We start from the raw sequence: 144,179 nt of genomic DNA on the forward strand, positions 1-144,179 counted from the left end.
GATCATGGTGCTACTTTGAAGCACAAGTGTGGTAAAAGGATAGTAACATTGTCCCTTCTCTCTTTTTCTCTCTTTTTTTGGGGCCTTCTCTTTTTTATGGCCTCTTTTTCTTTTCTTTTTTTTATCCGGAGTCTCATCCCGACTTGTGGGGGAATCATAGTCTCCATCATTCTTTTGCGGTGTGTTTGTCGAGATCCAATGAATTGTGGGTTTATGATCAAGATTATCTATGAACAATATTTGAATCCATTCTGAACTCTTTATGTATGATTGGTTATATTTGCAAGTCTCTTCGAATTATCAGTTTGGCTTGGCCTACTAGATTGATCTTTCTTGCAATGGGAGAAGTGCTTACCTTTGGGTTCAATCTTGCGGTGCTCGATCCCAGTGACGGTATAGGGGAAACGACATGTATTGTATTGTTGCCATCGAGGATAAAAAGATGGGGTTTATATCATATTGCATGAGTTTATTCCTCTACATAATGTCATCTTGCTTAAAGCGTTACTCCGTTCTTATGAACTTAATACTCTAGATGCATGCTGGATAGTGGTCGATGTGTGGAGTAATAGTAGTAGATGTAGGCAGGAGTCGGTCTACTTCTCACAGACGTGATGCCTATATACATGATCATACCTAGATATTCTCATAACTATGCTCAACTCTATCAATTGCTCGACAGTAATTTGTTCACCCACCGTAATACTTTTGCTATCTTGAGAGAAGCCACTAGTGAAACCTATGGCCCCAGGTCTATTTTCCATTGTATTAATCTCCCGTCAATAAGCTATTTTTATCTTTGTTTATTTTACAATCTTTACTTTTTATCCTTATCATAAAAATACCAAAAATATTATCTTATCATCTCTATCAGATCTCACTTTTGCAAGTGGCCATGAAGGGATTGTCAACCCCTTTATCGCGTTGGTTGCAAGGTTCTTCTTTGTTTGTGTAGGTATGAGGAGGGACTTGAGCGTGGCCTCCTACTGGATTGATACCTTGGTTCTCCAAAACTGAGGGAAATACTTACGCTACTTTGCTGCATCACCTTTTCCTCTTCAAGGGAAAAACAAACACAGTGCTCAAGAGGTAGCAAATCACATGGCGATGTGAACTAGATTATTGACTCTAGTGCAAGTGGGAGACTAAAGGAAATATGCCCTAGAGGCAATAATAAAGTTATTATTTATTTCCTTATTTCATCGTAAATGTTTATTATTCATGCTAGAATTGTATTAACCGGAAACTTAGTACATGTGTGGATACATAGACAAACAGACTGTCACTAGTAGTTGTCATTTGATTAACGGGATCACATCATTAGAGAATGATGTGATTGACTTGACCCATTCCGTTAGCTTAGCACTTGATCGTTTAGTATATTGCTATTGCTTTCTTCATGACTTATACATGTTCCTATGACTATGAGATTATGCAATTCCCGGGTACCGGAGGAACACTTTGTGTGCTACCAAACGTCACAACGTAACTAGGTGATTATAAAGGTGCTTTATAGGTGTCTCCGATGATACTTGTTGAGTTGGCATAGATCGAGATTAGGATTTATAGGTATCTCTGGGCCCTCTCGGTAATGCACATCACTATAAGCCTTTCAGAACGAGTAAAGAGACTTGTCGGTAACAAGATTGAACTAGGTATTGAGATACCGATGATCGAATCTCGGGCAACTAACATACCGATGACAAAGGGAACAACGTATGTTGTTATGCGGTTTGACTGATAAAGATCTTCGTAGGATATGTATGAACCAATATGAGCATCCAGGTTCCACTATTAGCTATTGACCAGAGATGAGTCTCGGTCATGTCTACATAGTTCTCGAACCCGTCGGGTCCGCACGCTTAATGTTCTGGGATGATTTGTATTATGAGTTATGTGATTTCATGACTGAAGTTTGTTCGGAGTCCCGTATGAGATCGGGGACATGACGAGGATTCTCGAAATGGTCGAGACGTAAAGATCGATATATTGGAAGGCTATATTCGGACATTGGAAAGGTTCCGAGTGACTCGGGTATTTTTCGGAGTATCGGAGAGTTACGGGAATTCGTATTGGGCCTTAATGGGCCATACGGGAAAGGAGAGAAAGGCCTCAAAGCACTAGTAGAAAAGCGGGCAAAGGTCCAGGCCGGGTCAGCCCATTAGTCCCGGTTCAGTCACGAACCGGGACTAATGTGAGCATTGGTCCCGGTTCGTGCGGCTAAGGCATTAGTCCCGGTTCACCTGAGCCCTTTAGTCCCGGTTTGAGGCACGAACCGAGACTAAAGGGTGCGATGCCCTTTAGTCCTGGTTTGTGTCGCAAACCGGGACTAAAGATTAGACCTTTAGTCCCGGTTTGAGACACAAACCGGGACTAAAGGGTGCAATGCCCTTTAGTCCCGGTTTGTGTCTCAAACCGGGACTGAAGGTCCCATTTTCAAACTCTACCCCCTCCTCCATGGATCGCCTTTTTGTTTTGAAAAAATCAAAAGAAAATGATAAAAACTTCAAAAAATAAAATCCTTCGAGAGGTAGTTATATTGCTACATCTACTAGTTAGGAAAATTTAAAAACTTAAATTTGGACATGTTTTGCAAAAAATGTAGGGAAAATGTAAAACGGTATAACTTTTGCATACGATGTCAGAAAAAAACGTATAATATATCAAACGTATAACTACGGCCTATTTGCAAATTTTTAGAATCCTCAAATTCTAAAAGGAAAAAAAGTTATGCTCAAATTTCAGTTTTTTTTAATTTTTGTTAAATCTCGTCAAACTACTTATTCAAGAAGTATTAGTGTTACTAAATAATTATTCAAGAATATTAGTGTTACTAAATAATTATTTCAGTTCTTTTTGAATTTTGGTCAAACTGTGGTCAAACTGTGGTCAAACAATGGTCAAACTACTTATTCAAGAAATATTAGTGTTACTAAATAATTATTTCAGTTTTTTTGAATTTTGGTCAAATCTGGTCAAACTATGGTCAAACTGTGGTCAAACTAGGGTCAAACTGTGGTCAAACTACTTATTCAAGAAATATTAGTATTACTAAATAATTATTGTTTTTTAGAACAATAGTTTCAAACTCAAACAGTGAAATGTGCGACTTCATGCTCAAGCTAAATTCCTGAGGGTTAATAGGATTGACATCTTACTATTGTCAGGAAAACAACAAGTGCAGACTTGGAAACGAGGGAGAATAGAACCCGGAAGTTAAGCGTGCTCAGGCTGGAGTAGTGAGAGGATGGTTGACCGTTCGGGAAGTTAGATGATTTGGAATGATGAGGGGAGATTAGAGATTAAAGGTTAAATTGAGCAGTGATGAGGGGTGATTAGAGATCAGAGGTTGAAATAATGTAGAAATTTGAAAATAAAAAGGAAATTCAAAAAGATCATCAAAAATCATAAAATTCCCTTTAGTACCGGTTGGTGTTACCAACCGGGACTAAAGGTGGACCTCCAAGCAGCGATGAGGGGTGATTAGAGATTAGAGGTTAAAATAATTTGAAAATTTGAAAATAAAAAGAAAATTCAAAAAAAAATCATAAAATTTCCTTTAGTACCGGTTGGTGTTACCAACCGGGACTAAAGGTGGACCTCCAGGCAGCGGCCACGTGGAGGACCTTTAGTCCCGGTTCGTATAAGAACCGGGACTAAAGAGACAGGGCATTAGTACCGACCCTTTAGTCCCGGTTCCAGAACCAGGACTAAAGGCCCTTATGAACCGGTACTAAAGGCCCTTTATCTACTAGTGAAGGTGGCCGCGCCCCTTCCTCATGGACTGGTCTGAATTGGACTAGGGAAAGGGGGCGCCCCCTTCCTTCCTTCTCCTTCACCCTTCCCTTTTTCCTATTCCATGTGGGAGGTGGAATCCTACTAGGACTAGGGAGTCCTAGTAGGACTCCACACTTTGGGTGCGCCCTATGAGGGCCGGCCTCCTCCTCCCTCCATCCTTTATATACGTGGCCAGGGGGCACCCCATAGACACACAAGTTGATCATTGATCTCTTAACCGTGTGCAGTGCTCCCCTCCACCATAATCCACCTCGGTCATATCGTCGTAGTGCTTAGGCGAAGCCCTGCGCCGGTAGCTTCATCATCACCGTCATCACGCCGTCGTGCTGATGAAGCTCTCCCTCAACACTCTGCTGGATCGTGAGTTTGTGGGACATCATCGAGCCGAACATGTGCAGATTGCGGAGGTGCCGTACTTTCGGTGCTAGGATCGGTCGATCATGAAGACGTACGACTACATCAACCCCGTTGTCATAACGCTTCCGCTTACGGTCTACGATGGTACGTAGACAACACGCTCCCTCTCGTTGCTATGCATCACCATGATCTTGCGTGTGCATAGGATTTTTTTTAAAATTACTACGTTCCCCAACACGGACAACCCACGCCTGCTTCTAATCACCCCGGCCCACCCAAAGCCCCTGCCCCCTCTCCTGCGCGCGTTCCCGCCCGGTGCCAGCTGCCCACATTCATGCTTATGTGGATCGGTCGCTCCATATTGAAGCCAGCTCAGAGTGTACGCGATCTCTCACTGCCTCCGCCATTCAAGCGGCGGGTCGGCCGAGGGCGCCCCCCGCTGAACGCCAGGTTGAACACGCCTCCGCGCCGCATTCAATCAGCTGAAGACTACCCACCTTCTTCCATTAACCCCGTGCATGTGTCGTGATACCCACTACTAGGAAAAGGGCTACTAATGGCGCACCAGTTTTGCCTACTAATGGCACACTACTGGTGCGCCATTAGTATCACGCCACTAGTATTTCTTACTAATGGCGCACCACCGGTGCGCCATTAGTATCTGGTATACTAATGGCGCACCACGCCGTGCGCCATTAGTATAGAACACCATGAGCCATTAGTATGCCTCCCAGGGGGGCATATTTAACCATGTGCTTTGGCATACTAATGGCGCACTGTTGGGTGATGCGCCATTAGTATACTTTGGCATACTAATGGCGCACTCTGTAGTGATGCGCCATTAGTATGAATATTAGGTTTTTTTACTTTTCTGATTTTTGCACAGGTTACAAAATATATTATTTGACAGAATATAGACAGCAGCACACAGCAACAGCAGATCATCGAATACAATAGAAGATTAGTCTTCGAATACAATTCATCATATTAGTCTCTGAATTCAAAAGACCGAACAAAGATAAAACATTACAAGTCTCGAGACCGTGAGTATCGAGTTTGTCTTCACATTACAAGTCGATATCGATCATCTAAACTACCATCACATAGAAGAGAGCTGCGGTCATCACGATGAGCATCATCGCGACGAAACTGGTCTTCATCCGGTTCCTCCAATGCTCCCTCCTCTCTCCCGCTAGATAGCGGGCGTATCTAGATTCCGCCTCCGCCCTAGTGGTGTACCCTTTGTAACTGTTACCGCTGAAACGGTGAACCTATCTCCGACACTCCTCCCAGTCGTCGTAGACTCCGGGAACCTTACCCTTGTACACGACATACGACGGCATCTCTATGCACAAGCCAAACAACAGACAATACATACATAAGCAATATATTAGTATGCAACAAAAGGATCGGAAGAGAAAAGCAAGACATTAATAGCATGATTCATGGTCCTACTAATAAATAGCATCGATTACATCTAAGTTGAACGACTGTCCAAACCAAAGAGACATACAATTCATTAAAGTTTAATTACAACATGAGCCAATCAATGTTTCAGAACTACACATCACTACTTTCGACTCGACTCATGGGACAGGAGCGTGGATGAAGCCGCCGTCTGTCGTGATCGTCATGAAATCGCGGGCGTTGTTAGCCTGCATTTGTAGCGTTCCGTCTATCTCACTGTTGGACGGTTGATATCTGAGGAAGAACTGCCCCGAGGTATGAAGGACATCTTGATGGATGATGTCTGCAAACTCCGATTGGATGCAAAAGAATTATTGTCTGATGTCCGCGTCCTGGATTGCCGACAAGCTCGCGGCCCAATCTTTGAGATTATCTGGTAGCAGAAGGTGATGAAGGTCCCTTACGATCGCCCGCATGTGATGGAGGGCGTAGTAGGCATCCTTCTGACCGCCAGGCGGCTGCTTGACACAGCAGAACGTCGTATTGTGGGCGAACACGTGCTTGCCGTACTTACGAACTGCCCTGGTGAAGGTGCCTCCAGATTTGGCGTAGCCGGGGAGAACATCATCAAGAACTTTCTTGATATTTGTGTAGTCTATCTTGGAGTCACGGTTCGGGTGGAAATACGTGGCCATGGAATATTTCGGGCTTAAGAGGATGAGTGTGCAATGTGTCTCACTGCACAGAACACGGAATGTTAGAAAAAAAGAACGATCGAAATCTAAGAAATCATATGTTACAGGGCGGTTAAGGGATGACTTACTCAGGAAAGTAAGCCACAAGGAAGTTATCCTTATCTGGGTTTGCCAGAATGATGCCTTTGAGGTGTGAACTCGTGAATTGGCGGTCCCCAGCGCTGCTCAAGAGCTTGGCACGCATGTAGAAGGGGTCGACTATCACGATGTCCGGGGTCTTGCCTCTAATGATCTGCATCTCCATACTCAGCGAAAACAGCCGAACGAAGGTTTAGTGCAGCGGATGAAGGTTAAACATAGCAAAGATGTCATCAAACCGCAGGACGATCGTACCCCTGATGTCACCATCCACAAAGCCCTTGCCCTCTGGCACCTTGGCCACGAAAACCGGGTATGCCACATCATTCTCTCTAAGACGCCGCTTCTCCAAAGAAAGAACACTGTCGTGCAGACTCCGCATAGCACCGGTTGCAGCATTGAGCATATTTGTCGGTAGCATCGCCCTACCCGCCACATGCACCCTCCTCGAGATATCCTTAGGTGAAGGTAGCCCGTCCTGAGCACGGATCGTACTCGGTGCCGGCTGGCTCGCACCGGCGCCCTTTTTAGTCTTCCATTTTCGGCTCTTCTTCTTGATCTGCTGTAATGGGGCCGAGTTTTGCTCATAGACTGCCTTCTTGAGCGTGTTGGGGCTGATAATATTTGGCACCTCAGCTATCTGAGGCTCGGTGAAGGCGGCAGCTGGAGGCGTCTCCTGAGAACTGAACGCCAGACGACGCCTGTTGCAACTGGGTTTCTCCGTCGTACCAGCTAGAGGCGTCTCCTGAGAACTGAACGCCAGACGACGCCTGTTGCAACTGGGTTTCTCCGCCGTACCAGCTAGATCACGGTCGTGTTGGTTGGGTTCTTGAGAAGGAGGCCCGCAGAACTCGTCACCGTACCCATGTTCGTCAAAGTACTTATCGACGTTGGTAAATGTACCGTCGTCGTTGTCGTCATCATCCGGATCCTGTGCCATATGCATGTCCAGATCCTGTGCCATAGGGATGTCCGGCATCTCGGGTAGCGTTGCGGCGTTCTTGCCATGGCTTGGCGCCGGCACGACTGGCGGTCTTGTCTGTGGGGTGGTGTCCCCTGCCCCTAAACGAATCTGGCTCTTCGGCCAAAACAGGGGCCAGCTTACGCAGGCGCTGAGGGTCATCTCATCTTCTTCGTCGGCCCCAGCGGGTCGAATTGGAGGTAACAGCTCGTCGCAGCCTGGCAGCACCTGAACCACTTCAACCCTATACACTGTGTGTGGCATCGGATTACCGTGGAACACGGGGTTGCCCAGTTGAACGATTCTGCCCTTAGCGACATCGACCAACTCGCCGCCCACGAAGTGCTGGAGAGTACAAGGAACGTCGGCGGCGCCCTGCGAAAACATGTAGGTCGTCAGGGATGCCCAGTCAAAGGCAAGGAGATGAAGTCATCGGCCGAGAGGCTTAGTTACCGTGATGCCGTCGAGCTCGGCTAATGTCGAGGCACCGCGAATGGCGGGCGTGCAACTGACGGAGTGGCCGCTTGCTGGCGAGGTGCCGGCCGGCGTACACCCGGGTGCATTAAGCTCCAATGCCTGTGCCGGTGCCGGAGACACGAATACTGCCTTCGCTGGAGACACAAATGGCGCCGTCGGAGACACCAATGGCGCCGCCTGCGCGTTGTGCGAGTTGCTGGCCGTGAAATTGGGAACCGGGGGAGGCCCCTGTTGGCCGCCCACAATCCACGTCGTCAGCCCATGAATCAACGTAGGCACCATGGCATTGAGCTTCGTTCCCAGTTGTTGTTCCACTTGCTCTTGGACAAGCTCCGGAATCCGGGCCACTTGTGCCTTGAGTGCTTCAACCTCGCGCGACTGGCTTTCCGAGCTGGTCTTTTTCTCCTTTCGCCCACCAGCGGTATAGTATGAAGACCATTTTGTGGACAAGCCTTTGCCGGCCACACGACCAGCTAACGTCGGCTTACTGAGCTTATCCTTTTTTCATTACGTTCAACGCCCTATTCAAAGGGGTGTCGAAAGGGGAGCTCTGAGACGACCCCGCGCTACTGCTTTCTTTGTCCTGCGGAAGGAACGTGAACCATCTAGAAATATTGGGGATTAATTAGAATGCAACCATATGGAGCTAATTACGCGGGGGTGTATTCCTTACCAGAACAAGCTCAAGCGCCTTGGTCTTCGGATCCGTGGTAAGCTCCTTTGTTACCGGGTCCTCCTTGTACCGGGCCCTGAGAAAGTTCCTGGTCTGCTTGTCATGGTATTTCTCGAAGCGGGGCGGTAGGCCTTGCTCGGCACGCTCCGCGTCCTCCTTGTCCCATATAGGCTCCGCCACTCTGTAACCGCCGGGACCGAGTTGGTGGACCCCTAAGTTCAACTGCCGCATTTCTTTCCCCCACTGGCTTGATTCGGAGGTTGCGGGGCTCTCGCACTTGATCTTGAACTCCTTGTAGTCATCTTCGCTCATCAAAGGATATTTCGCCTTGATCTTCTCATAACTATCACCTTTTTCAATCATTGCCTTCACCGTGCTTTTCCAAGTAGACAGGGTCGTGCTCATCCTCATGAGGGAGGCACCGTTCACTTTATTCCCTGAGAGGCGTGTGTTTGCAAACTCAGCGGGGAACTTGTATCGTTCGTGCAGCTTCGTGAAGAGGAGGCTGCGCAAATTCCCTCGGTCCTTATGCCTTAGGTTCTCGGTGTTGATCGAGACGGTGCTCCGGAGAATGCACCCGAGCTGAACCGAGTACCCCTTGACTACGTGTTTGGGCACCGTCGGATTCCCGTCGGAGTTCACTTCAGTAAATTCCTCCCTGACGGTGCCGAGCACGCTCGGGGGCCGTTCCTTCCGTTGCCTCTTCGGTTGGCTGCCATCTGTGCGTGCGCCGCCATCATCAGTGGTGGCATCCGCGGCGCCATCATCAGTGGTGTCATCCCCGACGCCACTAGGGGTTGTGTAGTCAAGATCGGTGTCTTCCGCGGCGTCCTCATAGTGGTGAGGTTCTTCCTCCAACTCCTGGGACAGCTCCCAGAATTGCTTGCTGCCCGAACCGCCGGCCTCATCGTTGTGGGCCATGTTTCGCTCTAAATAGGAAAAAAGTTTGGTCAAAAAGTTGGTTATTGTCAAGGAACAAGATCATGGTCTCATCATTTAGGGTTTGTCGACACCGAGGCATCCTAAAAGCTAAGCTTTTATCATTTAGGGTTTGTCGACGCCGAGGCACCCTAGGTTGGGCCTAATCACTTGGCACTAATCACTTGGCTCTATTGCCACCTATGTTGGGTTTATCATCTAGGGTTTATCGATGCTAAGGAGAATTCTAAGTTGGGCCTAATCACTTGGCTCTCTTGCCACCTATGGTTTAATGCAGCAAGAATGGCGGGGCAGTTGATCCTACTTAACTAAGTACTAAGATACCCCGGCCCATGCATTAGTCGCAAGTACCCCGTATGTCCTATTTTTAGCAAAGTCATGCTAAAATTCATGGAAAATTTCGGCATGACCTCTGCTGAAAATAGGTCATATGGAGTACCAGAATTTGCCGGAACGGAAGTTAATCGACATTCCAGCAAACTCAAGGGCCTCTCAGGGTACCTGCAAATTCATCACGACACAATGGTCGGAGACAAAACCCAGCAAACTAGCAAGATGATCATCATCTTTGCAAGTCATTACTTGTCAAATACAGAAGAAGGAACAATTTATTTGTGACATAGTTGGCCCATACAGAAGAAGCAACACCCTGCACTAGCCTAAAAACAAGTGAAGTTTCACCCATATAAGAACAACTTTATAAAATCAGAGAAGTTGCTATGTTTTTTCTACTGCTAGGAAAAACATCACTCATTGCAAATGAAAATCTCAGTACCAGCATTTTGAACTTTGAAATGAAATACAGTAGTAGTATTAGTAGTATATGGAGTAGTATCTTGTCTAGTAGTAGTATTAGTTGTATATGGAGTAGCAACTTTTGCCTCAGAGACCGCAAAAGCTATGTTTTTTCTCAATTCAGATAGCTAAGTGGAAAACCACGTCAAGTTCTGTTTTAATACTCTATTTCTCAATGCATGCAATTGGTTTCATCTGGACTACATCATAGAACCACCAATAAAGGAAACTAAAAAAATATAGAGAAGCCTACGGTTCCTATCCTTGAGTAGCATGATTAGAGATGAGTAGATCTCCTAAAGGTGTCCTAAGCACCTGCTATTACTCTTGGAAGCAATGCAAACATGTAAAAGTTATTACTGTTGACAATACTACTCAAATATCCAACTATCAGGACACAAGGCATGATAATCCATCTAATCTAATGAAATCTGAACTCAACCTGATCATGGTTCATGCCCTCAGACACATCAGCACCTCAAGAATGCCATGACAAAAATGAAAAGGACCAAGACAATCACCACACAAGTGAAGAGAGAACTCGGGGCCTCTTTGACAAAAATGAAAAGGACCATTACAATGAAAAGGTCCAGTTGTGCATCAAACATTATAATGCTGCAGGGCAAGGTCTCAAGTTACATGATCAGTTGTGCTTGACTGAAAATTTTGACAGGAAAATTTTGACTGAAATTTTGACTAGAGTAACAAAGGCACAACAGTAGAAATTACAGGTGTAGATTGCTCTGTTCAACAAACTTCCTATCAGACCAACAATGTTTCTGAATCTAAACTTTTTCAGTTAACAGAACCTAAACCTGACAATGTTTAGTTAACAGAAAGGGGGGAGGGGAACCGGTGCAGCTCACCGAGAGGAAGACGATGGCGAGCTCGTGCGGGGCCGAGGTTGACGAGGTGACGCGGATCGACGGTGCGGCGTCGGTGTCGTAGAGGCGCCGGAGACCTTGCCCTGTGAGACAAAGAAGGGGCCGTCAGCCCCGACGCAGGCGGGGGGCAAGGAGAGGAGGAGGGGGAATGGGAGGAGGAGGGTCGGGGGAGCGTACGATGCTGCATCGCGGGGGCACGGGGGCGGCAGGGGTGGGGCCGCGGGGGCGGCGGGGGTGGAGTCCGGTGGGGGAGGGGGCGCGGGGGCGGCAAGGGTGAAGTCCGGCGGGGGTCGGGGCGGCGGCGTCGTGGGTCGGGGCGGCGGCGTCGTGGGTCTGGCGAGGGAGAGAGGGACGAATGGGATCTGGCGAGGGAGAGGGAGGACTTAGCTATAGGGGGAAGCTTACTAATGGCGCACCACCCATCGGTGCGCCATTAGAAATCGTTTTTTTTTGGATAGCAATGGCGCACCCACCGCCGGTGCGCCATTAGAAATCTTTTTTTAGATAGCAATGGCGCACCACCAGGCCGGTGTGCCATTATTATATTTTTTATTATTATTTTTTAATAAATGAATATGAATATGAAACAGTAATATTTTTTTATAAAAACAGTAATAATTGTTGTTTAACAACAATTGTAGTCTACAACTTTTTATTATTATTTTTTAGAAAATGAATATGAATATGAAACGGTAATAATTTTTTATAAAAACAGTAATAATTTTTTAAAAAATATCATCAAATTTGTTATTTGAAAATATCATCGGCGGCGGTGGTGGAGCGGGGGAGGGTGCGGGGGGTGCTCGTCGGCGGCGGTGGAGCGGGGGAGGGTGCGGTGGGTCGGCGACGGCGGTGGAGCTAGCGGGGGAGGGTGCGGGTGGAATTGAGATCGAGATGGAGGGGGCGGGGGGTTCTGGGGGGGGGGGGGGGGGGGGGGGGGGGGGGGGGGGGTCGTCGGCGGCGGTGGAGCTAGCGGGGGAGGGTGTGGGTGGAATCGAGATCGAGATGGAGGGGGATCGAGATCGAATGTCCTCATGAATTCAAAAAGTGCCCATGAAATTTAAAAATATTCATCATATCAAAAAGTGCCCATGAAATACAATCGAGAAATGAAGACTATGATTTAAATACAATCGATCTTAGCTAGCTATCTGTTCACAATCTTCTTGCCCTTCTTTTTTGCAAATGGAGTTCTTCTGTGGAACGGACGTCCTTTAGGTAGGGTGGTCCTGCTTCTTCTTGTGGTGTATGCTGCTACTTCATCATCATCGTCATGTTCGATCTTCGGGTCGCCGTACTTGTCAAAGTCTTGCTCATTGGCTACTCCATCCATTCCGATGATCTTCCTTTTGCCTCTCCTCACGACAACACGACTGGGCTTTGACGGGTCGGCAATGAAGAAGCATTGGTCCACTTGGGAAGCCAGTACCCATGGCTCATTTTTCGCGGTGACGTTTGCGCCCGCGGTCTTGGATTTGGCTTTGGGTATAACCATGGTGGTGAAATACCGGTCTTTTTTTAGGATGCTCTTGGCCCATCTGACACGAAACATCGGGACCTTCTCTCCAGCGTAGCTCAGCTCCCAGATCTCCTCGATCCTTCCGTAGTATCTGTCCTTGTTGTTACCGGTGTAGCATTCCATCGTTACCCCGGAGTTCTGATAACCATCATTCTTCATGTCCTTGTCCTCGGTGTAGAATGTGTATCTGTTGATATCGTACGCCTCATAGGTCATTAGGTTGTGCTCGGCGCCCTGTGACAAGGCGAATATGAGTTGTTCTTCCGCGGAAGAATCCTCATGTAAAGGGTATGACAGAAGCTTCTGCTTGAACCAACGCGTGAAACATTAGTTGTGCTCTTTGATTATATCTCCGTCCGTCCTCTGTTGGCCTCGGTCATTGTACGTCTTCTCAATAAAGGTTTTGTGCTCTACCACCCAAGGGTCGACCACGTCTATGTGTTGTAGCACGACTAGGTTTGCTCTTTCAAAGTCAGCGAGTCGACCCTCGAAGTCGACATGCATTTCGCGGCGACCCTCACGGTGACCCCATCCAGCGAGCCTGCCGAGGTGCCTGTTGACGGGCATACCAACGGGGTTCTCGATGCCTAGATAATTCATGCAGTAGGAGATGCACTCTTCGGTCAGAAAGCCCCTGGCTATACTTCCCTCTGGACGTGACATGTTGCGAGCGTATCCTTTGATGACACCATTCATCCTTTCAAACGGCATCATGCTGTGCAGGAACGTCGGCCCGAGTTGGATGATCTCCTCCACGATATGGACCAGCAGATGCACCATAACGTCGAAGAATGCGGGCGGGAAGTACATCTCAAGCTTGCATAGTATCACCACGATCTCTTCCTATAGCCTTCTGAGTTGCCTCACGCCAACCGACTTCCGAGAGATGACGTCCAAAAAGTTGCATAGGCCAAATAGCGTTTCACGGACGTGCGCGTCCATGATCCCACGGATTGCAACAGGAAGTATCTGCGTCATCAGCACGTGATAGTCGTGAGACTTCATCCCGCTGAACTTCTGCTTCGCTGGGTCTAGGTATCTGCTTATCTTCCCCGAGTAACCGTAAGGAAGTTTTACTCCTACGAGGCAGGTGAAAAACTGCTCGATCTCCTCCTGACTTAGAGTGAAGCACGCGGGAGGGTAGTCATTTCCGGTCTTCTTGGCCTTTTTGCCTTTGCGACGACTTTCTGTGTCCTGCTTCGCCTCATCATCATCATCATTAGCGTGAAGCTCCTGCCTAATGCCCATTGATTTCAAGTCTGCCCTTTCTTTCGGCCCATCTTTGGTCCTCTCTGGCATGTTGAGCAGGGTACCAAGCAGACTCTCGCACACGTTCTTCGTGATATGCATGGCATCAAGGCTGTGAGGCACACGGTGGATCTTCCAGTACGGCAAGTCCCAGAAAATAGACCTCGTTTTCCATACCTTCAGCAGCGGCTCTGGCGCCTTTCGCTTCTTTCCCGGCTCTGGCGCGTTTTGCTTCTTTCCCGGCAGTGGGCAACCTTTCCAATTTTTCAACAGCCCGTCTATTTCCTCGTCGCTCCTCGTACGCGGGCGTCTTCGGGGTTCGGTTTCACCATCGAACAGATCCTTGCGTTTCCTCCACGGGTCATCGTCACAAAGCCACCTTCGATGTCCCATGAACACGGTTTTCAAAGACCCAGGATCTCTATCTAGCTGGCGATACACTGTGTCATCCATGCACCTGACGCATCTAGAGAATCCGTGGACCACCTGCCCCGCGAGATATCCGTAATCGAGATAGTCGTACACCGTCGTGAGCAGTGCGGCTCTCATAGGGAAATATTCTTTCTCTACGGCGTCCCACGTATTGGCTGGCGTTTTCCACAGCGTGTCTAACTCCTCTTTCAGCAGCCCCAGATACAGATTGATGTCGTTCCCTGGTTGTTTGGGCCCTTCAGTTAGCATACTCATGTGAATGTACTTCCTCTTCATGCACAACCAGGGGGAAGGTTGTACATCCACACAAACACAAGCCAGGTGCTATGTGTGCTTCTCTGGATGCCAAACGGATTGACTCCATCAGTGCTCGCTCCCAGCACGATGTTCCTTGGATCATTCCCAAATTCTGGGTCTTCGAAGTTCAACGCTTGCCACTGGCTCGCATCCTTAGGGTGACTCAACATCTTGTCTTTTTTATTTATCTCCGGATCATTTTCGTCATCTTCCCGCTTCTTCTCCTCCCTATCCGCGTGCCAACGCAGGAGCTTTGCTACCTTAGGGTCCGCGAAATACCGCTGCAAACGAGGAGTGATCAGAAAGTACCACACCACTCTTCGAGGAGCTTTCTTCCTCTTCTTGTATCGAGTGACGCCGCACACTGGACATATGGTAGACTCCGCGTGCTCGTCCCGATAAATGATGCAATTGTTCATGCACACATGGTATTTCACGTGCGGTAAATCTAGAAGACACACGATTTTCTTCGCCTCCTCAAAACTGGTCGAGCACTTGTTCCCCTTGGGAAGATGTTCGTGCTAGAATGACATGTTCTCGTCGAAGCATGCGTCGGTCATTTTGTGTTTTACCTTCATCTCCAGAGCCATGAGCGTTACTTTCAGACGGGTATCCTCGGGCCTACATCCTTCATACAATGGAGTAACCGCGTCTATCTCCAGTTGATCCAGCTTGGCTTTCTCTCGGGCGGCAGCTCTTGCGTTATCCGTCTGCTTGAGAAGCAGCTCTTGAATATGAGGGTCCTGCACCCAGCCTCCATCGTCGTCTGCTCCGGCATCTTCATCTTCATGATCATGCCCTTCGTCTTGATCTTCCTCATCATCATGTCTGGCATCTTCTACATGATGACTGTGTACAGCATCACCGTCGTGATCATGTCCTGGACATTATTCGTCTTCTCGCCCGCCCTCGCCGCGGTGGTTGTCTTGCTGCCCTTCCTTATTTCTTGCCCAGCCCCCATGGACGACTCCATAGTCATCTTCATCACCTTGCTACCGATAGCCATCCATGAAACCATGCAAGAGCAGGTGGTCCCGCACCTGGCCGGAATCCGGGTCCGCAATAAGGCTCTTCAGCTTGCATCTTCGACACGGACATCTTATCTCCGTATCGTTCTTTTGAAGCATCTCGGCCTTCGCGGAGCTCAAAAACCTATTCACGAAGCCTTCGGTCATCGTGCGGACCATGGTCGCCTGCGGGGTAGAGCAAAACATATTTTAGAACCAAGAAAAAATTTGGCATGACTTTCCCTAAAATTAGGACCAAAAAGAATGCATAGTGCCAAAATTCTCGCCGAAACGGAAATGAATCAACATTCCGGCAAAATATTTGCAACTATCACATTTCAAATACCGGTACCTGCAAACACAAACATATATGCAACACCACAAACATACATAGATCTAGCTAGGTCACAAAAAGTGCATGTGCACGTTGTTGGAGCGAGCTAGGGAGAAAAAAAAAGTAGATCTACAACATGAAGATAGCTTTTCCCTTACTTACCTATCAAAAAAAGGTAATTTCAGCACTTAATTTTAATGAATTTATGGTGCAAATGAGGTGAGGAGGAGGAGGCAGTCGACAAGCTTGGAGAAGGAGGTGGAGGGAATGAAGTGGGGAAAGTGAGTGTGTAGGTGTGGTTGTCCAAAATATCTAGCTGGTCCTAGGTTACTAATGGCGCACCATACAGCCATGCGCCATTAGTAACCCAACATACTAATGGCGCACCTGCTGGTCGTGCGCCATTAGCAGTTTTGCAAAAAATAGAATAAAAAAATACAGTAGTGGCGCACTCTATGGCTGGTGCGCCATTACTAGTTAGAACTACTAATTGCGCACTTTGCCCGGAGCGCCATTAGTATGTTTGGAAAAATGAAAAAAAAATTGTTACTTGTGGTGCACCTTGTGCCTGGTGCGCCATTAGTGTCTTCCACACTAATGGAGCATCACCACATGGTGCGCCATTAGTATATAGTAGTGGCGCACCACTTCTCTGGTGCGCCATTAGTGTCAATTTCATCTATAGCCCTTTTCCTAGTAGTGACCTACTCTGACTACGTCTGTTCGCAAGCTAGCCAGCATTAAACACAATGTCGGTTGGCTCCTCGCGTCCGCTCGCTATTTAAACGATGCCAGACGCCGGGCAAGAACCGCACCACACCTCCGCTCCCCATTTCCTCCTTGAAATTTTTTCTCCATGGCATGTGACGAGCAGGAAGAAGAGTTCTCCTGCATAAAGCCGGTTGGGTGGCCCGTCGAGCCTTCCGGTCACGAGCCAGGCAATTGTTTGTTCCTCCTCCATCGAGCCACTGTAGGCCAGCTCGTGGAGGTTGAAACTACTAGCCGGTGCGTGATTCAGCTAATGAAGGAGTGGTGAGTTGCTCCAGGCCGGCATCGGGGGGAGCACGGCGACACGTGCATCGTGGCTGCCGTGGACGATGTCGTGTCGTACCGCGCCTCCCGTGCTTGCGACCACACCATCTGGCGTCAATGTGCGCGTAACCACGCCCTTTTTGTAAAGGAAGAAGCCGGCTACGAACTCGACGAGGCGGCACCCAGCACGTCCGCACCCACAACCATCATCGAGAAGTAGAACACAGGAGGCCGCCGCGGCTTGGGTCCCATGAAGGACACCACCAAGGCGATGCCGGCGTATGCAGCCGGTGTCTTGCCCTCTGGCAGGCCACCATCGTCCCCCTACCCCAAAACCAACTCTGACCCTTGCATCATAGGCATCCTTCCCCTCTAGTTGAAGCATCAGCCAGCGGATCCACTCGATGAGCGGTGAGGAAGCGAGCAGTGCTTTGCGCTGAAGCATATATACCTCAGGGGCTGCCAGACATGGGAAAGATAATGGAGATCTGTCGCGGCCGGCCATAGAATAGTCATACGTATCCATGTCGTCGGAATGGATATCCGGCAGCGCTGGATGCAGACTAGTTTTATCTTTGTTCGGTACCTTTTTAGTTTTGAAAATGTAATGAGTTTTGTTCGGTTTGTATGAAATCCACTGTGTTTGCATGTATTTCGTCCGGTTAGTTCAAAGAGTGATTGAAATGTATGCGGGCCGGGTTGGATGGCAGCCTCCGCCATCAGTGTCCGTGGACTGGTCCTGTGTTCGTGGACAGATGCGGGAAGGAATTTGCGGGTCGACGTTGGAGATGTCCTCACGTGCCATAACAATACAATTTCAAATTAGTCCAAACAATTCAGGCAAACAAATTCTGAAATTTTCAAGATTTTCTAAGAACGGTTTTTTTGGCTTCACTCGGAAAAAAAATCGAATCAAGTTGCGGCAGCGATGCATAGGGCTAATGTTGTTGCTCGCGAGCTGCAGCGGTATCAACAGATCTAGCCAAGGGTTTCGAGAGAATAAAATCAACAAACAAGGAGAAACAAAAGCAAAAATAAAATATAGAACTTGTTTAAAATAATAAAGTTACTAAAACCAGGCAAATCAAAACCAAGGAAAAATAGATAAAAAACAAAATCTTTTGAAATGAATAACGTTTTAAAGGACGAGTATACGTAGCGGCCGGCTGCTCGCTGCCTGCGCGAGCGGCCGGCCTAAAATAGCAATTTTTTATCTCTTAATTATTATAACCTTAATTACTATTTAGGAATTGTCAGCGTTCACTTTTTATAGACATGCATGTGTGTAATTTTCGTCCGCTAGCGCATGTCTTCTTTGGCATTTAATGCATTTACGCCAGTCACATCAGTTGGGAAAAATAGATCACATATGCATTTGTTTCGGTTTTCATATTTTGAAAAAGGCATATCCTCCAAACCGCGCGTCGGAATTCAGATCCGTTTTCATTGTTGGATTCTTCGCGGTGAGATCTTTAAAACTAGATCCCGCATGGATATGTTTCGATGAATTTTTTTATGCCAACTTTAATGCTATATGGTGCAACCTCAGTACTGCATTGTGCAACTTTAATACTATATGATGCAACTTGTTTCAACACCAGTTTTTGGAGATGCATGATCTAATTTCATATGAGGTTGCAACCTAGCAACCACAACAACTTGATGTGCAACTAGTCTACTGCTCCGACCAATTATCTAGTATTGGATGTGCAACCATTGTCCCTACTCGTGGATGTGTAGGTTTTTTTAGTTGACATACCCTGCCCCATCTCCCCTACCAGTGATATGTGCAACTTAGAGTGTTGTTAGAGACAACTGTCTATTACTCGATGTGCAACTCCCTCCCCTCCCTACTTGTGGATATGCAGTTTCAGTTGGCGGGGGCAACAAATAGAGTTGCACAAAGTCTGCTAGGCAGTTGGCCGGAGCAACATATGAAGTTGCATATCTCATAGGCAGGGATAGTTGGATGATGAAAATTTCACATTCACGAGGGGTAGTGAAAAGTCATATAATCATGAGGGTAGTGAAAAGTTGCATATAAACAGGGTGTGAAATTAAGTTGCATATTGTACTAGAGGGGTGGTTTGGACCGGGTGCTAGTAGGGAAATTACACATCCACGGGGTATGAAGGAAAGTTGCACGTCACTCGTAAAATAGTTGGTTGTGGCAGTATCTGAAGTTGCACATCCACAGCTAGACAGTTGGCCGATGCAGCAAACAATGAAACACAACCACGGAAAGGTGGAAAGTTGCACATCAACTATTAGGCAGTTGACGTGCACAACACATGAATTTGCACATCTCACTAGAGAAGGAGGTAGTTTGGGGGTGGAGGCGCCCACTAGTGAAAACTACACATATACGGGTAGGAGAAAAGTTGCACATCCACTATCATGTAGTTGCACATCGACTGCTAGGCAATTGCATAAAACGGAGACTAAATTGCACAATTTTTTTAACGAAACATACCCATACAGAATCTAATTTCGAAGCACGTTGCAAGAGTTTTAACGGTGAAATAAGATCTTGATTTCAACATGACGTTTGGAAGTTATGGGTACTGAATAAATTTTGAGGTACCGGGCATTCAATACAAGCGCATGTTATGTAGCCAACTTAGTATCACCGTGTGTGCAACTTAGTATCACCATGTTATGTAGCCAACTCCGCAGCCGGGCGTGAGCACCTCCCATGACAATTCATGTGCGACTATGCGGACGAGATCGTGCAACTCTGTGGCCATGCATATATGACTGTGCTGATAAAAGTGTGCAACTCCGCAGCCATGCGTGAGCACCTTCCACGATAACTCATGTGCGACTATCTGGATGAGATTGTGTAACTCTATGGCCATGCATGTGCGACTGCACCGACAAAAGCATGCAAGTTCGCGGCGGGGCATGAGAACCTTCAAAAACAATTCATATGCGATTATGCGGACCAAATTATGCAACTTTGTGGTCATGTATGTGACACTAGGACTACTATGTGTACAACTGTAACTACTATGGATGCCAACAAAAAAAATAGTAAATAATAGATCAACTTACACGTAGATCCCCAATTCTCTGAGCAACCTAACACGTTTTAGAGTGAATCGACGACTCAATCTGCAGCCGATCTCACCATGAAAACATCCAGACCCTGGTATCATACCAACAACGAGGAAACGACATCAGGAACAACACCCCATCATCCACATGAAAGTCCAAACAACTGATAAAATAGCAAATACTCCCTCCGTCCGGGTTTATTAGGCCTCTTAGCATCACAAGCATGTCCACTTTTATAAGGCCCCGCGTTGGAAAGGTGCATGCATGCAACCATTTCATTGGTTACATTGAAAGCTATTGTTGTTGGTGCCATGGCTGAAAAATTAATACACTTCATGTGTGTTTTTTCATTGGCTGCATGCATGTGAGAGAGTGTATTGAGAGTGGAGTGGAAGAATTAATGTGAGCAAATTACTACTCCCTCCGTTCCTAAATACTTGTCTTTCTAGACATTTCAAATGACTACTACATACGGATGTATGTAGACATATTTGAATGTAGATTCACTCATTTTGCTCCGTATGTAGTCACTTGTTAAAATGCCTAGAAAGATAAGTATTTAGGAACGGGGGGAGTATGTGTTTTGGTCTAAAAGAAGTTGTCTTTAGGCCTAATAAACCCGGACGGAGGGAGTACAAATAAAGAGAGACAGAGTAGTACTAGCAAGTCCAAACTAAACGGGGGTAAGATATGAGATTCCTGCACAAATTTCCAACTTTTTTTCATGTGATCAAAGCGTGCAACAACGACAACACTTCATGTTACTACTGGAGATGGTGCCGGACCACGGTAATGAAATCCTTGGCTAAGGTTGTTTTGTGAAACTGTGAATTCAACCAGAGTCACTTAAGTACAGTCGAGGAAGCCAAAGGCTGGGGAGATGGAGTCGGCAGCGAATGATTCCTGCGGGATCGGGCCTGGAAATCAGCGAGGGAGCCGCCGCGGGTAGGAGAAGAGGAAGGGAGCCGGCGTGGGGGACGGTGACGCACTCCGGTGGCCGGTCAGCGGCGGTCGCCGGAGGCAATGGAACTGGTGGCCGCGCGCATCCGCATCTCTCGTGCGTACGTGGCGGTGGGGATCGGGCAATGGGGGAGAGGATGGCTGCGGGGAAATGTCGTAGTGGCCAGGGTGGGCGTGTCGCCCGACCAGGTGGCTCCTGGATCAGATCCAACGGCGCACGAGCGGCCGCTCGCGAGGACAGAATAGCGCGCATGCACCAAGAAGAATTTGGGCATTTTAAATTGTGCATTTAGGATTAGATGGTAAAACATGGGGATGCCCCAGTGTCGTAACAGGCTTATTGGGGCGGGCACCCCTCTCGCATAATTAAGCGAGCCTGTAGCACTCCACATTTCCCTTTTGCTGCTTGAAGGATCGTGCTTTTACCAGGACGTACCCCTTCCCATCTTAAAGACCTCGCATCCATGCGCTCGCTCCCTCCAGCCGAGGTGGGACTAATTTGTCATTGAACCGAGCTTTTTTACGAGGCCGATGCTAAACCTGCCACGGACAAACAGGCCTATACAAGTGGCCTCGTCATCCTAAATCACACATTGGCCCGTCGCGATTAGGCTTGCTTTGCGGGAGTAACAGTGTTTAATGATCTGGTTAAACATATCAGACATAGGGGATGTAGCTCAAATGGTAGAGCGCCCGCTTTGCATGCGGGAGGCACGGGGTTCGATCCCCCGCATCTCCAACATAAATTGGTTTTTATCAACGCATCTCCATGTCGCCATCAAGTCTAGTTTATCCTAGTTATTGTTGGCATCATTGTTTGTCTCGTTCTCTCCTTCTTTGAGGGTGATGTTCTCACCATTAGATATCAACGCATCTCCATTCTTAAGTCTTTTCTATCAACACATCTCCATTCCTAAGTCTTTTTTTAATGTATTTTCAGGCCATCGCCAAGTATGCTTCTTCATATCGCCGTTATATTATTTTGCTATATATTTCATCATGTCACCATTAGATTTTTCCTTATCTATTTTGTCATGTATTATGCCATCATTAGGTTTATTTTCCCCATCTATTATGTCCTTTATTTTCATGCCACCGTTAAGTCTCCTTTTTTTCCTCGGTGCAAATAAAGTCTTATTTTTCCTAGTTGTCATCATCGATTTTCTCGTGCTCTTCCTCTTTGAGAGCTGATATTTCCATGGTTGATGGCTCCAACAATTTTCCTTGGGAGGTCCCAATGGCAAGCGTGATTCTATCTCTTACTAGTAGAACGCCCGTGCGTTGCTATGGGCTATAATGCATACAAATAAAATAAATAAGTGATTAAGATCATCTTCAAGGTGGAAGCTCATTTCTTCATCATACGTTTGGGTGTTTGAAATTTGAACATAGAACCGGCGCATCACCGAATGTGACGTATACCCAAGAAAAAAAAACTAAAACAATGATCTGGGTTAACTAAAATGTTCTCCTTCCATAAATTTACTTCGTTCCATTTTTATTTTTAAAATCAACCCCTCCTTTATTAATTGGCTACAATTGTAGCATCAGAGACAATAAGAGGAATAATAGCCATCGGGGCTGGCTACTTTATTGTTCCCTCTATATCAATGTTCAAAAACAATATTACTGAAATCTAAAGACATGAAATAACAAGCATCGAAGATCGCGCTGGCCACCGAAGATGAGTATTCCTCTTTGAGTGCTGAAATCACCACCACGCTATCTGAATTTACTTCAATTTTGCTGCACCCAGCTGTGCGGGAGAGGTTTAGGCCAAACCTAACTGCAATTGCTTCTGCTATGAAAGCATCATAGCAGATTTCAAGTTTTTCATTTGCTGCAGCTATAAACTTACCGTTGTGGTCTCTGATGACAACACCTATAGAGCCTTCAATTTACTTCGTTCCATTATGCCATGCACATTGCTACGATTACTTGCGATATACAAATTTAAATGTAGCATATGCTTGGTCTGGAACGGTAATCATGGTTACTCGCTTGAACCACGTCCCTCCATGGGCACCTCACACACTGCTTATCCCCACAAGCCATGGCCATATGACAACAAATCATATTGTCGGTCCAAGCAGAAACCCCATGGCGGCATGCCCCCGCAAGTAGCACATTTCAGAGAGCTCTTCCATGTCTATGGAGATGAGGGAGAATCTGGATATGTACCTCCATTGCCGGTGTCTCTCTTCCCTCCCTATGTCACCGTTCATTACCTAGGTTAGCAAGCGCCTAGATTAGACGATGGTGAGTCACATCTTAGTCATGCCTACTTCCTTAGAGCTTTCGTCTCCACCTTGTTTCTGGTCGTTCGCTTATATAACCCCCTAGCTTGAAGGAAGTCTTCGGGCATTTGAATGTTCCTGCTCATTTTGAGCAGTATTTTGGTCATCAAGTCCATGAATATAACTTAATTTTATTTTTTAAAGCTTAGCACTCAATTTAGATACTCCGAATAGTACATATTTTTCCTAAGTAGACTAATTCAGGTATAAACTTCTTTTAGGGGAGCACAAACTTAATCTGAGCACATCACTTAATAGCAAAATGGTTTACTTTTTGTTTCAAGCAGAAGAAAAATACTGTGTGCAAGTTAATGTGATCAAAGCATTGGTATTGGTCACCACTATAGTACACCTAACAGGATACAACCAAGAAATCAAATACACTCGTTTAGCCAATTGCTTATACACAAGAATCTCTAGTGGGTCACTTGTTTGTATCACTTGATGTCAACTAATCTCTTTTAAGTGCAAGTCTCTCCACAAAAATAGAGATTTTAGCAGACAATCTTTTAAAAGGAATAGAATATCATATGCAAAGGCATGTCATGTGAGGGGACAAAGAAACTTATGGAGCATGTTGCTTGAGCATCTTTCATAGAGGGGAGTTCCCTCAAAAGAATTGAACCTGCTGTTGTGAAGTCCTAATGTTCATACTCATACAAGAAACAATCATAATGGTTGTGTGCTAGAAGATACAGAGTATAGTTATAGAAGATCAGTCCTTAAAATGCATATTCAAACCACAGGTTTCACAAAAAGAGAACTCTATAGGAGCCCAGGAGCTTGAGAAATAAAAGAGGCATTCATCGTAACAAAACACACTTATTTAAATGATTCGAGCTGTATTCTGGGTCTGATTGCGTGCTGCTGCTCCTGTTTAAATGGTTCGAGCAAGTATAACGTCTCTAGGTGCTCGCCAACCATGGCCAAGCCATCACAAGCAATGCCGCTCCAACTACCAAGGCAATAGGACCAGACCTTCAAAATGCACAACTCATCAGCACTTTATCTCACCAAGTCACCATGGATAAAGCCTCTGACTCAATGATGCCGCTCCAACTATCAATGCAATAGGACCAGACCTACAAAACACACAACACTCATCAGCAATTTAACTCACCATGGATAAAGCCTCTGACTGAATTATATATAAACTGAAATCACATAATGATAACAATAGTTAGCATAACCTTGAGTGCCATTGATCGCATTCAGAACATGCAAAAGCCTCATTCAGTGAAAAATCTAAACAACAAAAAAACAACAGCATGACCTGCTTAATAACCTAAAAGATACTATATCATTTTTGTCCATCACGGGCCTTGAACTTTTGTATTCCTTAGTTGATCTACTCATCGATTTGTGTTTGCTGAGGTATGTATAATTATTTGAAAGATCATCCATGCATGATGTATGAGTTGGCCACGACGCAAAGAATAGTTATATCAGAGTTAAGAAAGACGAATGAATAAATCAAGCTTGGGCTACGCCACTCAAAACATAGTTTGTGTCATATTCAATTAGGATGACATTAACTACCCAGAGTCTCTCATCTAGTATCGGGATGGATAGCAGTTAATGCAGATATTAACCCCGATCTTGGATGGTAAATTATATTTTGGACTCCTTTCAACTATGAAACCAAGGAAAAAACCACGGTTAATAAAATGTAGAAGATTAAATAACTAATACAGTTGTGTTAAAATATGATACGGGAGTAATTGTTGGGTTGCAACCTGAAACATTCCATCAGCGATAAACCCTGCACCCAGTAAAATTTGAAACATCGCTCAAGGAAGGAGATAATTGGTACACTTGCTTAGAAATTGAACAGATGAAGAAAATTTGATCACTTAAACAATAAATGAAGTATGGTAGCTATTATTTCTGATACTGGGAAGCTACAAAATAGAACATTACATCAGGAAAGAATATGAGTCATTTTGATCTAAGTGTGTTAAATTAATCGGTCAGCAATCTGGTGTAACCAATAATTCTAAAATGTCATTTAGAAACATGTCTCTACTGAATCAACATCGTAGCATCTCAAAAGATTACTCAATGAATAAAATTTCCATGTAATATAATTGGTCGTACAAGAAGACTTAGATAGGCATCATGGTATAATAGTTTGGTGTCAAGACTGTATATACATTAGAATTTTCTTCTCGGGCATGGTCTGGCCAACTGACCACACCCCAACCAGAAGTTTGTATCCATAACTTTCGTTTGCACTACTTCCAACATTTTGTTCCAATTGTTAGTCATCAAAGGGAAATTGGATACTGCACATGACCATATGTGATAAAACATACTTCATAGAGCACATGAACTATGAAAGGGAGTACTGCACTTGGCACCTTCCACATGTTAGAGCGAGATAGAACATGACAAATAAAAGATCATGCTTCTCATCTTTAATAGTTCCAAGGCGACTAAACTTACCCCTGTTTTCAACACCTTCCACATAATTCTAGCCACTTAAATTATCCTCCCTGTTGAGCGGCACTTGAAGGTGCTAATCATCTACAAAACTCCTCAACAACAGGAGTTACATTATCATCTGAAGGATCCCTGAGAAAAGCCTAGCCAAAACCAGTAATTATGAGTATATCACAAGATTGCTCAACAAAGAAAAAATATAGACCGCATATCTAGTCTAGAATATAGATAGGTGAGAACTCCTAGGCCATATTTTAAGATGCACACAGATCATGCTTTTCAGCTCACCGGACACTGTCCCTATCAAGTCAAGATAGGCCATACCATAATTTTCTTTACGGCACCCAAAACAAGAATTAATTTTTGGCTATTTGTTATATGGCCTGCTCTTTTTTTGTAACAAGTAGCTACATGTCAGTCTGAAATAAAATTTCTCAAATATGTGCATGATACCTGAGCAGTTACTCCCAGTAATATCAATTGAAATTTTTGGCATTATACAACCATATCCTTGGAGCAGTCTATGATTCCGATCGAAGGGATCTGCCTGCCGGTGCACATTTGACGAATGCATGTTACATTTTTACAAAAAGTAAGGCCTACAAACTGAACTGAAACAACATGTTAAGCATGTCCATATTGAAATTTGAAACTGATCCCTACAATGACGAGGAACCGCAACACAGAAGGCTACCTGAAACAATCAGCAGGTGTTTCGTTGATCATTTGCCATGACATCCTTCACACCTCAGGCATGATGGCCGGCCCTGGTGACTTCTCCTCAGCGGATCCCTCCAAAGGTGCTGCCGACGACGTTGTCCCTGCGGCGCCGCTCCTCGCTGATGTTGTCGCCTAATGACTGTCCGATGTCAAGACTTCTCTAGAATAAGGAGTTAGTGACCAATATTATCAACATATTTTTATCGTCTTGTCAATAAGCTAGATTCTTAGTGTTGAACAATACCGAGTTTGCCGAATCTTCTTACCAATTTGGGTCACTAAACAAATTCAAAAGATATGATGTCCTTGTCTCAAATGATATGACCAAATTGCGAGTAAAATCTGACCAGAAACAAATAAAACGAATTATCTACAAATATATTCATAAGGTGGTAACCAGAAAGAAACTTCTTTCTGAGCTCAAACCCTCCATACTCTCGATGTTCTGAATCACAAATGTCTTTGACTTACCAGGAAACCTTCTGAATAATAATTACCAATAAATCTATGAGCCATGGTTTTGAGAACAACATATGAAAAGAGTTCAAGTACGTATGCCCCTGAAAATGCAGTGTGGTTGGTAATTATTCTTATATTCCAACATTAAAGAGTTAAGTGTTTTGATAAAATGTTGCTTGCTCATCATAAGCACAAACACTTTGTTAAAGACATTTTATTACTCAAGCAAAGTAAATGCTTATGTGTAGAACAGAACAGAAGATGTAACATGGAAATTATGTTTGGTTTTGGGAAGGGTGACAAACCTGCATCTCTATCGGACAAAAGATTTTTCTTAGTTGGCCGACCTCATCTAGAACCTGAAAGAAATATATTTATAAGGGTCTATTGTGCCGCAACCACATAGTAACATATATAACAAAAAATGGTGCACGAAGAGTTTGAGGTATGATGCGAGAGCTTCATCTTTGCTTTGTGTTTTACGCTTCCGGCGGCGCTGCCGGTGAAGACATAGGCAGGCACAACCATGTGATCGAAGATGTTGACATGACATGGGTGGGGCGGCGGCCAGCGGCGCTCTGGCGGGTTGCAGGGACTGGTCCAGATGGTGGCGGTAGACCAGAGGCTGGAGGCGGCGATGCACCGCCAACGAGACGAGGGACAGGCTGGGGCTGGTTGTGTTGTAGGGTTGCCTCGTGAGGGCTGGGCTTGGTTAGCTATCTCCAACCCAACAAAAAACAATTCATCGATTGAAACATACTTCTTTGTCCACCCGGAGGCCTGAGGGTCCATTTGTCCCGTCGATTCTACAGATACCGCCGGCCCACTGTTTTCCCATCAATGAATTCCTGCAATCTGTCTTTTTTATAAGGAATTGTTTTCCTCCTGGTTCCACCCAACTTTACTGATCGAAACCACAGCAAACTCTACAATCTAGCTTCCTCCACACCCTCGTGTATCTCATCAAGGTCCTCAAGTTCCTCACTCTCTGGAGACAGAAGGGCAACTGTCGAGGGAGGCGCATGGCGGGGTTGTCGGAATCATCCTGATTTCACAAACGAGAGCATCGTCGAATCTCTCTAAATCCACATCGCTAAATATTGGCAGTCTGCTACCATGTAAATCAATCAAAAAGACTTACATGAACATAATCTTGGCACCACGTCAAGGCACATACCTGGATCTAGGGAAAACTCCATTGAAGACAACAGGTTTTGTTTAGAAAGTTCTTGGCCACCCTACTCGTGTTCTTCACTGGCCTGATCCATGTGGCCCAACACGTTAGCATTCACACCGGCACGACCCACTATTTCCGGATGTTGTCTTCCCCTGCAGAGAAAAAACAGAAAAATGAGCCCAACCAATATGACAACTTAATTTGCAAATTAACAAGAAAAATTAGAAGGCATGACAGTACACAAGTTTGATAGTTTTTTGTGAAAAGAAAGATACAAAATTTAAATTAGGTGGAGTACTTTCTTATCAACACCATTGCTGATACAGTAGTATCATTCCCTCTGGTTCCTTCACTATCACATCCGTCCATTTTCATGACCTGCTGAATTCCAATACATTTAGGAGCAGTGGCGGAGGACGGAGGAAAATCAAGGTGGGGCTGACTCTAAACTCCAGAGCACAAAAGAAATGGTTTGATGCAAAGCAAAAACAAAGTATTTGACACCTTGACCACTACTATGCATGATCTTCAGTTGACAGAAATTCATAAACTTATATTGCATCGCTCTAAATTCAGAAAAAACGAATTAACAACTATGGTGACCCCTGCCCCTTTGCGTTTGCTGACCCCTGCCTCTCCCCTTCATGTCCAACTTGGATTCAAAAGATGGACGGGCCGGCGGCGGCGGCGGGTGATAGTGGAAGGCGGGGGGCGGCGGCGGCGAAGTGGGAAGATTGAGGCGGCGGCGGCGGAGCGGGGAGATTGGGGCGGCGCTGCATCGCTAGACGAGGGAGATAGGGCGGCCGCATGGAAATCGTGTGGATCGAGAGACGGATGGTGGCGTATGTGTTTTTTTTCATTTTGCACGGGGTGGTGGGAGGTGGGTGAAGGTTAACCGACGAAAAAAACCCGGACGAAAGTGGTGGGACGAAAATTGACCGGCGGAGACTACCAACTGCTCCATTAGGAGTAGAGATAATCATGACATCCTGCATTCATACATAGGGTTTGTAGAAAACAAATCAATCCACTTACATAAGAACGTAAGTTATATTTCGTCTACCACCAGTCCACCATCAACCTACTCATAGCTCAGACGAACTAACATCCAAAACAAGTCACTCAAGAATGCTCAACTTTGACTGCATTGACCTGACCAAAAAGGTTATCTTCTTCTCCAACCACCTCTACCGATTTTGTCATATCTTTTCATGCCATAATTAAATTTGTTTTTATCTATTCTCTTATCTATTAATGTCACCTTTAAGTCTCCTTTTGCATACCATTTCATATTGCCCTTAGAGTCTATCTTTTTCTATCTATTTTTTCATATCTACTCAGGTCATCATTAAGTCTTATTATTCCTAGTTATTATTGTCATTGTTGTTTTTCTCATTCTCTTTCTCTTTGAGAGCAGATAATCTCACTATTAGGTATTTTTTATCTATTTTGCCATATATTTTCATGCCACTGTGAAGTTTCTCTTTCTTATATTTGCATGCCATCATTAAGTTTATTTTCCCCATCTATGTTGTCCTATATTTTCATGCCTCCATTAAGTCCTTTTTTCCTCTCAGCGCAAAAAAAAACTTGTTTTTCCTAGTTATTGATATCATCATCAGGATTCTTATTTTTGTCCTCTTTGAGAGCACATGTTTCCATGGTTGATGGCTCCACAATTTTCCTTGGGAACTCCCTATGGCAAGCGCTATTCTTGCTATTCTTTCTCTTTATCATAGCATCTTGCATTTATACATATGGTTTGTAGAAAAGTTATATTTTTACCACCATCAACACTACTCATAGCCCGGAGAAACTAACGTCCAGACAGGTCACTCCAAGGCACTCAACTTTGACTACGTCGATACGAGTGAGAAAGTTATATCATTCTCGAACCACCTCAAATGACTGGTGGTTTAATTTCTTATTTATTTTTTATTTCAGCATAATTTATATGGAAGCTAACATTGCAGTCAGTGTTGTGTGTTTCAGTGTTTGTCATCTCTAACGATTGTTAATGGAATGAACGTCACGACTAGCATGGGATATCCCTTCCTAACTATCGGTGCTTCATGTGTAGCACTTTTGAATCATGCTTTACTAGAGATGTTGATGGCATTATCACGTCACCAACTTGTGCTATGACCCATGGGGGCTTATATCTCATGGTCACAAACTACAAAGCAATCCCCGTGCATTCCTGTATACTCCATCAGCACACCGCCGCTATTGCAGCGGACAAGTTTGACAGTATCACTTCTCGTGATGTCGTTAATCGATCAATTGCTAACCCATGGCTCGATTGTAACCTCCAAATGACCCCGCATGAAGTGGACCTAGAATGGTTGCCATGACCGTGTTAGGCTTGTGTTGTATCCTTCCCTCATATGTTCCTTTTAGACATCATGAGTGCTGCAACATGAAGTGACAATAGCTTGTTGTGGAGGCCAAAAACTAAGGGCACTTACTAATTTTAGATTAGGTGGATCGAGCAGATATGCTCATCTGAAATAAGATCAGTCATCTTCTCTCATATCTTTGGGACACCCATGAACAACAATAGTATTCATGCGTAGAGGAGTGGAGCACTAGTTGCCTCGACAATGTTTTAGTGCAGTACTCCCCATTCTGTTGGACTCCGGTACAAATCTGAAGTAGGATGTTTGACCATGGAAAATCGAATGTTTTCATTGCAAATTACGTTCTCGAGGATGTCAAGTTTAGTTGGCGAGTATGGCAAATCCGCCTCAGTTTATTTTTCGTGAGAAAATTGTCGTCCTTGCAAACTAAATTTGCCATCATCGCGCCAACATAAATTTCCATCAATAACGTTAAATTCTTCATGCTTAAAAATCTGACAGTGTTTTCGTTTCTTTTTACTTTGTGTATTAGGCTTGTCTGAAGTCAAACTTCATAAAATTTGACCAAATTTGTACTCCCTCCCTATCAAAATATAAGGCGTTTTTTAGGCTACTTTAGCCTAAAAAAAGGTCTTATATTTTAGTATAGAGGTAGTATTAAATATTATCAATATTTTAGTATAAAGCGTATTTCCAAGTGTTTTATACTTAAGATAAAATTAATATGTGAAGTTTGCACCGTAGCTCCGAGTCAACTCGGATTCCAACTGGACTCCGATTGGCCCTAGTCGTGTCCGACTCGGCTATGTCTCCCCAGTGGCCCAGTCCCCACCGAGCCGTCTGTGAAATTAAGCCCGTGTCCGTGTTTGTTTGATAGCCATTACCTCATTACCTAGTAGGATTAGAAATAATACTCGTGTAGGTTAGCTTATTATGTCCTGCCTACTATATATATATATATTGATCAAGTCGATTAGTTAGCTTAGCTACGTTTCCGGCCGTCGGCGAGATCAGGCGCGTGAGCTTGATTCGTTGGTATACTAAATACGCTGTGCAACTCGCGACATGTTGGACATCCATCGGTCAATGGCGTCCCAGCCCCGGAGCCCCGCCGCTCCGGCCGACGACGGCGCCAACAACGGCGACTTTCTCCCCGCGGACGAGCTGCAGGAGGTGTTCTTGCGGCTGCCGTCAAAGTCTCTCGCCCGCCTCCGGACAATCTGCCGGTCGTGGCGGTCCATGCTCTCCGACCCGCTCTTCGTCGCCGCACACGCGACCCGCTCCCGCGCGGACTCCATCTTCGTCGTCGCCGTCCACCACCCTGGTCACCAACTAGTCGACATCAACCTCGTGGACGTGTCCACCGGCGCCGTGCTGAGGTGCATGGACGGGCTAGCCCTAGCCAGGCGTCGATTCTGCGTGGGCGGCGAGCTCCTCTGTTTCGTGGAGCCTACACCTGGTGGCGGCGCAGGCGCAGTCCAGGTCCTCGACCCGGCCACAGGCGCCACCACCGACGTCCTTCAACCCGGCGACGCCACAGACGGTGGCACCATGACCGACGTCCTCCAACCCGGCGGCGCCACGGCGCCACAAATTCACACCGGCTGCACCGCCTCATTGTACTTGGTCGGGCACGTGCCCACCACGGGAGAGCACAAGGTGCTCCACATCACCGACGTCCGCGGCAAGCAGGCGTGCGAGGTCTTCACCATCGGAGCCGCCGCCGGCCGCAACAACATCCGCCAATGCCAGCGCTGGAGGCCAGCGCAGAGCCCTCCGATGCGCGTCGACTCGATCCCCCGACGCAGAGCCGTTGTCAACGGGGTCGCCTACTTCCTGCCCTCCAATCACAACGGGCGCTGCCTGCCGGACTACGACAGCGTCGCCGCGTTCGACCTCGAGAAGGAGGAGTGGAGGCCCGCTCCCATCCGGGGCCCGCTGAGCAGCGAGCGTCCGGGCCACTGCGACCAACTCCTGAGTTTCAGCCTGGCCGAGCTGAATGGCCGCCTCATCGTGGTCCATCACAACTACCAATGCAAAACCATCGACATGTACTCCCTCTCCCTGACGGACACGGGGGAGGGGGTAGAGTGGTCGAGGGGGCCATCTCTACGTCTCGACTCTGTTCTCGACCGTAACCGTAAAGGGGAAACTCTGGCACAACTACTGATGGAGCTGGACGACGGGAGGATCGTGCTCTTTGTACCAGGGACTAGCGTCGTGCGGGTGTATGATCCAAGAAAGGAGACTAGGACGGACGTGATGGAGATGCCTCGGTGTGGTATTGTTGGGTGCTACAAAGGTAGCCTCCTTCCGTTTCGTTCTACTCTAGTTGACGTGATGGAGATGCCTCGGTGAAGCCGGGTGTGTTTGTGGATGAACTTGTACTCGAATTTAGTTCTACTCTAGTTTAGATAAAAATTTACTTTGGTATCTGAGTTTTCATGGTTTGTCTGTATCCGTCGCAATGAGATTCTCAAGTCCGCTCTCATGAATCAATAACCATCAGCATTACATTTCTTTTCTTTCATATTTTTCTTCCAATAAGTAGTTGCGCACACACCACATCAATCCACTCCTTGAGCTTTCTTAACACATCCCTACAACCCACGGAAAAGAGAAACTAAATCTCTAACTCCCAAAATTTACACGCAAACTACGGATCTTTCAAAAAATTAAACTCAATGCACTTGGGTCTTAACATGAAAAGTGGGTGGATCGCACACTTGGCTAGCGTGTAGTTTCTTACATATATACCATCTTAATGCATTCCTACGACCCAATGAAACTAAAATAAATATCGAAACACCACATATATGTTGATTAGTCCATTAAAATGCCGCATCGTGGAAAGAACCAACTGCCAATTGTCTAATGAGGGAAATGGTGGGCCTAGGAACGTGATGAATCCATTGCAAGATCGTGACAGAGAGATCCAGGCGGTTGGGCGTGGGCGTGACTCAAGGAATTGACATGGGAGGTGCATAGCCCAGACGGTTGTGGAGAGAGAAGAGAGATCTCTACATTTCTTCATTTTTATCGTCGTTCGTCCTTCAATTGGATTGACGTGGCTTCGACTTACAATCATCTCTCTTTCTCTTCAGTCTACAACTTCCCAGCCCTAGTCGATTTCCATATCTGTCGCAGCCTCCTCGACCTCTGCACCTCCTGCACATGACGATGGCGCTACTTCCAGCACACTCGGGTATTTGTATGAGCTCTCGATCTGGACCGCGCCAACCCTCATATCCCATCTCCACCCCACCACCCACCACCATCTCAATGTCCAATTTTTAAAATGTTGAGTGGTGTTAAAAATATACTTTGTTCAATCATGTAACTTTCAAAAAATAACAAAGACGAACAAGCATAAACGAAAAAGCAAACAAAAGACAAAAATAACAAGGAAAGAGAACAAAAATGAAAAATGAAAAGAAAGGAAAGAAAACCACGAAAGCCAAATGCAAAACGTGAAAACTGGACATAAACCGCGACAACTGGGACATGGAAATCTAGTAGAGAAAATGGAGAAATAACACGAAAAACCATAGAGAACTGCCTAAGCCACATATCGGTGCCCATGGGCGATTGCCTCGCTATATACATTGTGTGTTTAGTGTTTCCACCACATTCAAACCCACATTAAATAATACTAACCTATAATATCAAGAAAAAAAGTGTGAATCTATTATGAGTTATAAAAACGGAAGACCAAAAGGCAAAAGAGCAAACCATCTGGTCATGTATACCGATAATTTCCGTTTCACACACAAGTCCAGAATCTATTACGGTTTCTTTTTCGTTTTAAGCGATTTTTTATTGGTTTTTCTTCTTTGATCTTTTTCTAGGCAAAACCATATTCATTTTTTGTTTTCTTTTGTTTTATATGTGTTTCCTTTCTAGGTGTTTCACACGTTCTTCTTTATTTATTGATTTATTTTCCTATAAATTTATCATTTTTGCGCGAGGTAAAGGTAGATTTCATTAAGCCAAGGAGGCTTCTCAGCCTTCGAAAGGTTTACAATACAGTCTAAACTCGATCGCAACCAAACAGCCGTGCGCGGGGTACTACGTCCATACGCGGCGAGCGTGTGACTAACTTTATTTTTGTGAACGACTAATATGAACATGTATCATGCGTGCATGGATACATTTTTTCAATCTACAAACTTGTTTCAAAATTCTCCCTCCGCCCCAAAATAATTGTCTCAAGCTTAGTACAACTTTATACTAGAGCTAGTACAAAGTTGAGACACTTATTTTGAGATTGGGGGGGGGGGGGGGTATATGAATAGTTTAAAAAAAATTTGGTAAGCATTTTTAATACATAATGAACATTCACAAACATGTAATTATTTTTTTAATACACGATAAACCCTTTTACATACATGGTAAACCTTTTTAAAAATATGTGATGCACATTTTCACATATGGGATGAACATTTGTTAAATACGCAATAAATATTTTTCAAAATACAGGACAGATATTTATACACACAAATCTAAATATTTATTTACATGCCTTAATATACTGTTCTCTATTTTAAACTGTTTTTATTTCTATAATTTATTAGTTGAATAAAAAAAGGTGAAAAATATATAAACGAGTAAATTGGGCAGCGGCCCACTTACGCTGGGGTGTGCGTTGCTCTTCGTATCCGGCGCCCTACGCGCGGAATAGGAGGTCCCGGTCGTCGTGGGACGTGGGAGACCGAAATCACTTCCTCGCCCCAAAATCTTGTCGACGGCGCCGCCGCCGCCGCCCCCGGCACCTCCTCCCGAGGCTTGTAGCGCTTCGCGACGGCAGCACGCCCTGTCCCAGCTTGTTAGCTCCGACGCAGGTCCTCTTTGGCGCCCTCCGTGTCCAGTCTAGCTCGGCCGGCGATGGCAGCGGAGCAGCGGTCGGAGAAGAAGAATCCGCCGCCGGAGAAGAAGGCCCCGCTCCCGAAGGTGGTCACGCTCAACAAGGCCCTCAATTTGGTGAGCCCCGCATCCCTCAAAAAGACCCGTCGGTTCCTCTTCCTCCTGTTTCTCTCCTAGCCAAGATGTGTTCGATGCAATCCTCTGTGCTTAAGATTGGTCGCACCTGGTATGTAGTATATTGTACATAGAACTTGCAGCGCTCTCTGTTATTTCTATTTAGGTGATTGCTGTGTCTCCAAAGCAACCGATGCTGCGCCGAGAGCCATCGCCACGATGCCGTATATGTTTTTCTATTTGTTGAGTGCTTGATAGGATTGTGTATCAGTGTATTTGTTGAGTGCTTGATAGGATTGTGCCATACTCACCCATTTCATATGTCATTCTTAGGCCCAGACATGGGTGGACAAAATGAGCTCTCTGGAGCCGGATGAGCTGAATGATAAGGATTTCGAGGGTCGGCCGTCAGGGTATATAATTCATCTATCCTTCTTTCTTAGTATTCATGTGTAATTGGTTTATGAGGCTGACCAATTTCGTTGTAGGCTTGGCCTTGGTGCTAGAGTGGCGCCAAACGCGAAGCGGGCAGCTCCCACCAATCCAGTGGAGAGGAGGCTGCTCAGGAAGGTGAATGCGCAGAAGAGGAAGTCAGCGGAGGAAGAGAAAATAAATACTCAGGAGGTGAATGAGGCGAGTGATGATGATAGCGGTGAGCCTCAAGGTAGAACCAGTGCTTGTAGCAAGAAGAGGGAATTGCCTTCCGTTACTTCAATGCCATTAGGGAAGAAGACCAAGTGACAGTTTGTATGCACGGAACCCTCTAAATATTCATACATGTCTTGATGTTCTAGTCAGATTTTGACAAACCCCTAGGCGATTCTATTTTACCAGCTTACACCCTACAGTGGGTATTTGTTAAATGTAAGGGCATAGCTGGGCTGGATATTTGGCAACTCAATTTGAGCAGTTCCAGTGTTGTCCGTCTGAAGTTGAATAGAGCCTGATTTTCCATTTGATTCCCTGAAATTTCTGCTCCATCCATTCCAACTTCATGTCAGACTTGCTATTACTTTATATATCCTAGAATTTTTATTTCTATTGACAAAATTTCTTTAGATGTTGCCTTATAGTATAGGGGCAAGAAATAAACCCTTGTTTCTCAAGACCAAATGTTTAAAGGTCCATCCAGTGTTCGTTATTATGACTGTTTAAGGAACATAGTTTGTAAGGTGTTTCTTAAAATTGCTTTTCCGCTACCAATGTCATTCCCTAAAAGGGGAACCCATGTGGAAGTGAAGGATGAATGGTTCCTTCAAAGCGGACACCTCCTACAGGTTAGTAGTTTCCGAACCTTCTTGATGCAGTATTGTGGCTGGGGAGCAGAGGATGCTAGAGAACCCCTACGAGTACATTAGCAGATGGCCCTCTTAAGGCTACCAGTGCAAGGTTTCTGAATGTTTTGAGTTTTGAGATAATGTATGAGTGTCAGGCTTCAAATTAACGGATGAGTCCATGCTGCTGCGCCGCACAACGCCAACCCTGTAAGTATCAAAAGTTTCCGAATAGATACTTTTTTGTAAGTATCCCATGATGTTATATTTTCTTGTCCATTTCGTAAGGTGCCCAACATCCTGGTTTCTCTGCACTGTTCCATTAATGCACACACAAAAGAGCTCCAAGTTGAATGACTTCTCCAGATGGCAGTAGGCAGACAAACTAGATTCAGCGAGTAGTGAGAAGACCATATGAATTTATTGCAAAAATCTAAGGTGCATGCTTACATAGAGAAAATAGGGGAACAGGGAGGGATATGTCTAGCTAGTCTGGGAAACTGTGAGAACTTAGTCAGATCCTTATTTGAAGTAGTGCTTCTGTCCTTGGTAACAATCTTCCGTTCTGATCAACAGACCATGTCCTAGCACGAGAGGATGTTGATATGACTCGAAGTCGCTGCCATGGCCAGCAGGCGTATCTTATTCTTCTTCGGGCACTGTCTCTCCCTTTTCTTGCATGTGTATCTTCTTGCTCTATCTGCCTTGTCAACTCTTCTATTCTCTGTTGTAACCCAGCAGATCTACTGTCAGCAAGCTTAAGGCATGCATCTGCAGCAGCTTGTGCTGCCATTGCACCGGCGGCTAATTTCTCTTTTAGCTGTATCTTGCTGTTTGCAGCATCTAAATCTGCTTTTACTCTTCGCAGTTCTTCTCTGAGCAAGGTCACCTGAAAAGGTAGCTCGTTAGAACATGTACAGCTCCTCTCATGAATGACTAAATGAGAGATGTTTTCCTATTGCATTTATCGCAAAGTGCAAACTCAAGGATTTCAAACTTACGATTTTTAAATTAATAAAAGTTGGACATGCTTATATCTTTCAATTTTGTTCTAATTACTTTGAAGGAGCATCATATTTTCATATCAATTCTCTAATGATGTTATGCTCAATTGTCATTTATCAATCTGAGAAGCGCATTTCTTGACCTCAAGAGGTCCATTTTAATGAAGCTTAGGTCAAACTTATTCCTCTTGGGTTACCTCCTGGTTCAGTTCTTTAATGGCAGCTTTTCCAGCTTCTACTTCCAACGCACATGCCTCTTTCCATCGTGCAGCTTCCTGTTCTACTTCCTTTACCCGGACATTGAGCTCTTCCACCTTAGGTATGAGAAAGAGACTTCAGATCCTGGGCAATTACAGGGCTAGAAAATAAAAGAATTTACATAAATAAATAATACATATTGTTATACACTTTGAAGTAGGAGAATTTCCCGTTCTCTTAGATCCTGTATGTGCGACTCATGTTTGATTATCTTCTGAGCCTGTTGAGCAGCGAGAAGTTGCAAATGATCACAATCTGACCTGTTAGAGCAGTTTGATGTTATCAGTTAGCATAGATTACAGGAATGCCCTTTAGTGGTCCATAAAAAAAATGGTAGACATCTTTGGTCGGCGACTACCTGGACTCGTCTAAGGCCTGTCTGAGGTCATTGATCTCATGATGCAGGTTTTTCAGTGTCTTACCAACTATTGAAGCCTGAAGGGGGATGTGCTGCAAGGCGATTAAGTTGGGTAACGCCAGGGTTTTCCCAGTCACGACGTTGTAAAACGACGGCCAGTGAATTGTAATACGACTCACTATAGGGCGAATTCGAGCTCGGTACCCGGGGATCATAAAATGGGGATTACATGACGATTACTTCACAAATAACAACTATGTACTGTATTTTGTAGTTGGTGCTTGGGGCTATTATCTAAACAACAAAACCATTGCAGCTACCGAGGAGTGATGTAGAAATACTTACCAGACTGTCAACCTCCTGTTTACTTTCTCTTCCATTAGATGCTGCACTGGCGCTGGAGCTGCTCATCTCATCTCCTTCTGATTCTCCACTTATCACCTCCATGATGAAGCCAAAGCCAACCTTCTGCAACCCCTTCTCAGCAATCTGCAGGATTGAACTTCTTCTCTGATCGCCGTCGCCCTTCAACACACGAAGGCTATTCTCCGCCGCCTCCTTCTCAGTTACAGCAACTTCCAACATGCTCCTAATATCCTGGTTCTCCTTCTTTAAGCTTGATATCATACTCTCCATCCTGCATCTCTCCTTCCTTTCCTTCTCCCTGCACTCCGAGAGCCTGATCTCCACCTCCTTGGCCAGATCATGGATGTTATGAGCCTCCAATCCCAGGAATTCCAGCCCATCCTTGGGATCAAGATTCGATCGGCAAGAAATCATTTCTGCTTTCTCTTCAGAAGCTCTACCCAGGATATTCTCAAAGATCTCACCCGCCGAGTGGAGCGACACGACAATCTTCTGCACGACAAACTTAGTTTGGTGATCCATGGCTGGTATCTGCAGATACTTGGTGCAAGAGAAGAGAAGGGAAAGCTTTTTCTGGTAGGGAAGCAGGACATAGCTGACAGTCAAAGGAAACCTTGAAGGGTAGTTGGCTGCTCCACTGCCTGTGATTTTCTTCCTTGGCACATGTTCAGGATTGTGCCATATACACGTCCTCAGTATATGACTCAAACTCTTTATTTTTTGATTCTTCACGCTCCCCGAATTCGCGCAAATTTAACTCTCTTTCTTAAGAGCGGAAATGTAAATCATCCAGTTTCCCTGAGCATGCAAGTTCCCAAACATTTTGGAAGATATTTCATATTTCCTACGTACTACCATACTTTGTCACCGTGGCTTGATTTTTCAGCTCCATGGTTTGTAACTCCCGTGTATACTCGATACTTTGTACTCTTGTAAACTGTTAATGTGCAGCTAGTGTGCATAAAGCCGAGTTGAGGCGGTCTTGATTAACCCTGCTCTGCTTTCCTGTAAGAAGTGTTTGCAGTGACATATAGTATATCCTTGTACTAGCGAAAATCTTCTAACAAACTTTGGTAAGGGACATTTCCGTCGAGGAATTAATCATGCTCCCCAACTTGCTGTCATGTGAAGATTATGTAACAAGATAAAATTGCCAGAGAGGATTTTAGTGAGGTATTTTTGTTCATCAATGAATTAATTATGCTTTCTTTGTATTCTTAAATTATGCTTTTGACTCGCTCTTGTTGCTCCTTTCAATGCTTATGTGGGATGCTTATCTAGGAAAATGAATGGCCGAAGAGAATTTCGGTAAGATATATATACTGTATTTATGAGATTTTTTTAGGGGGAAGATATACTTATGAGTTTGTTATGCTGGCCAACTCCCTGTCATTTCTTTTATAATGATTACGCCTGATGGTTATCTATAAAAAAATCTGTATTTCCTCTCACCACTTTAAGTTGGAAGCGACGTATACAATGCTACTTGGAGTACTACCAATAGCACTGCGTCCAAGTGGATGGCGCCCTTAAATACGTGCAGTCTAACTCTGATGATGATATTATTCTATTTGTCTAGGAAAGTATTTCCTATTTTGTAAAAAAGATCTCTTTACAACATGTTTATTTAGAAAATTTGGAGTAAATTTTAAAGTTGCATCCTGTCTAGAATATCACGTATTTTGCTGCTGCGGTAGTACCCATTCGGCACTTCACCGTTGAGTCACACAACCGGAAATAGTCTAAACTTGCACACTAAAATATACTCCATCCGTCCTAAAATAAGTGTCTCTACAACATTAGTACTAAAGTTATACCAAAATCGATTCACTTATTTTGAGACGGAGGGAGTATCTCTGGTCCTTTTTACTTTGCGTATTAGATTTGTAGTCAAAGTTTTTGAAATTTGACCATGTTTATACAAGAAACTACGAACATTCATAATACAAAATCAATATCATTAGATTTATCATAGAATATATTTTCATTTTACATTGATTTGATATAGTAAATGTTGATAAATTGTAATATAAATTTGGTCAAAGTTTCCAAGGTTTGACTTCTGAGAAATATGCAAAGTAAAAAATGACCAGAGGGAGTATGACAATATGTTGAATGATGATTTTAATGGTATTTATTTAGTATTTTGAATGTTAATATTTTTGTATACACTTGATCAATGTTGTAGTTCACAGTTGAGTGGCATTAATTAACTGGGCAGAGCTGCATAATTTATGCACTTCCGTTGCGTCGGCACGGCTCGCACGGCGGGTCTTGAATTATGGCCAACTGCGAGCTCCATTCATCATGTCTGAGTATGACACCATAACCAGTGTACCCCAGGAGATCTAGACCTGTGTCTACCTGACAATTAATCACAAGAGAGCATTGAAAAGTTTGTGGTGCACAAATTGTAAGATATCTGAGGTTAATTAATAGTCGCATTCAATACTTCAAGGAGAGTTTCTCAGGCTGCTGCCAATGTATGGGTGCTTAGAGCATCTCCAACAGGCGCCGGTCGCGCCGCGCGCAAAAAATACATATGCCGCGCGCGCATTGGCTGGTTTGGCGCGGCGCGCTGCGCCCGCTCCAGCAGCCCGCGCGCGCCGCTCCAGCAGCGCGTAAAAAAAGCAGCGTGCGCTCATTCTAGGCTAAAATGTAGGCATTGGAAAATAGATAGATTGCATAGATTTTAAAACGATACAAAGGTATTTTACATCCGAAACATAGATTGCATAATAATTAAAAACGACAAACGATAAAAAACAAGATAGATTGCATAAAAAAACTACTCTAAGTCGCTATCATCACTATCATCACCATTATCCTCCTCGGCGGTGTCGTTCGAGGTATCCAGTCAGATGTCCAACCACCGATCATCGTCCGGCGCGAAGAACGACTGCCCACCTGCTGCGACGAGATCGGACTGCGCGTTCACCAACGCCTTGCGCCGACGCCTGTCCAACCGCGCCTCGCGGCGCCTTCGCGTGTCCTCCTCGCGACGCCTTGCCAAGTAGGCCTGCTCGTAGGCGACGTCCTCCGGGTGGCGGTGGCGCCACTCCGCCATGACCCGCTCGTCCTCCTGGGCGACGAGGAGGCGGCGCTGCCGCTCGGCGTGCTCCGCACGGTCTTGTGCCGTGTTCAGACGCGGCGGCGGGGCACGGTCGAGCGCTTGCTGGAGCGTGTAGACATCCCTGGAAGTTCATCTGGCCGCGTGGCCGGCCTAGGCGCCACGCTGCCGCGTCATACGCGCGGCCGGTCTCGCGCGCCGTCCCGTACGTGCCGAGGCCGAGCCGGAGATCGCCGGAGCGTATCTCCGCGTAGTAGCCGCCGTTGGGGCACAGGCGGACGCCGCGGTAGCCGGACGCTCCTCGGCGGCGCGGCGGCATGGCGGCGCGGCGGTGGCGGGGTGGCGGAGGCGCGTCGGTGGCGGGGCGCTGGAGCGGCGCGTGGCAGAGAGAGAGAGGAAGAGGAGAAGAGGAGGCGTGGAGAGGCGCGTGGCGCGCGCCGCACTTTATAGGCGCGCCGGAAGCGGTGCGCAAAATATGGCGCGCGAGCTGGCGCCTTTTCGCGCGCGCGCAAGCAGTTCCCGCGCGCGTGGTTTTCCCGCCGTCGCTGGAGCGCGGCAAAACGCCCCGCGCGCGCTAAAGGCTGCGTTTACCGCGCGCGCGTCGTTTCGCGCGGCCGTTGGAGATGCTCTTAGATGAGGTGCTAAGCACATTAAATAGCTTAGCAACTATACTCCCCAATGCATAGGTACTTAGCTTATGGTTGCTAAGCTTGCTTCATTTAATGATTTAGCAACTAAATATCTTCATGTATTGGTGGGCTTCCTTTCTTTAAATGTTTTGCCTAGGTTCACACGCTTAGCATTGTTTTTTTCTGAGGTCATCACAGTTATCTCTTCTCTTAAATAACTCGTCACATCAGTTTTTTTTGCCTACATGGAAGGCTTAGCACCTGTATAAGATAGAGCATTGGAAGGGGCCTCATAAACAATACAGTACCAACCAATGTGAAATAATGCTACGACATCTGTACTAAAATATAACATGTTTTTGTTTAGCCTAAAAAATGACTTATATGTAACTTTTGACATGGAGAGAGTACAACATCAAAACATTCCATCATCACGACCTGTCTGCCGCTCAAGTTACCTGTGGTTAGATGATTATGTTTATGTTTCCGGTGGTGAAACCAGTCCATCGGGGTTTAAATTCTAAACTTGACATTGATGTTCATATTTTTCTGGATTTATTTTAGTCTTTTCACCGACATTTGTTAAGTGGGAAGAGACGTCCCCATCTGATTACAAGGCGCCTATGATAACTTTATCAATTCCAAGATAATTGTGCTAGCTCATTCTCTCGGGAGCGCTTATAAAGGTAAGGTGCACATGCCTGTGTTTATTAGGATGGGTGTATGTGCATATACGCAAGCGACTTCGATCATAGCATGTTAAAGAAAAATGAATATATGAAGTTGAAGGCGAAGGAAACAAGTAGGTTGTGTAAACTTGTCGGCTGTCACCATTTGGCAGTTGGGAGTCAGAGTGAGATGGTTCCTGTATTTAACTGGGTGGAGCTACTGGGTCATAAACCTGCGTCACGTCGGCAGCTCGACCGCATGCATCATACTCCAACGTTTGACGGACGGTCCTAACTAATAAATTGCAGCAAGCTAGCCAGCCAGACGCGAGCAAAGCTGAGCTAGCTGGCACCTTCCACTCGATCGGCTGGGGAAAACGAAACAAGATAAAATGAGCAGTGCTATTCCTACGTAAAGATTTTACAAAATCTCTACGTATTGAGTCTAATGACGGTTAGCTGAATAGCTGGGGTTGTTACAATCAGAAATAAGCTAGGCAGATTTTTCGTAATAGTACTTCCTCTGTAAACTAATATAAAAGCGTTTAGATCACTACTTTAGTATTCTAAACGCTCTTATATTAGTTTACGGAGGGAATACTAATTAAGTAGGAATAACATTTGCATGTCAAATCCGTATCAGCTTAGTTTTTTTTACAAGGATTTGCCGTGCTTACTAACTAAATTTATCATCCTTTTTTTTAGGGGTGAAAGAGCTTTATTCCATTGTTACAGGGTTACAATCACGAGCCAATATAAATCATCATTAAAAAACATTCAAGTTGTCGTGCCCTAGAAAAACGTTAGCGCGATAACATTGCTGCAATAAAAACATCCAATCGCAAGCAAAGCCATCCAATAATGCATGCATGTGTATCTGAGGCTGGTCACAATGGGGAGGAACTTAGAAGTAACATCACACACTCCAATACAACTTTGCTTATGTGACACATATTTAATGAAGAGAGATATGCTTGTGGTAACTAGCTAAGGGCCTGTTTGGTTTCAATAAGACTAGCCATAGTGGGTAGTAACATAGAGTAGTAACATGCATATGTTATTAGTCTATGTTACTACCTCTATAGTGGGTAGTAACATAGAGGTAGTAACTTGAGATTTTCATTTATTGTTTTGTGGGATCTATACTAGTACTTCAACTTTGTGATCTATATGTGACATGTATCAATATGAAATTTTGTTTGCCAGTACCCATATATAAATACAAGAACACAAATTTGAACGAACCCATAATAAATAATAAGTGCCAATATAATATAATTAAAATATATAAAACATGTTTAGAGCCTTATGCTCTATGTTAATAATAAATGCCAACATGGATCAAGTCTCGAATATAATCTATCGTCGCCCAAACTTTCTCCATATATGCTCAATCAAATCATTTTTTAGAGCCTTATGCATCGGACGATTACGAATTCTAGCATCTCTTTGAAGTACCTCGGCAAATATTGGCATGTCACCATGAGTAAATACTGATGGGAAAACAATTGATGAGCCTGCTTCCTCATTCAAATCAAGCATATTCCCCGCCTCTTCTTTTTCATCCTCAACTATCATGTTGTGTAGAATGATGCAGGCTAACATAATATGATGGAGATCGCCCCGGTCATATAAACGTGCCGGGCGCCGTAAAATAGACCATCGCGCCTGGAGCACACCAAATGCACGTTCCACATCCTTCCTTGCACCTTCTTGATGTTTAGCAAACAACCTCTGTTTTTCTGTTTGAGCCATCGGTATCGACTTCACGAATGCTGCCCACTCTGGGTATATTCCATCTACAAGGTAATAACCAAGTTGATATTCCTTCTCGTTGACATTATAGTTCACTCGAGGAGCTTGCCCTTTCAGTTGCTCAAGGAACAACGTCGACTGATTAAGCACGTTGATGTCATTGTTGGATCCAGCAACACCAAAAAATGCATGCCATATCCAAAGATTCTGAGAAGTAACCGCCTCTAGAATAAGAGTAGGGACGCCTTTATACCCACTGGTGAATTGTCCCTTCCACTCCATGGGACATTTGTCCCAACGCCAGTGCATACAGTCGAGGCTTCCTAACATGCCAGGAAACCCACGACTCTCTCCAATATCAAGTAAGCGCTGCACATCGTTGACATTGGGTTTTCGCATATACTCATCACCAAATATATGAACCACGCCTTTGACGAACAGCTTTAAGCACTTAATTGATGTGCACTCGGCAATCTTCAGGTACTCATCGAGAGCGTCCGCGGGAGTACCATATGCCAATTGGTGAATAGCTGATGTGCATTTCTGCAATGGAGATAGTCCATCACGGTCAAGAGCATCTTTCCTTTGCGTGAACTCTGGAGACCACTCTCCTAGTGCATGTACGATACGCTCGAAAAGGGGCCTTCTCATCCAAAATCTTCTACGAAATACCTTCTTCTTGTAGGTAGGATCATCACAGAAATAGTCGCGTACCAATTGCTCAGCAGCTTCTTCACGTGGCCTGTTCACGTAAATCCTCGGACCACTTCTGCTTGATCTTCCTTGAGCGTCAAGGCTTTCCTCCACTTCTATTGCGATCTCCTTGGCGAATGAGTCTAACATGTCCATCTGGACAAGGTAGTGATCTAGTGTGTAGAGGGAGGAAGGATCAATGATACTTGCTTCAGCTTCATCATCGGAACCATCAGCCGGTTGATTGGTATCCATATTTTGGTGCCCTTGTACAGGATGCTGCACTTGCGGAGGTTGAAAATTATAATTATGCATTGGAGGGAATTGTCCAAAACTTAGCAAGTCTTCAGGTGCAGGGGTGTACATTGGCCTCCCGTTACAAATATCAGAAGTCATGAGCATAGTACAGTAGCAATGAAATTTTGTACAACACCTCATCTCTCTAACAGAAGTATTGTAAATATTAAATTATCAAGAGCACTAAACGAATTCATGAGGTATGCAATTGGATTTGGTCAGAAACAGACTTAAACAAGATATTTTTTAGGCTACTATAAAAGATAGACTTAACACAGAACACATCTATTTTGGTGACCTGGAGTATTTGGACTGTTCGAAATGATTGTATTTGGTCAGGTACATAACTTATTCCTCTTTGTATCAAAGTCTAACTTGTAAATACTTATCTTAATAAAACTGCAGTAGGACAATCCTACTGTTTCTGCTATATATGAAGCATAATCAATCCTATGTTCAAAAAGCATGTCCTAACTAGTGTCTCGATGTGATATATCACTTGTTCAATGAAGAAAGCAAAAGCAAAAGGATGTCAACTGAAGCTCACGGTTTTGGTAATTCAGGCCACACCTACACACGCTAAATCAGACTTAGAAATTCAGACTTAGATGTGAGTAAAGACTTGGCAGTACAGAAATTCCCTAAAGATCTACACACGCTGAATCAGGTATTCGAGCTAAAGGAATTGCAAGTGGCGAAGATTGAATTAAAAGCAGAAATTTATACCATGTAGGGTTTGCAGTAGAGGATTCCATGAGAGGGACGTACATGTACGGTGGTGTGGAGGGGCTGGCGGACGAGCTCGTCGGAGCGCCGGGGTAGAAGAGTTGCTGTGGCCAGCGGTTGGCGCACGAGCTTGCCGGGGCGCCGGGGATGTGCTGCTGTGGCGGAGAGGTCGCCGATGACCGGACTGGTGCCGCCTCCTTACGGGCACCAGACTTGGCCATGATTCAGGTGGACTCGCGTCGCCGGCCAGTGCTGCCGCCGGGCGGCAAGACGGAGAGCGGGGCGAGGGAGATGGAGGCGGCAGGGAGGGAGAGGATGGAGGCGGCAGGGAGGAAGAGGATGGAGCGGTGGGGAATTTTCCTTCACGGTGGGGACGCCGCAGTGGATCGATTTGCATTAAAAAATTGTGGGACCAAGCGCGAAGTTACGGTAACCAGCTATGTTACTGCTATACTCTCTCTCCTCATTAAATCATTGCCACGTATGCAAATCTGTTGAGTTGGAATCTATGTTACTGCTAAGTTACTACCCACTATGGCTAGTCTAAGTCACCCGACTTATAAGTCAGGTGACTTAAAACTAGTGACTTATAAGTCACGCCTGTTTGGTTGTCACCTGACTTATAAGTCACCTGACACACCTTTCCACATCAAACAACATCATGCAGGTGGTGGGACCCACGCAAAAGGGGATGATTTATAAGTTTTAAGTTGGGGTGGAGCAACTTATGACTTATAAGTTGGGGTGACTTATAAGTCGGGTCTGTTTGGCAAAATAAGTCACTTTTTTCACTTTTCAACTTATAAGTTGGTGACTTATTTGGAACCAAACAGGCTCTAAGTTACCGGAACATCACACACTTCAAGAAACAATGAGTCTATAACCTAATAAATACATCGTTGCATGACGCTACATAGATGTTCCTACTCACTATAAAGATAGTAACATAGTCTAGGGAAGTGTGTAAGTTACTAGCTTATGTTCTTACTCTTTGTGACCAGCCTGACACCTTAGAGTCGGATGGAAAAATATAATTTGGATAGATGTCCACCTGACAATATGGATAGAGTAGTAAAAGGTCTGGGACAAGTATCAACCAAATTCATGGTGTATTGATTTACACCGTCACACTCACGCACGGTCTGGACTTGCATGATAATAATACTGTATACATAACCATTTGTGATTCTTGCAGTGTTTCGTAAGCGGCCATCTTTATAAGTTTTAATAGATACACGAGCATACGAAAATTCGTAGGAGCGGACGAGCTCGCACGCTCCTGGAATCGCTAGCCGCTCGTTCTCGCCGGGATTGGGCCGTGTCAGGTATTGTCGGGTATATACGTTGTATACTGGGCTTTGCAGGTACGACGGGACCCACATGATTAACAAACGGGTTTATCACGGCGTAGGAGCGAGGACGTCCAGGACCAACATGTGCGAGCCGGCACATGTGACTGGAAATACCATGGTTGCTCCACGTCCACGCCTATACTTTGGCACACCAACTACGTCAACTTTTGATACATCAACTTTTGCATGAGCGGGCAGTAAAAGCATCTCCAACGGGTTGCCGCAAAACAGACCTAGTATTCATTGTATTTATTAACTCAAAAAAAATGTCAAGCCGCTTTGCGTAAAATAGAAACCACTTTCCACTAAATAGAAATCACTTTCTGTCAAACTGAAACCGGTTTTTGCCAAATAGTAGCTGCTTTTCGCCGACAGTAAAGTAAAATGACAGATGATCTAGATAATATAGATTGCCATGCTCTTAAAAATATATATTTTTGTGGGTGTCTTAAAAAAATTGCCATGCTATATACATGCGAAGGTGCCATAAACATTATATAAAAATTGTTAATGTATATGACAGGACCCTCTAGCGCAACCCAGATGACCTACGAACCCATTGTACTTGTAATGGCAAGTTAAGAAGATTTTGCTTTGTGAAAAAGCATGGAAAAAATATTAACAACAACTTTTCTAATACTCACATGGAAAATTTCAAAATTGTTTTTTGCTATTTCCCTACAAGCGCACACATTCATTTTTTCTGTTCACATGGCAATTTTTGTAATGTTCGCATGGCATTCATGAAAAAAAAAATCTCTATAACGCGTAACAATTCTCGAAACACCCCTACTATATTTACACCATGGCAACTATTTTTTTGTATGACTTTGCTGGCAAAACTAGATAGTGGACCAAGGCAACTCCAAATTTTTCTGCTATCTTTTCATGTGATGAAAAATTCATTTCCCTATTTTTTTTCTAAAATGATGGCAACTAATGACATAGGAAAATTCATAGATTTTGTACAATAACTTTTACATGCTAGGTTCCAAAAATATTATTTGTGATGTTAGCCACAGACAAAAATGACACGGCCGATACAATAAATTTTCCATGGTCAGATATAATAAATTTGCCATAAATACAATTTTTGAAATGTAGTATAAAACTTAAACTGCACATGGCGAAAACATTAGAAAGTTTTCCATGGCTGGTTTATAGCTAAAAAGCAAGTAAAACTCTGTCATGTAATGAACACAGATCTAATACAAAGGTTTGCCATGACATGTCTATATATGTATTGCAAAACTTAAGGTGGCATGGCGAAAAAGATCTTATTTTTTTGCCATGGTAACTATAGAGATGTGGAACACCTACTTAAGTTGCCGTGGCAAAAACATATTAAAGTTTGTCATGGCTATCATATAGTTGTCGTACAAAACTTAAACTGCCCATGTCAAAAAAAGAAAAGAAAAGAAATTGCCATGTCAAAAATTATAGCTACAAACCAAGTAAAATGTCATGCCATGTACATAGTTCGAGGAGAGTAAGAAATCATAAATAGTCAAAGCCAAAAAATTACAGCATGCCAAAAATGGCAAATGTGTGTAAAACTTACCATGACACTACTTGCCATGATGTTGAGAAAAAACAAAGCATTGCAATTGCGTATTACTTTTGCTATGATCGATACGCAAAATTATGCCATCATGCTCTTAAAACCAATGCACATCATGGCAAAATTAAAGAATTTTGTTCTCTTCAAAAAGATGGCAAATTTAGTTTTTTCCATCAGTGCATGGCAAATTTTGTAGGAATTTTGTTCTCTAGAAACAGGAAAATTTAGGAATTTGCCATACTACTAAAGAGAAATTTGCCACATGTACAATAATGGCCAAGGAATCTACAAAAAAATGCCATGGTACAAACAATAAATAGAGAATTTGCTATGGTTTCTACAATAAAAATGTCATTATAAATATGTTTTTTTGCATTTGTCATGGTCATTCAAAAAAGAATACCTGCATTTGCCATGTGAACACGGCGATATATGTTAAGGTGACATGGTTGTGTACTATTTGTTTCAATAATTGCCATGATATAAAAAGCACAATTTGCTTCAAGAATTGCCATGAGACAATTACAAATTTGTTTCAAGAATTGTCATGATTTAAAAATCAGAATTCGTAAATTGTCGTGTGACAATTACAATTTTTCCTAAAATTTGCCATGTGTTGAGGGACATAATTTTCTGAATTTGCTGTGTGACCAATAGAAATTTCTTTCAAACTTGCCATGTTCAAGAGGAAAAAATATTCGCTCACGAATACCATTGACCCTACAAGACGTTTCCAAAAAATGGCCAAGGTAGATACAGATCAGAAGCGTAGACATTACTACTATGCTTCAGATGCCATCTTCCCGTCAGAGCCCCATGTTGTCATGCCAGTAAGGTGGACCTGAACCTAACTGAACGGGACTGAACCTAAATAGAGAAAAATGAGATTATGCTCACATCTTGACAGTACTACTACACTTCACATTGGAGTCGCCGCTGGAGAGGGACGATGCGACGCAGAGCAGCGATAAGATCGGGGAAGAGCTCGGGCGTGTCTCGTGGAGACGGAGGCTAGCTATACCTATACGTTCGGCACTCCTCCTCCTGCTCCGTCTGCTTTTGCATCTGCACGGTTGAGGCAACCTCGCCGGTTGGCAGCGGCGATGCACCCGCGTGTGCGTCTCCCTGGTGTGCGTGGTCCCAACGAAACGCCTCGTCAGTTCCCATCACGGCAAGGCCGGGCACTGTAACCCTGCTATACGGGTCAAGGGCCGTATATCAACTAGTATCTACACTTTTAAACTCACCACGTATTAATGCCAGCCCCATGTACACGCTGTACCATTGGTCCACGTACCAGGAGCAAACGAGCTCGTCCACGCTATAGCCGTTCTCCACGAGCATACGAGTGTATCTACCCTGTGTTGTGCATTTTTTTTTATCTTTGGAACAAAAAACATAGCACCAGCAATAGAGATACGGACATTTCCTATGGCTGGCTCTATATATACGATACCAGCCGTTCGGTGTTTGGCCACGCACGGTACACGTACGGAAATCTAAGAGCATGTCGCCGTCCAGGAGCAGCTCACCGGCGATGCAACGGATGATTGCGCTGGTGGCACTGTCTCTGCTCCTCTCCTGCGGCGTCCACGGGCAGGTGGTGCCGGCGGTGATCTCGTTCGGCGACTCGACCATCGACGTCGGCAACAACAACTACCTCCCCGGCGCCGTCTTCAAGGCCAACTACGCGCCCTACGGGGAGAACTTCCGGCGCCACAAGGCCACCGGCAGGTTCTCCGACGGCAAGATCGTCACCGACATCACCGGTACGTCAGTTACATATGCACACTCATGCATGCATATCCTGCAACTGTCACTCTGAGCTATGAACTTGTAGTTATAGTTATACTCGGTGTGTAACGTGTTTGGAGGTGCATGGTTTCTGCAGCTGAAACGCTCGGCTTCGAGGGCTACGCGCCGCCGTACCTGAGCCCGCTGGCGTCGGGGAAGAACCTGCTCACCGGCGCCAACTTCGGCTCCGCCGCGTCCAGCTACTCCGACGACACGGCGGCCATGTATGTAAGTATACAACGGGCACATCTTCAAAAGCAGTTTGTTTTGGACTAAAAATGAGATTGGGACATGTCAGTGGGAAACACGACTTTTTTTTATAGTTATCGGCTGTGCGTATTTATCTGTAGGACGCAATAACGCTGTCGCAGCAGCTTAAGTACTACAAGGAGTACAGGTCAAAGCTGGCGGCGGTGGCCGGGCGGCGGCAGGCGCGCACCATCCTCGCCGAGGCGCTGTACGTCGTGAGCACCGGCACCGGCGACTTCATCCAGAACTACTACCACAACGCCTCCCTGTCCGCCCGCTACGACGTCGACCGCTACTGCGACCTCCTCGTCGGCATCTTCTCCTGCTTCGACGACGTCAGCACTCCGACTCACCGGCCCATCACAGCATCTCTCTCTGAGGGTACGTACGTGACCCTGTGGCTGTGGACATATTGCAGGAGCTGTACAGGCTGGGGGCGCGGCGGATCGGCGTGACGACGATGCCGCCGCTGGGGTGCCTGCCGGCGACGATCAGGCTGTACGGCGGCAAGGGCCGGAGCGGCGGCGGCGGGTGCCTGCCGAGGCTCAACCGCGACGCCGAGACCTTCAACCGGAAGCTGAACGCCACCGTGGCTGGTGAGGCGGCACGCGGGGCTCAAGGTGGCCGTCTTCGACGTCTACACGCCGCTCCGGGACCTCTCCGAGAGGCCCGCGGCGCAGGGCTTCGCGGAGGCGAGGAGGACGTGCTGCCGGACGGGGAAGGCCGGGACGAGGGTGTACCTCTGCGACCCGGCGACGACGGCGGCCGGGATGTGCCGGAACGCTAGCAGCTACGTCTACTTCGACGGCGTGCACCCGTCGGAGGCCGCCAACCTGGTCGTCGCCGAGTCCCTGGTGTCGGCGGGCATCGACTTGCTCACCTAGTAAGCTGCAGCTGCTGCAGACCGACGAACTTATCTGCCAACATGTTTCCTACAAAGTGTATCCATGACTGTAGCAATTAATGCTTCCAATATGTTTCCTACAAAGTGTGAGCCCTTGTTGCTAGCTATGTGATTTGGCGAAAAGCATAATTTGTGGGAAAATGTATGTTAATTTATTTTTCAACTCAAGTGAAGCTCTCCCTTTCAGCTATATATACGACTCCTCCGTTCACAAATACTATAAGGCCTCCTTTGGTTTGGAGGAATTTCATAGGAATTTTAGAGGATAGGATTTTTATAGAATTTTTTTCCTTTAAAGCCCTTTGGTTTATAGGAATAGATTCCTATTCCTACATAGGATTGGTTCATATCCTTCACATTTCATAGGAAAATAAAAATGAGTCTACACTCAATGAAAAAATTCTATCTCGTTTTCTATTCCTACTCATAGGATTTGAGATACATGCCATCTCATTTCCTACAAAATTCCTATTCATATGATAATCCTATCCTATGAACCAAAAGATGCTTAAGATGTTTTCAATGTTTCAGAGGGAATAGCTTTTCTATTATCTAAATAAAAAGAGGGAATAGCTTTTTGACGGGAACAAAATGTACGTATAGACTGAAGTGGGTGAACAAACACACTACAAATCAGAAGGAAAGAATAGAACAACTTATAATAGTGAACAGAAGGAATGGCTTTTTGACGGGAACAAATTGTTTAGCGCTTGCATGGTTGTCTTCTGGCTCTGGCACAAGTAATATATATGTTGTTATAAACTTTCAACTCATCTCATACGCCGAGAAACAAAAGACAAACTTTAGCAAATAACCCATAATCTGAAACCCGGAGTGCTCTTAATTTTTTTTTCAAAACATGCATTGGCAGGAGCACTGCCTATCCAATTAGGAGTGAAATAACAAAGTTTGGCCGAGGGATATGTACACTGGGCCTTTACCTAGAAAAAGAAAAACGCGCTCAATTAACCAGTACAAGTACTACATCACTAGTAGAAAAAGGGTCAAACGTGAAGCACATTAGTGTCGGTTTGTATTTGAGCCGGCACTAATGTATACATTAGTGCCGGTTCCAACGGATAGCCGGGCCGCTTTCATTAGTACCGGTTCGTGGCGAACCTTTAGCACCGGTTCGTGCCACGAACCGGTACTAATGAGAGTGGTGGCAGGATGTTGTCAGACTGGGGCCCCTCCAGCCCCTTTAGTACCGGTTCTTGGCACGAATCGGTACTAAAGGTCGTCCTACATAAACCCTTCGTCCACCCGAACTCGCTCTGTTCTTCTCCTTTCCCCTCTCCTCTCTGTTCTTCCCCTCTTCCTCTCGAGTTCATCACACATTTTGCCCAAAATTTGTCAAGATTTGAAGGCCCCCATCCATTCAAATGATCACAAAGGTTAGCAACTTTGTCCTTTCATCTCTCATTGCTAGATTATCTCTTGCAATGCTTTATATAGTGATTAATTTGTGAGTTTAGTAATTTGGGAGGATATATATATATATATATATATATATATATATATATATATATATATATGCTAGTATTTGATTTATATGCAATTTGAGGTCAAAAATAACACTTAGTTTGCATATGTAGGTGTGGTTTACTTAGTGCCTTCTAAATCTCCGTCGTAACCACCGTCGATCGCCCGCACCGTCTCGTCGCCGGCACCACCTTGTGGTGAGCCTCTTGTTCATGAAATTTTATATAAAAATTGATGTTTGTGTGATTTGGATATATAGTTACTCGTATAATTATCTTACCCGTACGTTGTTTGTTATACATATAGTGCCATGGTTTTGATATCCGTCCCCATCGGCCCTCGTCCTTGTTATGATTCGGATGTGGTATATATATTCTATTTTAAAACTATTTGCATTTCGTGTTTATGATAAATTATGCCCATCAAGTTGACATAGAAATTTTTTCTAGGAGGTATGTGAACCGGAAATTCCAACCGACCCTATTGTCGAGAGGTTAAATTTAGTTGAAAGAGAAAACGAGTACTAGAAAGAAAAATTGAAAAGAATTGAGGGGGAGAAGATGGAATTGGAGTTGCATGTTGCCGATGTCGTCGATGATCACAAGATCAAGATGGAGAAAATGCGCTTGAATATTAGAAAGATTAGAAAATATGCCATCGATAGTGAGGCTTGGTATCATTATGCTGTTGGATCCATTGTTACCTTAGTTGCGATCTTGATCGTATTTGTTGTTGCATTTAAATGCTTTAGCTAGAGAGTTATTTGTTTGTTGCATTTAAGTGTTGTATGAACTTTATGTATGAACTTGTATTAATTTGGTCTATTCGGTGTTGTGTAATGAAGATGAGCCGGCAATGGATGTACGATGACCGATGCTCTCCCCAGTTCGTTGAGGGCGTGCATGCTTTTCTGCTTGCGGCTGAGGCAAACAAGCGGGCGGATGGTTTTATGCCTTGTACATGTGCTCGCTGTAAGAATGGTCACAATTACTCTATGTCAAGAACCATTCACGTCCACCTGTTTAAGTCCGGTTTCATGCCCCACTATAATGTTTGGACCAAGCACGGAGAAAGAGGGGTTATGATGGAAGACAATGAAGAAGAAGAGGACGACGACAGCTATCCTGGCCATGGGTTCCCTGAATACGATGATACAATAATGGGGGAAGAAGCTGAGCCGGTAATGCAGGAAGAAGCTGAGCCGGCAATGCGGGAAGAAGCTGAAGAAGAGGCATCAGATGAGCCCGTTGATGATCTAGGTCGGGCCATTGCCGATGCAAAGAGAAACTGCGCAAGATTTGGAGAAAAAGAAGTTGCAGCGCATGTTAGAGGATCACAAAAAATTGTTGTACCCGAATTGCGTAGGTGACAAGAAAAAGCTGGGCACCACACTGGAATTGCTGCAATGGAAGGCAGAGAATGGTGTATCTGACAAGGGATTTGAAAAGTTGCTGGTAATGATAAAGGATATGCTTCCAAAGGACAACGAATTGCCCGAGAGTACGTGCGAAGCAAAGAAGGCTGTCTGCCCTCTAGGGTTAGAGGTGCAGAAGATACATGCATGCCCTAATGATTACATCCTCTACCGCGGTGAGTACGATGATTTGAACGCTTGCCCGGTATGTGGTGCATTGCGCTATAAGATCAGCCGCGATGACCCTGGTGATGTCGAGGGCGAGCGCCCCGGGAAGAAGATTCCTGCCAAGGTGATGTGGTATGCTCCTATAATACCACGGTTGAAACGTTTGTTCCAAAACAAAGAGCATGCCAAGGCGATGCGATGGCACAGAGAAGACCGTAAGAAAGACGGAAAGTTGAGAGTACCCGCTGACGGGTCGCAGTGGAGAAAAATCGAAAGAAAGTACGGGAAGGAGTTTGCAGATGACGCAAGGAGCGTATGGTTTGGTCTAAGCGCAGATGGCATTAATTCTTTTGGGGAGCAGAGCAGCAACCATAGCACCTGGCCTGTGACTCTATGTTTGTATAACCTTCCTCCTTGGTTGTGCATGAAGCGGAAGTTCATTATGATGCCAGTGCTCATCCAAGGCCCTAAGCAACCCGGCAACGACATTGATGTGTACCTAAGGCCATTAGTTGAAGAACTCTTACAACTGTGGGATGGAACAGGTGTACGTGCGTGGGATGAGCACATGGGGGAAGAATTTGACCTAAAGGCGTTGCTGTTCGTGACCATCAATGATTGGCCTGCTCTCAGTAACCTTTCAGGACAGACAAACAAGGGATACCGCGCATGCACGCACTGTTTGGACGATACCGACAATATATATTTGGCTAATTGTAAGAAGAATGTGTACCTGGGACATCGTCGATTTCTTCCGAGCAGGCATCCCGTAAGAAAGAAAGGCAAGCATTTCAAAGGTGAGGCGGATCACTGGACGAAGCCTCGCCATCGTACTGGTGCTGATGTACATGATATGGTCAAGGATTTGAAGGTGGTCTTTGGAAAGGGTCTTGGTGGACAACCTGTTCCGAATGACGCTGACGGGCGCGCACCCATGTGGAAGAAGAAATCTATATTTTGGGACCTACCCTATTGGAAAGACCTAGAGGTCCGCTCCGCAATCGACGTGATGCACGTGACGAAGAATCTTTGTGTGACCCTGCTTGGCTTCTTGGGCGTGTATGGGAAGACAAAAGATACACCTAAGGCACGAGAGGACCAGCAACGTATGCACGAAAAAGACGGCATACATCAGGGTCATGCAAGCTACGCTCTTACCAAAGAAAAGAAGGAAATCTTCTTTGAATGCCTGCTCAGTATTAAGGTACCGTCTGGCTTCTCGTCGAATATAAAGGGAATAATAAACATGGCAGAGAAAAAGTTTCAGAACCTAAAGTCTCATGACTGCCACGTGATTATGACGCAACTGCTTCCGGTTGCATTGAGGGGGCTTCTACCGGAAAACGTTGGATTAGCCATTATGAAGCTATGTGCATTTCTCAATGCAATCTCTCAGAAGGTAATCGATCCAGAAATCATACCAAGGTTAGAGAATGATTTGGTGCAATGTCTTGTCAGTTTCGAGTTGGTGTTCCCACCATCCTTCTTCAACATCATGACGCACGTCCTAGTTCACCTATGCGAAGAGATTAACATTTTGGGTCCTGTATTTCTACACAATATGTTCCCCTTTGAGAGGTTCATGGGAGTCTTAAAGAAATATATTCATAACCATGCTAGGCCAGAAGGAAGCATCTCCAAGGGCCGTCAAAATGAGGAGGTCATTGAGTTTTGTATTTACTTTATTCCTGACCTTAAACCGATTGGTGTTCCTGAATCGCGGCATAAGGGCAGACTGGATGGAAAAGGCACGCTAGGAGGGGAACAAATAATATGTATGGACGGACATTCTCTCACTGAAGCACACTACACAGTTCTACAGAATTCCGCCTTGGTGGCTCCGTATATGGATGAACACAAGAATTTGCTACGCTCCAAACACCCAGAGCGGTCTGATGACTGAATTACACGTGAACAAACCAGGAGTTTCGCCAGCTGGTTGCAGACACGTACCATGCATGACATCTCTATTGAAGATGACCTGTACTTGTTTTCCCAGTTACTATCTTCGAATATAATGACTTTCAAAGGGTACGAGATAAATGGTAATACATTTTACACGATCGCCCAAAATAAGAAGAGCACCAACCAAAACAGTGGTGTCCGCTTTGATGCAGAAACCAAGACGGGAAAGAAAACATATTATGGTTATATACAGGACATATGGGAACTTAACTATCGACGTGGTTTGAAGGTCCCTTTGTTTCGGTGCAAATGGGTCAATATGACACGAGGCGGGGTAACGGAAGACCCGCAGTACGGAATGACAACAGTGGATCTCAACAATCTTGCGTATGCAGACGAACCATTCGTCCTAGCCAATGATGTGGCACAGGTTTTCTATGTGAAGGACATGTCTACCAAGCCAAGAATAAGAAAAGATAAGGAAGCGAATGCATCGTACGATGAGCCAAAGCGGCACATAGTTCTTTCTGGGAAGAGAAACATCGTGGGAGTTGATGACAAGACAGACAAGTTAGAAGATTATGAAAAGTTTGATGAAATTGCTCCATTCACAGTGAATATTAACCCGAGCATCCCGTTAAATGATGAAGATTTTCCATGGTTACGGCACAAAGGGACACACGCGAAGAAAAAGTTTCACACCCAAAGATCTGGGATGTGATCGGCTTCACTATCATCACTTTCTTCTGTGTTTCACACCCAGAAGGGAATCTCGGTAATAGTTAGGGTAGTTAATTATGTGTTTTGGCATTTGAAACGCGAAGAAATTTTATGTGCAAACAAATTCTTTCATGCCTTTACTGATTTTTAAAGTTAAGTTATTCACAAACTAATGAATCACATTAATTTCAAATAATTCAAAATTTAAACTATTCAAATTTGAAAACTACGAGCACTAACAGAAAGTTTGTAATTTTTTGTACCTAAAGCAAAAATATTCACAAAGAAACTCTAAATACACAAAAAAAAACAACTCAAAAATAAATAAAGCAAAAAAAAATAAAAAAAAGAGCCTGCCTACTAGGCCAGAGCGGTCTGCATACGACTAGAAACCCAACCTGTTGTTGGGCCAGGATGCAGGCCCGCAAAGGCCCAGTAGGCCAACAGGGCAGCACAGAACATGTAGGCCCAGTAGACCTGCTTTGGAGAGGAGCTCGAAAAAGCTACCGCACGGGGGTTTATAAACCAGTGCAGTCGCCCCTCGGCTAACGAGGTGGGACTAAACTTGCGCACCGCACCTGCGCCAGCGCACCCCCTTTAGTACCGGTTCATGGCACCAACCGGTACTAAAGGGGGGCCTTTAGTACCGGTTGGAGCCACCAACCGGTACTAAAGGGGGTGCGGTTCCCGCCGCTTGGCCTGGCCAAAACAGGCCTTTAGTACCGGTTGGTGGCTCCAACCGGTACTAAAGGTGCCTTCTATATATACAACACTTACGAAAATTTCATTCTCCCTCTGTTTCTTCCTCTGTTTCCCCATTGAAGCACCGCCCGGGCGCCCCGATCGATCGACGCCGTCGCCGTCGCCGCCCCCGTCCCCGTCGCCGCCCCCGTCCCCGTCGCCGCCCTCGTCTCCGTCGCCGCCCCGGGCCCGTCCCCGTCGCGTCGTCCCCGCGTCGCCGCCCCCGCGTCACGCCCTGGCCCGTCGCCGCCCCCGGCCGTCGCCTTGCCGTCGCCGTCGCCGTCGCCCCGCTGTGAGCTCTTCCCCTCTAACCCCTCCCCTCGCCCCCGGCGGCCACCATGGGCGCCGCCCCTCCCCGAGCCCATACACACACACACACACACAAGCATGATGAACACACACACACACACACGTACATATGTATGAATTAATGCATGTATATATTAGTATATACGTATTTTGTATGTTTAATTAGTTTAGATTTTTTAGATTATTATTTTTTCACTAGTATATATGTATGAATGCATGTTAGATGGATATAATTAGTGTTTAATTATTATGGAAATTTTTTATATAATGTTGTTTTTCAGTTTTTTAATGGATGTATAAAAGTTGTGTTTTCTGTTTTTAGTGTTAGATGCTTAATTAGTATGAAATAGCATATAGAATTTTGACATATGCAATGATAGCATAATTAGTGTTATATAGAATGTTAGAAATTTTAGTTATCAAAATCCAATCATTAAAAAAATGTTACTTTTTGCGAGTTGAAGATATATTAACAAATCGATCTTTCTTCTTTCAGCCATCCGGATCGAGCAAATCTTCAGGCAACAGGACGAAACGAGGTCCGAACAAAAAGTTGAAGGAGGGCGTAAAGTATAATATCAAGGCAATCAAACATAATGGCGAACCATTAGCACCTAAGAAGATTGCGGACAAGTTCGTTCGTCAGTGCGGAGTTCTTGTGAAGGACTAACTCTCGATCTCCCTTCAAGAATGGAGAGAGCCAGCAAAGCCACGTCCAGATCTTACTTTTGTCGATGACAGACAAAAAAGTCTGCTTTGGGATACTCTCATGGAACATTTCACCCTACCAGATCATTTCACAGAAGCAGATGTGCCGAGAGTCAAGGACGCTGCTCTTAGGAAGATGGCGGTTGCATTAAGAACCACAAGAATCGTGAATGGGACAAGTACGTCAAGGGAGGAAGGAAGACTCCAGTATTCGAGGGAACACTAGAGAATCAAAGTGCTCATTGGGACGATTTCGTGAAATTCAAGGATTCAGAATTATCTAAGGAACGGTCAAGAATAAATAAGGCCAATGCCGCAAAAAAGGATAAGTTCCATAAGCTGGGGCCAGGTGGCTATGCGGTGGGAATGCCTAAGTGGGATAAATCTGAAAAAGAGATGCTGGATGCAGGTGTCACTCCAGAAACATTGAGCTGGCCCCCCAGGTGCAGGATTTGGTTCTATGCGCATGGGAGGGAGTTGGACCCGAAGACAGGCAAAGTTTCCAAGAAGGCATGTCTGGACGGAGCCGGAGATAAGCTACTTGTTGCAATAGAAGAGGCTCGATCCGGGTTGTTCGAGCCCAACAGAGAGAACGACGAGCTTACGCGTGCCCTGGGAAATCCTGAACACCCCGGAAGAACACGAGGCATGGGCGCTATTCCGTGGTATGAGGGGTTTTCAGACTGGAACGCCGACTACAGAACCCGTGCGAGAAAGAAGATTGTGGAGGAGAAGAAGAGGAAGATGGAGGAGGAGCAGAGGAAGCTCGACTATGAACGCCTTCAAGGCCTAGAATTAGCGCACGTGGACTTGGCAATCAAATTCCAGCGGCAGCAGGAGCAGATCGACTCACTTAGCCAGCAAAGGGGGTCTCAGCAGCTGCAGCAGCTAGCGGATGATCCAGTATTGGATACCACCGCCCAATCCATGCCGAGAAGCAGCGTGGGTTCTGCCCCGTTTGACGCAATGCTGGATAGATACCCCGTGGATGACATCCGGAGAACACTAACTGCGAGCTACACTTCAAAATTAAGAACATATCCTTGAAGGTGGCGGACGGCGTTGCTTATACAAATTCCCCCGATGCAACCTTCCATTGCAACCTGATTCCAGCAGGCTATGCTCGTGTCATGGTTGATGAGGCGGTGGACCAATATTCGGGGGCTAGAGCTTGACATTCCTGGAGGTGACGAGGAGCACACACTCGGAGATGCCAAACATCGTATCATCCTATGGAGAAAGGATTGCATCATCTTTCGAAGGCCACCGACACCGCGTCACCCGACTCCTCGTCGAAGTCCGCCACCGAGTCAGCAGACTCCCGCTCCTCCAAGTCCACCAACGCGTGAGGCCACTCCTCCTCCTCCAAGTCCGGCAAAGTGTCAGGCCACTCCTCCTCCAAGTCCGACACAGCGTCAGACGTCCACTCCTCCTCCAAGTCCGGCACAGCTTCAGGCCACTCCTCCTCATCCAACTCAGCCCCGTCAGCCATCTCCGTCGCCTCAGCAATCGCAGAAGAGACACCCTGCAGCTATGGTGCGTAGCGGACGAGTCGAGGTCATAGTACAGAAAGTACAGGCGGAGGCAAGCGATATAAATATGGTCCAAACCTCACTACTCCTCTTCCTGAGAGGGCTTACGACAGGACCGAGGAGCAAACCAATGCCATAGTGCGGGCAGAAGTCGACGCCCATTTTGGACCGAAACCGCCACCGCCGCCAAGGGAGAAAGTGCCTGTGGAAGTAGTTGACCACTTCATTCGTATGGCTCAACCACTAGCTCCTAAGCCTGTTGACACAGACTATGAGCGCCACATCAGGAAGTTACATCGACAACGTCTACAGAAGGAGGCGAGCTCGAGCTCGAGCAAACAACAAGCAGCTGTCAAAAAATGCGGGAAAACCGTTGCCCGGCTGGGAGAACAGGCGACGCAATCGATCTCCCCGCTTGTTGTGTCGCCAACAACACGTGACAGTACACGCGCCCAATATTATTGTGGGCAAACAGTTTACGTTCCCGAGGTGGGCGATGTGGTAATAACCCTGGAGCATATAATGCAGGCTGAAACTCTCAACATCACTGTTGGACAACTCCTCAAGATCGAGGACATGCCTGTGCTTACAGAGGAGGAAATAAAACAGAAATATGCCTGGGGCCAACCTTTGGTCAAGCCAGAAGAGGTCAAGAAGCTCCCAACGAGAATGTATGAATTGCATCAATGATACATGGACATTACCAAGAGATCCGATCGAGAGTCCCTCATGGTGCAAGTCAAGAAGGATCATTACTACCATGAGAAATCTGTAACCGTTGAGTATTCTGAACTGTTTCAGTTATACAATCAAGACGCACTCGACAAATCTATCGTCAGTTGCTATTGTCTGTAAGTGATTTCTTTCTGTAATTTAAGTTTTAAGCTAGCTGTAGTGATCCTTTTGATCAATCATTACCTGTAATTATCCTCACTATATTCTTTTCTATGGTATTATGCAGGATGAAGATGTATGAAATGAGAAAAGGTGGACGCTATGGCATTGGGTTCATTGACCCAAACACCGTTAATGAATACACATGGAAAATAAACAAGCATCATGAAAAGCAGGTAGAGGACAGCATGCTAGAGTTCTTGAAGCACCTCAAATACAATGAAAATATACTACTTCCTTACAACTTCCAGTGAGTCACACTTTCTTGTACTACAAATTCTCTGTTTTTGCCTACTAGCTAGCTACATGTTTTTGCTTACATATGCCCGCTTAATTAAGACATGCAAACGTATGTGCATGCAGATTTCACTGGATCTTGTGTATCATTAAAGTTGACGCCAGAACAGTTCAAATACTGGACTCACTACTCAAAGCAAATAGTGACAATAACATTTTGTTTGGGATAGTCAACAGGTAATTTCAATCATTATTAACTATATATCTCGGCCTATTTAGTTCGTCATTTCATGATATGAACTATTTAATAACCCCTTTATTCATTTTCTTTGTCGGCGGGCAGGGCTTGGGCATGGTTCATCAGCGTCACGGAAGGCGAATGGAAACGACAGCTGAAATGGTTTCGACCCAAGGTAAGTAATTAAGTAGTACTAGCTAGCTAGCTAGCTGCCATCTCTTTAATTATCATGCTTGATTAATTATTATCTGATCAAATTAAATTCCATTCTCGTAATAAAGGCCCTGAAGCAGGCGCAGGGGACTGATCTGTGTGCATTCTGCGTTTGCGAGAACATTCGCATGATGGCGTCCGAAAGGAGCAGATCTCAAAGACAGGAATGGGTACGCTTGTCAGAACACCATTCACAATTTTTACACCATTATCGATATCTAGTCACACAACTAATACACATGCATATTGATCTCCTTAACAGTTCAAAGAGGTGCGGGACAAGCTCCTAGAAACGGAGCGCGTAGAAGCACTTCAAGAGGAAATAGCGGGATTTTTGCTCGACCAGGTCATAAATCCGAAGGGAGAATACTATTACCCACTACCGCCCCCATCGACCAGGTCATGAACCACTTCCAATTGTCATCGTGCTCCGAAGGCACCAATTAGGCTAATGCCACTGGCTCCGAAGGCAACATGCATATGTAGGAGAAATTGTATATAGCTGTACATGTGTGTATGTGTGAATTAATATGGTGGTTTGTGAGACATTGATGATATATATATGATTGGTTCTACTAGAAATTCTATTTATATATATATATGCATAACGTGTACAATGTGTAGTATCGTAAAATACCAGCAAACGAAAAATAATTAAAATGAAAAACACAAAATTAAATGAAAAAGAAATCATAAAACCAAAAACCCTCCAAACATTTTAGTACCGGTTGGTGTTACCAACCGGTACTAAAGGGCTCCCGGCTCCGGGAGCTGGCTCGTGCCACGTGGTTGCCCTTTAGCACCGGTTCGTGCTGAACCGGTATTAAAGGGGGGGCTTTAGTGACCACACTTTAGTGCCGGTTTCATAACCGGCACTAAAGGGCCTTACAAACCGGTGCTATTGCCCGGTTCTGCACTAGTGCATGTCAAAAACATTCTAATATTATGGAACGAAGGGAATAGTATTATAGCAGAATTTCAATATGATACTATTCATAGCTGGATTTTTGTTCCTTGTTTCCAACACGTGAATCAGATAGGAACTGAATCTGCATGATTGATATATGTTGTGCCAATCTACATGACCTTTCTCAAGCATTTTAGCCGTGGCACCATGACCTGGGAGCACGGTAGCACCTCAAGCCATAAGATCGCTAATACTTTCTCTGTTTCAAATTACTCGTCGCAGAAATAGATGTATCTAAAACTAAAATACATCTAGATACATCCATATCTGCGACAAGTAATTCAGAATAAAGGGAGTAGATATCTTCTCAATTGACACTGAAAGGGAATTATAGCAACAAACCATATGCTTCCCAACTGCCAGAGGAAAAGGCGCACTGTTGCACAATAAATCTTCCCTAGAATTCACACCACAAATCCCACTAGTCATGTCTCGTTGTACTTCTCTTGGTTGCCTGTATATGGCTCGGGAGATAAAATTAGGGTTTCTGCTCACATGACGCCATCACATCTCATTTTGTCTTGCCATGCCCAGTAAGGGGCACCAACAACCGTGAGGTCTCTCCTCACTTGCTCTAGCTTATAGTTTCCTTTGTTCTCACTGCTCCAATGCTCTAGCTCTGGCCCGGGTTTGAGGCCTGGCCCCCCATGGTGCCTCATTCTTCTTCAAGCAAATTACAAATGCCTGGGGTGCTAGTGTCCTTTGGGTCACATTTTATTGGGTACCTTGGCGTATACTCCTTTCGTTCCGAATTACTTGTCGCAAGTATGGATCGATGTATTTTAGTTCTAGATACATTCATTTCTGCGGCGAGTAATTTGAAACGGAGGGAGTATGTGGGATTTGGCCCTCGTTTGTTACATTCTGTAATGAGGATACTCACACGTTTTCAAGAACCAATTCATGCTCTACAAGGTGAAATCCCTTGATTTAGCCGTCAATGATGGATTCCGCAACGATATTTTACATACTTCATTCCCTTCTTAAAATCTGCAAGGACAGTGTCCCATCTACCGGTCCCTAAGCCCCAGGATGAGAAGTCTTGCCAATTTATAAAACCCTTGAGTTGGCCATCTCCTTGATGGTGTTTTATTGGAAGATGGTGATACAATCACTCCATGAAGGACGATGTAGGCGGTGTAGGCTTACACATTTGACAGCTCGTTGGTTATTGCATTTTGCTCCTTTTCTAACATGATTTGTTCGACTTTAATGCATACGTTATATTGTACAGTTAAACTGAAGGTCATATCTTTACACGAGTCACAGCCACACGTTCTAATGGTTCAATACAATATATGGCCAGTGTAACTTAATTGATAACCCATGGTCCACTACCTGCTTAATCCATAGTTCACTCTCATACAACTATGTGCCGGTGCATGAGCCATACCCGTCCAACTTGTTGCATCGCTACGCTTATGCAGGTAGGTTCCAGGGCGTCTTCAGTGGTGCTATTGTGTGTTAACGATACCCGAAAATGCAAGGCTGTACCATCAGTAGATTGCCGCAATAAAATTCACTAGATGAATGAACTTGAAGTACGACCTGTGAATCTTGTGCTTCAAACATTTATTGAACATCCAACTCCACAATTATTTATACCTGATGTGTGAAATTTATATGTGAATTTTTCCACAAAATAACAAATGTAATAGGTTTTAGCAACTGTCTCGTAGCACCATTATTTCTACTACCACTATAAAAAGAAGAGAGGGGCAGATCCAAATGATCACAACCATCCATCATCAACATCTAATGGTCCATAGTCTTTCTATGTTTAACACTAGCAAGCCACTAATCACACAGTAAGCAAAAGGACCCGCACAAACGCAAAACGACCCGCACCACTAATCCTCCCCATTCCTTCATCCTGAACAAAACTGCCCGCACGAACCCACGACCTTCGCTGGTCCTCCTCTGCTACCCACGCCTCCCGCAGATCCTCCGCTCGGCCACTCCCCACAGATCCTCTGCTGTCCCACGACGCGACCGCGGACTGCCGCCGCCGATGATCCCATCTGATGGCGGCGCCGACCCATCCCTGGCGCTGGATGCGGTGACCTCCGGTAGAGGCACGCCCAGCCGTGCCTTCCCGAGCACAGTCTCGCCGGGATGCCTCCGCTCCTCCGGCAGCGCCGCGCCCGTCCGCCGCAGCCCGCCGGCGAGGGCACAATCGGTGCCGACCTGCACGCGCAAGGGGAGGCGGCAGGAGCAGTCGTGCAAGGGCAGGACCAGCTGTGCGGTCAATCGAGCGATCCTTTTTCATCTTGGCCGCCATGTCCCCCGCCATGGACGACGCCCGCTGTGGCGATCTCCACCCCGGCGACCAGCTCTGCCTCGCCTACCAAATCAAATCTACGAACTAAGGTTGATTTCTATGACTTCAGTTCGCTGGTGGTACTGGCATAACGCTTATGTTGCAGGCTTCTCCAGAATGATTCCTCACAAGAGATATCTCAACCAGTCATAAGTTAGCCTGAAGACATATGGTGCAGATACTCTTCCTTGGTATAAGAGATACTTTCGACTAAGCACACGCGCAATGTTACATTTGAGTAAGGGATTACCATGTTCTCTGAATTTTCTACCCGACAGATATGTTCAACTATAGTTAGAGTATTCCGACAAAGGGTTTACCCCCGCTTTATATTATAAAGCATCCGGATATTTAGAGTATTATACATCTCTAATCTGCATATTTGAAACCAACATGATAATGTTCCATACTTCTTAAGCCATTTTGGTGCCACCTATTGTACCATCATTTTTTGCTTCAGGTATTGTCCTTATTTCCAAACAATTCCATTGTCTTCGCTTTCTCTACTCACATGTGTTTTTTAGTCTTCCTCTCACTCTTTTGAGCTTCTACAGAACTGATGTCTAACTGCTATGTTTACCCTTCTGAATAATACCCTTATCAAGTTTTCAGCTTTTAATGTAAAACCGTAACCAATTACCGAAATTTTGGAGTTCTTTTTCACCTTTTCTTGTCCGGTTGTGGATAAAAAAAACTTATGCTGAATCATTACGTCTCCAGACGAGCAGTGCAGATTTGAGAGTTGGGTTATTTGTCAAAAGTTTTCCGTTTTATCCATACAATAGAAAAATTAGTTTTACATAATTTGAATGTGTGCTCACATGAGCTTGTAAACTTCTCTCATGTGTCCACACAAGGGCGGAGGGAAGATTCTTTCTGTGAAGAAACCTATTTTGTATGAAGTTGTAGTTGATTTTGTCGGACTGGGAAGTGATGGATGCACCAAGTAGGTGGTCTTTATTTCTGGGATTAGAATTTTCAAAAGGACTGTTTCTTCTCACCTTGATCTTGTGATCTAATGAAACTTATTCCTGATTTTGATCAGGGACACAACAGTGAAGATGTTTTTGAATTTCGTGCTGTAGCTAAATGGTGAAGTTTTCATGAATTCATGTTATGAATTGGTTCTCACTTTTTTTTATCATAACCTTTTATTATCTCATGATTTATTGATTTTTTTTGATATTTCTGTTTGCAGAACGATTATTAGATATTGGAGAATTAACGAGGTATGGCTACTGCCAAGCATGCTTTCAGAAGTACACGATTCAAGAGATTTTCTATTTTGGCAGAAGTTAGTGTGCCTACTAACAAGTGTGCTCTGAAAATTAGTCAATTACTGCACCAGCTGGACTTATAGATCGGTTCACAAGGTTCTTTCTGGATAGTAGTTATGGTTTTAATACACTTAAAACATGTATGGTTATTTGATTCATGAACAAAACAAATATATTCTCTTTTGAGCTTTGGGCATTTCACATATGACCATTGTACTGTTGCACTATTACTACCACCTATGTGAAAGGTAAATAAACCTTTCAGCAACATATGTTGGTATAATTCTCTCCCAACTAGCATTATATGCCATATATAGTTGTTTTTTTACTGAAATGTTAGGAGCCTCGTGTATAAGGTATGCAGAAATTCTCACTTTGAGGAAGTGATTAATTCTTCATGTGCAGTAACCTGGAGAGATGGTGCTGGTGGATTCTAACCGCAAGGTGAGTGGCTTGATCCTTCATTAATCATGTTTAATTTTAGAGAAAAGTATATTTTTCGTCCCTCAACTTTTGACGGAGTCTAGATTTGGTCCCTCATTTTCGAAACTGGACAACTTGCACCCCCAACTACTAAAACCGGACAAAATTTATCCCTGGTCTTGGTTTTGAGCGGTTTTGATGCTGGCTCACCCCGGTTTTGACCGATGCTGACTTAAATACATGTATATCTTTCAAATATGTGAATCTTTTGAAATTCAAGTACTTTTTCCAAATCTCTGTACTTTTTCACGTTTGCGTTAAAATTTCAAATTCACATACCTTTTTGAAATCCGCACTATTTTCAAATCCACATACTTTTTCAAGTTCACATAATTTTCCAAATTCGCATACTTTTTTCTAGTTCGCATATTTTTCTCGGATCCGCGTACTTTTTTCATGTTTGTGTACTGCTTTCAAATCCGTGTACTTTTTCAAATTCATGAACTTTTATAGAAAGTACACGGATCTGAAAAAAAACACTTGAACTTGAAAATGGTATGCAGACCTAAATAAAATAAACTGATTTGAAGAAAGTACGCGAATTTGAGTCAAAGCACGGTCAAAACCGGCAAAAGTCAGCACCAAAACCGGTCAAAACCATGTTCAAGGACGAACCTTGTCCGGTTTTAGTAGTTCAGAGTGCAAGTTGTCCGGTTTCGTAGTTGAGGGACCAAATCTAGACTATGCCAAAAGTTGAGGGACGAAAAGTATACTTTTCTCTTAATTTTAAATGGATGTGAAGTGATTGTCCTAGATCAATGGGTGATTTATGTGCAAATGCTACAGTCGAAGACATGCAGTTGCTTGCCGTCGATGAAGCGACATCAACATGGGTAGCTGATCCAGTCATCTATTAGTCTGTTCGTCTTTCTTCCTTGCACTTTGTTCTTCAGTCATGTGTTGGGCATCCTTCCCCATGCTACTGACTCAATGGTGTCGCTAGCCCATGCTTCTGACTCTCCAGACATATACTCACTTCTTAGAAATCCCATGGCAATTGCTTTCATGTGAATTTTGGTTAGTACTCCGTATTTATGATGCTGCTGGCCTCATTGCTCTGAATATACTACCACACTGCATGATAAATCAACAATGACTTTTCTTAATGCATGTAAATTATCGCTTCTCTGTAATGTTTGATGTCAATTTATTCCATGACAATGGTGCAAACTAGGATCTGACCGGACAAGACAGTCGCGCTGTCAGCCCAGTCTACCACGTCCTTGCTCGCGTCAGCACACCCATTGCAAGCCTATTGATGGTGCAGTTGCTGAGCGGGGAGGTGAAATCCCTGAGCTAGGTAACAATATGGATGACTTGGATTGATAAAAAAATTCATTAGCATTTATCTCCTTAATGAGAGAACTTTTGAGAATTTTAATAACTTCGAAAGATGTTTATATTGGCAACAATAGTTGTAACGAATATTATGTGCTTTAAGAATATGGTTTTTGGTGCTAACAGTTGCAGGATTAGATCACCATTCGAACATGATTTGAGGATAATGCAAAGCGGCTTTCAATCGGAACTAGATTTAATCTTCTTTTGCAACCTATCAGTAGTTCAGTACACAGGCCGAATGAAACATCATTTATCTCTATGCAGCTATGTTATCACAATGGTGAGTGGCATAGCTAGCTCGGTGAGTCAGGGTGGTACAACAATGAATTTTTAATGTAAATCTATGTATTTGGAAGAATTATTTTTTTCTAGCCTAAATATAGGCTATGGACCACCCTGTCCACCCCCTAGCTAAGCCATGGCTGTCACTTCTAAGAGCAAGTATAATACTACCTCCGTTTCAGTTTACAAGTCCTACGCGTATACCTAGGTTACCAATTTTATCATCTTAATGTAAACTATATAACACAAAAATTATACGATTTGAAAATAGAACATCTAAAGTTTATATTGATATATTTTTTGTAATATATGACTTGTATTAGGTTGGTCGAATTGACGACTTAGGGGCACGCGCACGCTTTGTAAACTAAAAGAGAGGTAGTAAGGTCCAGTTAGCAAGCTATAAAGATTAAACAATTATATTTATACTGAGATACAGAACAACCCTTCGGATATGCAAAACGGAACTCGGGCTCAGATGAGCTCTTTATCTAGGCCGTCAATATGCTTCATTCATGCTCGCCAGTGTATATAGTAGTGTATATGCGGTGTATTTTTGCTTTTCTCTGTTTTAAAAGTCTTACGCCTGGCACACGCCAGTCTATGATCTGACAGCAACAGCGTCACTGCAGCACTGCACCGATCAGTAGGTCCCATTGATTCACGAGCTAGATGGGCATGCACCTCTTTTATTTCTGTCAGATGTAACATCGGTTCACTAATTAAGAAACAAACTGCATGTTTAGTACTGCAAATTAAAGACTAACTTGCATGCCACTATCTCAGCAGTAGTGGAAGGCACAAATTAGCAGTAACCGATTATCCTCAATTAGCACCTAACATGATTAGCATTGCTCGATCACAAAAACACTGAAGAATTTCATGATTCCACCGATGAAGTACTAACTGTTATCTCGCCTCTCGTCGGAAATAAAAAGGAATCGACAGGCATGCTTACGAAGAGCACAGCCTGCAACCAGAGCGTGCGTTAACGACAGCGATGCGCGGCGCCAAGCTCGACGACGGCCGCCGGATGCCAAAAAAGGCACCTTATCTGCCTGCTCGTGCACGCTGCTGCATGCGTTCGCCAGCGATGTCGTTGAGCCTGGTCGTCTAGAACCTGGTTGCTTGCGTTGGCCGACGCCGGCAAGGCGGGATCGAACAGTCCCAAGCATCAGACTGGACGGTAATGCAAGATCCATGTGCATGTTAAGCGGGGATCCTCCATGGTCTTCTCCGTCTCGGATGCCGAGATCATAGAACAGCAGGTCTGCGGTGTGAACTCTGGAGGGGCTAGCCGGAACCGTGAGTGCTTTGCATGGCTATGGCATGCGGCCGCCCTCGCTGCCGGCGGCAAGGATTAATGAGAGCCTCATAGTCGCAGGTGACAGGACTAAGAAGAGAGAGAATTGATCGAGAAACTGCTAGTTTCTCACATCAATACCTGAGAAATAAAGATGAGAGAGACGACGGAGTAACTGAAGAAAGAGAGGGAACAGTCATATTTTCTCACGTACATGGTTCGTATTTCCTCTCAAAACTAGAATGCGGCACAGATCACGAGACTACTCTATGGTCCAGATAAAAAGCTCAGCTGAGCTCGGGAGCCAAAACGCTGCTCTCACAACCCTTGATCTAATTTGATAAATTTATCCTACTATACATTAAAACTGAAGGTCATATATTTACACAAGTCAGAACCATACGTTCCAATGGTTCGACATATGGCTGGCCTAATTGATGATTTATGGCCCACTCACTGCTTAATCGTATAGTTCACTTGCTTAATATCCACCCGTCCAGCTTGTTGCATCGCTATGCAGGTAGGTTCCAGGGCGTCTTCAGTGGTGCTATAGCGTGCTAATGATACCCTAATTACCTACTCCCTCCGTTCCAAATTACTCGTCGCAGAAATGGATGTATCTAGAACTAAAATACATCTAGATACATCCATACCTGCCACAAGTAATTCGGAACGGAGGGAGTACCTGCAAGGCTGTACCACACTAACTGACTAAAAACAAGATGAACTTGGAGTATAATTTATTAGATTGGCTACACAAAAGCATGACATTTTAGAAGTACTTTTGGTAAAAGAAATTAGAACTTTGACAATAACTTATCAAAAATGCTCTGATCAAATACGCAAAAATTAATGCTTGTTTTCAACCAGTCAATCCATAAAAATAAAAATAACAGTTTCATTGGGTTTGAGAGACTGTTTTGCAATATAAGCAGATGTGCAAGATATCGGTGTCTTTTTCTTAAGAATGCCCAAAGTACATGTTTGAATGGCCGTCATCGATGTGTCGACGTCACTAATTAATACGGGTGAGCCTTAACCATGGGATATACAGTACAGTTAATGGTTCCTAGTCTTTCAGACACGATTGATGCGATGCAGCAGCTGTCTAGATATGAACGGTTACAAGTGGCACCGGTCGCTGCGTCCATTAATGTGCAACTTGCGCAGCCAGGCACTGCTCCACAAACATATTTGGCACTGTGGTTGCACATGCATTTTTCCTTAACAAGCAAAAACAAGCAGCTACTATAATTGTGATTTTGATGTATTGTTGAATGGCATTTCAGCCACATAATATGTGCCACTTGGTCAGGAGAGGCTACTATTCTAAAAATTGGTATATATACGAGTGTTGACTAACAATAAAGATCACCTAACCCGACAAAGCAGATCAGCTAGGGCTTTCGAAGCATGCAAGTACGAGCTACATAATAACCCTAGTTGTGCGTCATTAAGATAAAAAGAGTAGATAGATCTTAAACCCAAAGTTAATGGACAGTACATTCCAAGAAATGTAAAGTAGAGGACGATGCAAACTTTTGAAATTTTGTATTCTCTCTGCATACATATATAAAAATATTTCAGAAAAATTATGTCCTACAAAATAAACATATTATTATATTTTTGTCCATCATATCCAGGGGTACCTTAATAATATGATCGGGAGGTAAGTATTGTCATTCATAAGTTTTTCTACTTTACATATGTAACAAGAGAAGCATACTTAAAAAACTTCTTCAGTGTGGTCACAAGCTCTACTAAATAGGCTGTGCAAACATATCAATGTCTTAGTTGACCATATTCAATTGCCGAGTAACAAAGTTGAAATATATAATTAAGAGGAAACATTAACTCAAGAAAACTAATTTCAGAAATAAATTACCTGGAACTGCTGTATGGCACAAAAAGCACTAACAAACCAAATCAAACTGTGATTCCATTATTTGGGTGAAGTTTCCTTAAATTTTTTTGACCTTTTCCTTTTTCTCGGTGGTCTGCAATCTGCACTGCACAGCAAAGAAAATGATAAAGTTTACCTACGTGGTTACAAATTGCTTTATAGGACCATAAAAAAGGAAGGCGAGAAGATAAAAGTCAAATAGGAATGTATATTGAGGTCATTTCTATTACAAAAGCAGTTTGATCACCCAAGCAGCTCGAAGCTGCAATAATGCTTGCACTGGAACTGGTACAGTGAAGTAACTGCAGTGCACATCAAGAATAGTTGGCTCAGTAACTGCAGTGCAGCAGCAAGAGATGCAGGCTAACATGTGCAATTGTGTATGTCATGTAAAGTATACATCAGTGGCTCAGTCAAGATAAAAATATCAAATATCTCCTGCTAACGGGTAGGAAATTTATAGTAACTGATGATAGCTGTACTAAATATAAACTGATGACTACAACCATTTAATTTTTATAATTCAAACACAAGAATCTATTTAGCCATGACAGAAGAAATGAACTGGAAACATTCAGAATTGAACCGACAGATAAATTTGCACATGAATACAGTATTACTACTTTGCATGGCCTAATTTATGTCTCTCAGATGCTACTCTACACTATCAAGACCTGACAGATGTTACTTTACAATATCTAAACCTGACAGATGCTACTTTACAACAATATCTACACGGGTAGAACTGATCAGAATTGCTTGTACAGTTGCACTGCTTGAATAGCTAGGACTTGTGGTACAGAATTCTGATAAGACTGACCAATAGCTGAATGGATATGTTTTAACTCCACAGTTCACGTCCAGCAGTAGTCACCAAAAGGAGAGCAGGAACACATCCGGACACAATCACAGTTAAATAAAATCCCTGATCACTGCTATGAAGAGGGCTGAATTTTTGCGTTCATTTGAACGATAACGTCTTTGAATGCCTCACAACCATCAAAACGCTGCCCTTTGGTCCAGTTTAACAATCTGTCGCGAAGATCGATTACAAAATCTTTATCATGACCCGCCTCATTCAGCAATAAATTTACACACTTCAGCAGGTATGGGCCTGTCTTGGTTCTGAGTTGACTGACAAAATGACAACATGTATCTTCACATTCAAAGATCACCGCGGACATATCCTCAATAATGTCAAGCCAGCCAAAGATGAGACATGCACCACTTAGAGCCCATCTTTCAGTAGAACCTCCACGACTAGATGAAAAAACATCATTGCCAGCCTGATCTTTCCTTTTTGTCTGCCCTTCCTTTGACTCCATAACCAGACCAGTGCTTGCATAGTGCAGAAGCACGTTACAGTCTTGCTCACTAATACAAGCAGAGGACACAAGCAACACCCCTAAAGGAATCCGTAAATGCAGAAAATTAGGGCATGAGAGAGGGATGTCTAATTGTTCTGCACCTTGCACTTGACTGACAGCAGTTATGCGACAAAACTTCACACAGCGATCATCAAAATCTTTAATAAGGGAACTGACAAGGTTGGTTGACACATTAAATTTCTCTGTATCCCCAACTGTGGGTACTCGCAGTCTCCTCCGGTGATTTACCGTACTGCTATGGTGTGGATTACTTGGGCGCTTTTTGTTGTTCCTGGCCCAATAATGTGATAACTCCACCATATTGTTAGCTAACATCTGGCATTCATCAACATTAAAAGGACATAACACCCACGAAAGGTAAAATGCTGCCCTCTGAGCAAGATTGATATCACTTATTGATTCAGCAGTTTTCTCCTCAGATAATACTTCTGATAAATAACCTTGTGAACCTTCCTGGTGAAATAGTAGAGCAGTGGCAAAACTGAACCAGGTAGGGAAGTTCGTAATTGTCAACCTGCAGCACCACAGAGCAGGAGCAATTAGCTTTGAGTTGAACAGCATGCTAAATATCTGGATATTATTGTTTGCGTGTTAATAAGCATACCAAGCAGAACTGTATTTGAATTTGACCAATCCCTTTGATGGTTGTTTCTTGCCTAAGTGTGACCCTTTTGATGGTTGTGATTGTATGTTTTTCCATGAACAGTTGTCGCTGTTTGTTTTACCCAAGAAAACCATAGCTTCTATGTAAGAAACAAGATCCAAAAATCGTCTGCATGATATGGGTCCAGTTAGTATGGCAAGTAAATCCCTTTGTTGGCTTGGGAAATAAGCATGTGTAAAGGGAAATTTCTGTCCTAGTTCCATGGATATTCCCCATCCTGTAGGCTCGAGAAGAATATCTAATACTGATGATACCACTGCTGTGCAAAGTCCTAGCACAGAACCCATACCCCTGCAAACAGAAATGATATACACCAATAAGAAAAAATTGTAAAAGAGATCTCCACAAACAAGAAGCCCAGAATGTGTAATGCATTCAGAGAACATGCAGAACCGTGTGGATCCATAATAGTGCTGTGGGTATACCATTTAGAACAGGAGGAAGGAATGCTACAGAAGATTAAACAATGAACTCTCTGATTAATAAAGTTTCCATTTGCAGAAGATTAAATAACTAACAGATGATGAATTTCAAAATGATACAAAACATGAATCTGTTAATTCAGCTTTGAGGTAGTTTAAATCCAAGCTTTGAAGAGTTCACTTGGCCATGCACATTACCCTATTTTCTATTAATGAACTTCAACTTTGCTAGTTGCATGCTCAAGACATAACACCTTTAACTGTACTGTCTGCAAGTTTAATTGCAAGTGAAAATGCTTCGAGATGCCATCTGACATAAACACAACAAACTCAGAGTCACCAAAAAAAATAGAGAAGGTAGCACAAGTATTATGAGGTGTAAACTTACGTCGCAAGAAACCATATATGGAATAAGGACCGCATCTCCAAGAACGCCAGTGGGGAGCAAACTAAGCATATTACAATCACACGCCATGCTACCCGATCATGTAATTCTTTTCTCAGACAAAGCAAAGGCCTTGTAATTGCTTCTCGTAGCATCTCTGAAAGATCATGTTCCAGAATTGATGGGTCGTAATGCCACAAATGGACCCTGCCACACACAAACGAAAAATGCAAAACAAATCAGTAAAATATGTAAAAGAATGGCAGGATTTTTTTTCTCAAATTAGGCAACAGGATAAATGATCACCTAATGTAAGCACAGATAGGGTAAAAAAAAGTGCCAATAACTCAAGATTGTATTACTCACAAAACAGTACAATTATTTTTATAAGAGAGGGTTAAGATCAATGTACATTTCTGGGAATCCACTTGGACTTTAGCATATATTGCTATTACTCTATATCATGTTCGCAGCCAAAACATCACTAGAAGACAGCTCAATGTAAACGAATATCATACACCATCCTTAAATCTAATGCTAGTACTATGTTAGTCCATGTATAACTGTCCCAAGCATACCTCGGCGGGATTGAGCCATCATTGGGAAGCACTTGATAAGATGGATGGGTTGTTACATCCAGAGAAATGGTACCCATCTCGCAACTGCTTTCTCCATCTTCTCTGTAATATGGCGAAGGAAAGAGACACTGGTAACGAGGGGATAGCAGGGCTGTTTTCACAGCAGCATGCAACAGATCATAGGAATGCCCCGCAACTGCAAAAAAAAAAATTAGTCACAATACATGAACATCAACACAAACAAGTAACATACTGTTAACCCACACCCTGAGGAAGTGAGGGGGCGAACACAAAATTTCATGAAGTGAGCACTGAATTGCAAGGAATGTAGATCTGAATGATTAATAGTACAGCAGCCTCCTAAAGTTCGTTTGAAAGTGGCAACATTGCCATTTACTGCATGCTATTCGGGGAGAACAAAGGAAGGGGAGAAATGTCACCATCCCGGCCCCCCAATTTCTCGACGAGGGCGGCGCAAGAGCGGACCAGCTCGCGGCAGTCCCGGGGCGAGAGGGAGCTCCCGACGCAGAGCATCTCGGCGCGGTCGTCGGTCCGGGCCACTCGGCAGGAGGCCGAGTCGGAGAGCGCGGAGACGGCGGTGCGGACGAGGCAGCCCAGGCGAGCCCTATCCACCTGCAAATGCCAACGCACATCAGCACCAACCAAGGCTTGCACGGAGGGCAAGGAGATTGGGGGGGAGGGGGGGATTGCCTCCTGTGGGTCGAAGCACATGAGGGAGAGCGCGGCGTCGAGGACCCTGGTTCCGGAGGAGGCAGGGGCGGCGGCGCGGGGGTTGAGGGCCGCCGCGAGGGAGGAGACGGAGGCGGAGAGCGGGTCGCCGGCCGAGGAGGGGCCTGGACTGCCGCCAGGAGGGCGGGCGAGGCGGGAAGCTACCTCGGTGAGCAGGTGGGTGAGGTCGTCTAGGGGAGGAGGCGCCATTTTTGGGGGTTTGCCGCCGCGACGGCGACGGCGACGGTGCGCAAAGGTAGAGGGGGAAATCCGAAGCCTGGGAAGAGACAACGGCAAAGTGGGCTTTTGTGCTTCGGTGTTCAGCTGGAGATGGGCTTGGATTCGAAAATCTACAAGCCCAACTGTCCAGTTGCGCGGGCCATCTTCGCAAGCCAATTCATCATTTGCCCGAAGTCCTAATTTCGTGCCTTAAGCAGAGAGCAACTGATCCTTCGGAATCCTCAAAAAAAAAATAGAGAGCAACTAGTTAACGAGCGCTCCTTCGGGAGCCTCGCAACGATCAACGTCACTTGACGCGCTCTCAGTCATTCGCCACATGTCATGCTCTGGGCGCTCTCTTCGGATTTTGTCTTTTTTATTTTTCTGCACGCGTTTTCGGCTTTTTAAACGAGTTTTTTCGACGTTTTTGTTTTTCACCGGCCTTCCTTAGCTTTTCGATAAAAAACTTAAAAAAATTTGTTTTCGCACGAAAAAATACGTTTTCTTTTTCTTTTTTCTTTTATGAGAGTCACGGTCTTGCTTCCGCGAGAGGCGCGGTTTTGCTTTCGCGAGAGGCACGGCCGTGTCTCTCGGAAACGAAAAAAAATGTGTTTTTTTGTTTTTTTTTCCTTTTGCGAGAGGCAGGGTTGTCCTTTCGCGAGAGTCACGGCCATGCCTCCTCGGAAACGAAAAAAAAACACGTTTTCTTTTTTTCGCGAGAGTCACGGTTTGCTTCCGTGAGAGGCACGGTTGTGATTTCGTGAGAGGCATGGGCGTGCCTCTTTCGAAAAGAAAAAAACTCGTGCTTCCGGTTCGGTTTTTTCGTCCGTTTTTTTCATGAAGAAAAAGTTCGTCAAAACCTATCAATATGGGATCTTGTTTTGAAGATCTCGACGCTAGGAGTCCAACGGTGAAAGCGGTTCGATATTTGGACACACGGTTTGAGAGATAAAACGTTTTGAATAAACAGATCTACGAAAAAAGAAAAAACTCTCAGGTTGCGACAAAGTGGCGCGCTGCATATGAGCCATCTGTCGCAACCAGGGGAGTTGGAGTGATCTTTGCAACGAGTACTCCTCACCTAGTGATTTAGCCGTAAACTGTTCTCAAATCTACGAAGTCTTTCTCTAACTTGCAAAGTTTTTTAAATTTTTGGTGAACTTTATTTCAAAATCACGATTTTTCAAAAAATTTATTTTTTTCAAATTTATGAAGTTTTTCCAAAATGGTGAACTTTTTCAACATTTCTGAACTTTTTAATAAGAAATTATGAACTTTTTCTAGATTTAAGAACTTTTTTTCAAAATTTGTGAACCCTTTCCGAATTCGCATTTTCATATTCTTTTTTTAATGAAAAGTCAATGATCAACGACTGGTCAATGGTCAATGGTCGTGTTTAAACAGAGACCAACAACTAGGAGGGATCAAGCGACCCGAGCGAGGCAATCACCATTTTTGTGTCGCGGCTCATTAAGGCGTCTGCTTAGGCACTGGTTGATGTAGTAGCGTTGCAAGCACCATATAGGAGCTCCCATCATTTCCCCATCCTTACTCTGTCTGGGCAAAAATGCCTCACCTTAGATTGCAAATTGATCATATGTCTCATCTTTGCTTCGTCTCTACACAAAATGGCATACACTTAATTTGATGATGTATCTTTATCATATGATAAAAATGTGAGGGTATATATACAAGATATGCAAAAAAACAAAATGTTAGTAGCCCATGCAATCTTGTGTGAATGCCAAAAAAATGACCAAAAACTAAACCTGCCTAGAAATTTTTTGAACATTACAGAAAGACAAGTGTAGTCATAATAGTCTACTATTCAGTAGACCATAGCCTAGTGGTGGAAAGGCGGTTCAAGGCATGATACTTAGAATTTGGTTTTGTTGCACCAATTATACTATAGGGGGCTTCCTTGCAGTCTTTCTGTTAAAAAAATTAATGTTCAAATTTCAGCCAATTCTGAACAAGGAGCAAAGAGAAAACAAGATTTCAAACTTTTATCAAAATTTGTTCAAATTTGAACTGCCCAAAAAACTGAAAAATACAGAAAACAAGTATAATCATAGTAGACTAATGTTCAAATTTCAAACCAACTCCAAGCGCTAGATGTGGATGCGGTGGGGGTGTGGGGGGAGAGGGAAAAGGTTTCATGCAAAGGAGCTCCGGACGCGGGGGGAGAGGGAAGGACGCGAGATGTGGGGGGAAAGAATAGTCCGTGCTTTATTCGCGGTTTGTTCGCGCTGCTTGCAGTGACTTCCATCCCTTTTCTTGGGACTATCTTTTCCTCCCTCACCATCACCTATAGTGGTTCTTATGGATACCTAAGTACACATATGTATGCACTTGAGTTAACAAGCTATTCATGGTGAAAATTCACACGTGTTCAGGAATAGAGTCACCTCGGCTCGTACGCTTTAGCTCTTGTCAAGGGGCCAATGGATGTTGTTGAAGTAGTCGGTGACGTAGTTGGACTTGAGGAGGTGATGTCTGAGGGCCACATGGGTATCACATCATGACCTCGACTTAGATCCATATCTTGATTTTTTTTTTGTAATCAATTTCTCAAGATCTTGATCCTTCTTAGCTTAACATATAAGCTAGAGCATGCTTCATTTGAGTTCCACATAAGAACTTCATCTTCGACACTTTCTCTTGTTTCAACTGTTGGGGAACGTAGTAATTTCAAAAAAATTCCTACGCACACGCAAGATCATGGTGATGCATAGCAACGAGAGGGGAGAGTGTTGTCTACGTACCCTCGTAGACCGGCAACGGAAGTGTTGACACAACGTAGAGGAAGTAGTCGTACGTCTTCCCGATCCGACCGATCCAAGTACCGAACGTACGGCACCTCCGAGTTCTCCACACGTTCAACTCGGTGACGTCCCTCGAGCTCCGATCCAGCCGAGTGTTGAGGGAGAGTTTCGTCAGCACGACGGCGTGATGACGGTGATGATGTTCTACCGACGCAGGGCTTCGCCTAAGCACCGCTACGATATGACCGAGGTGGAATATGGTGGAAGGGGGCACCGCACACGGCTAAGGAACGATCATGAAGATCAACTTGTGTGTTATGGGGTGCCCCCTTGCCCCGGTATATAAAGGAGGGAGGGGGGAGGTGCGGTCGGCCCCTAGGGGTGCGCCTGGAGGAGTCCTACTCCCACCGGGAGTAGGACTCCCCCCATCTTGCCTTGTTGGAGAAGGAAAGGGGAAGGGGAAAGAGGAAAGGGGGGCGCCGCCCCCCCCCCTTTCCTTGTCCTATTCGGACTAGGGGGGAAGGGGCGCGCGGCCTGCCCTGGCCGGCCCTCCTCTTCTCCCTTAGGGCCCATGTAGGCCCATAAACCCCCCCCCCCCGGGGGGGGTTCCGGTAACCCCCCCGGTACTCCGGTAAAATTCCGATTTCATCCGGAACGTTTCCGATATCCAAATATAGGCTTCCAATATATCAATCTTTATGTCTCGACCATTTCGAGACTCCTCGTTATGTCCGTGATCACATCTGGGACTCCGAACAACCTTCGGTACATCAAAACACAAAAACCCTAATTACGATCGTCACCGAACTTTGAGCGTGCGGACCCTACGGGTTCGAGAACTATGTAGACATGACCGAGACACGTCTCCGGTCAATAACCAATAGCGGAACCTGGATGCTCATATTGGCTCCTACATATTCTACGAAGATCTTTATCGGTCAGACCGCATAACAACATACGTTGTTCCCTTTGTCATCGGTATGTTACTTGCCCGAGATTCAATCGTCGGTATCTCAATACCTAGTTCAATCTCGTTACCAGCAAGTCTCTTTACTCGTTCTGTAATACATCATCCCGCAACTAACTCATTAGTTGCAATGCTTGCAAGGCTTAAGTGATGTGCATTACCGAGAGGGCCCGGAGATACCTCTCCGACAATCGGAGTGATAAATCCTAATCTCGAAATACGCCAACCCAACAAGTACCTTCGGAGACACCTGTAGAGCACCTTTATAATCACCCAGTTACGTTGTGACGTTTGGTAGCACACAAAGTGTTCCTCCGGTAAACGGGAGTTGCATAATCTCATAGTCATAGGAACATGTATAAGCCATGAAGAAAGCACTAGCAACAAACTAAACGATCAAGTGCTAAGCTAACGGAATGGGTCAAGTCAATCACACCATTCTCCTAATGATGTGATCTCGTTAATCAAATTACAACTCATGTCTATGGCTAGGAAACATAACCATCTTTGATCAACGAGCTAGTCAAGTAGAGGCATACTAGTGACATTCTGTTTGTCTATGTATTCACACATGTATTATGTTTCCAGTTAATACAATTCTAGTATGAATAATAAATATTTATCATGATATAAGGAAAAAAATAATAACTTTATTATTGCCTCTAGGGCATATTTCCTTCAGTCTCCCACTTGCACTAGAGTCAATAATCTAGATTACACAGTAATGATTCTAACACCCATGGAGCCTTGGTGCTGATCATGTTTGCTCGTGGAAGAGGCTTAGTCAGCGGGTCTGCAACATTCAGATCCGTATGTATCTTGCAAATTTTTATGTCTCCCACTTGGACTAAATCCCGAATGGAATTGAAGCATCTCTTGATGTGCTTGGTTCTCTTGTGAAATCTGGCTTCCTTCGCCAAGGCAATTGCACCAGTATTGTCACATAATATTTTCATTGGACCCGATGCACTAGGTATGACACCTAGATCGGATATGAACTCCTTCATCCAGACTCCTTCATTTGCTGCTTCCGAAGCAGCTATGTACTCCGCTTCACATGTAGATCCCGCCACGACGCTTTGTTTAGAACTGCGCCAACTGACAGCTCCACCGTTCAATATAAACACGTATCCGGTTTGCGATTTAGAATCATCCGGATCAGTGTCAAAGCTTGCATCTATGTAACCATTTATGATGAGCTCTTTGTCACCTCCATATACGAGAAACATATCCTTAGTCCTTTTCAGGTACTTTAGGATGTTCTTGACCGCTGTCCAGTGATCCACTCCCTGATTACTTTGGTACCTCCCTGCTAGACTTATAGCAAGGCACACATCAGATCTGGTACACAACATTGCATACATGATAGAGCCTATGGCTGAAGCATAGGGAACATCTTTCATTTTCTCTCTATCTTCTGCGGTGGTCGGACATTGAGTCTTACTCAACTTCACACCTTGTAACACAGGCAAGAACCCTTTCTTTGCTTGATCCATTTTGAACTTCTTCAAAACTTTGTCAAGGTATGTACTTTGTGAAAGTCCAATTAAGCGTCTTGATCTATCTCTATAGATCTTAATGCCCAATATGTAAGCAGCTTCACCAAGGTCTTTCATTGAAAAACTCTTATTCAAGTATCCCTTTATGCTATCCAGAAATTCTATATCATTTCCAATCAGTAATATGGCATCCACATATAATATCAGAAATGCTACAGAGCTCCCACTCACTTTCTTGTAAATACAGACTTCTCCAAAAGTCTGTATAAAACCAAATGCTTTGATCACACTATCAAAGCGTTTATTCCAACTCCGAGAGGCTTGCACTAGTCCATAAATGGATCGCTGGAGCTTGCACACTTTGTTAGCTCCCTTTGGATCGACAAAACCTTCCAGTTGCATCATATACAACTCTTCTTCCAGAAATCCATTCAGGAATGCAGTTTTGACATCCATCTGCCAAATTTCATAATCATAAAATGCGACAATCGCTAACATGATTCGAACAGACTTAAGCATCGCTACGGGTGAGAAGGTCTCATCGTAGTCAATCCCTTGAACTTGTCGAAAACCTTTCGCAACAAGTCGAGCTTTGTAGACAGTAACATTACCATCAGCGTCAGTCTTCTTCTTGAAGATCCATTTATTCTCAATTGCTTGCCGATCAACGATTACCGTACCACTCTGGTGCGGATCTTACTCTGGTTGATCTACGAGGTTCGGTAGTAACTTGATCTGAAGTTTCAAGATCATTATCATTAGCTTCCTCACTAATTGGTATAGGTGTCACAGAAACCGGTTTCTGTGATGTACTACTTTCCAATAAGGGAGCATGTACAGTTATCTCATCAAGTTCTACTTTCCTCCCACTCACTTCTTTCGAGAGAAACTCCTTCTCTAGAAAGGATCCATTCTTAGCAACGAATGTCTTGCCTTCGGATCTGTGATAGAAGGTGTACCCAACAGTCTCCTTTGGGTATCCTATGAAGACACATTTCTCCGATTTGGGTTCGAGCTTATCAGGTTGGAGCTTTTTCACATAAGCATCGCAGCCCCAAACTTTCAGAAACGACAACTTTGGTTTCTTGCCTGACCACAGTTCATAAGGCGTCGTCTCAACGTATTTAGATGGTGCCCTATTTAACATGAATGCAGCCGTCTCTAAAGCATATCCCCAAAACGATAGCGGTAAATCAGTAAGAGACATCATAGATCGCACCATATCTAATAAAGTTCGATCACGACGTTCGAACACAGCGTGAGTTGCGAAACTATTCCGCATTGTTTCAAATGTAGACTAAACTCGTAACTCAAATATTCTCCTCCACGATCAGATCGTAGAAACTTTATTTTCTTGTTACGATGATTTTCAACTTCACTCTGAAATTCTTTGAACTTTTCAAATGTTTCAGACTTATGCTTCATTAAGTAGATATACCCATATCTGTTTAAATCATCTATGAAGGTGAGAAAATAACGATATCCGCCACGAGCCTCAACATTCATCGGACCACATACATCTGTATGTATGATTTCCAACAAGTATGTTGCTCTCTCCATAGTACCGGAGAACGACGTTTTAGTCATCTTGCCCATAAGGCACGGTTCGCAAGTACCAAGTGATTCATAATCAAGTGATTCCAAAAGTCCATCAGTATGGAGTTTCTTCATGCGCTTTACACCGATATGACCTAAACGGCAGTGCCACAAATAAGTTGCACTATCATTATCAACTCTACATCTTTTGGTTTCAACATTATGAATATGTGTATCACTACTATCGAGATTCATCAAAAATAGACAACTCTTCAAGGATGCATGACCATAAAAGATATTACTCATATAAATAGAACAACCATTATTCTCTGATTTAAATGAATAACCGTCTCGCATCAAACAAGATCCAGATATAATGTTCATGCTCAACGCTGGCACCAAATAACAATTATTTAGGTCTAATACTAATCCCGAAGGTAGATGTAGAGGTAGCGTGCCTACTGTTGGAAATATGCCCTAGAGGCAATAATAAATTGGTTATTATTATATTTCCTTGTTCATGATAATCGTTTATTATCCATGCTATAATTGTATTGATAGGAAACTCAGATACATGTGTGGATACATAGACAACACCATGTCCCTAGTAAGCCTCTAGTTGACTAGCTCGTTGATCAATAGATGGTTACGGTTTCCTGACCATGGACATTGGATGTCGTTGATAACGGGATCACATCATTAGGAGAATGATGTGATGGAAAAGACCCAATCCTAAGCCTAGCACAAAGATCGTGTAGTTCGTATGCTAAAGCTTTTCTAATGTCAAGTATCATTTCCTTAGACCATGAGATTGTGCAACTCCCGGATACCGTAGGAATACTTTGGGTGTGCCAAACGTCACAACGTAACTGGGTGGCTATAAAGGTGCACTACAGGTATCTCCGAAAGTGTATGTTGGGTTAGCACGAATCGAGACTGGGATTTGTCACTCCGTGTAAGCGGAGAGGTATCTCTGGGCCCACTCGATAGGATATCATCATAATGTGCACAGTGTGATCAAGGAGTTGATCACGGGATGATGTGTTACGGAACGAGTAAAGAGACTTGCCGGTAACGAGATTGAACAAGGTATCGGGATACCGACGATCGAATCTCGGGCAAGTATCGTACCGCTAGACAAAGGGAATTGTATACGGGATTGATTAAGTCCTTGACATCGTGGTTCATCCGATGAGATCATCGTGGAACATGTGGGAGACAACATGGGTATCCAGATCCCGCTGTTGGTTATTGACCGGAGAGTCATCTCGGTCATGTCTGCATGTCTCCGAACCCGTAGGGTCTACACACTTAAGGTTCGGTGACGCTAGGGTTATAGAGATATTAGTATGCGGTAACCCGAAAGTTGTTCGGAGTCCCGGATGAGATCTCGGACGTCACGAGGAGTTCCGGAATGGTCCGGAGGTAAATAATTATATATAGGAAGTGCTATTTCGGCCATCGGGACAAGTTTCGGGGTCACCGGTATTGTACCGGGACCACCGGAAGGGTCCCGGGGGTCCACCGGGTGGGGCCACCTGCCCCGGGGGGGCACATGGGCTGTAGGGGGTGTGCCTTGGCCTATATGGGCCAAGGGCACCAGCCCCAAGAGGCCCACGCGCCAAGAGAAGAGGAAAAGGGGAGAGTCCTAAAGGGAGAAGGCACCTCCGAGGTGCCTTGGGGAGGATGGACTCCTCCCCCCCTTGGCCGCACCCTTCCTTGGAGGAAGGGGCAAGGCTGCGCCCTCCCCCTCTCCCTTGGCCCTATATATAGTGGGAGGGAGGGAGGGAAACCATACCTAAGGCCTGGCGCCTCCCTCTCCCTCCCACGACACATCTTCCTCCTCCCGCAGTGCTTGGCGAAGCCCTGTTGGAATCCCGCTACTTCCACCACGCCGTCGTGCTGTTGGATCTCCATCAACCTCTCCTTCCCCCTTGCTGGATCAAGAAGGAGGAGACGTCGCTGCTCCGTACGTGTGTTGAACGCGGAGGTGCCGTCCGTTCGGCGCTAGGATCATCGGTGATTTGGATCACGACGAGCACGACTCCATCAACCCCGTTCTCTTGAACGCTTCCGCGCGCGATCTACAAGGGTATGTAGATCCACTCCTCCCTCGTTGCTAGATGACTCCATAGATAGATCTTGGTGACATGTAGGAAAATTTTGAATTTATGCTACGTTCCCCAATAGTGGCATCATGAGCTAGGTTTATGCGTAGTTTCTATGCACGAGTAGAACACAAAGTAGTTGTGGGCGTTGATTTTGTTCAATATGCTTGCCGTTACTAGTCTTATCTTGATTCGGCGGCATCGTGGGATGAAGCGGCCCGGACCGACCTTACACGTACTCTTACGTGAGACTGGTTCCACCGACTGACATGCACTAGTTGCATAAGGTGGCTAGCGGGTGTCTGTCTCTCCCACTTTAGTCGGATCGGATTCGATGAAAAGGGTCCTTATGAAGGGTAAATAGCAATTGGCATATCACGTTGTGGTTTTGCGTAGGTAAGAAACGTTCTTGCTAGAAACCCATAGCAGCCACGTAAAACATGCAAACAACAATTAGAGGACGTCTAACTTGTTTTTGCAGGGTATGCTATGTGATGTGATATGGCCAAAAGGATGTGATGAATGATATATGTGATGTATGAGATTGATCATGTTCTTGTAATAGATGATCATGGAGCCCCAAGATGGAGATCAAAGGAGCTATATGATATTGGCCATATCATGTCACTATTATTTGATTGCATGTGATGTTTATCATGTTTATACATTTTATTTGCTTAGAACGACGGTAGTAAATAAGATGATCCCTCATTAAAATTTCAAGAAGTGTTCTCCCCTAACTGTGCACCGTTGCTAAAGTTCGTCGTTTCGAAGCACCACGTGATGATCGGGTGTGATAGATCCTTACGTTCACATACAATGGGTGTAAGACAGTTTTACACATGCAAAACACTTAGGGTTAACTTGACGAGCCTAGCATGTGCATAGACATGGCCTCGGAACACAGAAGACCGAAAGGTCGAGCATGAGTCGTATGGTAGATACGATCAACATGAAGATGTTCACCGACGTTGACTAGTCCGTCTCACGTGATGATCGGACACGGCCTAGTTGACTCGGATCATGTAATCACTTAGATGACTAGAGGGATGTCTATCTGAGTGGGAGTTCATAAGATGAACTTAATTATCCTGAACATAGTCAAAAGGTCTTCGCAGTTTATGTCGTAGCTCGCGCTTCAGTTCTACTGTTTAGATATGTTCCTAGAGAAAAATTTAGTTGAAAGTTGATAGTAGCAATTATGCGGACTAGGTCCGTAAACTGAGGATTGTCCTCATTGCTTCATAGAAGGCTTATGTCCTTAATGCACCGGTCAGTGTGCTGAACCTCGAACGTTGTCTGTGGATGTTGCGAACATCTGACATACACATTTTGATAACTACGTGATAGTTCAGTTAAACGGTTTAGAGTTGAGGCACCAAAGACGTTTTGAAACATCGCGAAACATATGAGATGTTTCGAGGGCTGAAATTGGGATTTCAGGCTCGTGCCTACGTCAAGAGGTATAAGACCTCCGACGATTTTCTTAGCCTGCAAACTAAGGGAGAAAAGCTCAATTGTTGAACTTGTGCTCAGATTGTCTGAGTACAACAATCGCTTGAATCGAGTGGGAGTTGATCTTCCAGATGAAATAGTGATGGTTCTCCGAAGTCATTACCACCAAGCTGCTAGAGCTTCGTGATGAACTATGATATATCAGGGACATATATGATGATCCTTGAGATATTCGCGATGTTTGACACCACGAAAGTAGAAATCAAGAAGGAGCATCAATTGTTGATGGTTGGTGAAACCACTAGTTTCAAGAAGGGCAAGGGAACAAAGGGACACTTCATGAAACGGCAATTCAGCTGCTGCTCTAGTGAAGAAACCCAAGGTTGAACCCAAACCCGAGACTAAGTGCTTCTGTAATAAGGGGAACAGCCACTGGAGCAGAATTACCCTAGATACTTGGTAGATGAGAAGGCTGGCAAACTCGATAGAAGTATATTGGATATACATTGTGTTAATGTGTACTTTACTAGTACTCCTAGTAGCACCAGGGTATTAGATACCGGTTCGGTTGCTAAGTGTTAGTAACTCGAAATAAAAGCTACGGAATAAACGGAGACTAGCTAAAGGTGAGCTGACGATATGTGTTGAAAGTGTTTCCAAGGTTGATATGATCAAGCATCGCACGCTCCCTCTACCATCGAGATTGGTATAAAAACCTAAATAATTGTTATTTGGTGTTTGCGGTGAGCATAGACATGATTGGATTATGTCTATCGCAATACGGTTATTCATTTAAGGAGAATAATGGTTACTCTATTTATTTGAATAATACCTTCAATGGTCTTACACCTAAAATGAATGGTTTATTGAATCTCGATCGTAGTGATACACATGCTCATGCCAAAAGATAGTAATGATAGTACCACCTACTTGTGGCACTGCCACGTAAGTCATATCGGTATAAAACGCATGAAGAAGCTCCATGTTGATGGATCTTTGGGCTCACTCGTTTTTGAAAAGTTTGAGACATGCGAACCATGTCTATTGGTGTATATGCATGAAGAAACTCCATGCAAATGGACCGTTTTGACTCACTTGAGACATGCAAATCATACCACATGGGCAAGATGACTGAAAGCCTCGGTTTCAGTAAAATGGAACTAGAAAGCAACTTGTTGGAAGTAATACATTTTGATGTGTGCAATCCAATGAGTGCTGAGGCATGTAGTGGATATCGTTATGTTCTTACTTCATAGATGATTTGAGTAGATGTTGAGTATATTTACTTGATGAATCACGAGTCTGAATTATTGAAAGGTTCAAGTAATTTCAGGGTGAAGTTGAAAGATCGTCGTGACAAGAGGATAAAATATTTATGATATGATCATAGAGATGAATATCTAAATTACGAGTTTGGCACAGAATTAAGACATTGTGGAAATTGTTTCACAACTGATACAGCCTGGAACACCATAGTGTGATGGTGTGTCCGAACATCATAACTGCACCCTATTGGATATGATGCATACCATGATGTCTCTTATCAAATTACCACGATAGTTTATGGGTTAGGCATTAGAGACAACCACATTCACTTTAAATAGGGCACCATGTAATTCCGATGAGATGACACCATATGAACTATGGTTTAGAGAAACCTAAGCTGTCATTTCTTAAAAGTTTGGGGCTGCGACGCTTATGTGAAAAAGTTTCAGGCTGATAAGCTCGAACCCAAAGCGGATAAATGCATCTTCATAGGACACCCAAAACAGTTGGGTATACCTCCTGTCTCAGATCCAAAAAGCAATAAGGGATTGTTTCTTGAATCAGGTCCTTTCTCGAGGAAAAGTTTCTCTCGAAAGAATTGAGTGGGAGGATGGTGGAGACTTGATGAGGTTATTGAACTGTCTCTTCAACTAGTGTGTGGCGGGGCACAGGGAGTTGTTCCTGTGGCACCTACACCAATTGAAGTGGAAGCTTATGATAGTGATCATGAAACTTCGGATCAAGTCACTCCCAAACCTCGTACGATGACAAGGATGCGTACTACTTCAGAGTGGTACGTAATCCTGTCTTAGAAGTCATGTTGCTAGACAACAATGAACCTACGAGATGTGGAGAAGCGATGGTGGGCCTGGATTCCGATAAATGGCTCAAGGCCATAAAATCCGAGAGAGGATCCATGTATGAAAACAAAGTGTAGACTTTGGAAGAACTACTTGATGGTCGTAAGGCTGTTGAGTACAGATGGATTTTAAAAGGAAGACAGACAATGATGGTAAGTGTCACCATTGAGAAAGCTCGACTTGTCGTTAAGGTGTTTCCCGACAAGTTCAAGGAGTTGACTACAGTGAGACTTCCTCACTCGTAGAGATACTAAGAGTCTATTGGAATTATATTAGCGATTACTGCATTATTTATGAAATCTTGCAGATAGGATGTCAAAACATTGTTTCCTCGACGATTTTCTTGAGGAAAGGTTGTATGTGATACAACTGGAAGGTTTTGTCAATCCTGAAAGATGCTAATAAGTATGCAAAGCTCCAGCTATCCTTCTGAGGACTGGAGTAAGCATCTCGGAGTTGGAATGTATGCCTTGATGAGATGATCAAAGATTTTGGGTGTATACAAAGTTTATGAGAAACTTGTATTTCCAAAGAAGTGAGTGGGAGCACTATAGAATTTCTGATGAATATATGTTGTTGACATATTGTTGATCAGAAATGACGTAGAATTTCTGGAAAGCATATAGGGTTATTTGGAAAGTGTTTTTCAATGGAAAGCCTGGATTAAGCTACTTGAACATTGAGCATCAAGATCTATAAGGATAGATCAAAACGCTTAATGGTACTTTCAAATGAGCACATACCTTGACATGATCTTGAAGGTGTTCAAGATCGATCAGTCAAAGAAGGAGTTCTTGCCTGAGTTGTAAGGTATGAAGTTAAGACTTAAAGCTCGACCATGGCAGAATAGAGAGAAAGGACGAAGGTCGTCCCCTATGCTTAAGACGTAGGCTCTACAGTATGCTATGATGTGTACCGCACCTGAAGTGTGCCTTGCCATGAGTCAGTCAAGGGGTACAAGAGTGATCCAAGAATGGATCACAGGACAGCGGTCAAAGTTATCCTTAGTAACTAGTGGACTAAGGAATTTTCTCGATTATGGAGGTGGTAAAAGAGTTCGTCGTAAAGGGTTACGCCGATGCAAACTTTGACACTAATCCAGATTATTCTGAGTAGTAAACTGGATTCGTATAGTAGAACAGTTATTTGGAATAGCTCCAAATAGAGCGTGGTAGCTGCATCTAGGAGATGACATAGAGGTTTGTAAAGCACACACGGATCTGAAAGGTTCAGACCCGTTGACTATAACCTCTCTCACAAGCATAACATGATCAAACCCAGAACACATTGAGTGCTAATCACATAGTGATGTGAACTAGATTATTGACTCTAGTAAACTCTTGGATGTTGGTCACATGGCGATGCGACCTGTGAGTGTTAATCACATGGCGATGTGAACTAGATTATTGACTCTAGTGCAAGTGGGAGACTGTTGGAAATATGCCCTAGAGGCAATAATAAATTGGTTATTATTATATTTCCTTGTTCATGATAATCGTTTATTATCCATGCTATAATTGTATTGATAGGAAACTCAGATACATGTGTGGATACATAGACAACACCATGTCCCTAGTAAGCCTCTAGTTGACTAGCTCGTTGATCAATAGATGGTTACGGTTTCCTGACCATGGACATTGGATGTCGTTGATAACGGGATCACATCATTAGGAGAATGATGTGATGGAAAAGACCCAATCCTAAGCCTAGCACAAAGATCGTGTAGTTCGTATGCTAAAGCTTTTCTAATGTCAAGTATCATTTCCTTAGACCATGAGATTGTGCAACTCCCGGATACCGTAGGAATACTTTGGGTGTGCCAAACGTCACAACGTAACTGGGTGGCTATAAAGGTGCACTACAGGTATCTCCGAAAGTGTATGTTGGGTTAGCACGAATCGAGACTGGGATTTGTCACTCCGTGTAAGCGGAGAGGTATCTCTGGGCCCACTCGATAGGATATCATCATAATGTGCACAGTGTGATCAAGGAGTTGATCACGGGATGATGTGTTACGGAACGAGTAAAGAGACTTGCCGGTAACGAGATTGAACAAGGTATCGGGATACCGACGATCGAATCTCGGGCAAGTATCGTACCGCTAGACAAAGGGAATTGTATACGGGATTGATTAAGTCCTTGACATCGTGGTTCATCCGATGAGATCATCGTGGAACATGTGGGAGACAACATGGGTATCCAGATCCCGCTGTTGGTTATTGACCGGAGAGTCGTCTCGGTCATGTCTGCATGTCTCCCGAACCCGTAGGGTCTACACACTTAAGGTTCAGTGACGCTAGGGTTATAGAGATATTAGTATGCGGTAACCCGAAAGTTGTTCGGAGTCCCGGATGAGATCCCGGACGTCACGAGGAGTTCCGGAATGGTCCGGAGGTAAATAATTATATATAGGAAGTGCTATTTCGGCCATCGGGACAAGTTTCGGGGTCACCGGTATTGTACCGGGACCATCGGAAGGGTCCCGGGGGTCCACCGGGTGGGGCCACCTGCCCCGGGGGGCCACATGGGCTGTAGGGGGTGTGCCTTGGCCTATATGGGCCAAGGGCACCAGCCCCAAGAGGCCCACGCACCAAGAGAAGAGGAAAAGGGGAGAGTCCTAAAGGGGGAAGGCACCTCCGAGGTGCCTTGGGGAGGATGGACTCCTCCCCCCCTTGGCCGCACCCTTCCTTGGAGGAAGGGGCAAGGCTGCGCCTTCCCCCTCTCCCTTGGCCCTATATATAGTGGGGGGGGGGAGGGAGGGCAACCATACCTAAGGCCTGGCGCCTCCCTCTCCCTCCCACGACACATCTTCCTCCTCCCGCAGCGCTTGGCGAAGCCCTGTTGGAATCCCGCTACTTCCACCACGCTGTCGTGCTGTTGGATCTCCATCAACTTCTCCTTCCCCCTTGCTGGATCAAGAAGGAGGAGACGTCGCTGCTCCGTACGTGTGTTGAACGCGGAGGTGCCGTCCGTTCGGCGCTAGGATCATCGGTGATTTGGATCACGACGAGTACGACTCCATCAACCCCGTTCTCTTGAACGCTTCCGCGCGCGATCTACAAGGGTATGTAGATCCACTCCTCCCTCATTGCTAGATGACTCCATAGATAGATCTTGGTGACACGTAGGAAAATTTTGAATTTATGCTACGTTCCCCAACACCTACTGCGATCACATCGACTTTGGAACCATTTCCCACGCGCATCGTCACCTCGTCCTTCGCCAGTGTTCGCTTAATCCGTAGTCCATGTTTCGAGTTGCAAATATTAGCAACAGAACCAGTATCAAATACCCAGGTGCTACTGCGAGCTCTAGTAAGGTACACATCAATAACATGTATATCACATATACCTTTGTTCACCTTGCCATCCTTCTTATCCGCCAAATACTTGGGGCAGTTCCGCTTCCAGTGTCCAGTCTGCTTGCAGTAGAAGCACTCAGTTTCAGGGTTAGGTCCAGATTTGGGTTTCTTCTCCTGAGTAGCAACTTGCTTGCTGTTCTTCTTGAAGTTCCCCTTCTTCTTCCCTTTGCCCTTTTTCTTGAAACCGGCAGTCTTGTTGACCATCAACACTTGATGCTCCTTCTTGATTTCTACCTCTGCAGCCTTTAGCATTGTGAAGAGCTCGGGAATCGTCTTATCCATCCCTTGCATGTTATAGTTCATCACGAAGCTCTTGTAGCTTGGTGGCAGTGATTGAAGAACTCTGTCAATGACACTATCAACAGGAAGATTAACTCCCAGTTGAGTCAAGTGATTATGATACCCAGACATTTTGAGTATATGTTCACTGACAGAACTATTCTCCTCCATATTGCAGCTATAGAACTTATTGGAGACTTCATATCTCTCAATCCGGGCATTTGCTTGAAATATTAACTTCAACTCCTGGAACATCTCATATGCTCCATGACGTTCAAAACGTCGTTGAAGTCTCGATTCTAAGCCGTAAAGCATGGCACACTGAACTATCGAGTAGTCATCAGCTTTGCTCTGTCAGACGTTCATAACATCTGGTGTTGCTCCAGCAGCAGGCCTGGCACCCAGCGGTGCTTCTAGGACATAATTCTTCTATGCAGCAATGAGGATAATCCTCAAGTTACGGACCCAGTCCGTGTAATTGCTACCATCATCTTTCAACTTTGCTTTCTCAAGGAACGCATTAAAATTCAACGGAACAACAGCACGGGCCATCTATCTACAATCAAACATAGACAAGCAAGATACTATCAGATACTAAGTTCATGATAAATTTAAGTTCAATTAATCATATTACTTAAGAACTCCCACTTGGAAAGACATCCCTCTAATCTTCTAAGTGATCACGTGATCCAAATCAACTAAACCATAACCAATCATCACGTGAAATGGAGTAGCTTTCAATGGTGAACATCAATATGTTGATCATATCTACTATATGATTAACGCTCGACCTTTCGGTCTCAGTGTTCCGAGACCATATCTGCATATGCTAGGCTCGTCAAGTTTAACCTGAGTATTCTGCGTGTGCAAAACTGGCTTGCACCCGTTGTAGATGGACATAGAGCTTATCACACCCGATCATCACGTGGTGTCTGGGCACGACGAACTTTGGCAATGGTGCATACTTAGGGAGAACACTTTTATCTTGAAATTTAGTGAGAGATCATATTATAATGCTACCGTCAATCAAAGCAAGATAAGATGCATAAAAGATAAACATCACATGCAATCAATGTAAGTGATATGATATGGTCATCATCATCTTGTACTTGTGATCTCCATCTCCGAAGTACCGTCATGATCACCATCATCACCGGCGCGACACCTTGATCTCCATCGTAGCATCGTTGTCGTCTTGCCAATCTTATGCTTCCACGACTATCGCTACCGCTTAGTGATAAAGTAAAGCATTACAGCGCGATTGCATTGCATACAATAAAGCGACAACCATATGGCTCCTGCTAGTTGCCGATAACTCGGTTACAAAACATGATCATTTCATACAATAAAATTTAGCATCATGTCTTAACCATATCACATCACAACATGCCCTGCAAAAACAAGTTAGACGTCCTCTACTTTGTTGTTGCAAGTTTTACATGGCTGCTACGGGCTTAGCAAGAACCGTTCTACCTACGCATCAAAACCACAATGATAGCTTGTCAAGTTGGTGATGTTTTAACCTTCGCAAGGACCGGGCGTAGCCACACTCGATTCAACTAAAGTTGGAGAAACTGACACCCGCCAGCCACCTGTGTGCAAAGCACGTCGGTAGAACCAGTCTCGCGTAAGCGTACGCGTAATGTTGGTCCGGGCCGCTTCATTCAACAATACCGCCGAACCAAAGTATGACATGCTGGTAAGCAGTATGACTTATGTCGCCCATAACTCACTTGTGTTCTACTCGTGCATATAACATCAACGCATAAAACCTGGCTCGGATGCCACTGTTGGGGAACGTAGTAATTTCAAAAAAATTCCTACACACACGCAAGATCATGGTGATGCATAGCAACGAGAGGGGAGAGTGTTGTCTACGTACCCTCGTAGACCGGCAACGGAAGTGTTGACACAACGTAGAGGAAGTAGTCGTACGTCTTCCCGATCCGACCGATCCAAGTACCGAACGTACGGTACCTCCGAGTTCTGCACACGTTCAACTCAGTGACGTCCCTCGAGCTCCGATCCAGCCGAGTGTTGAGGGAGAGTTTCGTCAGCACGAGGTGTGATGACGGTGATGATGTTCTACCGACGCAGGGCTTCGCCTAAGCACCGCTACGATATGACCGAGGTGGAATATGGTGGAAGGGGGCACCGCACACGGCTAAGGAACGATCACGAAGATCAACTTGTGTGTTATGGGGTGCCCCCTTGCCCCCGTATATAAAGGAGGGAGGGGGGAGGTGCGGCCGGCCCCTAGGGGTGCGCCTGGAGGAGTCCTACTCCCACCGGGAGTAGGACTCCCCCCATCTTGCCTTGTTGGAGAAGGAAAGGGGAAGGGGGAAAGAGGAAAGGGGGGCGCCGCCCCCTCCTTTCCTTGTCCTATTCGGACTAGGGGGGAGGGGGGGCGCGGTCTGCCCTGGCCGGCCCTCCTCTTCTCCCTTAGGGCCCATGTAGGCCCATAAACCCCCGGGGGGGTTCCGGTAACCCCCCGGCACTCCGGTAAAATCCCGATTTCACCCGGAACGTTTCCGATATCCAAATATAGGCTTCCAATATATCAATCTTTATGTCTCGACCATTTCGAGACTCCTTCTTATGTCCCTGATCACATCTGGGACTCAGAACAACCTTCGGTACATCAAAACACAAAAACCTTAATTACGATCGTCACCGAACTTTAAGCGTGCGGACCCTACGGGTTCGAGAACTATGTAGACATGACCGAGACACGTCTCCGGTCAATAACAAATAGCGGAACCTGGATGCTCATATTGGCTCCTACATATTCTACGAAGATCTTTATCGGTCGGACCGCATAACAACATACGTTGTTCCCTTTGTCATCGGTATGTTACTTGCCCGAGATTCGATCGTCGGTATCTCAATACCTAGTTCAATCTCGTTACCGACAAGTCTCTTTACTCGTTCCGTAATACATCATCCCGCAACTAACTCATTAGTTGCAATGCTTGCAAGGCTTAAGTGATGTGCGTTACCGAGAGGGACCAGAGATACCTCTCCGATAATCGGAGTGACAAATCCTAATCTCAAAATACTCCAACCCAACAAGTACCTTCGGAGACACCTGTAGAGCACCTTTATAATCACCCAGTTACGTCGTGACGTTTGGTAGCACACAAAGTGTTCCTCCGGTAAACGGGAGTTGCATAATCTCATAGTCATAGGAACATGTATAAGTTATGAAGAAAGCAATAGCAACAAACGAAACGATCAAGTGCTAAGCTAATGGAATGGGTCAAGTCAATCACATCATTCTCCTAATGATGTGATCCCGTTAATCAAATGACAACTCATGTCTATGGCTAGGAAACATAACCATCTTTGATCAACGAGCTAGTCAAGTAGAGGCATACTAGTGACATTCTGTTTGTCTATGTATTCACACATGTATTATGTTTCCAGTTAATACAATTCTAGCATTAATAATAAATATTTATCATGATATAAGGAAATAAATAATAACTTTATTATTGCCTCTAGGGCATATTTCCTTCACCGGCGCCCCCCCTGGACCCCTATATAAAGAGGGGGGAGGGAGGGCTGCACACCCTAGCCCCTGGCACCTCCCTCTCCCTCCCGTGACACCTCTCCCTCTCGCTGAGCTTGGCGAAGCCCTGCCGAGATCACCGCTGCTTCCACCACCACGCCGTCATGCTGCTGGATCTCCATCAACCTCTCCCTCCCCCTTGCTGGATCAAGAAGGAGGAGACGTCTTCCCCAACCTTACGTGTGTTGAACGCGGAGGTGTCGTCCGTTCGGCGCTAGGATCATCGGTGATTTGGATCATGACGAGTACGACTCCCTCAACCCCGTTCTCTTGAACGCTTCCGCTCGCGATCTACAAGGGTATGCAGATGCACTCATCTCTCTCGTTGCTAGATAACTCCATAGATTGATCTTGGTGAAGCATAGAATTTTTTTTATTTTCTGCAACGTTCCCCAACAGTAAGGTACAAGGGCTTTGCCCATATTCACACATAGATGGAACCTGAAAGGGGGTAAGTGGGAAAGTCCTCGGGCATGACTGCAGACAGTTTGCGGTTTCCGGTTTGTCTGCACGCATATTGGAGGTGGCGCAGACATGTCCATGTTTTTCCACTAGCAGAATGGAGGTCGTGCGTATAGTCCGTGCTTTGTTCGCGGCTTTTTTGCGATGCCTATAGTGACTCTTCCATCCTTTTTATTTGGGCTTATCTTCTCCTCCCTCAGTTTCGCCTCCGCCGTCACTTGTAGTGGTTCTTGTGGATACCTGAGTATGTATCCACTTGAGTTAACAAACCATTCATACATGGTGAAAAGTCACATGTGTTCAGGAATAGAGTCACCTCGGCTCGTAGAGCTTTAGCTTGGGCTCTCTTCATGGGGCCAATGGACATCATCGAAGTAGTCAGTGGCATAATTGGACTTGAGGAGGTGATGTCCGAGGGCCACACAGGTATCACATGATGACCTTGACTTAGATCCATATGATTATTATTATTTTGTAATAAACTTCTCAACATCTTGATCCTTCATAGCTTAACATATAAGCTAGAGCATGCTTTCATTTTGAGTTCCTCATAAGAACTCCGTCTTCTACACTTTCTTCTGTTTCAACCTTGAAACCAATACATGGTCCTCAAGTATTGCCTATGAAAAAATCCTTTAGATATAAATCAATAAAAAAACTAGTTCATAAAAATATCATTAATTATCAAAACCACGCATGGGGCTCCATGCGCTTTCCTGATCACAGTCGCACAAAGTGCCAACTTGTGTGTGTGCGCGTGAGATGGTCCTCAAGCTCAAAATGCATGCCCAGTCCAATGTGGTCAAACGTACACGCCTAAAGATCTCCTTCAAGTTCTTTGGACCTTTCAAGATTGTAGAGCGTGTCAATGTAATCGCTTACATGTTGGAGTTGCCACCAGACTGGCATGTGGACCGATCTTCCATGTGTCGCAGATCAAGTCGTTCACCGCGAAGCTATAGACGGGTCTTCTTTGAGCTGCAGCAACCCGATAGCCTTACAACGGTGCCTCTATTCCCCGCTTATACTGGACGGCTGCCAAAAAAAAGGGTAACGACGTGATGGTGCAGATCCGGGTACAATTGTGGTCTCTACCACATGATTCCACGATGTGGGAGGACTACGAAGTGCTACACCATCGCTTTTTATTGGCGCCATTCCGGTAGGGATAATCCTTTCAAGGAGGAGAGGATATCACACTTGTGCCTACAATTGATGATGTTCTTGCAAACTAGAAGGAAGGAGAGTGGGACCCACGTGTAAGTGATAGGAAGGTGTTGACATGTGTGTGTGTGTGTGTGTGGCCCCAGTCACAATGTGTAGATGATATAACCCAGCCAACGTACAGAATAGTGATGAGAAAGTAAAATCTTGCTTCCCATAGTGGATATTTCTAATTCGCGAGCTTTAGTGGTCTCTCTGTTTGATTTTTAAAAAAATCACATTTTCAAGTTTTTAGAAATGTGGAAAAAAATCTTGCATGCTGTCACGGACGTATCCCACAAACACGCAAAATGTCAACTTGAAATACTTTATATTCGAAGCTACACAAAAATGACAGACGTGTGGATTTGAATATACACACTTTCAAGTCTTCAAAATATACAAATCTTGTCTTCTTAGAATTTCACATCGTGATATTTCATATTTGTAGCATGCATCATTGAATCCATCCACAGAGTTTTTTGAAAACTTGTACAATGTGGTTCCTATTTTTTTACAACGGGGTCACTACTATAGAGCTCAGGAGTCAAATAGCTTTTCGACCTTCCCATCTCCTTATCGCACCCACCTTCTCCATTGCTTAAAAAGAAAAGAAAAACTTATTTGCTTCTTACCTCCTCCTCAAGTAAGCTCCCGAACTGGGCCTTCGTCCAGAGCCCGCAATCCACGGCCCCTTCGCTTCACATCTAACCCCGAGCCCCAACACTGCACCGCTTTCTCCTTCCGCTTGCTTCGCGTCGCGGAGCCGCGGAGGAAGGAAGACCCACGGGCGCGGCGCGACTCCTGCCGCCAGCGAGCATCGGCGGCGGCTGCTGCGTCGGAGGTCAGTCCCGTACCGCTCATGCTCTTCCCCCGCTTCCCCCTCCCTCCCTCCTCGCTCGCTAACATCTCGGGCGCGCGCAGGTAGGCAGGCAGCCGCGGATGCACCCATTCCGTCCTCCGCTCCGGCGACGTTGAAGAGGTCGACGACGTGCGCTTCGCTCACCACCCGCTCCTCCTCCGCCGCCCCGCCTGCGTGGGTAAGTGCATCGTCCTCTCCTCCCCCTCTCGCCCCCTCCCTCGGCCGCGACGCGCGTGCGCCCGCCAACCGGAGCGCGGCTGGCAGATGGATGACCGATTTTGGGTCCGTTTTCCATGGATTACGGTTCGGTTAGATGAATCGATGCTTTTTACATGTTGAATGAGCGATTGCTGCTGGATATGGCCCTGGATCCTGCCTCTGTCTGTCTCGCTGTATCGGTGTGTGCCTCTTGTGGTTGTTCTGCTGCAGTGCTGCTTCAGTTCCAGGCCTCCGTGCTGTCTGTAGTGTCCGCGCTAGCGTGTTAAGGTTCTGGGTCAACTCTGTCGAGTCCTTGAGGTTTGCTGCTCTGCGGTTGTGTGCCCTGTATGTGTGCTTAGTCTGAATCAAGTTAAGTTCATCTGCTCGTTTGGTATGTGTGTCACTCTGGTTTCCCCACGGCTGAACATAACTGCATTTTGCTGAACTGAAACGTGTGGTCGGCCAGGACATTGTCTACCAGCAGCGAGCTACAACTCTGTGTGTGCAATAATCCAAGCTTGCTTTTGTGGACAATGCGTTGATTGTTGAGGCCTTTGGCACCCAGTTTTTGGACAATTTCTGCTTCCTTCCATGCGGATGCCACCCGCGGCTAGCTTGTACACCTGCCGCATTTTTTCCTCAAAAAAAAGAAGTCCTAAAACCTGCCTGATGTATTGCTTGATGGAATGCCTGAATCTGTGCTCTGTTGATTATTTGCCTAACTGTTTTATCTAGTTGTTTTCATCTACTGCTGCTGTTTGTTTGAATGCTCCTTTGATGCTATATGCCAGAGAGAAGATGATGGGCGCAGCGAGGAAGATGGCGACGGTGGTCGTCTTTGGCCTGCTTATCACCACTGTCTCTGCAGGAAGAGTGAGTATGCTCTCCTCTCCAACATCCGCTGAGCATCTGGGACGCTCCTCACTTGCCTCGGCCACCACTTCCTCAAGCAGACCAAAAGAATCTACAGTTCGTATTGGTATGTCTTTCGTTTCCACCACCTTTCTGCATATGCTTAAGACATTCCATACTTTTGTACAAGCTAGGAGATTATCACAGGAGTGTCATCTCGCTGAGACCAACGAGTGCCCTGCACACCCACTGACACCCAGTATAAGCTCACTTCTCCTAACTAAACTACAGCCTCCAACTACGGCTAATTTTAATTGCGCCTAGTCAATCATGATCTGAGTAATCCGCCAGCGCTCTCGGGCTTCTGAAAGTTTTAATTGAGTTGGAATAGAACGTGCACACATGTATACACTTGGCAGGATAACATGTATAATGGTTGCACTCAACTCTATGCATATCTAACTTCAAAACAATTGTAATGGAGACTGCACACAACTGAGGTGTAGGATCCTACATTGGTGCATCACACATTATCATTCCTCCTGTTTGATATTTACAGCTGCATGTGGATGGAAATTTCTGAAGTGTTGTGAACTTGTGATATTTGGGAACTCCACTAGGACCTGAGTTTCTCATGTTAGTTTGCATTGCAGCAAGTGTGGGAATGTTAGTTGTACATTCCTGACAATGTTTGCGATGGGTGTTTAAGATTAGATCGATTTTCTCAAGAAATTTTTTGTTACATGGCATTCTATTTGTACAGCATTGGTCTAGTTCATACGGCGGCCATACCGCACATGGATGCATGTGTTTGTCGCCTTGCGTGTCTTCTGAAATCAGTTGTAGTTCATTGCTCAGTAGATTCTTCTTCACCATATTGAATTACTAACTCTGTCAAGTTATAGGCTGTGTTCGTTTCCTCAACAGATTCCTCTCGTATTTCATCTACTTGTACTAGTTTTATTTTCCTAACAACATCCTAGTATCGCAGAGCGAACGCCTGAACTGTTTTATCTCCACAATCAACTACTAGTTTTTTTATATTCAGTTGCTTCAAGAAGTCTGTTCAGACTCTTAGCTAGACCTGCCAACATTAATTCTCGTCCTTTTGATGCTATTTACAAGTGTGGATGCAAATCTTGTCACTGATTGAAATTTGCTTGCAGATTCTGTGGTTGGCTGCAGTCCAAAGGAAGTGGCAAGAGAACTGGTAATCAATTGCCGCGAGCCTGTCAACGCTCCAATGCCAATTGAGGCTTGCTGCGCGGTCGCTGTCGGCACTGTTGGAAGGCCCTCGTGCTACTGCTTGGTCAAGGAGGAGGCTGCCTTTGGGATGTCGCCGCTTTTCAACATCAGCAACATGGCGCAACTGCTGGCCAGATGTGGCGCGTCAATCTACTTAAACAAGTCCCTCAACAACCGATGCGATCGGTCATACGATGAGAAGGAAACAGCCGAGTGCACATCGCCTCAGATGACACCCAGGACAGACAGTTGCAAGACCGCCAAGGTGTCAGGTTATGTTGCCTGGATACTGGCCGCTGTGTTGGCTGGGTTCTTGGTTTGCAAGGTATGTTGCCAACCAGCACCGGCAGCACAAGTTGTGTACATGCCAGAGATTCAGTTGGTGAGGCCTAGAGGAAACTGCAATGAAGACCAGGACCGAGAGCATCTGACGCAGGGGCTGGAACCAGTGGTAGTGATTCATCTGCTACAAACTCTGAAGATGGTGAAGATACCGTTTCGCATACAAGTCAGGACCTCATCCTAGAAGGGAAGAGGAACCGCAACCCGAACCCGAGGTTCGTTGGAGGTCCATGGGTTAAGAAGTGAATGATAAAGGCGAAGTATGCTACTTGAAATATGCTGATGGCTTGCTGTTGACGGAGAAAATCTTGTCTTGGTACTGATTGTATGATCGATTTTGGAGTACCAGCGATACCATTTTGCTATGCACATGGTCTTAGAATATTGCTGTAGCTTAAGATTCCTCCCTTGTTGAGATAACACAGCGCCTATGCGTCATATTGCATTCAGGTGGGGATTTGTGATTCTCAGTGGCTCACGCGCTGGATAAGCTGGGATGCACTATTTTTTTTTTCCTTTTTAAGAACAGGGTTGGTGTGAGGCATGAACAGGCAAGAGCTGTAACATTGATAGTACACGTAAGATCAACTGGATCCATATTGAAATATCCTTGCTATTCGCAACTCTTATCTTCCTTCCTATTCGCCAGGTTGATCAAAACGTCAATCCTTTTTGTTGCCATGCACCAGAATCCGCAAGAAACGTAGTACAGTGCATCAGGATAATGTTATAACTTCGCAACTATGATTAGCACATAGAAACATCATTAGCACTAGCACCCATGTTTCTGTGACTTTCTTTGCTCCAAACGTTAGTAAACACTGTGAACCAAGGAAGGATCGGCATATCAGTGTGAAAGGCAACTAATATAGGAATGCATCTTCAATTATGTCTTCTTTCCTTTTTTTACTTTATCATTCCTTTTTTTCGTTTTTCGATTATGTTATTTCTATTTTTCTTTTTTCTCTTCCTGGTTCGATAATTTTCTTTCAAATTTGTAAACTTCATTTAAATTCAATGAACTTTTCTAAATTCAATGAACTTTTTTCAAATTTGATGAACTTTCTTAAAAATTTGATGAATCTTTTTCAAATTTGATGGACTTCTTTCATATTTGATGAACTTTATTCAAAAAAGTTTTCCAAATTCGATGAATTTTTTTTCAAATTGGTTTTCCCAATTCAATGAACTTTTCTTCAAATCTGATGAGCTTATTTCAAATTCGATTAACTTTTTCAAATTAGTTTTCCGAATTTGATGAACTTTTTTCGAAGTTATGAAAATTTTTCAAATTTGTAGTCTTTTTTTATAAATCCATGAACTTTGTTTCAATTTTGATGATTTTTTTTCAAAATCGATGAACTTTTTTCAATGATTGGTAACCATTCACTAGATTTTTAGTGAACTTTTTAAATTCTCGATTTTTTAGTAATTCAAAAAAGTGATACATTAGGTGGTTTCGTGCAATAAATAGGGCAGTGACATTGTCATTATAGATTGGCACGGTTACAGATCACTAATGGCAAATGGCTCGAGGGCTAGCGAAGTAGTACGTGAACGGAAGCACGTGAGTTTGAAACTTGAAGAGAGCAGAACTGTTTTTGGGCAATGATCTGCGCGGGCGCGCCGGCCCCCAATTTTCGGCCGGCCGGCCTGCAGCCACACGATGCGTGCAGTATCACCATTGGATCTCCCTCCCACAGGTACGTCGTCTTCCTCGGTTGTAGCAAAACCAAACGTTTGTGGTAGCATCCTCGACCACCATGCGCCGATGCAGCTCCGCCGTCGCCGCTCGTCGTAGCCTCGCAGTTGAAGCTTTTTGCAAGGCCGGTTGAAGCTTTCTATATCGCTGGGGTTGCAGCAAAAAAATGGGGAGACGCCATGGCCGTCGTCAAGGAAGATTTCTTAATCTCTAGTTGAAGCTTTTTCATCTGCGGGTTGAAGCTTTTTATCAAACGGTTGTAACTTGTACTGTATTCCGTTGTCTGGTTGAAGCTTTTTTATCTACTGGATGTTCTGGATGTAGCTTTTTGTGTCCATGGTTGTAGAATGGAAAAACGCCGTTTGCAACTCTTCCTAGTGTCGTGGTTGCAGCTCCTCCAGGGCACCATGGTTGTAGCACGGGCACCTTGGTCCTCCCGGTGTTTGGCCTGTCACCGGTAGCAGCAAAAAAGGAAGAGAGGAGGAGGAGGAGGAAAAGGAAGAAAAAGAAGGTGGGAATATGCTGAACTTATACTTCTTCTCTGTTATGCGTAAATCTGCTGGCAGCAGCGAAGTTCGCTTGGTTTGTCGGTTTGGTCAAAACTCCTATTGTTGAGCAATGCAACAGCAAGGCTTACATTATAGAGCATGCGACGGTGACTACCTTTCTAGCATTAGTTTGTGTGATTCTTTCATTGGACATTCTCACAAGCCGTGACTAGTATTTATAAATTATGAATGACGATTAATTGAAATATATATGCCACATCCAATTCATGTGTCTTAGTTTATTGGCCAAAAGGTGCTTGCTGGACAATTGCAGGTTTGGTACAATTTTTACAACTTTTTTGTGCATCGCGGGCCTGCTACAAACTTATTGGAAAAGAGAATATTTTCTCCTGTATTTGCAGCACCAGTCGTTTGAGTTGCGGCGACTCTGACCCGATGTGTTCAAATCACTACAAATACTATGATCCGAGGAAATGAAATCGTGATGTGCGTCGGGGCTGTGTATAGGTAGTAAATGGGCCCGGTTTTGGGGATGTCGGTTCTAAATGGGCTTGTTAAGGTGAGGTGGCGTGTGAGGCATATTTTAGCGTGCATACCGCTTCCTCATTTTGTTCTCGCGTTCATTTTGGCGATTGTATAGGCGACGGCGGCAGCTGTGGGGGCGTGCCCTTGCCTTCGGTTCGCAGGAGGGCGGTGGTGTTCTTGTTGGCTGCGTTAGTTGTTCTCTTGGGGGATAGGGTCGGTCTCTGTGATCTGCTGGGTGGGTGGAGGCGTGGAGGTTGGCGGCCGCTTGCGGGTTTCCTATGCTTCTTTGGCTTCCTGTGCTGCGTTTAAGGGTCTGATTTCTTCCCTTTCTATTTCAGTTCCTTTGTATACTGATTATTGTGTTGCTTGTGTGATAATGTTGTATACTTGGGTGGACTATGGATGTGAATGTGATTTTTTTAGGGGAAGGGGTTTTTGATTTTTGTGTGAGGATAGGGCGGCGGGGGTCTGTTGGGTGGAGTTTGGTCGATGTGGGGATTGCATGCCTTTAGTTGTCGAGGCGCCATATGTGGGTTCGCAGGTGCATCTGGGATTTAATCGACATTGGTTTGTCCATCTCCGATGCCGGTCTGAAGGAGCTTACCTTCTGGGCTGCTGGGCGTGTGGTTTTGTTCGGCCATGTGTGATTCTGACGACATGATGAGAGAGCAAATGGTGGATGCGGGAATAGAGTTAATGTTTTTATGTGATACTCATACAAGTACTTGGCTTTGAATATACTAGCACATATGTCCGTGCGTTGCAACTGGGAGATAGTTGTTTTTTCAACAAGCGGCGAAAAATATAATTGTTGTGTTTATAAAAACGATCTCCACGGCGGTGGGTGACCGAGTGAGGAGCTGCGGTCTTCCCACGAGTCATGTTTGGCCCGTGAGATTTTCATAGTGGTGGGGTTAGTCAACGCGGCGGCGACCACCCAACTTGTACCTTTTTTCCTCCGGGTCAACCTCTGTCTCGGAGTTGTGGTTCCATCTTCATTTGGTTGCTGGGCGGTGGGCGACCTTCGAGGCACGGTTACTTCGACCACTTTCTCATACAACGCCGTAACCGGACGGATTACTAATTGCAGCGCATAAATTATGTTTCATTAGCATAAGTAGCGCATAACCAGGCATGAACGTCCCATCATTCTCAGGGTTTATTTTCTTCAACTATTTTTGCGCTCACGTGTCCATAAAATTTATTAATTAGAGCAAAACCAACATATTCTCTTTTATTAGCACGTGCCCACAATTTTTTCCCATTATAGCCAACCAGCATGGCACGTGCAAGTTATCTCCAGCATATTGTCTTTTATTGGCAAGTTTCTTCGTTCTGCTCATAATTCTCGAAACAACCTCCTTATTCTCACATAACTTTCTTATTTCTAGACAACTTATGGACATATAAAAACTGGTGTTATTTAATATAAAATTTCAAGATGAGACTGTTCCTATCATAATTGCAAGCTAGCTGAGTTGGTTTTATCCGTGGGCACAATAGGGAAGGTCCATAGTTCAATCCCCTTGCGCCCCTTTTTTTTTGCTCGTCCGTCCTACAGAAAAAGAAATGTGTGGTAGATCCAGTTTGGCACACCTGGGGGACAACCGAAAAAATTGGGGAGCTAAGTGTTGAATGGACGAAACAAAATCTATACACATTTTTTTCTTAGGGCAGCCGTGTGGGAGCTACTATATGACGCTAGTTGCGTCAAATAGCGCGTGGGACGCACAACAGTTCGTGTCTAGGCCAGCCCACTGGCAGGCACCGAAATAACCTGTATTTGCAAGGCACGAGCTATAATCCAAAAAACGACGTGTGGAACACTGAAACACATGACCTTAAAGACCGGACCACGTGCCGCTAGCCACGGCAACAAACGCCTACTACTAACCAATGGCCAGCGTGAATATTTAAGAACATATTGCAACGTTGGATATAAAATACTTTTTGATTTTATTTTAAATATGAATTGCCAAATATTCTTTGAAACATGAGCATTTTTTGAAATTACGAACAATGCTTTTAATATTCCGTTCATTTTTTTAAAAAGCATGTTTTTTTGAAATAATATCATTTTTTGAACACAAAAACCATCTATCAAAAATCTAACATTTTTTTATTTTTGGCCGGCTTTTGAAAACTGAACACATTTTCAACATTCAGAGCAAAATGTGTTCTTAAACTCAAACATTATTTTGAATTTATGAACGTATTACTAAAAGAATAATATATTTAATTTTTAGAACATTTTTAAAATACATTTTTTAAATCACACACTATTTTGGAATATTTCTTAGTTTGAAAAAAAACCGGAACGAGAAAATGAATTAATGTTCCAAATATTTTTGAAAACGCGAACACAATATTCTAATTCAAATATTTTTCGAAACTTTTACAAAAATTAAGATTATGAACTTTTTTGAAAATTTTGAATTACGAAATAAGGTAAAAATAAAAATAAATTTGGACGGAAAAACAAAACGGGGCAGCCCAGTCTTGGGCGCCCCGTGCGAACTCAAACTATCTACTGCCCAGGACGAGAAATAGGCCTTTTGAAGCTACATGGGCAGGCAAATAAGTGGGCTGGCTTTACTGGGCTACATCATGTGCGGGCCAAGTACGAAATCCGTGATTGCTAAAAATACAGATGGACGCACAAAAATTTAGTACCATCTCGGATAGAAAAATAAATTTTGACGGTGAACGGATGAAAAAATCGGCGAAACTCACCTTGCTTTATTAGTAGGTATAGATGTGTGGCGTTCTGCTTGTATTAAACTTCCTTTAAAAAATATATGATTAGTTCAATGCGTACTTTAAGTCTTTTTTCTTTCTTTCTGTTATGGGGATATGAGGTTCTAGCCATGTTTGTACGAGGTGTGTTCAGTGGTTTGGCTCAATGGAGTTGTAGTGTCAGTCATTTTATTTTTCAGTAGTGACGTTGTTTTACTTACTTTGCGGGTCCTGCTTGTGGATGTTTATGCGAATCTGTGGTTAATGTTAGATGTACATTGCTGCTATTTGCTGCTCTAGTTTGCATTTACTTTCTGGTGGGAGCTTTGTTGCTATGAGTAAAGTATGCTCTTCTCATCACTTGGATTTATTTGAGTGTTCTTGCATAACTGCTTTTTGTCCTCTATATATTGGGAAAGTTTGGTTTGTTTTTAATATATACATTATTGGCGTTTTTGTAGGCGTGTATAAGGTTTATTTTTAATGAGAGATGGACATCTTTCGCTAGGGATGTGTTGATTTATTTTGCTATATAATTATCTTTTGCTTTGCCTGAGTTAGATAGTATGTTTTCAGAAGCATTTGGTCAGGTTCATGATGTAAAAAATAACGATATGTTCTTATTTCGTAACATATTTATATGTTAACGCCAGTCTTTGGGGTTCTATGTTCTGTGCTTTATTTGGATTGTTTTGTTCATTTAATCAGTTAGGAAAGTTGATTTCTTAACTTTATATTTGTTGGTTTTCGAATTTCTTGAACTGGAAGTTGTTGGAATTGGTTTTCACGTGTGTGGGTTTGAGTTGCTGTTTTGTAGATGTTTTACTCAACTGTATGTTGCATTTATGTTGCTGCGGCAATGTTGATATGAGGGGATTGGTGTTCTTCTGCGGTTTTGCTTTGTTCATTGCTCATTTTTTTTGATTTTGTATCAGGTTCTCTGTTATCGCAGACATGGATTAGTCTCTTATGGCCGTTCCTGTTGAGGTGTGCCGGCAGAATCGATTGAGGAGGCGGGTGTTGCGCCGGCTACATTTGCTTGGTTAGATAGTTGTCTTTTCTATGTTTTTTTGTTTTTGCTGCTGTGGTTGATTTTGCCTATTAAGTCAACTGTATTGAGTTGTGCGTCTGCTTGTGAGGTGTGAGCTTAGCGATGCGCTGCATCCATCCAGAGGGGGTGCTTTCCGATCTGAAGGTGCCGTGTTTCTGCTTTTTGTTGTTTGAGTTGTTGGGATTGTGGGTCTTCTATATGGTCTTTGCTTATTTATTTTTTCCGTTATTTTAGTTGGACGGAGGGGCAAGAAACGTGTTGGTATGTGCAATTTTTTTGTCTTAATTTCTTGAGCTTTTTGTTTATGTGGGAGGTTTCAGCATTTTTGATGTTGTGTTTCTGTTGTAGCAGATTCTGAGATGGACGGTGCTTCGGGTGCGGTTGTTCCTGCTGCTTCGGTTGTGTAAGTGATTCCTTCTTCTACTGATGTTGGTATGTTCTTTTTGGTATCTTTGCTTTATGATTTTTGTTTTTGTGTACTTCATACTATCTTCATTGTGCTTTGTTTTGGAGACTGCATCTTTTTACCTTTTACCTTATGGATTAGTAGGTCGGAGTGGGAGATGTAAGAGAAGACTTAGGCTTCTTGAACTCGCCATGCAACAATCTGCAACCGATCATGCAACAGGTCATTTAGACCTGCTTTACCTTGTCATACATTTTTTTCTTGTTTCACTAATTTGCATGATATTATTATTTTCAATCACAAAAGGGAATCTAATCATAACTGGGTTTTTTTAGAACGAAGGCTCGAGGATGAGCCCGGCTTTGAATTAACAAATCATCAACCGGCCAGGTATTACAGCCAACAAGTGCCAGCCCAATGCCACTTACAAAGAAAATAAAACACGAGCGGCCCAAAGATACATGGGTGCTGAAGAACACAGCTTACAATAGTCCCAAACTAAAAGCACCAAAACTAGTTAGAGATGAAGAACCGCTTGAAGAAAGGACCGCCCTTGAAGCTCGAAACACCGGCGCCAAAGAAAACATCAGCGACAATGGCATTGCTGACCACCTTGGCCACAAACATGCCAAAACTCCTGCACTAGAGACCAGAAAGATACCACACCTTCCTTCTCCCTCGCCGAAGAGGGACCCTACCCCCTCGGCCTGGCTCAAAGGATGCCGCACCGTCGAGCGAAGGATGAGTTAACCCTAGAACAAGGAAAGGCACGATCTTGGGGTTGTAGACACAGAACATTTGCACGCATCCGTGTCGCAGCAACAGGCATACCTCACTGGGCATTTAAGCACAAACCGCCGGTGTCCAAACAAGAAGAGAGTAAGCTGCAGGAAATGGCACATCGGAGCTGAAGAAGCAGCGAGCTTGCAGCGAACAACAGGGAAACAGAGCATGCACGGATGCGAGGGATATGGCCCTGGTGCTCACTGAGCTGCCACGGATCTGTTGCCGGGAAGGGGAACCCTTTCCTCTCCCACCCAGGCTCAAGGGAGCCGAGCACCGGTGAACAGGGTGAGGGAGTCCTAGATTAAGGGGTCCTCGGATGGTCGGCCTATGTGATGTGGGCCGGACTGGTGGGCCGTGAAGATACAAGATAGAAGGCTTTCCCCCCGTGTCCGGATGGGACTCTCCTTTGCGTGGATAGCAAGCTTGGCGTTCAGATATGAAGATTCCTTTCTCTGTAAGCCGACTCTGTACAACCCTACGCCCCTCCAGTGTCTATATAAACCGGAGGGTTTAGTCCGTAGAGACAATCATAATCACAATCACATGCTAGACATCTAGGGTTTAGCCATTATGATCTCGAGGTAGATCAACTCTTGTAACCCCTATACTCATCAAAGTCAATCAAGCAGGAAGTAGGGTATTACCTCCATTAAGAGGGCCCGAACCTGGGTAAACATCGTGTCCCCTGCCTCCTGTTACCTTCGATCCTCAGACGCATAGTTCGGGACCCCCTACGCGAGATCGGCCGGTTTTGACACCGACATTGGTGCTTTCATTGAGAGTTCCTCTATGTTGTCGATAGAAGGATCGATGGCTCGCCTTGTCATCGACGACAAGATCACCTCTGGAAGGGCCCTAGTTCCCGGGCAGATCCTCCAGATTGGCAGTTTCACCATAGGCGCCCGCCCGGCCGTCAAGCCCAAAGCGGTCCCCCAGATTGCCAAAAACCATCTCTGCATCAACCCCGAAAGCATTGATAAGATGGATCCAACAGATATCTCATCTTTAAACGAATTGCTAGATCGCATCGCCGCCCTGGGGGTCACAACAGATTATGATCTGATCGGGCTTAAAACCGATCAGAGGGAAATCAGATCCCCACCTGTCACCCACCAGGTGACCGTTATGGAAGATCAAGTTGAGGATACTGCTCCTCCTATGCTGAAAACAAACTATGTTCGGGTCTCCGAGCCCTGCGAGCCGGACACCCGTCTTCGAGAAGAGACCATCTGTCCTCCGAACACAGAATCAGGCGTTGGGCCTAAAAACCCACAGGACACTCCAGATCCTGGGCTAGTGACCTCAGAAATTTTGCAAAATCCGGATTCCTCAGTGGGCCAGGGTTCGGAATTAAACCCACCCGCCCACCACAATCAATACTCTCCAAGCAATTCCGGTCCCCCGGATATATACGACTTAATGTACATATGGAGGATGAGCCCGGCTTTGAATTAACAAAGTCATCAACCGGCCAGGTATTACAGCCAACAAGTGCCAGCCCAATGCCACTTACAAAGAAAATAAAACACGAGCGGCCCAAAGATACATGGGTGCTGAAGAACACAGCTTACAACAGTCCCAAACTAAAAGCACCTAAACTAGTTAGAGATGAAGAACCGCTTGAAGAAAGGACCGCCCTTGAAGCTCAAAACACCGGCGCCAAAGAAAACATCAGCGACAATGGCATTGCTGACCGCCTTGGCCACAAACATGCCAAAATTCCTGCACTAGAGACCAGAAAGATACCACACCTTCCTTCTCCCTCGCCGAAGAGGGACCCTACCCCCTCGGCCTGGCTCAAAGGATGCCGCACCGTCGAGCGAAGGATGAGTTAACCCTAGAACAAGGAAAGGCACGATCTTGGGGTTGCAGACACAGAACATTTGCACGCATCCGTGTCGCAGCAACGGGCATACCTCACCGGGCATTTAAGCACAAACCGCTGGTGTCCAAACAAGAAGAGAGTAAGCTGCAGGAAATGGCACATCGGAGCTGAAGAAGCAGCGAGCTTGCAGCGAACAACAGGGAAACAGTGTTGGGGAACGTAGTAATTTCAAAAAATTTCCTACGCACACGCAAGATCATGGTGATGCATAGCAACGAGAGGGGAGAGTGTGATCTACGTACCCTTGTAGATCGACAACGGAAGCGTTAGGTTGATGTAGTCGTACGTCTTCACGGCCCGACCGATCAAGCACCGAAACTACGGCACCTCCGAGTTCTAGCACACGTTCAGCTCGATGACGATCCCCGGACTCCGATCCAGCAAAGTGTCGGGGAAGAGTTCCGGCAGCACGACGGCGTGGTGACGATCTTGATGTACTAATGTCGCAGGGCTTCGCCTAAGCAATGCTACAATATTATCGAGGACTATGGTGGAAGGGGGCACCGCACACGGCTAAGAATATGATCACGTGGATCAACTTGTGTCTCTAGGGGGTGCCCCTGCCTCCATATATAAAGGCTCAAAAGGGGGGGGGGCTGGCCGGCCAAGAGGAGGCGCGCCAGGAGGAGTCCTACTCCCTCCGGGAGTAGGACTCCCACCTTTCCTAGTTGGAATAGGATTCGTGGAGGGGGGGAAAGAGGAGAGAGAGAGGAGGAAGGGGGGCCGGCCCCCTCTCCTTGTCCTATTCGGACCAAGGGGGGGAGGGGCGCGCGGCCCATCTCTGGCCACCTCTCCTCTCTTTCACTAAGGCCCACTAAGGCCCATATACCTCCCGGGGGGTTCCGGTAACCTCCCGGTACTCCGGTAAAATCCCGATTTCACCCGGAACACTTCCGATATCCAAACATAGGCTTCCAATATATCAATCTTTATGTCTCAACCATTTCAAGACTCCTCGTCATGTCCGTGATCACATCTGGGACTCTGAACAACCTTTGGTACATCAAAACACATAAACTCATAATATAACTGTCCTCGAAACCTTAAGCGTGCGGACCCTACAGGTTCGAGAACAATGTAGACATGACCGAGACACGTCTCCGGTCAATAACCAATAGAGGGACCTGGATGCCCATATTGGTTCCTACATATTCTACGAAGATCTTTTATCGGTCAGACCGCATAACAACATACGTTGTTCCCTTTGTCATCGGTATGTTACTTGCCCGAGATTCGATCGTCGGTATCCAATACCTAGTTCAATCTCGTTACCGGCAAGTCTCTTTACTCGTTTCGTAGTACATCATCCCACAACTAACTCATTAGTTGCAATGCTTGCAAGGCTTAAGTGATGTGCATTACCGAGAGGGCCACGACGCTTTGTTTAGAACTGCACCAACTGATAGCTCCACCATTTAATGTAAACACGTATCCGGTTTGCGATTTAGAATCGTCCGGATCAGTGTCAAAGCTTGCATCAACGTTACCGTTTACGATGAGCTCTTTTTCACCTCCATATACGAGAAACATATCTTTAGTCCTTTTCAGGTACTTCGGGATGTTCTTGACCGCTGTCTAGTGATCCACTCCTGGATTACTTTGGTACCTCCCTGCTAGACTTATAGCAAGGCACACATCAGGTCTCGTACACAACATTGCATACATGATAGAGCCTATGGCTGAAGCATAGGGAACATTTTTCATTTTCTCTCTATCTTCTGCAGTGGTCGGGCATTGAGTCTGACTCAATTTCACACCTTGTAACACAGGCAAGAACCCTTTCTTTGCTTGATCCATTTTGAACTTCTTCAAAATCTTGTCAAGGTATGTGCTTTGTGAAAGTCCAATTAAGCGTCTTGATCTATCTCTATAGATCTTAATGCCTAATATGTAAGCAGCTTCACCGAGGTCTTTCATTGAAAAACTCTTATTCAGGTATCCCTTTATGCTATCCAGAAATTCTATATCATTTCCAATCAGTAATATGTCATCCACATATAATATCAGAAACGCTACAGAGCTCCCACTCACTTTCTTGTAAATACAGGCTTCTCCGAAAGTTTGTATAAAACCAAATGCTTTGATCACACTATCAAAGCGTTTATTCCAACTCCGAGAGGCTTGCACCATTCCATAGATGGATCGCTGGTGCTTGCACACTTTGTTAGCTCCCTTTGGATCGACAAAACCTTCTGGTTGCATCATATACAACTCTTCTTCCAGAAACCCATTCAGGAATGCAGTTTTGACATCCATCTGCCAAATTTCATAATCATAAAATGCGGCAATTGCTAACATGATTCGGACAGACTTAAGCATCGCTACGGGTGAGAAGGTCTCATCATAGTCAACCCCTTGAACTTGCCGAAACCCTTTTGCGACAAGACGAGCTTTGTAGACAGTAATATTACCGTCAGCGTCAGTCTTCTTCTTGAAGATCCATTTATTCTCAATCGCTTGCCTATCATCGGGCAAGTCAACCAAAGTCCACACTTTGTTCTCATACATGGATCCCATCTCAGATTTCATGGCTTCAAGCCATTTTGTGGAATCTGGGCTCACCATCGCTTCTTCATAGTTTGTAGGTTCATCATGATCTAGTAGCATGACTTCCAGAACAGGATTACCATACCACTCTGGTGCGGATCTCACTCTGGTTGATCTACGAGGTTCAGTAGTATCTTGTTCTGAAGTTTCATGATCATTCTCATTAGCTTCCTCACTTATTGGTGTAGGTGTCACAGAAACAGGTTTCTGTGATGCATTACTCTCCAACAAGGGAGCAGGTACAGTTACCTCGTCAAGTTCTACTTTCCTCCCACTCACTTCTTTCGAGAGAAACTCCTTCTCCAGAAAGTTTCCGAACTTAGCAACAAAAGTCTTGCCTTCGGATCTGTGATAGAAGGTGTATCCAATAGTCTCCTTTGGATATCCTATGAAGACACATTTCTCCGATTTGGCTTCGAGCTTATCAGGTTGAAGCTTTTTCACATAAGCATCGCAGCCCCAAACTTTCAGAAACGACAACTTTGGTTTCTTTCCAAACCATAGTTCATAAGGCGTCGTCTCAACGGATTTTGATGGTGCCCTATTTAACGTGAATGCGGCCGTCTCTAAAGCATAACCCCAAAACGATAGCGGTAAATCAGTAAGAGACATCATAGATCGCACCATATCTAGTAAAGTACGATTACGGCGTTCGGACACACCATTACGCTGTGGGGTTCCGGGTGGCGTGAGTTGCGAAACTATTCCGCATTGTTTTAAATGTACACCAAACTCGTAACTCAAATATTCTCGTCCACGATCAGATCGTAGAAACTTAATTTTCTTGTTACGATGATTTTCAACTTCACTCTGAAATTCTTTGAATTTTTCAAATGTTTCAGACTTATGTTTCATTAAGTAGATATACCCATATCTGCTTAAGTCATCTGTGAAGGTGAGAAAATAACGATATCCGCCACGAGCCTCAATATTCATCGGACCACATACATCTGTATGTATGATTTCCGACAAATCTCTTGCTCTCTCCATAGTACCGGAGAACGGCGTTTTAGTCATCTTGCCCATAAGGCACGGTTCGCAAGTACCAAGTGATTCATAATCAAGTGGTTCCAAAAGTCCATCAGTATGGAGTTTCTTCATGCGCTTTACACCGATATGACCTAAACAGCAATGCCACAAATAAGTTGCACTATCATTATCAACTCTGCATCTTTTGGCTTCAACATTATGAATATGTGTGTCACTCCTATCGAGATTCAATAAGAATAGACCATTCTTCAAGGGTGCATGACCATAAAAGATATTACTCATATAAATAGAACAACCATTATTCTCTGATTTAAATGAATGACCGTCTCGCATCAAACAAGATCCAGATATAATGTTCATGCTTAACGCTGGCACCAAATAACAATTATTTAGGTCTAATATTAATCCCGAAGGTAGATGTAGAGGTAGCGTGCCGACCGCGATCACATCGACTTTGGAACCATTTCCCACGCGCATCGTCACCTCGTCCTTAGCCAATCTTCGCTTAATCTGTAGTCCCTGTTTCGAGTTGCAAATATTAGCAACAGAACCAGTATCAAATACCCAGGTGCTACTGCGAGCATTAGTAAGGTACACATCAATAACATGTATATCACATATACCTTTGTTCACCTTGCCATCCTTCTTATCCGCCAAATACTTGGGGCAGTTCCGCTTCCAGTGACCAGTCTGCTTGCAGTAGAAGCACTCAGTTTCAGGCTTAGGTCCAGACTTGGGTTTCTTCTCTTGAGCAGCAACTTGCTTGCTGTTCTTCTTGAAGTTCCCCTTCTTCTTCCCTTTGCCCTTTTTCTTGAAACTAGTGGTCTTGTTGACCATCAACACTTGATGCTCCTTCTTGATTTCTACCTCCGCAGCTTTCAGCATCGCGAAGATCTCGGGAATAGTCTTATTCATCCCTTGCATATTATAGTTCATCACGAAGCTCTTGTAGCTTGGTGGAAGTGATTGGAGAATTCTGTCAATGACGCTATCATCCAGAAGATTAACTCCCAGTTGAATCAAGTGATTACAATACCCAGACATCTTGAGTATATGCTCACTGACAGAACTATTCTCCTCCATCTTGCAGCTATAGAACTTATTGGAGACTTGATATCTCTCAATCCGGGCATTTGCTTGAAATATTAACTTCAACTCCTGGAACATCTCATATGCCCCATGACGTTCAAAACGTCGTTGAAGTCCCGGTTCTAAGCCGTAAAGCATGGCACATTGAACTATCGAGTAGTCATCAGCTTTGCTCTGCCAGACGTTCATAACATCCGGTGTTGCTCCAGCAGCAGGCCTGGCACCTAGCAGTGCTTCCAGGACGTAATTATTCTGTGCAACAATGAGGATAATCCTCAAGTTACGGACCCAGTCCGTGTAATTGCTACCATCATCTTTCAACTTTGCTTTCTCAAGGAACGCATTAAAATTCAACGGAACAACAGCACGGGCCATCTATCTACAATCAAATATACATAAGCAAGATACTATCAGGTACTAAGTTCATGATAAATTTAGGTTCAATTAATCTTATTACTTAAGAACTCCCACTTAGATAGATATCCCTCTAATCCTCTAAGTGATTACGTGATCCAAATTAACTAAACCATGTCCGATCATCATGTGAGATGGAGTAGTTTCATTGGTGAACATCACTATGTTGATCATATCTACTATATGATTCACGCTCGACCTTTCGGTCTCCGTGTTCCGAGGCCATATCTGTATATGCTTGGCTCGTCAAGTATAACCTGAGTATTCCGCGTGTGCAACTGTTTTGCACCCGTTGTATTTGAACGTAGAGCCTATCACACCCGATCATCACGTGGTGTCTCAGCACGAAGAACTTTCACAACGGTGCATACTCAGGGAGAACACTTCTTGATAATTTAGTGAGAGATCATCTTATAATGCTACCGTCAATCAAAGCAAGATAAGATGCATAAAAGATAAACATCACATGCAATCAATATAAGTGATATGATATGGCCATCATCATCTTGTGCTTGTGATCTCCATCTCCGAAGCACCGTCGTGATCACCATCGTCACCGGCGCGACACCTTGATCTCCATCGTAGCATCGTTGTCGTCTCGCCAATCTTATGCTTCCACGACTATCGCTACCGCTTAGTGATAAAGTAAAGCATTACAGCGTGATTGCATTGCATAAAATAAAGCGACAACCATATGGCTCCTGCCAGTTGCCGATAACTTGGTTACAAAACATGATCATCTCATACAATAAAATTTAGCATCATGTCTTGACCATATCACATCACAACATGCCCTGCAAAAACAAGTTAGACGTCCTCTACTTTGTTGTTGCAATTTTTACGTGGCTACTACGGGCTTAAGCAAGAACCAATCTTACCTACGCATCAAAACCACAACGACAGTTTGTCAAGTTGGTGCTGTTTTAACCTTCGCAAGGAATGGGCGTAGCCACACTCAGTTCAACTAAAGTTGGAGAAACTGTCACCCGCAAGCCACCTATGTGCAAAGCACGTCGGGAGAACCGGTCTCGCGTAAGCGTACGCGTAATGTCGGTCCGGGCCACTTCGTCCAACAATAACACCAAACCAAAGTATGACATGCTGGTAAGCAGTATGACTTATATCGCCCACAACTCACTTGTGTTCTACTCGTGCATATAACATCAACATATAAAACCTGGCTCGGATGCCACTGTTGGGGAACGTAGTAATTTCAAAAAATTTCATACGCACACGCAAGATCATGGTGATGCATAGCAACGAGAGGGGAGAGTGTGATCTACGTACCCTTGTAGATTGACAACGGAAGCGTTAGGTTGATGTAGTCGTACGTCTTCACGGCCCGACCGATCAAGCACCGAAGCTACGGCACCTCCGAGTTCTAGCACACGTTCAGCTCGATGACGATCCCCGGACTCCGATCCAGCAAAGTGTCGGGGAAGAGTTCCGTCAGCACGACGGCGTGGTGATGATCTTGATGTACTAATGTCGTAGGGCTTCGCCTAAGCACTGCTACAATATTATCGAGGACTATGGTGGAAGGGGGCACCGCACACGGCTAAGAATATGATCACGTGGATCAACTTGTGTCTCTAGGGGGTGCCCCTGCCTCCATATATAAAGGCTCAAAAGGGGGGGGGGGCTGGCCGGCCAAGAGGAGGCGCGCCAGGAGGAGTCCTACTCCCTCAGGACTCCCCCCCTTTCCTAGTTGGAATAGGATTCGTGGAGGGGGGGAAAGAGGAGAGAGAGTAGGAAGGGGGGCCGGCCCCCTCTCCTTGTCCTATTCGGACCAAGGGGGGGAGAGGCGCGCGGCCCATCTCTGGCCACCTCTCCTCTCTTTCACTAAGGCCCACTAAGGCCCATATACCTCCCGGGGGGTTCCGGTAACCTCCCGGTACTCCGGTAAAATCCCGATTTCACCCGGAACACTTCCGATATCCAAACATAGGCTTCCAATATATCAATCTTTATGTCTCAACCATTTCAAAACTCCTCGTCATGTCCGTGATCACATCTGGGACTCCGAAACTAACTTCGGTACATCAAAACTCATAAACTCATAATATAACTGTCATCGAAACCTTAAGCGTGCGGACCCTACGGGTTCGAGAACAATGTAGACATGACCGAGACACGTCTCCGGTCAATAACCAATAGCGGAACCTGGATGCTCATATTGGCTCCTACATATTCTACGAAGATCTTTATCGGTCAGACCGCATAACAACATATGTTGTTCCCTTTGTCATCGGTATGTTACTTGCCCGAGATTCGATCATCGGTATCTCAATACCTAGTTCAATCTCGTTACCGGCAAGTCTCTTTACTCGTTCCGTAATTCATCATCTCGGAACTAACTCATTAGTTGCAATGCTTGCAAGGCTTATGTGATGTGCATTACCGAGAGGGCCCAGAGATACCTCTCCGACAATCGGAGTGACAAATCCTATCTCGAAATACGTCAACCCAACATGTACCTTTGGAGACACCTGTAGAGTACCTTTATAATCACCCATTACGTTGTGACGTTTGGTAGCACACAAAGTGTTCCTCCGGCAACGGGAGTTGCATAATCTCATAGTCATAGGAACATGTATAAGTTATGAAGAAAGCAATAGCAACATACTAAACGATCGGGTGGCTAAGCTAATGAATGGGTCATGTCAATCAGATCATTCACCTAATGATGTGATCCCGTTAATCAAATAACAACTCTTTGTTCATGGTTAGGAAACATAACCATCTTTGATTAACGAGCTAGTCAAGTAGAGGCATACTAGTGACACTCCGTTTGTCTATGTATTCACACATGTATTATGTTTCCGGTTAATACAATTCTAGCATGAATAATAAACATTTATCATGATATAAGGAAATAAATATAACTTTATTATTGCCTAGGGCATATTTCCTTCAATTAGAGCAACTCCAATGGGACGACCCAAACGGACGGCGCATTTGTCCGCTTTTTGTCCGTTTGGGTCGGCCGCGCGCCCGGCGTCCGCCCAGTTTTGCATTTGGGTCGGCAATGCGCCCAATGCGCCAACCCATTTCATGTTCGCATTCAACTTTTATTTAAAAAAGGCCCGCGGCCGATCATGCCAGCGGCCATGTCTCATGCCGGCACCATGCCAGCGCCGGCATACAATGCCGGCTTCAGAAAATACCACAGTTCATGCTGGCGCACTCACCAGCCGGCCGGCACACATGCCAGCACACAAAAAATGGTGGGACTTGAGTTCGACCATGCCATCGCGGCTCCCGTGGTCATGTCGGCACACCTGTCGGCATACAAAAAAGATGGCCCTCGACGCCATAGATCACTCGTCGTCGAACTTGAGCATGTCGGCCTGCATCTTCTCGAACCATGGCCTCTTCCTTGGCGACAAGGCATTGAGATCCACCTTCATGATCTCCACCCCGGTCATCATGCTTGCAAGAGCCACTTATTCCTCCTTTGTCTTGGCGTTGGCGGCCTCGATCTCTAGCATCTTGGCTTGCTTCTCCGCCTCGAGCTCGAACATCTTGGCTTGCTTCTCGGCGTCAAGATCAAGCCTCCTCCTTTGGATCTCCATGAAAGCATCCATTTGCTCCGCCTTGAAACGCCAGTGCTCCTCCTCCCTTGAGCCCTTCTTATTCATCATGTCATCCACACTTGCGATCAAGGCGTTGGTGGCCGCATCTCGCTTGTCCTCCTTCTTGGAGTTGGTCTTCCCCCGCAGCCGTGCCGGCTCGCCCTCCCCAACATCCTCCACGGCGCCCTTCCCCCCACGTGCCTTGAGTGTGGCATATTGTGCCTCGAACTTCTCTTCGTCCTTGATGACCCGATAGCAATGGGAGAGGTTGAAGCACTTGCCATTGTGTTGAATTGAATGCCTCTCCAAAGCTTGAAATGCCTACAAAATGTTTCCATGCAAGCATATGGGCAAGTGATAGCAAATAAAGACATAAAAGAATGATCTTGATGGCACAAAAGAGGCCGACTTGCTTGCTATCATACCATGTCTTGCACGCCGATGCCGCTCACGGGGCGGGCCTTGACGCTCTCAAGGGTGGCGCAAAACTTGTTGCACTCTTGTTGGATTACCCTCCACCGCTTGGAAATGGAGACCCACCCGCGCGTGCTCACAAATTGGTAGGGTGGAAACTTCTTGCGCTCATGAAACTCGCGGTGCACACGAGTCCAAAAGGTTGAATGCTTTTGCTTGGCGCCCGTCTTTGGGTCTTGTCCAATGTCTCGCCAACACTCGCATAGAAGCTTGTCCTCGGCAGCTGTGTACGCCTTCGTGCGTTTGCTCTTGCGCTTCGGCTTCGGCCCGGCGGCTTGGTTGGCGAGCTCGTCCTCGAACAAAGGCTCCACTTCGATGTCGCACTCGTCCTCTAGCCCATAGTCGTCCGGGAACTTGTGGTTGAGGTGGAAGCCGTCCAGGTCGATGCCGACCTGATCACGCATGAAGGCCGCCTGATAGGGATCATAGCCAGCGGCTGGCGTGAACGCCCCGCGGCCGTCCTGGCTTTGTGTCTCTCAGGATCGTAGCTAACGCCCGGCGCACCACCCTCGAAGATGAGGTGTTGCATGTAGTCCTCGTCGACGGTGGACGACATTTCCTCGAACAGGTTGCGGGCGTCCGGGAGACCGCCGGCCGGCGTTTGTCGCGCGCGTTTCCTCGCGCCGCGGGACGATGAGCCACCGACCACCGGGGTGGCGTTGAGGTCGATGGGCGCGGGCGTGGGCGTGGAAGGCGCGACCACGCTCACGTCGGGTGAGCACTCCCCGGAGAGGCGGGAGGCCTGCGGGTAGACGTGGAAGCCGGGGACCGGGTTGCAAGCCGACGCGCGGGTGAGTCGGGCATCACCATCCGAGGAAATGCCGACGAGCCGGTGCTGGCCGCGGCGACGGCGGCTTGGAGGACGTGTGCTGGCTAGGGTTTACCCCAAGCATGTAGAGCGCCTCCCTCGTTGCAGCGGCGACGCGGGCTTGGTGAACTCCTGCTGCGCGGCGGCGGCGGCCTGCGGCGGCCTCATCCCTCGCGTCCGCGGCGTGCCTCCGGCCCTTCCTCTTGGCCGACTCCCTTGCCCTGTTCGGGCGTCGCCTTCTTCGGCTTGGTCGCGGCGGCGTCTTGTGCGGGGCACGAGGCTTGCCTTTCCCGGAGGGGGCGACGGCGCCGGACGAGGCGAGGGAGGCGAGGCCGACGGCGGCGTCGAGGTCAAGGTCGATGGCGTCCTCCATGGTGGGGGGGGGGGGGCCGGGGGGGGGGGGAGCGTTTTTGGGGGAAATGGTGGTGGCTAACACCGACCGGCGGGCCCGGGGAGAGGAGCAGGCGCCTGCGCGCGTCCGCGCCGCACAAATTCGGCTCAAAATTGGGCCTGGAATGGGTCGCCCGCGGACGAAAAACGGACGCGCGTCCATTTGAATCGGCGCGTTGGGCCGCGACTTTTGTCCACGCCGATCCAAACGGACGCAGGCGGACGAAATGAGTCGTCTCATTGAAGTTGCTCTTATTATTATTATTATTGGGAAATGCAGAATTCTCAAAAGGCAGAAATAAGAGGGAGGGGGGAGCATGATTGCAGTGTCATGTCGTCCTCAATCCTATATGATCACAAAAGACAAGAATTCGTATGAAAGAGTATTTGATAGCGCATGAAAAGCAAACGAATTCCATCAAAAGATTTCAGTGGATGTAAATTTTCCTCCAGACATAGTACAAAAATTCTTACGGATTCTAATCCCACGAATCAAACAATCAACATACAGAAAACAAATATCTAAGGGTCCAAAATCATCCAAAATAGAGAATTCTTTTGAATCAAAGGTACACCCACTTCTAGAATCCTCTGCCCATCACGTTGCGATCCAATCGTTTTCCGAGAGACTCCAGGTTACATTTCCAAAGGTCAACGCGACCAAGTATGCTAGCGAATTGAGGTGCGCGCTCCAGATCGCAGAATAGTTAAGCATAGCGACGGAGGATTCTGCCCCCGTCCGCGTCGTCTCCCGCCGCATGGTGCGGCAGTCTTCGAGCGGCGTGCCGACGTGCCCAGCGGAGCCTGCGGCCGAGACGGCGCACCTTGCGCCGTGGGACCTCCAGATGCTGACCGTGGATTACATCCAGAAGGGCATCCTCCTGCCAAAGCCCCCCGCCGGAGACGGCGGAGAGCGCCTCGTCGGGCGCCTTGCGTCGTCCTTCGCCCGCGCTCTAGGACGCTTCTACCCCTTCGCCGGCCGCCTCGCAGCCGAGGAGCAGCTGGAGGACGGCAGCCGGGCAGCGTCACCGTCTCTCTGCGCTGCACCAGCGAGGGCGCAGAGTTCGTCCACGCGGTGGCGCCCGGCGTCACAGTGGCCGATGTCGCGGCGTCGCTGTACATCCCCCGTGTGGTCTGGTCCTTTTTCCCACTCGACGGGCTGGTCGGCGCGGATGCCGTGGCCGGATCGCGCCCCGTCCTTGCCGCGCAGGTCACCGAGCTCGCGGACGGCGTCTTTGTCGCCATGTTGCTCAGCCACGCCGTTGCCGATGGGACTGCCTTCTGGCACCTCTTCAACACCTGGTCCGAGATGAGCCGGAGTGGCGGCGCCGACGCCGATGTTCACGCCGCCGCCGGTGCTCGAGCGTTGGTTCCCCGATGCCTGCCCTGTACCGGTCCCTCTGCCGTTCGCCAAGCTGGAGCATATGATCCGGCGGTTCGATTGCCCGCCGGTGGAGGAGGGCTTCTTCCATTTCTCCGCGGAGAGCATCAAGAAGCTGAAGTCCAGAGCGAACGCCGAGGTGGCCAGCGCCGGCGTCGGCTCGGCGACCTCCACAGCCACCCTCTCGTCTCTCCAGTCCCTGCTCGCTCACGTCTGGCGCTCAGTGTCTCGCGCCCGGCGCCTGTCACCGGTGGAAGAGACGACGTACACCGTGCTCGTCGGGTGTCGCGGCCGTGTCAAGCGCGTACCACAAACGTACGCAGGGAACGCCGTGGTACGCGCCACGGCGAGGTCCACGACCAGCGAGATCCTGGAGAGGGGACTGGGGTGGACGGCTGTTGCAGTCAATGAAGCCTATCAATTTAACTTGTCGTGGTGCCAGCGGATGAGCGATAGGGGATGATCTACAACGACCAAGATGAGAAGAAGCACAAGGAGATGGCATGTCAAGATTAGGAAAAGATTGTTAGCATAATCTTGAAGCGTCAAGTCCAAGTAGTATTTGTGCTAGATTAGGAAGTATTAGACGTGTTATGTTAGGTCTACATGATGATCAGTGTGGCCATGTAATTAGCTTAGGAAAGTCCTCAAATTGAGTCTGGTTAGGATTAGTTAGCCGTGTCCTAGTAGTATTAGTCTACATGAGTCAAGAGTCCGTGTAGGACTTGCTGTAGTTGGGTCGGTGGCCTTATGCATATTTATATGCATCAGGGCCACGTAAGAATCGTGTGCAAGAAAATAGAAAATAAAAAAAGAAGAAACAAAGGGCACACAAGAGCCCTTGGCTATAAACGTTTTGCGCGTGCGTGTTCATTGTGATTTGATGTGATCGATCCTGTGGGCTAAATTCCAACAATTGGTATCAGAGCAAGGTTCAAGGCAAAGCCGCGCTTGCCCCGGAGAGGCGACCCCTACTAGCGCCTCGGGGCGGGCGATGTTGTCGCTGGGTGTTGCAGCGACGAGGAGGATTATGCGACCGTCGTTCGATGGAGCGACAAGGAGGGAGACGGCGGGCTGTCGTAGGCAAGGCGGCGGATGGAGATCGTTGACGGGAGCGGTGGTGCGGTGATGCGGTGTCGGAAAGTCGTCAAGATCGTCATCCGGGAGTTAAAGTCAAGGAGTCGTGCGGGTTAGCACGGTCGGTTGGTCAGTCGGTCGTCGGCGTCATGTCCAAGTGCTTGTCTCTGTGAGGAGGCGTTGAAGATGAAGCGTATCCAGGTCGTCTATGTGTCTCGACGAGAGGATCAAGTTCAACTATGTAGGGGCGGTAAACTAGTGAAGGTGAGTCTCTTCAATGAGGCCATGTCTCTACATGAGGCTGGAGTGCATGGTGTAGCGCATGGGGTGGTGTGATCCACAAGGAGTCGGCTTGTATCTCGCTAGGGTGGAAGATGAAGTCTACCGGGTGGGGTTTTCCACATGTTACTAGCGAGGCTGGATAGTCCAAGACATATTTGAGGTGGTCCGTAAATTCGCCAAGTTGAAATTGGGAAGAGATTGTTGCAGTCAATGGAACCTATCAATTTAACTTGTCGTGATGCGAGCGGATGAGCGACAGGGGATGATCTACAACAACCAAGATGAGAAGAAGCACAAGGAGATGGCATGTCAGGATTAGGAAAAGATTGTTAGCATAATCTTGAAGTGTCAAGTCCAAGTAGTATTTGTGCTAGATTAGGAAGTATTAGACGTGTTATGTTAGGTCTACATAATAATCAGTGTGGCCGTATAATTAGCTTAGAAAAGTCCTCAAGTTGAGTCAGGTTAGGATTAGTTAGCCGTGTCCTAGTAGTATTAGTCTACATAATGATCAGTGTGGCCGTATAATTAGCTTAGAAAAGTCCTCAAGTTGAGTCAGGTTAGGATTAGTTAGCCGTGTCCTAGTAGTATTAGTCTACATGAGTCAAGAGTCCGTGTAGGACTTGCTGTAGTTGGGTCGGTGGCCTTATGCATATTTATATCAGTTTTGCTAAAGCACATCTAGATGTGCCATAAGTATTGCACATCTAAATCCTATGTCATTGTTCTTACCTTGAGATTCGTGTGGATTTTCTTTTTCTTTTTTCTCTTCCTCTTTATACTTGATTCACTCACTTAGATGTACAATAACTAGAGCATATCTAGATGTGCCCTAGACACACCCTATTTATATGCATCAGGGCCACGAAAAATCGTATGCAAGAAAACAGAAAATAAAAAAAGGAAAACAAAAGGCATGACAAAAGCTCTTAGCTATAAAAATTTTGCGCGTGCGTGTTCATTGTGATTTGATGTGATCGATCATGTGGGTAAGTTCCAACAACGGCGCGGCTGCTGAACAGCGCCATCGCGTCGCTCGACGAGGCAGCGCTGGTGGGCTCGCTAACTTCGTGGCACCAGGACCCGAGGTTCGCGTACCAGGCGGGGTTCTGGAACCCGGCGATGGTGGTGACCGGGAACTCGCCGCGGTTCGACGCGTACGGGAACGACTTCGGGGCGGGACCACCGGTGGCCGTGCGGAGTGGTGGTGCGAACAAGGTGGACGGGAGGGTGATGGTGTACGAGGGCCGCGGGGCGGTGGGAGCATGGGGCTGGAGGTGTGCCTCGTGCCGGAGGCGCTCTCGCGGCTAGCTGCAGACCATGAGTTCATCTATCAGGACCGACGTACAGTAGTTCTCCCAATTTGTGTGCCTGCATCCATTTCAACAAGGGCTTACTTGCTTGACTGGATTTTTAAGCGGGTGTTTGGTTCAGAAATCTTAGGATTTTTTTTAATCCCAGGGACTAATTAAAAAAGACTCTCTAGTAGAGTTTTTTTTAGTCTCTGTAGAAAAAGTCCCTCCCGTTTGGTTCTTAGAAATTTTTTTAAAGACTTTTTCTAGTCTCTAGAACTAAAAAGTTCCTGAACCAAACACCCCCTAAATGTTGAAACGTCCTTGGGAAATTCTCATGTGGTTTCACCTAATGCTAGTGGCCGTGGAGATCTTCAAATCGTAATGTAATCTTTGTTATGTTATTAAGGGTTATTAATTAGGTTTGAATTGTAGGGGATTCCAATAAAAATCTGTGCGTAGTAGATATCGCCTAAAAATCTTCTAAAAAATTTCAAACCAATCGAGCCTAATTATACACTTGATTTCTTCAATGTGGAATCATTATTAGACGGACCAGTGCACGCGAACCAATCTGTGGTTGAATGATTAGGTAGACAATGGTATCTTCAGCCCATCAAGGTTCAAGTCCTGATGCTCGCATTTATTTTCAATATATCTACACCGGCTCAGTCTCTCGAAAGTGATCATAGAGATAAGATGTACGTGTACTCATTCATAGGGATAAGTATATGCGCATATATATAAGCGCCTGCGTCAGTACTATGTCAAAAAGAAAAGACAGACCAGTGCAATGCCAACCCTTTATTGAGAATGTTCGTGCATGAAATTCATTTCTCAGTTGCTTATGATGGCCTTTCTATGATGTTTGGGATGAACTAGCGTATTTCTCGTACATCCTCCCTAGAATAATTATGTAGGTGTGTCTAACTCTTATCTAGATGAAAAATAACTATGTCTCATATGATTCCTATATCATTAAATTTTACATAAGGATTTCTCTTTTATTAGTCAAATAGTGTAGGAGTTACACAAGACTTTGTTTTAATTCTCACCTAGATGAGAATTGGTTATCTCTCAATTTCTTTATCGTTCGATTTATACCATCAAGATTCATGTTTTTTTTTATATCGACTGGGCGTGCAGCTGCTATGGCCCGGCACATTGTTCCATTGTGCTTTTTATATTATTATTTTTTACCTCGGCTGACCGTTGCCACGTATGTATTTCTACAAGCAAAAGAGTCTGTGTGTTGTATTAATAAAAATATACCACATTCATCTAACCTAATAATCCTCGTGCTCACCCATACTGGCGGTAGCGTCAATGCTCACACAATCATAACACGTTTGAACGTTGTCAATTCTAAGGCGTCTCTCTCGACATAAGATGAGAATTCTGCTTTTTTCCAATGAGGTTTTGGCGAGGCGTTTATGCATCATTATAGATGATTTCTTTCGTCTCCAATCCTGATTTTATTGAGATGTTCATTTTCATTCTGAATCGGCACAATATGAAAGAAAGACGAATTGTGCGCTATTGATTAAACTTGCACCATAAATAATATTTTTGAAATAGTTAACAGGTATAATAACATCATATCCAGATTCTGCACGGTTTTCTAATCAAATTCCACATATAATAATATGTTAAATCTAGAGTTAGGTTTAAAAGATATGGATAATTTTTTAAAGCATTTGATATGTGTTGCGGGTCGATTAACCCAATTATCAGGGGATTTTCTGCAAAAGAGAAAATCTGATTAAAAACTGATCTGCGTGTTGATTATCAGGAACATCAATGGGATTATGCGAAAGCGAAAATCTAAATTAAAACTAGATTGTTGGTTGATTACCAGAAACATCAAGGCGTTTTCTGCGAAAGCCGAAATCGAACTTAAAGATAAATTAAGGGTTAATTACCAGAAACATCAGGGATGAAAAAAATCTATTTTAAATTTGAACTATTGGTTGATTAGAAAAAGGTTGGAGAATTTCTGCAAAATGTTATACGTGTAACTTTGACACGCAAGCTTGTTTGGTCCTTTGATATGCAATTTATCCAATTAAGAACCAATTGCATGTTCGTCCATGAGATGCAACTCACCCGATCGAGTTATATGTTCATTCTTTACACGTAGGGGCTGTTTGGATTGTGAATATCTTTGCCATATATTGCCACATGATTTTTGCCACACTTGTCACACTTGCCTTAGTTGAGTTGCTCAAATTGTTAGCCATATTTTGGCTTGGCTAAAGGAATCTTGCCACGCTTCTTGTGTTTATGACATGTGGGGTTCACCGCTCATAAAAAATTCTTGCCTTAGGTGTGGCTAGAACCAAACACCTACCTAACTTGGTCAAATTTGCCTAAGGTTAGTTGTGATAAAGTGTGGCAATGTGTGGCTAGAAACCAAACAGCCCCGTAGTTTAGCATTAACGTTGCATGTCCACTCTTGACATTTAGTTAGCCCCGATCTAGTTGCCTGTCCACCCTTAACAACTCTTCAATTATATGTCCACCTTTCACATGCAACTTGAATGTAACTAACCCAGTTGCATGCCCATCTTGGACCCGAAGCTCGCTCGACTCAGTTGCATGTCCACGCTCAACACACAATTAGTCTTAATCTTGATCCAATTGCATGCCCACCTCCTACACACAACTTGCATGAGCCCAACCCAGTTGCATGTGACATGCAACTCACTCGACCAAGTTGCATGTCCACCCACGACATGCAACTCGCTCGACCTAGTTGCAAGTCTATCAAACACGTAACTCACATTGCGGCTCTAGATTTCCTAAAAGGAAGCTGTCTCCATACTAAACTAACGATGACTGCTAAAAATATCAAACTAACAAGGAGCTTGAAGTTGTTTATCAGCTTGACCAATCGTGGATGAAACCTCCCAAGGTTATCATGGACGAGCATTGCCCACGGGCTAGGGTCCGAATTCGACAATAGAACAATCATTGTGCCATGCCATCATCGACCGCGTCGACTTCATGGTCTAATGAAAACAACAAGGCGTAGACCGTCACCGCACATCCCCATCATGAAAGATGGGACAGAGGAGTTGGAGCGGGTAAGAACGGGCCACGATTCGCTAGACCAATCGCCTCTCACCTTTCTCACCATCAACACAAAAACTAGATATGTCTTCACAATCCCACGTGAGAATTTTTGTGAGGCTATCTTTTCGGCTTTGTTGTGGGAACTTTATGCGTAAATTCTCACTAAAGAAATAACAAAAAGTAAATGTGAGAGTTTTCTTGATTGGTTTAGAATGATCCAGATGTAAGAGTTTTCTCAATTGGTTTAGAATGATCCAGCTCCTAGTTAGGCTCTGGATTCCTTTGTTCTTTTTTCTTTGCTTTTTTGTGTGTGGATTTTTTTTTTGTGGATGGATTCCTTTGTTCATTGGGTCAATGCAAGGCATGTAAACCGTCATGCACTACTTGTCAATGTGGGAGGGCTACATGGATTAAAAAAATAGTTAGTGGGTCGATAAAATAAAAAACTTCAACAAATTAATTTAATTTTCCAGGAAAAATATTTAGATTTTAGTGCGCTTACAAAGGAAAAACTATGTCCTTTGTAGATGCCATGTTGCCATCATGAATACTACGTGAAGCCATTGCGTGTCTTAACAAACAAGCGAGCATACGTATCATCAAGATCGGACATGCAGGATATATATCACGTGAATTGGACTTTTCTTGGTTGGAACTTGGAAGTCGACGGCTGACGATTGCTACTGGGTCTGGGTGGCTGCCAATGCCAAGCTCTAACCTTTAGTCCAACCAGTAGATTTCATACTCAGACAATCCCCTTTTTTAACCACCATGTGTGCTTAAAATAAGATGTTACTATACTACTTACCATTCTCCTGAACACAGCACAGCTCCATGATACTCCTTCTGTAAACTGATATTTTTTTTTTGAAACGGAGGCAAAAGCTTTGCCTTATCTCATTAATAAAGAAAAAAAGAATTACCCGGTTAATTAACGAAAATCCGGACGAAAACCGTTACAACACATCCACATAAGACACACATGGCGACCTGGCAACCAATACAAAAACGCACACACGTCGCCAAAGGAGAGAACACCCTCGAGGTTGCAACCCGGTGCCATCGTCATCACACCTTCACAAGGGCGACCCCGACTCCACCATCGACGACCACCGAAGTAGCCCTCGCCACAAGCAAATGCCGAGGCCTGTACCGGCCGATGCCAAACAGTCAACCGCACACGCCGACTACCAGGCAGCTCCGACTCTGTCAACGAGCATTGCAGGAAATAAGCGTTGAGCCAGCGCCGAGCCAGCGCCAGAACCGACCACCTGCCTCGCGTCATCGTTGCCGCAAGGGCCCCTCCTCAGCAGCTCCGACTCCAAGAAGACAAAGTGAAGCATGGCAACCCCTCGAACACGCCGGATGAGACCGACTACCAAAACTCAGCTGCAAACCAACTCCGCCCATAGCCGCCATCGTTGCCACACAAGAATCCGCGTCACCCACCCACATCGCCAGCCGGGCACCTACCGACCGTGATGTCGTGCATGTCCAGCTCCAGGAAAGCGCGAAGGGGATCGATGACCTTCAAGGCGACGCCCCCAAGGGGGTTGCGACGTTGGAGAACGACGCCGTCGCCCGACTCACACCGGAGTCTTAGGCTTTCGCCCGATGGCCAAGGTCCGAAGGTGCTAGGAAAGGAGAGGCTCCACGACGACTCCCCAAGGAGGAAGAACGACGTCCCCGGACGCCGCGTCGTCTAGGCTTTCGCTCGGAGCCCCCTCACCGAGCACCCCCATGCAACCGGCGATGCAGCACCACCGGACCGCAAGCCTGCTGTCCCACACCTACGCGACGACCACGGGATAAACAAAAAAAAAAATATAGAAAAAAAACAAACTTGGAATATAAAAGCCAAGTTCTATAATGAAAAAATCCCACTAGTATATGGAAGTGACAAAATAAGAGACTCTCTATCATGGGGATTATGGTGCTACTTTGAAGCACAAGTGTGGCAAAGGATAGTAGCATTGTCTCTTCTCTCTTTTTCTCTCATTTTTTTTGGCCTTCTCCTTTTTTGTGGCCTTTCTCTTTTTTTCTTTTTTTGGGCCTTCTCTTTTTTATGGCCTTTCTCCTTTTTTCTTTTTTTTATTCCTCACTTGGTACAATGCTCTAGAAAATGATGATCATCACACTTCTATTTATTTACAACTCAATGATTACAACTCGACACTAGAACAAAGTATGACTCTATATGAATGCCTCCGGCGGTGTACCGGGATATGCAATGAACCAAGAGTGACATGTATGAAATACTTATGAACGGTGGCTTTGCCATAAATACTATGTCAACTACATGATCATGCTAAGCAATATGACAATGATGAATGTGTCATGATAAACGGAATGGTGGAAAGTTGCATGGCATATATCTCAGAATGGCTATGGAAATGCCATAATAGGTAGGTATGGTGGCTGTTTTGAGGAAGATATAAGGAGGTTTATGTGTGAAATAGTGTATCATATCACGGGGTTTGGATGCACCGGCAAAGTTTGCACCAACTCTCAATGTGAGAAAGGGCAATGCACGGTACCGAAGATGCTAGCAATGATGGAAGGGTGAGAGTGCGTACAATCCATGGACTCAACATTAGTCATAAAGAACTCACATACTTATTGCAAAAATCTACAAGTCATCAAAAACCTCGGCACTACGCGCATGCTCCTAGGGGGATAGATTGGTAGGAAAAGACCATCGCTCATCCCCGACCGCCACTCATAAGGAAGACAATCAAATAACCCCTCATGTTTCAAATTTGTTACACAATGTTTACCATACGTGCATGCTACGGGACTTGCAAACTTCAACACAAGTATTCCTCAAATTCACAACTACTCAACTAGCACGACTTTGATATTATTACCTCCATATCTCAAAACAATCATCAAGTATCAAACTTCTCATAGTATTCAATGCACTCTATATGAAAGTTTTTATTATACCCATCTTGGATGCCTATCATATTAGGACTAGATTCATAACCAAAGCCAACTACCATGTTGTTCTAAAGACTCTCAAAATAATATAAGTGAAGCATGAGAGATCAATTATTTCTATAAAATAAAACCACCACCGTGCTCTAAAAAGATATAAGTGAAGCACTAGAGCAATGACAAACTACTCCGAAAGATATAAGTGAAGATCAATGAGTAGTCGAATAACTATGCAACTATATGAATACTCTCTAACATTTAATGATTTCAGATCTTGGTATTTTATTCAAACAGCAAGCAAAACTAAGGAAAATAAAATGACGCTCCAAGCAAAACACATATCATGTGGTGAATAAAAAATTAGCTCCAAGTAAAGTTACCGATGAATGAAGATGAAAGGGGGGATGCCTTCCGGGGCATCCCCAAGCTTAGGCTTTTGGTTGTCCTTGAATAATACCTTGGGGTGCCTTGGGCATCCCTAATCTTAGGCTCTTGCCACTCCTTATTCCATAGTCCACCGAATCTTTACCCAAAACTTGAAAACTTCACAACACAAAACTTAAAGTAGAAAACTCGAGAGCTCCGTTAGTGAAAGAAAACAAAACACCACTTCAAGGTACTGTAATGAACTCATTCTAAATTCATATTGGTGTAATATCTACTGTATTCCAACTTCTCTATGGTTCATACCCTCCAATACTACTCATAGATTCATCAAAATAAGAAAACAACACAATGAAAACAGAATCTGTCAAAAATAGAACAGTCTGTAGTAATCTGGATCAAACGTATACTTCTGGAACTCATAAAATTCTCAAATAAATTTGGGGACGTGAGTAATTTATCTATTAATCATCTGAAAAACGAATTAACTAAATATCACTCTCCAAATAAAAATGGCAGCAATTCTCGTGAGCGCTAAAGTTTCTGTTTTTTACAGCATGATCAACAAGACTTTCCCCAAGTCTTCCCAAAGGTTCTACTTGGCACAAACACTAATTAAACAAAAAAAACACAACCTAAACAGAGGCTAAATAAATTATTTATTATTAAACAGGAGTAAAAAGTAAGGAACAAAAATAAAGTTGGGTTGCCTCCCAACAAACGCTATCGTTTAACGCCCCTAGCTAGGCATGATGATTTCAATGATGCTCACATAAAAGATAAGAATTGAAATATAAAGAGAGCATCATGAAGAATATGACTAGCACATTTAAGTCTAACCCACTTCCTATGCATGGGGGTTTTGTGAGCAAACAACTTATGGGAACAATAATCAACTTGCATAGGAAGGTAAAACAAGCATAACTTGATAATTTTAAGCACATAGAAAGGAAACTTGATATTATTGCAATTCTTACAAGCATATATTCCTCCCTCATAGTAAATTTCAGTAGCATCATGAATGAATTCAACAATATAACTATCACATAAAGCATTCTTTTCATGATCTACAAGCATAGAATTTTTATTACTCTCCACATAAGCAAATTTCTTCTCATGAATAGTAGTGGGAGCAAACTCAATAAAATAACTATCATGTGAGGCATAATCCAATTGAAAGTTAAAATCATGATGACAAGTTTCATGGATATCATTATTCTTTATAGCATACAATTCATCACAATAATTATCATAGATAGCAACTTTGTTCTCATAATCAATTGGAACCTCTTCTGGAATAGTGGATTCATCACAAAATAAAGTCATGACCTCTCCAAATCCACTTTCATCAATATAATCATCATAAATAGGAGGCATGCTTTCATCATAATAAATTTTCTCATCAAAACTCGGGGGACAAAAAGTATCATCTTCATCAAACATAGCTTCCCCAAGCTTGTGGCTTTGCATCTCATTAGCATCATGGATATTCAAGGAATTCATACTAACAACATTGCAATCATGCTCATCATTCAAAGATTTAGTGCCAAAAATTTTAATGCATTCTTCTTCTAACACTTTGGCACAATTTTCCTTTCCTTCATACTCACGAAAGATATTAAAAAGATGAAGCGTATGAGGCAAACTTAATTCCATTTTTTGTAATTTTATTTTATAAACTAAACTAGTGATAAAATAAGAAACTAAAAGACTCGATTACAAGACCTAAAGATATACCTTCAAGCACTCACCTCCCCGGCAACGGCGCCAGAAAAGAGCTTGATGTCTACTACACAACCTTCTTCTTGTAGACGTTGTTGGGCCTCCAAGTGCAGAGGTTTGTAGGACAATAGCAAATTTCCCTCAAGTAGATGACCTAAGGTTTATCAATCCGTAGGAGGCGTAGGATGAACATGGTCTCTCTGAAGCAACCCAGCAACCAAATAACAAAGAGTCTCTTGTGTCCCCAACACACCCAATACAATGGTAAATTGTATAGGTGCACTAGTTCGGCGAAGAGATGGTGATACAAGTGGTATATGGATGGTAGATAATGGTTTTTGTAATCTGAAAATATAAAAACAGCAAGGTAACTAATGATAAAAGTGAGCGTAAACGGTATTGCAATGCGTTGAAACAAGGCCTAGGGTTCATACTTTCACTAGTGCAAGTCCTCTCAACAATAATAACATAATTGGATCACATAACTATCCCTCAACATGCAACAAAGAGTCACTCCAAAGTCACTAATAGCGGAGAACAAACGAAGAGATTATGGTAGGGTACGAAACCACCTCAAAGTTATTCTTTCCAATCAATTCGGTTGGGCTATTCCTATAAGTGTCACAAACAGCCCTAGAGTTCGTACTAGAATAACACCTTAAGACACAAATCAACCAAAACCCTAATGTCACCTAGATACTCCAATGTCACCTCAAGTATCCGTGGGTATGATTATACGATATGCGTCACACAATCTCAGATTCATCTATTCAACCAACATATAGAACCTCAAAGAGTGCCCCAAAGTTTCTACCGGAGAATCACGACGAAAACGTGTGCCAACCCCTATGCATAGGTTCATGGGCGGAACCCACAAGTTTATCACCAAAACATACATCAAGTGAATCACGTGGTATCCCATTGTCACCACAGATACGCACGGCAAGACATACATCAAGTGTTCTCAAATCTTTAAAGACTCAATCCGATAAGATAACTTCAAAGGGGAAACTCAATCCATTACAAGAGAGTAGAGGGGGAGAAACATCATAGGATCCAAATATAATAGCAAAGCTCGCGATACATCATGATCGTGCCACCTCAAGAACACGAGAGAGAGAGAGAGAGAGATCAAACACATAGCTACTGGTACATACCCTCAGGCGCGTGGGAGAACTACTCCCTCCTCGTCATGGAGAGCACTGGGATGATGAAGATGGCCACTGGAGAAGGATTGCCCCCTCCGGCAGGGTGCCGGAACGGGTCTAGATTGGCTTTCGGTGGCTACGGAGGCTTCTAGTGGTGGAACTCCCGATCTATTGTGCTCCCTGATCGTTTTAGGGTATATGGAGATATATAGGCGGAAGAAGTACGTCAGGGGAGCCACGAGGGGCCCACGAGGGTGGAGGGCACGCCCAGGGGGGTGGGCGCGCCCCCTGCCTCATGGCTTCCTCGTTGCTTCCCTTACGTGGACTCCAAGTCTCCCGGGTTGCTTTCCTTCCAAAAATAAGTTCCGTGAAGTTTCAGGTCAATTGGACTCCGTTTGATTTTCCTTTTCTGCGATACTCTAAAACAAGGGAAAAAACAGAAACTGGCACTGGGCGCTAGGTTAATAGGTTAGTCCCAAAAATCATATAAAATAGCATATAAATGCATATAAAACATCCAAAGTTGATAATATAATAGCATGGAACAATCAAAAATTATAGATACATTGGAGACGTATCAGCCTCTGCGCCATACACCATGAAGAACGGTGTGTATCCGGTCGTGCAATTGGGTGTGGTCTGTAGCTCCCAGAGTACAGAGTCAAACTCCTCAACCCAGTGTTTGTCCGACTCCTTTAGAGATCGCACTAGTCTGGGTTTAATGCCGCTCATTATTAGGCCATTGGCCCGTTTGACTTGACCGTTTGTTTGAGGGTGATATACGGAGGCGTAATCTAGCTTGATGCCCAGATTAGCATACCAAGTTTGTACCTCGCCGGCTGTAAAGTTAGAGCCATTGTCAGTGATCATGCTGTGTGGGACACCATAACGGCGTACGACACTAGATATGAAATCTATCACTGGTCCGGCTTCAGCCGTTTTAACTGGTTTGGCCTCTATCTACTTAGTAAATTTATCTACCATAACCAGCAGGTATTTTTTTCTTATGTCTTCCCCCTTTAAGGGGTCCGACCATGTCCAGCCCCCAGACCACGAAAGGCCAAGTAATGGGGATGTTCGTAGGGCAGTAGGCGGCATATGTCTTTGATTTGGGAAGAGCTGGCATCCAACACAGCATTGGACGAGGTCCTGTGCATCTGCTCGGGCTGTAGGCCAGAAAAAACCAATACGGAAGGCTTTACTTACAAGGGCCCGAGCTGCGGCGTGATGGCCACAAGGCCAGCATGGATTTCGGCCAAGAGCTGCCGCCCCTTGCTACCTCTTTTAGCACTACGTTGGTTTTCATATTTGAGTTTTCTCAAATTTTGAAAAGAGGATCATTTGATTTATTTATTTCATCTTCAATTATTTTTCCAATATCAAAATATGAGAGAGGGAAATAATATGACTTTTCCCAAATTTAGGAAAAATGAAGATTTAATGAATAAATCAAATTTTGGTTTTTCCGGAGTTTGTTTGCATTTTATTTGGATAGGGAAAAATGCGCGTTTTCAAAAAATTGCATTTTAGGCCCGGAGAAAAGTTCATTTTGTTCGACTCATTTTTAGGAGTCGGGGAAAATTTACTTTAGGAATTTTGGAGTTCGTTTAGTTTTCTTTTTCTTTGTTTTTCTGCGCGCGGAACCTTTTTTTTAAAAGAAAGAGGCGCAGGCCCAGCCGCCTGGGCCAGGCCAGCCGGCCCAGCCGCCAGCCCCTCGCGCGCGCCAGCCTCCGCCGCCGCTAGGCCGAGTCCTAGCAGGACTCTAGGCCGCCGCCCCCTTCTCCTTTTTCCTTGCCCCCTCCCCCAAGCAATCCCCCTCCTATATATACCCCAACACCCCCCCTCTCCTCCCCAAGCCGCAGCCACCGCCGCCTCCCACCCCGCGCCCCCAAGCCGCCTCGCTGCCGCCGCCGCGCCGCCTAGCTGCCGCCGCCGCCCTAGCCGCCGCGCCGCCTAGCCGCCCCGCCGGAGCCCCTCGCCGGAGGTAGCCGCGCCACCCCTCCCCTCGTTCGGTTTTTTTAAGAAAACCGTTCCGGTTCTTTTTCTTTCTGGTTTTGTTTCGGTTTTTCTCCGAAAACCCTAGATCGGTTTTCCGTTTTCTTTCGGTTTAGTTGTTTAGCGAGCGTTCGCCGGACCGTTCGTCTTAACGAACGTGATCACCGGTTATTCCCGGTTAACGAACGTCCGTTCGTTTAACCGTTCGTCTTTTCTTTTCGTCGGATTTATTCCGCAATCGCGATCCCAGATCCGATCTTCATTCTAGTTTTTCTTCTCGCTCGTTTATCGGAATCAGGTGATTCAAGTGCCTGGAGTTTCGTTTCAAAACCGCCGTTCCATCTAATCAACTTAAACAAGTTTTTGCTACAGTAAAATTTGACCTAGTTCCAATTTGCTAGAACCGAGTTGTTTTCTTCCGCCGTTTGTTTTCCGTCGTTTTGTTCGGTTCGTTCTTTCTTTGCAACCGGAGTTCTTAAGTTGAACTTTCTGGTTCGTTCTCTCATTTGAGTTTTACCTGTGCATTAGTTGAGTACTTATTGTGTGCTTGTTGTTTGTCTGCGATAGATTACCCGGATTGCGCCGCCTGTTTCTTCGAATCCCTAGGTCTCGCGGATCATCAGCAAGGCAAGTAACACTTTGATCATACCTTTTCTACAACCCAGTTTTATTGCATTAGATCAATCCTCACACATTGCATGATTAGGATCTAATTAAACTGAGGGATGGGAAGTAGATGAGGTAGTACCTATTACCTGTATTACTATGAAACCTTTGGGAGTTACTTCTACGTTTGCTTATTACGCCATGCTATGCTAGTAGACGTGGATTGGGTGAGTGATATCCATGACAGATGTGAGTTTGATAATGTTAATGGTTTACTTAAGGTGGCAACTTAAATACACATCTGGGTGGATTGAGGCACCTGGTTTCTATCAGGACTTGCCTGTTTTATTTTGGACCGCCACCCAGGCTCAAAGGGATCATAAGATCATTCATGCTAGTAACTTCCGTGTGCAGCCACATGCCATTATGGGCTCTGGCATAGTTGACTAAGTCGTGCGAACTCTTACAGTGGTAGACTAGCAGATGTAGGGGATTAGGAGGTACGGTCTACCCGATCGTAAGGTGCTAGTGCTTCTGAAAGACTATGTCTCGGTCATCCGTTTCTCAAACACCATGTAGTGCGAGAAAACCAACGGAGGCGATCGAGTCTTGTGGGGAAAAGTGCGCAAACCTCTGCAGAGTGTAACAAACTAATCATGATTAGCCGTGTCCCCGGTCATGGACAACTTGAGTATCTAGTACTTGAATATCATGTGAATCTCATCATGTTACTCTAATTAATATTGTTGGGTTTTAATTGTTTCACTTAATTGGGATCGGAATGCTGTCAACCATTCTCGATGTTCAACTACCATGATAGTTAAATAAATCTATTCCTTTGTAGTAGGGAAAAACTGGCTTTATGCAAAACTGTAACCATAGAGCTTTCCACCAGCCATACATGCATATAGTATAGCTCATTACTATTCATTACTCTCTATGTGTTACCTTGCCAGCATATTCCATGTGCTGACCCGTTTTCGGGCTGCAACTTTCATGTTGCAGACTTTTCAGACGACGAGTAAGGTGTTTTAGGTCGTGGTTCTATACTCAGTGATGCCGTTGGAGTTGATGGACCCATTTATCTTCCAAGTCTTCCGCTGTTATCGACATTAGATGGCCTTAAGCCATATTTATTGTAATAAGTTCTCTTTGAGACATCGATGTAATAAGTGTGTGATTGCCACTCTGCTATCAATCCTTCGAAGTACTGTGTGGTGTCAGCATTACTGATCCAGGGATGACACCGGAGCACAGAGACTTGATCCATTCGGGTCGGGTCGCTACATGGATATAGTACTATAGGTGGAATAGAGTGGTGGTTGTGGAGAAGACAAAAAGGAGAAGATAGTCTCACATCAACTAGGTGTATCAATGGGCTATGGAGATGCCCATCAATAGATATCAATGTGAGTGAGTAGGGATTGCCATGCAATGGATGCAGTAGAGCTATAAGTATATGAAAGCTCAACAAGAAACTAAGTGGGTGTGCATCCAACTTGCTTGCTCATGAAGACCTAGGGCAATTTGAGGAAGCCCATCATTGGAATATACAAGCCAAGTTCTATAATGAAAGATTCCCACTAGTATATGAAAGTGATAACATGAGAGACTCTCTACTATGAAGATCATGGTGCTACTTTGAAGCACAAGCGTGGTAAAAGGATAGTAACATTGTCCCTTCTCTCTTTTTCTCTCATATTTTTTTATTTGGGCCTTTTCTCTCTTTTTTTATGGCCTCTTTTCTTTCTCTCTTTTTTTGGGCTTCTTTGGCATCTTTTATTTATTTTTCGTCCAGAGTCTCATCCCGACTTGTGGGGGAATCATAGTCTCCATCATCATTTCCTCACTGGTACAATTCTCTAATAATGATGATCATCACACTTTTATTTTTCTTACAACTTGATACTTATAAAAAAATATGACTCTATATGAATGCCTCCGGCGGTGTACCAGGATATGCAATATGACAATGATGGAGTGTGTCATAATAAACGGGACGGTGGAAAGTTGCATGGCAATATATCTCGGAATGGCTATGGAAATGCCATAATAGGTAGGTATGGTGTCTGATTTGAGGAAGGTATATGGTGGGTGTATGATACCGGCGAAAGGTGCGCGGTATTAGAGAGGCTAGCAATGGTGGAAGGAAGAAAAGTGCATATAATCCATGGACTCAACATTAGTCATAAAGAACTCATATACTTATTGCAAAAATCTACAAGTTATCAAAGCAAAGTATTACGCGCATGATCCTAGGGGGATAGATTGGTAGGAAAAGACCATCGCTCGTCCCCGACTGCCACTCATAAGGAAGGCAATCAATAAATAAATCATGCTCCGACTTCATCACATAACGGTTCACCATACGTGCATGCTACGGGAATCACAAACTTCAACACAAGTATTTCTCAAATTCAAAACTACTCAACTAGCATGACTTTAATATCACCATCTCCATATCTCAAAAAAATTATCAAGTATCAAACTTATCATAGTATTCAACACACTCGTAAGAGAGTTCTATTGTTAATCTTGCATACCAAGCATATTAGGATTTTAAGCAAATTACCATGCTATTAAGACTCTCAAAATAATCTAAGTGAAGCATGAGAGATCAATAGTTTCTATAAAAAAATCCACCACCGTGCTCTAAAAGATATAAGTGAAGCACTAGAGAAAAATTATATAACTCAAAAGATCTAAGCGAAGCACATAGAGTATTCTAACAAATTCCAAATCATATATGTCTAACGCCCCGAGACCGTTGCGCCAGGTGTCTTCCAGTTATTCGCTGTTGTTGCCTTGTCATTTGTTTGCGTGTCATGCATTTCATATCATGTCATCATGTGCATCGCATTTGCATACATGTTCATCTCATGCTTTCGAGATTTTTCCCCGTTGTCCGTTTTGCGATCCGACACTCCTATGTCCTCCGGCACCCCCCTTTTTCCTCTTTTCGTGTGCGGGTGTTAAATTTTCTCGGATTGGACCGGGATTTGCCAAGCGGCCTTGGTACACCACCGGTAGACCGCCTGTCAAGTTTCGTGCCATTTGGAGTTCGCTTGATACTCCAACGGTTAACCGGGGAACCGTAAAGGCCTCGTGTGTGTTGCAGACCAACACCCTTCCAAGTGGCCCAAAACCCATCCAAACCCCCTCCATCCTCTCGGTCGTTCGATCACGATCGCGTGGCCGAAAACCGCACCTCATTTGGACTCTCCTAGCTCCCTCTACCTATATATATGTGTGCCTCCCCGAAAATTCGCGTAGTCTAACCCTAGATCCAACTCTCTCTCCACGCCGGACATGTCCGCCCCTCGCCGGACACGTCCGCCGCCTCCACGTCGCCCGGCCAATCAGAGGCCGCCACGTCAGCTCACGCCGCCGCCCTCAACCAACCAGACATCGCCACGTCACCGCCGCCGGCGCCCCACTTCGCCGCGCCACCGGGGGCCCAGACCCGACCTGCCCCAGGCCGAACCGGGCCGCGCCGGGCCCGCCCTCCGCCGCCGCTCGCCCGTGCACTCCTCCTCCGACTCGCACCTCGCCGGCACTTCGCCAGAAGCTGCTCTGCCCCTTGCCGGCCGGACCAACACCGCCACCTCGCCGTTCGGCCGTGGCCTCGCCTTCCTCCACCACCGCGCCGCCCCGCTCCTTCGCGCGCGCCACCCGCAGCTCACCGGCCCCGTCGCCTCGCTGCCTAGCGCCACCGCGCCGCCGCCGTTCTCCCATCGACGCCGCCAACCACCGACCTCACCGGCCCCCGCGTCCGCCCAGAGCTCCTCCGCGCCACCCTGCGCGCCGCGCCCCGCCCTACTCGCATCACCGTCGCCGCCTCGGCTCCGCTCCACCGACCCGCCTCGCCGGAGTCTGCGCCTCGCCAGACAAGGTGGATCAGATCCACCAGGTGCTCGATCCAAACACACCGTCCCGCAACCCGGATCCCTCCGTCCCGCTCCGTCTCATCCCGCGTTGACTTTTCGTGAGGTGATATTCCACTAAGTCCCTTTCCCGTAGCATTTTCAGGCCCTATTCATCGCATCATAACTTCATGTGTGTTGCTCCGTTTCATGCGTGTGATATATCAAAATATTCATCATGAGCTGCTCTACATTTCATTCCATTGTGCCATGCTTGTTTGAGTCCATCTTGATGCCCTAATTGCTGTTGCAAGAGTGCTATAGAATGTTAGTTCCTGATTCTTATCAGTTTATGAGCTTTTGTTATTTTTACCATGATTATTGTGTGCTGCATATGAGCATGAGCTCTACATGTGTTTTGGGCTGTACCATGCCATCTTTACAGGGGTGTGTGCCATGTATTTTTGTGATCTATGTGGTGACTAGCACAAGCATGCAAAGTAGCTCTCGTGATGTTGCTGATTTCAGGGACTTAGAATTTCACTAAGTCTTTTCCCTGATGTTATTTTTATGCCATGTATTCATGTTGCTACAGAGTGATCCATGCCTATTTTGAGCATGTTCAGTAAGGATGATTTTGAGATATTGTCATGCTCTATCCATCCATGCCTTTTTTGCAATTATGGAGTACCCTAGCATGACTCAATCTTGCTCTACTTTTGCTATAAAATGTTCCTGGCAGATTCTTTACATGTTAATCAATTTTGCCAAGGTTGTTGTAGTTGATCCATGCATGCTATGAGATTGTTCTTGCCATGGATAGCTTCCTGATCATGTCTTCTTGCTGGTAGTATGTTGAGTTTGTCATGCAATGCCTTGTGGTGAGTGCATCGAGCTCAGAAACATGCCTTCATAATTCTATTTATGCCATGTCCAGTTTTTCTGCTAAGTCTGAATCTGTTAACGAAACTTGCTATGTTTACATGGGTGTCATCTTATCTTATGATCCTTTTTGGCTTATAGTCAGTAAGGGACTTTTGTTATTTGCTTTGATTAGATTCATGTCATGCCTTGTATTGCTATGATCTGATCCTGTAGCATGTTGTTATCTTGCTCTAAACATTGCTTCCTGATGTTAATTCCTGGCATGTTGTTATTTTCACTAAGTCTGTGATGCTGATATCTTTTGCATTTTTGTCATGCTTGTTTGAACCTGCTCTTTTGTGATTTAGCCGTAGCTCAGTGTTCATCTTTTGTCATGCATCTTGAGTAGATCCCATTCATGTGCTTTGTTGCTATGTTGGAGTGTAGTAGCTTAGTTTCTTGTTGCATTCTAGATGGCATCATGCTCTTAATCGCAAAATTGTGTCATTCTTGTTTTGCTTGCCATTTGCAAACCGTGCATCCGATTCCAGTGATCCTTATATCGATTTCAACCGAAATCAACTCATCTTTCCAGCGACGCGCTTGGTTTGCCAAGTTGATGCCTTAATCAATCTTTTCCTTCCGGAGCTCGCATATGCATTGCATATCACATCCCGCATATCATGCCATGTTTTGCATCATGTTGCTTGCGCATTGCACCGTGGTTGATTGTTGGTTCCTTTGCTTATGTTCTTGCCTTGGGGAGAGCCGGGAGACGAGTTTGTTACCGCTTTGCTCAGCCCCTCTTATAGTGTTGCTAGTTGCAGGTGAATATTGGAGTTTGTTCCTTGTTGGAACATGTTTATTGTTGGGATATCACAATATCTCTTATTTAATTAATGCATCTATATACTTGGTAAAGGGTGGAAGGCTCGGCCTTATGCCTGGTGTTTTGTTCCACTCTTGCCGCCCTAGTTTCCGTCATACCAGTGTTATGTTCCTTAATTTTGCGTTCCTTACGCGGTTGGGTTATAATGGGAACCCCTTGACAGTTCGCCTTGAATAAAACTCCTCCAGCAAGGCCCAACCTTGGTTTTACCATTTGCCACCTAAGCCTTTTTCCCTTGGGTTCTGCAGACTCAAGGGTCATCTTTATTTTAACCCCCCCCCCCCCCCCCCCCCCCCCCCGGCCAGTGCTCCTGTGAGTGTTGGTCCAAACTAGAGCCACTTGCAGCGCCACCTCGGGGAACTTGAGGGTTGGTTTTAGTTGTACGGATTGCTCATCCGGTGTGCCCTGAGAACGAGATATGTGTAGCTCCTATCGGGATTTGTCGGCACATTCGGGAAGCTTTGCTGGTCTTGTTTTACCAGTGTCGAAATGTCTTGTAACCGGGATTTCAAGCCTGATCGGGTCTTCCTGGGAGAAGGAATATCCTTCGTTGACCGTGAGAGCTTGTGATGGGCTAAGTTGGTACACCCCTGCAGGGTTTTGAACTTTTGAAAGTCATGCCCGTGGTTATGGGAAGATGGGAATTTGTTAATGTCCGGTTGTAGAGAACTTGACACTTAACTTAATTAAAATGCATCAACCGCGTGTGTAGCCGTGATGGTCT

At 44.9% G+C, this 144,179-nt stretch overlaps 5 protein-coding genes, 2 long non-coding RNA genes, 2 other non-coding genes and 2 pseudogenes across 12 annotated transcripts; 6 read left to right on the forward strand and 5 right to left on the reverse strand.

Annotated features, from left to right (window-relative positions):
- Positions 1–21,301: 21,301 nt before the first annotated feature.
- Positions 21,302–21,407, reverse strand: LOC125526112. The gene has a single exon (XR_007291573.1). It is a non-coding gene; the product is annotated as a small nucleolar RNA Z279/snoR105/snoR108 (small nucleolar RNA).
- Positions 21,408–21,676: 269 nt separating this feature from the next.
- On the forward strand, positions 21,677–21,749 carry TRNAA-UGC. The gene has a single exon. It is a non-coding gene; the product is annotated as a tRNA-Ala (tRNA).
- Positions 21,750–35,136: 13,387 nt separating this feature from the next.
- LOC125524721 lies at positions 35,137–36,401 on the forward strand. Its single transcript, XM_048689763.1, has 3 exons — positions 35,137–35,445; positions 35,776–35,855; positions 35,931–36,401. Exons 1-3 carry the CDS (start codon positions 35,350–35,352, stop codon positions 36,181–36,183), a joined length of 429 nt encoding a protein of 142 aa, XP_048545720.1. The 5' UTR covers positions 35,137–35,349; the 3' UTR covers positions 36,184–36,401.
- Positions 36,402–37,106: 705 nt separating this feature from the next.
- Positions 37,107–39,475, reverse strand: LOC125524720 (uncharacterized protein At3g49055). The gene is made up of 5 exons (XM_048689762.1): positions 38,682–39,475; positions 38,337–38,413; positions 38,127–38,238; positions 37,918–38,034; positions 37,107–37,605 (listed from the first exon to the last, which is right to left on the reverse strand). The coding sequence occupies exons 1-5, from the start codon at positions 39,222–39,224 to the stop codon at positions 37,231–37,233; spliced, it is 1,224 nt and encodes a 407-aa protein (XP_048545719.1). The 5' UTR covers positions 39,225–39,475; the 3' UTR covers positions 37,107–37,230.
- Positions 39,476–44,407: 4,932 nt separating this feature from the next.
- LOC125524206 lies at positions 44,408–45,475 on the reverse strand. The gene has a single exon (XM_048689280.1). The coding sequence runs from the start codon at positions 45,473–45,475 to the stop codon at positions 44,429–44,431; it is 1,047 nt and encodes a 348-aa protein (XP_048545237.1). The 3' UTR covers positions 44,408–44,428.
- Positions 45,476–50,098: 4,623 nt separating this feature from the next.
- On the reverse strand, positions 50,099–50,791 carry LOC125523249. The gene is made up of 2 exons (XR_007290149.1): positions 50,701–50,791; positions 50,099–50,578 (listed from the first exon to the last, which is right to left on the reverse strand). It is a non-coding gene; the product is annotated as an uncharacterized LOC125523249 (long non-coding RNA).
- Positions 50,792–50,927: 136 nt separating this feature from the next.
- LOC125521243 lies at positions 50,928–52,588 on the forward strand (annotated as a pseudogene).
- Positions 52,589–65,784: 13,196 nt separating this feature from the next.
- Positions 65,785–69,020, forward strand: LOC125525173. Of its 2 annotated transcripts, XR_007291174.1 has the most exons (4): positions 65,785–67,340; positions 67,447–67,477; positions 67,931–67,969; positions 68,795–69,020. It is a non-coding gene; the product is annotated as an uncharacterized LOC125525173 (long non-coding RNA). The 2 variants fall into 2 exon arrangements; XR_007291173.1 differs by having other exon boundaries at positions 67,447–69,020.
- A 2,101-nt stretch (positions 69,021–71,121) lies between these two features.
- LOC125522588 lies at positions 71,122–77,276 on the reverse strand. 3 transcript variants are annotated; one of them, XR_007289841.1, is made up of 7 exons: positions 76,986–77,276; positions 76,715–76,907; positions 76,275–76,470; positions 75,700–75,903; positions 74,830–75,180; positions 73,658–74,739; positions 71,122–72,938 (listed from the first exon to the last, which is right to left on the reverse strand). XR_007289841.1 is itself a non-coding variant. In XM_048687637.1 (6 exons), exons 1-6 carry the CDS (start codon positions 77,211–77,213, stop codon positions 73,773–73,775), a joined length of 2,139 nt encoding a protein of 712 aa, XP_048543594.1. In that variant the 5' UTR covers positions 77,214–77,276; the 3' UTR covers positions 73,326–73,772. The 3 variants fall into 3 exon arrangements, 1 of the variants encoding a protein (XP_048543594.1); XR_007289840.1 differs by having other exon boundaries at positions 71,122–72,943; XM_048687637.1 differs by lacking the exon at positions 71,122–72,938 and having other exon boundaries at positions 73,326–74,739.
- Positions 77,277–99,248: 21,972 nt separating this feature from the next.
- LOC125523306 lies at positions 99,249–102,660 on the forward strand. The gene is made up of 4 exons (XM_048688354.1): positions 99,249–99,398; positions 99,479–99,594; positions 100,406–100,593; positions 101,633–102,660. The coding sequence occupies exons 3-4, from the start codon at positions 100,413–100,415 to the stop codon at positions 102,235–102,237; spliced, it is 786 nt and encodes a 261-aa protein (XP_048544311.1). The 5' UTR covers positions 99,249–99,398; positions 99,479–99,594; positions 100,406–100,412; the 3' UTR covers positions 102,238–102,660.
- Positions 102,661–121,969: 19,309 nt separating this feature from the next.
- LOC125518345 lies at positions 121,970–126,123 on the forward strand (annotated as a pseudogene).
- Positions 126,124–144,179: the final 18,056 nt, after the last annotated feature.

This window comes from Triticum urartu, chromosome 7, assembly GCF_003073215.2.
Source record: "Triticum urartu cultivar G1812 chromosome 7, Tu2.1, whole genome shotgun sequence".
NCBI lineage: Eukaryota > Viridiplantae > Streptophyta > Magnoliopsida > Poales > Poaceae > Triticum > Triticum urartu.

Bases quoted from the DNA above. Each gene is read 5' to 3' on its own strand.
- LOC125524721 (XM_048689763.1), top strand. From the start codon at position 35,350: ATGGCAGCGGAGCAGCGGTCGGAGAAGAAGAATCCGCCGCCGGAGAAG. The intron at 35,446-35,775 runs GTGAGCCCCGCA...TGTCATTCTTAG, and splicing joins TCAACAAGGCCCTCAATTTG to GCCCAGACATGGGTGGACAA. The intron at 35,856-35,930 runs GTATATAATTCA...ATTTCGTTGTAG, and splicing joins TTCGAGGGTCGGCCGTCAGG to GCTTGGCCTTGGTGCTAGAG.
- LOC125524720 (XM_048689762.1), bottom strand. From the start codon at position 39,224: ATGGATCACCAAACTAAGTTTGTCGTGCAGAAGATTGTCGTGTCGCTC. The intron at 38,414-38,681 runs GTAAGTATTTCT...ATCCCCCTTCAG, and splicing joins AACAGGAGGTTGACAGTCTG to GCTTCAATAGTTGGTAAGAC. The intron at 38,035-38,126 runs GTATAACAATAT...CTCATACCTAAG, and splicing joins AAATTCTCCTACTTCAAAGT to GTGGAAGAGCTCAATGTCCG.
- LOC125524206 (XM_048689280.1), bottom strand. From the start codon at position 45,475: ATGAGAAGGCCCCTTTTCGAGCGTATCGTACATGCACTAGGAGAGTGG.
- LOC125522588 (XM_048687637.1), bottom strand. From the start codon at position 77,213: ATGGCGCCTCCTCCCCTAGACGACCTCACCCACCTGCTCACCGAGGTA. The intron at 76,908-76,985 runs GCAATCCCCCCC...TGGCATTTGCAG, and splicing joins TGTGCTTCGACCCACAGGAG to GTGGATAGGGCTCGCCTGGG. The intron at 75,904-76,274 runs GTATGCTTGGGA...TGTGTGTGGCAG, and splicing joins GATGGCTCAATCCCGCCGAG to GGTCCATTTGTGGCATTACG.
- LOC125523306 (XM_048688354.1), top strand. From the start codon at position 100,413: ATGATGGGCGCAGCGAGGAAGATGGCGACGGTGGTCGTCTTTGGCCTG. The intron at 100,594-101,632 runs GTATGTCTTTCG...ATTTGCTTGCAG, and splicing joins AGAATCTACAGTTCGTATTG to ATTCTGTGGTTGGCTGCAGT.